Genomic DNA, 140,417 nt, shown 5'->3' with positions numbered 1-140,417 from the left:
ATGTTGTAATGATTTGTGGTGTCATAGTGTACTCCTAGAAGCTCTGACCCCCCCTTTCTCATGTTGTAATGACCTGTGGTGTCATAGTGTACTCCTAGAAGCTCTGACCCCCCCCCCCCCCCATGTTGTAATGATATGTGGTGTCATAGTGCGCTCCTAGAAGCTCTGACCCCCCCCCCCCCCCCTTTCCCATGTTGTAATGATTTGTGGTGTCATAGTGTACTCCTAGAAGCTCTGACCCCCCTGTCTCGTGTTGTAATGACCTGTGGTGTCTCAATATTTCATGTGCAGCAGCTCTGTACCCAGCTGTACTTACACAGGTCCCCCCTCCCCCCATGCACAGATTAAAGCAGATATATAGGAAATATGTAGGAAACAAGGCTAGCCTGCATGTTTCCCCTCCTAATTCCTGTCCTGCATTTAGAATTCCGGGTACAGTAAGTGAACACACACATTGCATTATACTGACCGCACTCATAAACACAATATGGATGGAAGTTCCCTCTCACCTTTCCATCAAGGCTCCGGTCAGGAAACACAAACTCTGCACTGTACAGGATGCCTGGTGCTGCTCATACAATGCGTGTGACTAAAGGCATCTTAGCCCCGCCCATGGCCTAACTTCCCCCTCACAATTCACTCAGCCCTCTTGTTTACACTGCTGGAAGTTACTACATGAGGGAGACAAAGACGTGTGCAATGGGCGTCTGTGCTTTATTGTGATAAGTGTTAAAAGGCAGTGCTTCATTCACTACCAGATAAATGCATTTTTGTTTTTTGGAAACCTTGCATGTGATAATAAAAGAGTCAGTTCGTCAAAGTAAAATATTTCATTTTGAGGTAAATACTGCAAAAAAAAAAAACACATTCCTTATTTATCATTCTAGGAATGTACAAAATAACAATGAAGGGAACTCTGCAGCAGCCAGTCAATTAACCACTTCAATACCTTACACTTTCACCCCCTTCCTGCCCCGGCCAATATTCAGCTTTCAGGGCTGTCAGACTCAGAATAGGCCTCATGCACACTGAACATTTTTACAACGGCTGTTTTTGGCTTCAGATGTTTGTTTTCTGCAGCCAGTAAACTCCCCAGGATGTTATCATATGTGTCCCTGTGCACATAGGCTGTAATCAGCAGTGTTTGGGAGGGGCGTTTTCTGGCTAGAAAAAAATCCAGAACTAGTGGTTTTGAGAGGAGTTTTTTAGCTGTAAAAACGTTCTTAAGCCTCGTACACACGATCAGATTATTGAACGATCTGTCATCCGTTTTTTGCTGCATGCTAGTGTCGAAAGTGAAGAGGTTACTTTCATACAAAAATTTCCGCATGACAGAATTCAACTTCAGAAGCGATGTCATGTGTTGAATTGTTTTGTATGTGTTCTTTCGTTTCTAAGCATGCCTAGTCTTGCTCTTACGATTTTTTTTAGACGAAAACTGTACTAATTAAACGACGTTGTGTTGACATACAATAAAAATTGTATAGCCTGCACATCCAGTTTTTGTCGTCCGAAAATTCGTAATCGGCTGTAGAAAGTACTATACTAACGATCGGAAAATCAGCAGATCGTTCGCCGGACAAAGCTTTCCTTCCGATTTTCGTATCGTGTGTACGGGCCTTAAAGCCCCGTACACACGAGTCGAAATTCGGCCGGGAATTTTTGTCCGACGACCGATCTGCCAATTTTCGGCTTGTTAGTATGATGCTTCCGACAACCTAAATAAAATTGACGTCCTTTCTTTCCAACAAATAGAGCTTTCTTTTGGCGGTATTTGATCACCTGTGCAATTTATATTTTTTGCGCTATAAACAAATAAAGAGGGACAATGCTGAAGAAAAAAAAAAACAATATTTCTCACTTTCTGCTATATAACATTCCCAAAAAAAAAATAAAAAATCTATTTTTTTCATCCTTTTAGGCCAATTTGCGTTCTGCTACATATTTTTGGTAAAAAAAAATCCCAATAAGAGTATTTTGATTGGTTTGCGCAAAAGTTATCACATCTACAAACTAGGGGAAAGATTTATGTCATTTTTATTTTTTATTAATTTTACTAGTAATGGCGGCGATCTGCGATTTTTTTTAGCAGGACTGCGACATTGTGGCAGACGGATCGGACCCCTAACTGACATTTTTAAAAACTTTTGGGGGGACCAGTGACATTACTATAGTAATCAGTGCTAAAAATATGCACTGTTATTGTAATTTTGACACTGGCAGGGAAGGGGTTAACCCAGTGGTGATCAAAGGGTTTAGTGTGATCCTAGGGGAGCGTTTTCTGACTGTGGGGGGGGAGGGAATTGTGAAATGATCATAGAGACCTGTGATCCTATATAGGAGGATCACAGGCTCTCTGTGATCATTTCAGAGAGCACAACGGTCTGCTGTGTTTACAACAGCAGTCCGTCCTCTCTCAGCGGGGAGCGATCACAGGTGCCCGGTGGCAATCATGGCCGATGGCCCCGTAGATCAGCATCCCCGCAGCCTAGTGGGGGCGGGGGCGCGCTCGCCCCCCAGGAGCGTGCGTTTGCCCCCAGGAGCGCTACCGCGAACCACTGTACAGGTAGGAAGGTTCACACACCCTAGCCAGCCTGCCACAGTATATCTGCGGTGGAAGGTCGGCAAGTGGTTAAGGAACATTAAAGCTGTAGTAAACCCCGCTTGTTGACTTCCTGTTCCTCTATGCCCGTTTGTTGGAATATCTTCCTGGGTGTGCTGCTTGCTCTTTGATAGACTTTCGTGTATGAACCTTTGCCTGTATTCTTGACCCCTTTTCAGCCTGCCAAATCTGTACTTCACCGCCAGCTTGTGTATGACTTCTGCCTGCCTGACCATTCTTTGGATTACGCTTGGATACCGCTTTGCCCGATCTGTTGCCGGCCTGATCTCTGACTACCTTTTCGCCTGAATCCTCAGCACTCAAACTCCACTTCGGACTTTACCTAACAGGTACCTAACATAACAAACAGGCCATAATGTCAGTGGACCCTGCTGAGATTGTTAAGGCGCTTACGCATCAGGGACAATTGATTGGAGCTCATGAACAGCATATTTCTTCTCTGGACGCTAAGCTAGATGAACTTTGTGCTATGCTAAAATCCTGTTTGCCTGGCTCCTCTGTATCTGTCCAGACTCCTGCTCCAATCCAACCCACCTCTTCTGTGCCCCTCAAACTTCCCTTAGGCCCCTTTCACACTATTGCAACGCAATTTTGCCGCGATTTCGCGGCGCGATTTTTGCCGCAATTTTGAAAGCATGGGCAAGGCTATATGCCTCAAAATGCATTAAAATCGTGGCAAAGTAGTGCAGGAACTACTTTGAAGTCGGTGCGACTTCAAAACGCACTGATATGAATGGGGCTCATTGAAAATAATGGAAAACGACTTGTCATGCGATTTTGCGGTCCAAAATCGCGGGACAAGTCGCACTAGTGTGAATGGGGCCTTACCTGAAAAGTTTGGTGGTGACATTGAGGACTACAGAGGTTTTTTAAACGTTTGTCATTTGCACTTGCGCAACAACCCTGGGGCTTTCAGTACTTCTTCTGCCAAAGAGACATTTGTAATTTCATTGTTAAAAGGGAAAGCCCTGGCATGGGTCTCTCCTTACCTGGAACGCAATGATCATGTGCTGCAAGATGCTGATAGATTTCTGGCTTCTCTTTAGACTGTACTTGACAAGTTGGATAGAGCTTCTGCAGCCGAGTGCACACTTTTGGACATACAACAAGGTAACAGGACTGTGGCACAGTATGCTATTGAGTTCCGTACCCTGGCGGCTGAGACCAAATGGGACTCAGGGGCATTACGTGCAGTTTTACGTAAAGGTCTTACAGATCGCATTAAGGATGAATTGGTCTATAAGGACTCCCCAGAAGATCTTGAAAAATTCAGAGTTGTGTGTTCGTCTGGATCTCCGGTATCATGAAAGGTGCCAGGAGAGAATCAGAACTCGTAAGCTTCCAAGGCCGGTATATCGCTTGGCTCCTAACTTCCAAGCACCACCTCAGCCTGAACCTGAAATTTCTGTTGAATCCAAGTCTCCTGTGGAACCCATGGAAGTCAGCCATCTCCACCTCTCAGAATCGGAGAGACAGAGGAGGCGTGCATTGGGCTTATGCTTATACTGTGGACTTAAAGGACATTTGCTATCGGGTTGTCCAGCCCGTCCAGTAAAAGGCAGGGTCTAACCAGTGTCGGAGGAGCTGGGTTAGACCTTACAAGTACTTCCTCCAAAACCAAGACTACTGTACCCGCAACTTTCCACTTACCCTCTAAACTTGTCTTCTGTGAGGCTTTTGTAGATTCGGGAGCCGCTGGTATATTCTTGGATTACAATTTTGCTAAAGAAAATAACATCCCATTTGTTCCAAAGTCTAGACCCCTGAGTATTACCACCCTGAATGGACAGCCGTTGGGAGATGGCCTTGTCAAGTTTGAGACCACCACTATCACCCTTCAGGTAGGCGCACTCCATAAAGAGGAAATCATTCTGTCTCTTATTGATTCCCCACTTCTGCCTGTTATCCTTGGTTACAACAACACAACCCTTCCTTTGATTGGGTAATCACCGCTCACATTCAAGGCAAGTATTACAGCGGCTGAGAGAAAACCACCTTTATGCTAATATTGAGAAATGCAGTTTCCATCAAAACCAGATATCTTTTCTTGGATACATCATAAATAGTGTCGGTTTCCAAATGGACCCACAGAAACTCTCTGCTGTCTTGCAATGGCCCCAACCGACCACTTTGAAGGGACTCCAAAGCTTTCTGGGGTTTGCTAATTTCTACAGGCATTTCATCAAGGGTTTTGCTTTCATAGCTGCCCCCCTTACTGCTATGACTAGGAAAGGCACCAATTGCAAACTGTGGCCCTCTGAAGCAGAATCAGCTTTCCAGCTTTTAAAGGGTATGTTCAGCAAGGCTCCAATTCTTCAGCATCCAAACCCTGATCTCCAATACATTGTTGAGGTGGATGCCTCTGAGGTAGGAACAGGTGCCGTGCTGTTCCAGAGACAGCCTAAGACCAGTAAGATTCATCCAGTGGCATTTTTTTCTAAAAAGTTTTCTCCAGCGGAGATGAATTATGATGTTGGGAATCGAGAACTACTTGCTATAAAACTTGCATTAACCGAATGGCGACCTTCTGGAAGGGGCTCTAAAACCTTTTTCTATCCTGACCGACCATAAAAACTATAAAAACCTGCTGTATCTTCAGACTGCTAAACGTTTGAATTCACGTCAAGCTCGATGGGCTCTGTTCTTTTCCCGTTATAATTTTTGTCCTTTCCTATGTCCCTGGTCATAAGAACAGGAAGGCCGATGCTCTTTCCAGACAGTTTGTTACTTCTGAAGAAGATCAACCTATCGAACAATATATTATTCCACCTCACAAGATTGTCGCACAGATCTCTGCAGCTCTTTCCCAACAGTTACAGGAAACACAGAATCGTGTTCCTCAAGGGCTGAAGGTACCACCAGGTTGCCTGTTTGTGGCCCCCAGCCTCAGGAAACCTGCACTCCTCTGGGCACATTATGGAGTGTTATCTGGTCATCCTGGTGTCACAATCACTCTTAAGACCTTGCAGCATCATGTTTGGTGGCCTCATATGAAAAGAGATGTTATATGTGGCTGCCTGTCCAACCTGTGCTGCTAATAAAGTACATCTCACATTGCCTGCTGGGCTATTACAACCGCTTCCTGCACCTCGCCTGCCTTGGACCCATTTAACTATGGACTTCATTACAGAATTACCCAAATCTGATGGCATGACTGCTATATTGGTTATAGTGGATCGCTTTCCAAAGATGTCTCATTGTGTACCACTCTCTGGATTAACTACAGCGGAAGCTCTGTCTACCCTCTTCCTTTCTCATGTTGTGAAACATCATGGTATACCTACCAATATCGTCTCAGACCGCGGATCTCCGTTCATAGTAACGCTCTCGCTCTCTACCTCACATCACCCGCAAACAGATGGTCAAACCGAACGCATGAACCAGATCCTTGAAACCTATCTTCGGCATTACATCAACTCGCTACACTCCAATTGGTCTAAGTATTTGCCCTAGGCTGAATTCGCCATTAACTCTCGTTGGCACAGTGCCCTGCATACCACGCCATTCTACGCAGCATTGGGCTATCACCCTCAGACCTTTCCACTACTTCAGCCTTCATCTGGTGAACCAGCAGCAGATCAACGGGTGAAGAATATCTTGCTACACTGGAAAAGGATTCGCTTATTGCTACGGAAGTCAGCAGGCAGATATGAACGTTTCTCCAACAGACAACGACGCCATATACCTCCATATGAGGTGGGGGACAGAGTTAAGCTGTCTACCAAATACATAAGACTGAAGCAACCCTCTACCAAATTGGGCCCTCGATTCATTGGTCCTTTTAGGGTAATTGCTAGAGTCTCCTATCGGTTGAAATTGCCCTCCTCACTCCGGATACACCCTGTGTTCCATGTTTCTCTCCTTAAAAGGGCAATCTTCAATCATTACTCCAGAACTCAAAAACTACCTCCTCCTGTTCTTGTTGATGGACAACTTGAGTTTGAAGTCTCTAAGATTCTGGATTCTAGAAGGCGGGGTCGTGGCCTACAATATCTGGTTCATTGGAAAGGATACCCCATCACAGACCGTTCCTAGGTTCCAGCTAAAGATTTGCATGCCCCTGCTCTCATCCAAGACTTTCATACCACCTTTCCTGCTAAGCCTCGCTAGGCCCCCGGAGGGGTTCATTGGAGAGGGGGTCTTGTCATGTACCTGGATGTCCTTGAACCGGAAGGTTCTTTGTTTCGTAGCCTGCAGCCTTACCTGTTGTGCCACAGAGAAGCTCTGGAGTTTGGCAGTGATTTTTCCAGCCTGATGCTTGCCTTGGACTCACTAGCTCCACCTGCTGCCACCTGCGAACAATTTACAAATTATCCAGCATTTAAATAGCAGCACTTCCTGTTCCTCTATGCCCGTTTGTTGGAATATCTTCCTGGGTGTGCTGCTTGCTCTTTGATAGACTTTCGTGTATGAACTTTTGCCTGTATTCTTGACCCCTCTTCAGCCTGCCGAATCTGTACTTCACCGCCAGCTTGTGTATGACTTCTGCCTGCCTGACCATTCTTTGGATTACGTTTGGATACCGCTTTGCCCGATCTGTTGCCGGCCTGATCTCTGACTACATTTTCGCCTGAATCCTCAGCACTCAAACTCCACTTCGGACTTTACCTAACACCAGTCTTAAAGGAACAATACTTCAGCCTAATGCTGAAAGAAAGTTGGAGGGGCTATAAGCATATTTCATAGAGTACCAACATCCCTGAAAAATGCAAAAAGTTTAGAAAATTCTGGGGCATGGGACTTTTAAGGTACTCACTAATATAATATGAATGACAAGCCATATCCTTAGAAAGAAAGGAAAGAACGCTTATATAAATGTAAAATTATTAATTTTTATTAGTACATACAAACATGTGACTGAATAAAGTTAAAAACATAACATCCATGAAGTCCTACATGAATGAAATATTTCCAAATCCGACCGGTTTTGCCGGGTTGGCTTCTTCAGGGATTTGGATATGAAATATACATATATGAGAAACAAAACCTAACAATTTAAATGAATAACATCCATTGATTCCTTTGATATTAAGATAAATGAGTCAGTGCACAGGCTCTAAAGATGGTGTCATACCTGCAGATGAGATCCTGAAGGTTATGGTAAGTGTGTAATGATCCAAAGGACCACACCCGCTGATAGTCATAGGCCGCAGGCCTGAAGGCGAGGGTCCCCACACAAAATGGATCTCCCACAGAGGGAATATAGGAGCTCTTAGTATAACTAATCAAAAAGAGGGAACACATTATATATTGATACTTGAATATAGAGTGTGAATAACACTCATAATTTTATATGTACATCAAAAAACTTGTTGTTTGTTATACTTACAAAAGGTAGAAAAAGGCACAAAAAATTAAATGGTCAAGCCGAGCGCGCCAGAAGTAAAGAGGTATCTTAATATCAGTCTTTAGGAAAAGGACTTGGGTATATAGTGAGGCAAAACTGTACTGCAACTGACTACATATGTTGAAAAATCAAAAGGAGATTTTATCTTTCCTATAGACTTATCCACTGACAACGTTCAGGCAGAAAAGCACATAAGGTCCAATTCCTTCTACATAGCAAAGATACCTAAGAAGAAAGAAAGCAATGGCTAAGTAAAAATGATCAGAAAAAAGGTTCTGGCAAATTCCACCAACTTTCAATTGAAAAAAATCAGCTTTTACCTTTACTAGAGATGTATAATGGTCTGGCGCGCTGGGAGTGCAGGATGACACTGAGGATTGCATAGTCTGAGCTGCTATTTATACTCCCTCCACCCTGCCCACAGGGCGTGTGGGGCGGGATGCGGACGTAAGTCCAGCCAGAGGGAATGGGCACATCCGCCCTGTCTGTCAGAGAGCACACCTGCACTTCCACCCATGCCAGAAAAGCAATTCCGGCAGGGGGAAGTGACTATGTGTGCAATGTGACACAATGGAGTGGTGATCTGACAGACAGTAGGAATAAGGCCTCATGACTCGGTCAGAATGGGCGCGCCCCAGCATCTCCCCCTGGTGGAGGGGAGGAACACGCTGAGAACGCCTCGGGCGTCCGTATGGGGGATCTCTTGGTAGGGCAAGTGACCATCACATCCCGCCATATAGGAACCGGCCACCAGAGGGCGCATCAATGTAAGTTATAGAAAGAGATGGAAAAGGAATGACACCATTGTGCAAAGAGTCAAAATATCACACATATACACTTCTTCTTGTTCAAATAGGTATAATAAGTGCAACAGAGACAGAAAATTCCATATTGTATGAATAAACAAAACAATAACAAATATAACAAGAAATAAGTAAGTATACACCTAAGTTATACAAAAGACATTTGTTCAAAGACCTACCGTATTTATTCGAGTATAACGCGCAAAATTTTCTACCAAAAAAAGAAATCAAAGTTTGGGTGCGCGTTATAAACGAGTGGGGTGGGGTGGCAGTGGCGGCCGGTCCATTGAGGTCCTTTTCCGGGCTGCAGCCGCTCACTGTACGCGAGGGCGAAGAAAAAAAAAAACGTTCCCTCGTCGCGTACAGTGGGCGGCCCGAACTGGGGGTGAGAATTCTTATTATCCGCTGTATGGTCGCCGCTTCATTTCCTCGCCTCGCCCACACGTTACGGTAAGCATTGCTTTTGTACAATTCAGTGTTTTGCGTACCGTAATTCAGTGTTCTTCATATTTTAATTCATATACTGGTACCCGTTAGATGGCAACTCAGGGTATCAAGAGAAAACGTTCTGCATATGACGCTTCATTCAAGCTCAAAGTAGTTGATCATGCTGAAATTCACGGAAATTGAGCAGCTAGCCGAGAATTCACTGTACCAGAGACGAATGTTAGAGAATAGAGAAAAAAAAAAAACGTTTTTTTGTCAATTACAATGCTTGGTGTGAAACAAAATTTTATACCGATTTTTAATCGAAAATTAGGGGTGCGCGTTATACACGTGTGCGCGTTATACTCGAATAAATACGGTATTGATAAATATGATTTTTTTCTGAGTAAAACCAGCATTTGTATGTATGTCCAATACATAAGAGAGCAAAGGAGGGGGAGATGCAAAAACATTCTGAGGGGACAGGGGATATCAAGGGAAAGGGCAAAAGAAGCATAAAGGGCCCATCTTTAAAGAAAAGGTTTGTAACTAATGCCTTCGTTTAAGCCTGGATAGCGAGTAGCTTGTAGGGAATATATCCATTTAGTCTCAATTTGGAGAAGTTTCTTGTCCCTCCCCTTTCATGGGCTGAAACATGATCAAGCGCAAAAAACTTCATACATTGAAGATCAAATTGATGATAAAGGCCCATATGTCTGCTAATGGGTGTTTCCATTTTTTTTCGCTTTAACTAAAGCAACATGGTCTCTGATTCTGTGGAAAAAAGGCCTCTTAGTCTTGCCTACATAAAAGGCATTGCATTTACATTTCATTAGGTAAACAACGCCTATAGTTTGACATGTCATTCTAAATTTAGGACTCCATATACAATTGTTTGGTAGGAGGATATTTGGTCCTTCTGCGATGTGTGAGCAAAAGTTACATTTGCCACAGGAATAAGTACCTGTGGTTTTTAGGTTCTTAGAGCTTCTAATAGAGTAATGACTTCTCACAAGACTGTTCCTGAAAGATTTAGCTCGCTTAAAAGTAATTTCAGGGTGGGGCTGAATATGTTTTTAGGATCTTTGTATCTGCTGTTAGTAAATACCAGAATCTTTTATATATCACCCTAATTTTATGGTGTTGTCTATTGTACTTAGTTATAATTCTGGTAGTTGTGGATTTATTTACCTTAGGTTGTTTGAATATAAGAGAATTTCTAGATTGATCCTTCACTCTGTTAAATGCCTTTCTCAAGTTTTATTGTAGCCACGATTAAGGAATCTATTCTGAAGAGCTATCGATTCACGGTAAAAATCAGAGTCCAAAGTACAATTGCGTTTCAGCCTGAGGAATTGACTGTATGGAATACTTTTAATTAATGTAGTAGGGTGGGAGCTAGTAGCATGCAAAATTGTATTGCCTGCGGAGGGCTTTCTGTATAGTGTGGAACATGGGGAACCCTCATCATCAATGAAGATTTCGACATTTAAAAATGTAACTTTTTTTGATCAAAACTGTAAGTGAAGCTTAGATTGTAATTGTTGAATTGTAAATTTTCCAAAAAATTGATAAGGTAAATTTTTGATCCTGCCCATATCATAAAGATGTCATCGATGTAATGATGCCAAGATATGATTGGTTCCAAACGCTCATTCCCCTCTTCAGAGGCGAATAGGTTGCGCTCCCACCCCCCCAGGTACAGATTCGCATAGGAGGGAGCACAACATGCTCCCATTGCGACACCCTGTACCTGGAGGTAGTGGGAGCGCTTATACAAAAACACATTGTGTGTCAGTACAAATTCAAGCATACTTAGAACAAAATCATTATACCGCCAAAATTCATGACCTCTTTCTTTTAGTTGTTCTCCAATCACTTCCAAACCCAGGGTATGGGGAATAGAATTGTATAGAGCTTCTATGTCTATGGCCACAAGCCATGCGTCTTTAGGTACTTTTATACCGTCTATAGTTTTCAATAAGTCAATAGTGTCCTTAACATGAGAAAATAAAGACAACATGAGGATAGAGGTACTCCTCTATTAAATAGCTGGCATTCTCAGTTGAAGAGTCACAGCCCGAAATGATCGGGCGTCCAGGGGGATTATGCATGTTCTTACGGATTTTGGGTAATGCGTACATTGTGGGTATGCGTGGATTTGGTTTGGTCTGGCTGGACCTTACGTCCGCATCCCGCCCCACACGCCCTGTGGGCAGGGTGGAGGGAGTATAAATAGCAGCTCAGACTATGCAATCCTCAGTGTCATCCTGCACTCCCAGCGCGCCAGACCATTATACATCTCTAGTAAAGGTAAAAGCTGATTTTTTTCAATTGAAAGTTGGTGGAATTTGCCAGAACCTTTTATCTGATCATTTTTACTTAGCCATTGCTTTCTTTCTTCTTAGGTATCTTTGCTATGTAGAAGGAATTGGACCTTATGTGCTTTTCTGCCTGAATGTTGTCAGTGGATAAGTCTATAGGAAAGATAAAATCTCCTTTTTGGTTTTTCAACATATATAGTCAGTTTCAGTACAGTTTTGCTTCACTATATACCAATGTCCTTTTCCTAAAGACTGATATTAAGATACCTCTTTACTTCTGGCACGATCGGCTTGACCATTTAATTTTTTGTGCGTTTTTTATTCAATTTTTTGTGCCTTTTTTTTTGTGTGCGTTTTTCTACCTTTTGTAAGTATAACAAACAACAAGTTTTTTGATGTACATATAAAATTATGAGTGTTATTCACACCCTATATTCAAGTATCGATGTATAATGTGTTCCCTCTTTTTGATTAGTTATACTAAGAGCTCCTATATTCCATTTTGATCCATTTTGGGTGGGGACCCTCGCCTTCAGGCCTGCGGCCTCTGACTATCAGCGGGTGTGGTCCTTTGGATCATTACACACTTACCATAACCTTCAGGATCTTATCTGCAGGTATGACACCATCTTTAGAGCCTGTGCACTGACTCGTTTATCTCAATATCAAAGGAATCAATGGATGTTATTCATTTAAATTGTTATATTTTGTCTCTCATATATGTATATTTCATTTATAGTTCATATCCAAATCCCTGAAGAAGCCAACCCGGCGAAACCGGTCGGATTTGGAAATATTTCATTCATGTATGACTTCATGGATGTTATGTTTTTAACTTTATTCAGTGACATGTTTGTATGTACTAATAAAAATTAATAATTTTACATTTATATAAGCGTTCTTTGCTTTCTTTCTAAGGATATGGCTTGTCATTCATATTATATTAGTGAGTACCTTAAAAGTCCCATACCCTAGAATTTTCTAAACTTTTTGCAATACTTTAGCCTAAATTATACCCTATACCATTTCTTCACCTGGCTACACATGCCACTAAGTTCTGTAGGGAGAGGGGAATTTTGTAGAGACCTGGGTGGGCGATTGTGCAGCCTGAAACAAAACAACCTACATACTTCTCATCAAAGTGTTCATTGTCTTAGCATTTGCTGGTTGCTAATCAGTCCCTGGCCATTTTAATGAATGTGTTTGAACCAGTTCAGCTCCACAAGGTTCACCCCCTTTCTGACAAGGCCATTTTTTTGCAATATGGCACTGCGTTGCTTTAACTGACAATTGCGCGGTTGTGCGACGCTGTACCCAAATAAAACTGATGTCCTTTTATACCACTAATGGAACTTTCTTTTGGTGGTATTTGATCACCTCTGCAGATTTTTTTTTTTTTGCACTATGCACTATATTTTATCAACATATACTATGTTGAAAAAAAAAACAATAATTTTTACTTTTCTCCTAAAAAAAACATCCAATAAAAAAATTTAATTTCTTCATCAATCTAGGCCAATATGTATTCTGCAAAGTTTTTGGTAAAACAAATTCGCATATATTAAATAGTTTGCGCAAAAGTTATAGCATCTATAAACTATGGGGTAGATTTATGGACTTTTTATTTTTTTTATTTTTTATTTTATACTAGTAATGGCTGCGATTAGCAATTTTTAGCGGGACTGCGATATTGCAGTGGACAAATCTGACACTTTTTGCGGACAAGTGACACCAATTCAGTAATCACTGTACTAATGACACAGGCAGGAAAGGGGTTAACAACAGAGGTGGTCAAAGGGTTAAATGTGTTCCCTGGGAGTACTTGCTAACTGTGGGGAGGTTACTTTCACTGGGGGAAGACTCCTGCTTAGCAGAAACACAAAATCTCCATCTTCCCCCTCTGGCTGACCGCCATTCGGGAACGATCGCAGGGGGTCGGCGGACATTGGTAATTGGCTCCTGCTGTGTCCAATCCCAGTGAGAGCAGGGAGCAGGTTGCCCACAGCGCAAACGCGCGCCCCAGGTCCGAAAAAAAAAAATTCTTGTACAGGTACGTGATTTTGCGCTTAAGGCCTGCCTTACCGCAGTATGTACATAGGGCAGTCCTTAAAGCAGAGTTCCGGCCTCAAATACCTTTTTTAAAGCGGTTATAAACCCAAAAAAAACCCTGCAAGACAAAGGCATAATGAGCTAGTATGCATCGCATACTAGCTCATTATGAATTACTTACCTTAGAAGGAAGCCCTGACACGGACCCCCGGACACCGATACGGGCGTTGACATGATCCCACGGCGTCTCTTCCGGGTTCGGCAGATCCGACGCTGTGATTGGCCGGAGCCGCGATTACGTCACTCCCGCGCATGCGCGCAGGAGTCATTTTCCGGCAAGCTCCCAGGAAGGGGAAGCTGAAGGTCCGCCAGACCTTCAGAGCGCATGCGCCGCTCGCGTGAGCGGCTGCATGCACCGCAAATATCTCCTAAACCGTGCCGGTTTAGGAGATATTATTTGTACCTACAGGTAAGCCTTATTATAGGCTTACCTGTAGTTAAAAGTGAAAAAAAGCGCAATACTACCGCTTTAATGAAAAATACCCCTATAGTACTAATCCATCGCCCTTTACAGAACCGCTATTCTCCTACTTACAAGTTGTACAGTATGGGATTTTAGTCAAAATCTTACTTTTAAAAACGCTGTCTGGGCTCGGCCATCTTGTATGTGGGCATCTCAAGCCGCAGTGTAATCTGCTGTGTCCTTCTTCCTGATTCCAGGGAGTGTTCTGGGAGTTCTTCCTGATTCCAGCCTCCTGGGAGTGATAACAAACAGCTCCCAGGATGCAATGCAAAGGCGGAAGTGATGTCGGTTGCCGTGGCCACATAGGGGGGAGAAGGAGGAAGTACAATCAAAAATGCCCTGAAAATAAGGTAAGGGGCCCTTGAAAAAAATTGAAAATGCCCAATTATTGATCAGCATAGCAAGCACTCCCAGAATCACTAAAGTTGCAAAAGAGGCCGGAACTCCGCTTTAAGTGGTTAAGGTAGGCTCAGGTAAAATGTCTGTGAGACTCTTACTTTGTGGCACAGCAATCTAAGCATATTTATGGGTACAAGAATGCTTTCATTTTATTTAACCATGCCACTTTAAACTCCTCTCACTGGTAACACAATTTGACCACACCCACTGCTCGCTGTGGCACGCTATGCACACCTCATTACTACTTTTCCTTGGGATATCCAAAGGTGTTCCAGGTCCTTTACAATCCTCTGTATACTACAAACAAATTTCCACTAAAGTGTTTGGCTTGAAGAAAAGGTGGCAACCCTGATTCCGCATCCTCCTGTCAGTGTCCCCGGCTAGCATGGCCGAAAAAGAATGTATTTCAATGCGATCTGCATTGCATTACAATCAGTGGAGCACAGGGGACACATCCAGGAAAAGAGAATCTGTCAAATAATAATCATCACATAGAGAACATTTTGTTCCCTGTGATGAAAAAATGTTTTTTCTTTGAGGCCCTCACCCCCACATTTATGCAGGTACGAATGTAAACTTATGCTGCGGTGGCGCCTGAGCACGAAAACGCTGATTGTGATAGACATGTTGCATATCATCGCATATGCCAGAGTAAGAGCAATATTTCTAGCACCAGACCTCCTCGGTAATGCTAAACTGATCACCTATAGGAAGCGTTCAAGGTGTGGCCTGTGGAAAATATAGGGTACTGAAGTTTGTTACCATTTCACAGGAGCACGCAAATTTGAGGTTCGACATGTTGGGTAATTATTTACTTGGTGCAACCTCACATTTTAAATTTAACCTAAAAATTGGGTAATTTATTGCGTTTGCGTGCCTTAAAATTAGCTTTACTGTATTTTTGACTGAAGTTTTGCATTTCCTAGAGCTTGGCAGTAATATCGTGTGCCATAAAAAATTGGAATTACCACAAAAAATTTTCATGCATATAATGTTATTGGGATTTTATGTAATCTTTCATGCCTAAAATGGTTTTATAACCACTTGCCGACCAGCCACCGCACGTATACTGCGGCAGGTCGGCTCTATCTGCTATTCAGGAACACATGTCTCTGTGTTCATCCAGTGAGTCTATCCCCCACAAAGTTTGTAAGCACCCACTAGGGACACACTTAACCCTTTGATCGCCCCTGGTGTTAACCCCTTCCTTTCAGTGTCATACAGTAACAGTGCATATTTTTTTAGCACTGATTACTGTAGTAATGTCACTGGTCCCCTCAAAAGTGTCAGTTAGGTGTCAGATCTGTCCCGCTTTAAAAAAAAAATCGCTGGCCGCCGCCATTATTGGTAAAAAAATAAATAAATAAATAAAAATGTCATAAATCTATCCTCTAGTTTGTAGACGCGATAACTTTTGCCCAAACCAATCAATATACACTTATTGGAATTGTTTATTTACCATAAATATGTAGCAAAATACATATTGGCCTAAAATGATGAAAAAATTAGATTTATATTTTTTTTATTGGCTGTGTTTTATAGCAGAAAGTAAAACAGATTTTTTATTTTTTTTCTGTAGAATTGTCTCTTATTTTGTTTTATAGCGTTAAAAAAAAAAAAACATAGAGGTGATCAAATACCACCAAAGAAAAGTTATATCGAGGAAAAAAAGGACATCAAGTTTATTTGGGTACCACGGCGCACGACCATGCAACTGTTAAATTAACGCAGTGCCGTATTGCAAAAAATGGCCTGGTCATTAAGGGGTAAAACCTTCCGGTCCAGAAGTGGTTAAGCATGTATGCAAAAATTGCTCTGGCAGCAAAAGGGTTAGGGCTAGGTTTACACTTATGCGGATGCAGTTATGTGCGTAAGTTGCACACTTTTATTGCACCAACAGGCTTAGTGCATTGCTCTTCAGCAGACACGCAGGGATGCCATTAATCCTTCTTTTTTTTTTATTCTTTATTTATAGTGAGAAAACAAGTGCCAACCAGGTTGATGAAGAATTCATTATTCTCATCAGGTACATGGACATGGAAGAAACATGAACAAATATCTAATGGAGCTTACAGAGTAAAATGGCCCACAGAATAGAACACATCTAAACCACTGTGAAAGCACCTGGGAAGCGGACCCCTGCTAAAAATGTATAAAATAAAAGATGGTTGGCACTGCCACGTATCTGAAAATGCAGCCCTTTCAAGTGCATGAAACCGCATGGCACAAAAGCACCATGCAGTTTCAGTGGGGCTGCGATTTTGAAAGGGTGCAACAACCTTTTTTCTGCAAGTACAGCAACAATTACCGCTAACCCACAAACACGGCATGCAGGAAACGGTTGCATGTGAAGTTAACCTAAGGAGGTTTTCATATATTTAGAATATTTCTGTGTACATTCATCTACAAAACTATCTTCCTCTGGTGTAGTGTTAGCCTGTTAACAAAAAAAAAATGTGCAAAAAAAAAAAAAAAAACCCAATGTCAATAATAACACTAAATTTGAGTGCTAAATCAATGTCTGAAAACATAAATATTTCATGCATTTTTTTAAATAACGTGCTTTCTTTAGTGAATTGACTAATTTTTCCATAAATACCACATGAGTTATTTTAACCCAAAATGCATGCAGTATTTATCTCAAAAGCTGCCCAACCAGTCCGTTTTTTTCATTCAACCTATTAAAGGAATCCTTCCCGCTGTGTCATTGTATTCTGACAGCGAGGAGATTTGGCTACTGTCATAATACACTGAGGCTAGATTCATATCTATGCAGTTTGCAGCCCATGCATTGAGTTTTGCTTTTTTCCCCTGGCTAATAGGAAAGTATGACAGTTCTGTTCTTGTAGTGCGACTTTGATGCAACTTTACACTCTCTGGCACTCAAGTAGCATCAAATTTGCATCAAAGTAGTGCAGGGACCTTTATCCAAAGTTGCATGTTAGTGTTACAGTTAAGGGCTAGGGTTAAGGGCTAGGGTTAAGGGCTAGGGTTAAGGGCTAAGGTTAGGGGGTATGGGGTAATAGTTAGGGCTAGGGTTAAATGTTAGGTTTAAGGGCTAAGGTTAGGGTTAAGGGCTAGGGTTAAATGTTAGGGTTAAGGGCTAAGGTGAGGGTTAAATGTTACACTTAGGGTTAGTGATAATCGCTAGGGTTAGCGGTAATTGTTAGGGTTAGCCTTCTAGCCCTAACAATTACTGCTAACCCGAATAATTACTGCTAACCCTACCCTTAACTCTAACACCAGGGCCGGACTGGCCTACCAGGATAACGGGAAATTCCCCGGTAGACTGGCAAGTTCACCCTGCCCTGGGGCTGCTAAGGACCTGTAAAAAAAAAAAAAAAATGACTGCGGCCGGCCCAACATGCGTACTGCGCTGCCGCTCGGGAAAAGCCCGTACACGTTCGTCTATTCCCGGGCAAATGGTGCATGCGCGGTGACGTGTTGGCGATGGGCGGCGCCATTTTTAAAAAGTAAGTGAGACTCCTCAGGAGATGCAGTGCTTCGGGCATGGTACAGGAGATTGTCCTGTACCATGTCCGCAGCCCCTGCATCTCCTGCACCATGTCCGCAGCCCCTGCATCTCCTGCACCATGTTTGCAGCCCCTGCATCTCCTGCACCATGTTTGCAGCCCTGCATCTCCTGTACCATGCCCGCAGCCTCTGACATGTCCTCCTGTACCATGTCCGCAGCTTCTGACATCTCCTGCACCATGCCCGCAGCCCCTGCATCTCCTGCAACATGCCCAGAGCCCCTGCATCTCCTCTACCATGTCCGCAGCCCCTGCATCTCCTGTACAATGTCCACAGCCCCTGCATCTCCTGTACCATGTCCGCAGCCTCTGACATCTCCTGTACCATGCCCACACAGCCTATGACCACCTCCTAGACCATGTCCGCACTTTTAACCTGAATTTGCTATATATATATATATATATATATATATATCTATATATCTATATATATATATATATATATATATAAAGCCCTATGCGCTTTCATATCTGTCTTATCTATATATATTACACTCTTCAAATGTGCTTTAAAATGTATTTTTTTCCCTTTTATGAACAAGAAAATAATGGTGTTATGCTGTTGGGCCGGTAAAATAATGCTATGGGGCTGGTATGAAATTATTTCCAGGGCTTAATTTTATTCCCAGTCTGGCCCTGTCTAACACTACCATTTAAACCTTACCCTAGCCTTAACCCTAAGCCTAATCCTAACATTTAACCCTAACCCTACCCGAAATCGGAGATACGGTGTGTCCGCCGTCATTTGACGTTCAGTCAGGATAATGTAACCACCTTCCCGCCGTCTTTTGCCTATAGGGTGGGCGGGAAGTGGTTAGGGTCAACACAGTGAACAAGGGGGCAATTTTTACGTCTAGAGGAAAACAGATTTTGTTTCCAAATATGGAAAGGTTTCTTCACCGTAAGAGCTGTGAAAATGTGGCATAAACTCCCTCCAGAGGTGGTTCTGGCTAGCTCACTAGACTGCTTTAAAAAAGGCCTGGATTCTTTCCTGGGTGTACATAATATAAATGGGTATTAATATTTATAGGTAAATTTGATCCAGGGAATATCCGATTGCCTCTTGGGGGATCAGGAAGGAATTTTTTCCCCTGCTGTAGCAAATTGGATCATGCTTTGATGGGGTTTTTTGTGCCTTCCCCTGGATCAACTACGGGTATAGGATTGTGTATATGAGATTGTATGGTTGGGTTATCTTTACTGTTTTTTGTTTTTTATTGGCTTAACCAGATGGACTTGTGTCTTTTGTCAACCTGACTAACTATGTAACTATAATACACAGAGCACTGGGCACAGGACTATACAAGCACGGGATGTTATTCTGGCCCTGAATCTGGGGACAAAACCGGGGAAAGACTTGATGCAGGGATAGTGTCCTCAGTCCGGGGACTGTCCCTGGAAACTGGGGACGTCTGGTCACCCTACCTTAAGTGGTTAAACATAAAGAGACATAAAGACAAAGGTTTGCTTTTAGAAGCCATCCTATAAATATTATACGAACATTATAATAATATACCTAGCCACCTCATCATCTAGAATTGCCTCTGATCTGCATAAAACCTGGCATGTCCATAAGTGTTGCCATTTTAAGGGCATATGGAAATACGGCACCTTAAAAGTGACAATCACTGCCGTGATGTAGCAGAATCAGGAACCTTTGTTGTGAATTGCTTAAACACATATTGCGTAATTCGCGCAACTTTTTCTGACACTCCTACAGCATCCGCAGGGATTAGGAAATCCTTATCTGAGTTTATCACAGTAAGTAAAGGAGGTACAGGTAGGCCCCTTCTTGATTTATCTATAAAAAGGGGCCCAACAAAAAACAGAGGTGTTTCGAATGGAGTATTCACTTCCCAATAAGAGCGATCCTTATCCCAGACCGCAATGTAGCTCTCATTGTTTGAGGAGAATATCCAGCATTGGAATCCAAATTCTCCATGTTGGAAACCCCAATCCGTAGGAGGAGAATCAGAAGTGTATGCCTGGGTTATGCGTTCCCATATCAACATTATGGGCCAACAAGCCTCCTCCTCTGCTTGTAGAATGTCAGTTTCCATCTTACACTTGATTTCTTTGCCCAGAGATCGTCATCCAGCACAGCAAACTATTCTGCAAAAAAGGAAAAAAAAGAGGATTTCTTAGTATAACTTAACACATGAGCACATTGGATAAACCATTTAATATGTTTTTAGATGCAGATAAAGAGGGGATGGGTAGGAAAAAGCAGTTCGGTTAACTTCCTGCATTTACTAAAACCTAAAATATGAATTTGAGTGGGACATGACAAAAAATAAAATCTTATATGTGGCAAAAGAGAAAATTATCAAATCCCAATTTTAGGCACAATTAAAAGAAAAAAAAAAAAAAGAAAAATCGCAGCAGACCCCCCTCCACACTGCAAAGATTAATGTTCACCTTTTGGGGAAAAAAAATAAATGCACCCTTATTTTATACAGGACACAGGCTAGGCTTTCATGGACCCTAGGACGTCCCTAAGCAATAACTGACACAACTTAGAGTGCTGCTGCAAGAAAGTCCACCTTGTAGAACTTAGAGAAAGTATGAACCGAAGATTAGGTGGTGGCCTTACAAATATGAACAACTGAGGCTTGGGGTTGGAATGTCTAAGAAACACCCAAGAATATGGAGGAGTGAGCATGTAATTGTGTTTGTGTAAGTTCTTGAGATCGTCCTATCTACCTAGCAATAGTGGATTTTGAAAGATGACGCCTTTGTAAGGCCCTGACAGTAGGAGAAAAGGAGAGTCTGTCTTTCTGATAGAAGCTGTGGCTTTTAGAAAAGCTGTGATAGCTCTGACAACATCCAGACAATGAAGATCAATCTCATTGGGGTGCTTAGGATCAAGGCACAAAAAAGGAAAGAACACGTCTCTATTGAGATGGAAGGCTGATACCACCTTAGGTAGAAAGAAAGCCATTGGGTGCAAGACTACTTACAGTATCTTTGTGAAGAATCCAGAAAGGCGATTTACAAGAGAAGGCAGCTACCTCAGGGAGATATCTGAGAGACTACCTTCTACCTTTGAAGGAGAGATCACCCAAGGGGGGTTCCCTCCTAGGTTCAAAGGGTTGTTTCTGCAGGGCAGAGAGAACCAAATTAAGATCCCAAGGAAGCACAGGGTGCTGAAAGGATAGTCTGATCCAAGAAATACTTTACAAAAGAAAACAAAGACAGAGGTTCTTGGAATAAAATGCAAAAGGCCAAAACCTGTTCCTTAAGACTGACTATTCCTAACCTGTGTAAAAAGGATCTGTAAATTTACCTTCTTTAGTCTGTTCCAGTAACGTGATCCTGCAGCTTCAGCTCCCCTGTACAGCTGCAGTGGAGAGGAGGAAGTGCTGAAAGCAGCTGGGCCATAGGAGTCTATGAGTGACGTCCTGGTCCCTGGAATTCCCAGCCACTGTCAAGCTCTCCTTGACATGGGAACTGGAGCTGCTGGATCATGGGACCAGTCTAAAAAGGACTAAAAAATAGTAAGTATAGAAATAATTTAGGCAGAATAGTAACAGGAGTCGTCCCGGAAGATTGGAAATTGGCAAATGTCGTGCCCATTCACAAGAAAGGTAGTAGGGAGGAATCGAGCAACTATAGACCAGTGAGTCTGACATCAATAGTAGGCAAATTAATGGAAACCCTATTAAAGGATAGGATTGTGGAACATCTTAAATCCCATGGATTGCAAGATGAAAAACAACATGGGTTTACTTCAGGGAGATCATGTCAAACAAATCTTATAGATTTTTTTGACTGGGTGACTAAAATAATAGACGGTGGAGGTGCAGTAGACATTGCATATCTAGATTTTAGTAAGGCTTTTGACACTGTCCCACATAGAAGACTTATCAATAAACTGCAGTCATTGAGCATGGACTCCCATATTGTTGAGTGGATTAGGCAGTGGCTGAGTGACAGACAACAAAGGGTTGTAGTCAATGGAGAACATTCAGAACAAGGTCATGTTACCAGTGGGGTACCTCAGGGATCTGTACTGGGACCAATTTTGTTTAATATCTTCATAAGTGATATTGCAAAAGGCCTCGATGGTAAGGTTTGTCTTTTTGCTGATGACACAAAGATATGTAACAGGGTTGATGTTCCTTGAGGGAAACGCCAAATGGAAAAGGATTTAGGAAAACTAGAAGAATGGTCAGAACTCTGGCAACTGAAATTTAATGTGGATAAGTGCAAGATAATGCACCTGGGGCGTAAAAACCCAAGGGCAGAATATAGAATATTTGACACAGTCCTGACCTCAGTATCTGAGGAAAGGGATTTAGGAATAATTATTTCAGAAGACTTAAAGGTGGGAAGACAATGTAATAGAGCAGCACGAAATGCCAGAAGAATGCTTGGATGTATAGGGAGAGGTATAAGCAGTAGAAAGAGAGAAGTGCTTATGCCGCTGTACAGAACACTGGTGAGACCTCACTTGGAGTATTGTGCGCAGTACTGGAGGCCATATCTCCAGAAGGATATAGATACTCTAGAGAGAGTCCAGAGAAGAGCTACTAAGCTAGTACATGGATTGCAGGAAAAAACTTACCAGGAAAGGTTAAAGGACCTTAACATGTATAGCTTGGAAGAAAGAAGAGACAGAGGGGATATGATAGAAACTTTTAAATACATAAAGGGAATCAACTCGGTAAAGGAGGAGAGCATATTTAAAAGAAGAAAAACTACCACAAGAGGACACAGTTTTAAATTTGAGGGGCAAAGGTTTAAAAGTAATATGAGGAAGTATTACTTTACTGAGAGAGTAGTGGATGCATGGAATAACCTTCCTGCAGAAGTGGTAGCTGCAAATACAGTGAAGGAGTTTAAGCATGCATGGGATAGGCATAAGGCTATCCTTCATACAAGATAGGGCCAGGGGCTATTCATAGGATTCAGATATATTGGGCAGACTAGATGGGCCAAATGGTTCTTATCTGCCGACACATTCTATGTTTCTATGTTAATAGGTAGGAGAAGGGGGAAGCAAATTTTTTTAAGAATAGTTAGTGTTAGGCTTGAATTCCATGTCAAGGCCAAATTCTGGTCAAGTCCCGATTGTATGAAGGCCAGAATGCAAGGCACAAAGTAATATCTAGAAATGAAGTGCCTGTGTTCAGCAAAGAAGGATTTCCAGGAAAGTTGATACCCCTGTCCCTCAAGACCAGAGCATCCATTGCCAGTGCTACAGGATCCTTGGCCCAAACTACAAATGGTGGTAACTTATTGCTGAGCCTGGAGGTAAGAATGTCCACATCTGGAGGTACCCATTTCAGACATAGGGATTTAAAGTTGTTGAGATAAAGGGCCAGCTGTGTGACATTAGTTAACAACAGGCTTTAGCCCCCTGTCAGAATACAAAGGTACAACAAGGGGGAAATCGTTGCACTAACATCGCTTGTGTTAGTATGGCGATTTTCTGTTTTTTTTTTTTGTTCAGCCCACTGGGCTAAACAAATAACAACTTTACGTGTGTATCCAGCCTTAGTCACTAATGTAAAGTCCATCTAAACATGCTAGTCCATCTAACATTACCCTTGCCACTAACTGACAATTCTGCTGTCAAAGGGTGACTACATTGCTCCTCCATAGATGACTGCCAGTGTAGGAGTTAATGTAGCTACCCTAAAAAAGGAGGTGACTGGCCAATCACCAGATGAAAATAAAGAAATAAAAGCCTAAAAAAAGAAAACGAATACATACCTGAGCCCCATCTCTTTCCGGCGATGTCCATGAGTCCCTCGGCCATCCGGGACTTTCCCTTCCAAGTGGCTGAGGCACAGCCACGATGCAATTGGCTTCCGTGGCTGTCAATCAAAGTCAGTTAGCCAATCAGGAGAGAGAGGGGGTGGGGTCAAACAGCTGCTTGCTGTGGGGGGATTCAACAGGAGGGAGGGGCCAGGAGCAGCAGCAAAGGACCCGAGCAGAAGAGGATATGGTTGCTCTGTGCAAATCCACTACACAGAGAAGGTAATTATAATGTTAGTTATTTAAAAAAAAAAAAACACACAAGACTTTACAATCACATCACAAGGTGGAAATTAAACTCACTTAGTGCCTTATCTGTAATAAATTAGCCTCAGAACCTTTGTAATTAAAATGTGTTCGGGATTAAAGGGATGAGATGGCAACCCTAATTCTGCACACATTTGTGACACGGCGGTGTTGGCTTTTCAGGTTTGTAAGTGTGTCAGGATGATCTCATCTGCTACTAAATGAATGAGCTAGACAGGTAAGTTTGTGGACTTGCGGCAATCACCCAAAAAGTGTGGAATATTACATAAGACCAATAAAAAAAAATAAGATTTTTGTGAGATCTTACCGTAAAATCTTTTACTCTGAAGTCCATCGACAGACACAGCCTCATCTTCATCAGCTGAATGGGTTATGCTGCCCACTGCAGGAGTAGTCTAGGCAGTAAAAGATTTTACATGTACACGCCCATGGGGCTGTCCCCACAGGCATAACCCACCCACACTCAGCTCAGCAAACCAGTTTAGTTTCAAGCAGTGAAGAAAAAAAACATCCCGAAATTAGAGAGGTGGGTGCTGCATCTGTCGATGGACTTCAGAGAAAAAGATTTTACGGTAGGATCTTACAAAAATCTTATTTTCTGTATCGTCCATTGACAGACGCAGCTTCAACTTCATCAGCTGAATGGGACGTCCCAAAGCAATGTAGGCGGGAAGAACGCAACCAGACTGTAACGCAAATTCCAAAGGCTAAACTTAGCCAACTGGGTAACATGAAGCTTAACCAAACAGGAGCTCACCCAAGTAAAAGACACCTAAGAGAACAGAACTTACTCTACGAAACAGCAGTCTGCAAAACCTTGCGGCCAAAAGAGGCATCTGAAGATGCCAACAAATCTACCTTGTAGAACTTTGTGAAAGTATGCACAGACGACCAAGTCACTGCCTTGCAAACATAGACCGTAGAACAGAGGCCTGATGGCGAAAAGCCCAAGAGGCAATCAGCTCTCTAGTAGAATGCGCCTTCACAGGGAAAGGAGGAACCTGACCCTTGATGGAATAAGCCTGAACAACCGTCTGCCTTATCCATCTGGAAATGGTCGCAACGGACGCAGACAAACTTGCAAGGACCATCTGTAAGGACAAAGAGAGAGTCAGATTTTCTAAAGGACTCAGTAGCCGTCAGATAAACTCTTATCGCCCGAACCACATCCAAGGAGTGCAAGTCAATTTCCTTGGGATACCTAGGCTTAGGACATAAGGAAGGCAACGCAATGTCTTCATTAATGTGAAAATCCGACACCACCTTAGGGAGAAAAGACGGATTAGGTCAGAGGACCACTTTATCCCTGTGGACCACCAAATAAGGCAAACAACAGGACAGGACTCAGATACTCTGCGAGCAAAAGTAATGGCCACTAAGAAGGCGACCTTCTGCGACAAGGAAAGCAGAGAAATCTCCTCGATATTCTCAAAAGGAGGCTTTTCCCACAGAGGTAATGGGGATCTCCTCGAAGGAACCAGATGACGCACCCCTTGAATAAAAGTGAAAATCAAGCTATTAGTAGCCAACGGACGTTGGAAGTAAATAGCCAAGGCAGGCACCTGACCCTTGATAGTGCCCCCGCCAAGTGCTGCTCAACCCCTTTTTGTAAAAAGGTCTAAACCCTAGCTACAGAAAACAAGCAAGGGTGCAGTTGCAGCGATTCACACCAAGAAATGTACGATTTCCACGTTCGATGAGAGATCTTCCTATAAGTCGAAATCCTGGCCTTTAAAGTCCGATAGACCTCTATCCCTCAAAACCTTGCCTTCAACAGCCAAGCCGTTAAAGCCAGCGACCGTAAAGCAGGATGAAAGTACGGGGAAGCGCTGTGATCAGGCGGGATCAGGTCCGGCCCGTTTGGGCAAGTCTGATTAATGTTGGATTTTAGGCACTGAAGTGCACCATCTCTAATGGATGTCTTGTGACCCATACAAGAGGATGCCACTATACCAATTTACAGGAGGGGGAGCATAAGGAGACCTTAGAGCAGCCACACTAACCAGGCATATTTATATACAGCAAGATACCCCTGTTGAAAGGGGTAGGATATCCGGTGAGTGCGATACCGGGCGGGGGACACAAGTGAAGACACTCGGGTTCACTGCATTCTGTGATTTTAACCTGAGTGTTACAACATTACTCAAGGTATCCCACTGATAGCTAGAAGGCGCAGCAAGATCATGAGTGAATTTTTTAAAAAGGACACTGTGCACATCCTTTATTCACAGGATTTCACACTTTTCATATTTTGTGAACTTATTTTATAAACTATATCTATCTAATTTTATGAACAATATATATATTTTTTTTCACCAGTCATTTTTTCATTATTAATGTATGAATTTCATATAGGTTATTCGCTAAGTGAGTTTGAAATTTTGCACTGGCACTTTTCTGGCATATTTTGCTCTATCAATGGTTTGCACAGGTTTATACTGATTTGCGATTTTGCATATATGACATATTGATTTCTGATTTATTTATGTTTAAAATGTACTTACCCATTAATACTATATTTGTTTATGAATTACTGGGGATAGCATTGAGCAGCAACAACACAAATTGCTAATCCACCCATAACATGGCAGCAACTCAATACATTTAGGCATCTAGACGTGGTGAACACAACTTGCTGAAGTTTAAACTGAGCATCAGAATGGAGACGAAAGGGGATTTTTAAGTGACTTTGAATGTCGCATAGTTGTTGGTGCCAGATGGGCTGGTCTGAGTATTTCAAAACTGTGGATCTACTGGGATTTTCACGCACAACCATTTCTAGGGCTACAGAGAATGGGCTGAAAAAAAGAAAATATTCAGTAAACGGCAGTTGTGTAAATGAAAATGCCTTGTTGAATGGTTGGAGATGATAGAAAGGCAACAGTAAGGGCTCTTTCACACGGGCGTTCCTTTTTTTTTGCCCGATCAGGTCCTTTTTTTTTTTTTTTGTAACGGACACGGATGACACTTGTGTCATCCGGTCCGTATGTCCGTTTTTCATCCCATCCGTTTGCGGATGAAAAACTGACATAATGCATGTCTATGTAAATACGGATGTCTGCGGATGACACCACTGACATCCGTTTTTGCTTCAGTTCCGTTTTTTGAAAGGAAGAAAAAATAGGGTTCTCCTCCGTTCAAAAAAACTGAACTGAACTGACAAAAAACGGATGTCAGAGGATGATCATCCGATGACATCCGTATTTACATAGAGATAAACGGATGGGATGAAAAACTGACATACGGAACGCCCGTGTGAAAGAGCCCTTACTCAAATAACCACTCGTTACAACCAAGGTATGCAGAATACTATCTGTGAACACGCAACACATTGAACCTTGAAGCAGATGGGCTACAGCAGAAGACCACACCGGGGGGGCACTCCTGTCAAGTAAGAACAGGAAACTAAGCTATAATTCACACAGGCTCACTGATTTCCATCCTTTTATGACTACAGTGTATCCATCTTCTGATGGTTACTTCCAGCAGGATAATGCACCATATCACAAACTAGGGATGCACCGAAATTTCGGCCACCGAAATTATCGGCCGAAAATGAGCCTCTCTCATTTCGGCCGATAATGGGTTAACAGTGCCGAAAATAAAATATGGCCGCCGTGGGGAAGGAGGAGGGCGCAGCGCAGGGCAGGTTTTAAAAGTCCCGCCTCTGGCCGGCCGTCCGCCTCTCAGTGACGTCCCTACTACAATCTGTGCATTATGAATGGACATACCTGGTCGGGGGGGGGGGGGCGAGCGGCCGCTATAGAGAGAACTAATGTGATCCTTCCTGTCAGCTCAGCACGTCTATGTGTGAATGAGAACAGAACTGAGCTGACACCGGGGGCGGGGGGGGGGGGGGTTGGAGCGGCCGCTATTAGCTGTACCTATGTGAGAGCTTCTCTTCACTGACAGGCATGTATCTCCGCTGACAAGGAAGTGAAGCTCTCACATAGGTACAGCTAATAGCGGCCGCTCCGCCCATCCCCCCCCCCCCCGCCCCCGGTGTCAGCTCAGTTCTGTTCTCATTCACACATAGACGTGCTGAGTTGACAGGAAGGATCACATTAGTTCTCTCTATAGCGGCCGCTCGCCCCGCCCCCCGACCTGGTATGTCCATTCATAATGCACAGATCGTAGTAGGGACGTCATTGAGAGGCGGTGCCGCCGGCCAGAGGCGGGACTTTTAAATGCAGGACACCCGAGGAGGAGGACGCTGAGGCAGTGGGAGTGGGGGGAGATGGGGGGGAGCTGAGGCAGCTTACCAATGATATTAGTATTATGCAGCATGAGGGGGTTAATGTATTGTCACTGCAGGTCACTCATCTATTAGTGACCGACCAGTGGCAGGTAATTAACCCCTTTGTGCTGCATTAGTGCAACCAGTATCAGTGTTAATTAACACTGGTTGCACTAATGCAGCACAAAGGGGTTAATTACCTGCCACTGGTCGGTCACTAATAGATGAGTGACCTGCAGTGACAATACATTAACCCCTCATGCTGCATAATACTAATACCATTGGTAATTAAATTAACCACTTGTCAACCCATCACAGTACATATACTGTGACAGGGTGGCAGCGACAGGTGTACGTCACTACCTGTTTTTGGTGTATGCCCCTGTTCTATCCATTTTAAAAAAAATTTTGGGGGAGAAAGTCATTTTCGGTTTCGGTTTCAGTTTTCGGCCAAGGGCATCCTGCATTTTCGGTTTCGGTTTCGGTCCAAAATTTTCATTTCGGTGCATCCCTATCACAAACCCAAATCATCTCAAACTGATTTCTTGAACATGACAATGAGTTCACTGTACTCCATTGGCCTCCACAGTCACCAGATCTCAATCCAATATAGCACCTTAGGGATGTGGTGGGATGGGAGATTTGCATCATGGATGTGCAACCAAAAATCTTCAGAAAACTGCGTGATCCTATCATGTAAATATGGACCAAAACCTTTGAGGAATGTTTTCAGCACCTTGTTCAATCTATTCCATGAAGAATGAAAGATTTCTGAAGGCAAAGGGGGGTCCAACCTGGTACTAGCAAGGTGTACCTAATAAAGTGGCCGGTGAGTGTATATGTAAAGCGCTGTGTAAAGTGACAGCACTATATAAGTACCTGTAATAAATAAATAACAGCTTCCACAAGTGTGAACGAGTCCTAAGAGGTCAGAAGGAAGCAAATAAGTTTATGCCGATTTTTGGGGTTCATAGACAGAGTGACTTTAGGCAGTTCATGAGATGCACATGGCTCCATGTACTTCTAGAAGCTCTGATCCCCCCTGTCCCATGTTCTAATGACCCGTGGTGTCACAATGTACTCCTAGAAGCTCTATCCCCCCTGTCCCATGTTCTAATGACCTGTGGTGTCACAATGTACTCCTAGAAGCTCTACCCCCCGTCACACGTTCTAATGACCTGTGGTGTCATAATGTACTCCTAGAAGCTCTGATCCCCCTGTCCCATGTTCTAATGACCTGTGGTGTCATAATGTACTCCTAGAAGCTCTGACCCCCCTGTCCCATGTTCTAATGACCTGTGGTGTCATAATGTACTCCTAGAAGCTCTGATCCCCCCCTGTCCAATGTTCTAATGACCTGTGGTGTCACAATGTACTCCTAGAAGCTCTGACCCCCCTGTCCCATGTTCTAATGACCTGTGGTGTCACAATGTACTCCTAGAAGCTCTGATCCCCCTGTCCCATGTTCTAATGACCTGTGGTGTCACAATGTTCTCCTAGAAGCTCTGATCCCCCTGTCCCATGTTCTAATGACCTGTGGTGTCACAATGTTCTCCTAGAAGCTCTGATCCCCCTGTCCCATGTTCTAATGACCTGTGGTGTCACAATGTACTCCTAGAAGCTCTGACCCCCCCCTGTTCCATGTTCTAATGACCTGTGGTGTCATAATGTACTCCTAGAAGCTCTGACCCCCGTGACCCATGTTCTAATGACCTGTGGTGTCACAATGTACTCCTAGAAGCTCTATCCCCCCTGTCCAATGTTCTAATGAACTGTGGTGTCATAATGTACTCCTAGAAGCTCTGATCCCCCTGTCCCATGTTCTAATGACCTGTGGTGTCACAATGTACTCCTAGAAGCTCTGACCCCCCCCTGTTCCATGTTCTAATGACCTGTGGTGTCATAATGTACTCCTAGAAGCTCTGACCCCCGTGACCCATGTTCTAATGACCTGTGGTGTCACAATGTACTCCTAGAAGCTCTATCCCCCCTGTCCAATGTTCTAATGAACTGTGGTGTCATAATGTACTCCTAGAAGCTCTGACCCTCCTGTCCCATGTTCTAATGAACTGTGGTGTCATAATGTAATTCTAGAAGCTCTATCCCCCCCCGTCCCATGTTCTAATGACCTGTGGTGTCATAATGTACTCCTAGAAGCTCTGATCCCCCTGTCCCATGTTCTAATGACCTGTGGTGTCACAATGTACTCCTAGAAGCTCTATCCCCCCGTCCCATGTTCTAATGACCTGTGGTGTCACAATGTACTCCTAGAAGCTCTATCCCCCCTGTCCCATGTTCTAATGACCTGTGGTGTCACAATGTACTCCTAGAAGCTCTACCCCCCGTCACACGTTCTAATGAACTGTGGTGTCATAATGTACTCCTAGAAGCTCTGATCCCCCTGTCCCATGTTCTAATGACCTGTGGTGTCACAATGTACTCCTAGAAGCTCTGATCCCCCTGTCCCATGTTCTAATGACCTGTGGTGTCACAATGTACTCCTAGAAGCTCTGATCCCCCTGTCCCATGTTCTAATGACCTGTGGTGTCACAATGTACTCCTAGAAGCTCTGACCCCCCCTGTTCCATGTTCTAATGACCTGTGGTGTCATAATGTACTCCTAGAAGCTCTATCCCCCTTGTCCCATGTTCTAATGACCTGTGGTGTCATAATGTACTCCTAGAAGCTCTGACCCCCGTGACCCATGTTCTAATGACCTGTGGTGTCACAATGTACTCCTAGAAGCTCTATCCCCCCTGTCCAATGTTCTAATGAACTGTGGTGTCATAATGTACTCCTAGAAGCTCTGACCCTCCTGTCCCATGTTCTAATGAACTGTGGTGTCATAATGTAATTCTAGAAGCTCTATCCCCCCCCGTCCCATGTTCTAATGACCTGTGGTGTCATAATGTACTCCTAGAAGCTCTGATCCCCCTGTCCCATGTTCTAATGACCTGTGGTGTCATAATGTACTCCTAGAAGCTCTGACCCCCCCGTCCCATGTTCTAATGACCTGTGGTGTCACAATGTACTCCTAGAAGCTCTATCCCCCCCCCCCTGTCCCATGTTCTAATGACCTGTGGTGTCATAATGTACTCCTAGAAGCTCTGACCTCCGTGTCCCATATTCTAATGACCTGTGGTGTCACAATGTACTCCTAGAAGCTTTATCCCCCCTGTCCCATGTTCTAATGACCTGTGGTGTCACAATGTACTCCTAGAAGCTATATCCCTCCTGTCCCATGTTCTAATGACCTGTGGTGTCACAATGTACTCCTAGAAGCTCTATCCCCCCCTGTCCCATGTTCTAATGACCTGTGGTGTCACAATGTACTCCTAGAAGCTCTACCCCCCCTGTCACATGTTCTAATGAACTGTGGTGTCATAATGTACTCCTAGAAGCTCTGATCCCCCTGTCCCATGTTCTAATGACCTGTGGTGTCACAATGTACTCCTAGAAGCTCTGATCCCCCTGTCCCATGTTCTAATGACCTGTGGTGTCACAATGTACTCCTAGAAGCTCTGACCCCCCTGTTCCATGTTCTAATGACCTGTGGTGTCATAATGTACTCCTAGAATCTCTATCCCCCTTGTCCCATGTTCTAATGACCTGTGGTGTCATAATGTACTCCTAGAAGCTCTGACCCCCGTGACCCATGTTCTAATGACCTGTGGTGTCACAATGTACTCCTAGAAGCTCTATCCCCCCTGTCCAATGTTCTAATGAACTGTGGTGTCATAATGTACTCCTAGAAGCTCTGACCCTCCTGTCCCATGTTCTAATGAACTGTGGTGTCATAATGTAATTCTAGAAGCTCTATCCCCCCCCCGTCCCATGTTCTAATGACCTGTGGTGTCATAATGTACTCCTAGAAGCTCTGATCCCCCTGTCCCATGTTCTAATGACCTGTGGTGTCATAATGTACTCCTAGAAGCTCTGACCCCCCCGTCCCATGTTCTAATGACCTGTGGTGTCACAATGTACTCCTAGAAGCTCTATCCCCCCCCCTGTCCCATGTTCTAATGACCTGTGGTGTCATAATGTACTCCTAGAAGCTCTGACCTCCGTGTCCCATATTCTAATGACCTGTGGTGTCACAATGTACTCCTAGAAGCTTTATCCCCCCTGTCCCATGTTCTAATGACCTGTGGTGTCACAATGTACTCCTAGAAGCTATATCCCTCCTGTCCCATGTTCTAATGACCTGTGGTGTCACAATGTACTCCTAGAAGCTCTATCCCCCCCTGTCCCATGTTCTAATGACCTGTGGTGTCACAATGTACTCCTAGAAGCTCTGAACCCCCTGTCCCATGTTCTAATGACCTGTGGTGTCACAATGTACTCCTAGAAGCTCTATCCCCCCCTGTTCCATGTTCTAATGACCTGTGGTGTCAGAATGTACTCCTAGAAGCTCTAAACACCCTGTCCCATGTTCTAATGACCTGTGGTGTCACAATGTACTCCTAGAAGCTCTATCCCCCCCTGTTCCATGTTCTAATGACCTGTGGTGTCAGAATGTACTCCTAGAAGCTCTGAACCCCCTGTCCCATGTTCTAGCGACCTGCAGGGCCGGACTGGCCATACCGGGATACCGGGAAATTTCCCGGTAGGCCGACTGCCCTGGGGCCGCTTTGAGGGCAGCGGCACTCAGAGCTGGCGCTACAGCAAGGTAGGCGCCAGCCTAGTGCACCCAGCCTGCCACTGTGAGAGGGCCCGTCTGTTCCGCCGCTGAGAGGGGGCCCGAGGAGAGGGGGAGGGAGGGTGGTCGCCGTTGTCCTCCGTTGTCTGCTCGCTGCAGAGAGAGAAGCTGGATGCTTTAGGGAGGCGGAAACGAAAGCAGAAAGTCAGCTGACCAGCTGACGACCAATACAGTGAAGGCCAAAGAATAATTCCCCTAGAAAGTGGGACTTTAAATGGCAATAACCAGGACTTGAGTATCATGTGTGTTTAAATATTTATTATACAAAAATACATATTTGTGACAGAAACACAAAATAAGCTGAACAAAACACTTAAAAAACAAGTGGCCAGGAGTTACGTCTCAGAAGCTAGGAATGACTGAGATATCCGAGGAGGGACCAGACGCGTTTCAGTCAGTCGCCTTTCTCAGTGGTCCAACGGAAACAAATCTCAGACTACGAATGTAAAAACATTACAATCAATAATAAGCACTGCGACTGAACGAAACGTGTCTGTGTTTCTGTCACAAATATGTATTTTTGTATAATAAATATTTAAACACACATGATACTCAAGTCTTGGTTATTGCCATTTAAAGTCCCACTTTCTAGGGGAATTATTCTTTGGTCTATACAATAGAGATGTTGGCAATTCCCAGGAGAACCACTGATTCCGAACTATCTTTTTCTATAATACAGTGAAGGGGAGGAGCTCTGCGCTCTGCTAGGAGACCATGTCGGAAGAAGCATCCCTAGATTAGTGTGAAGAGCAGGGCAGCCATCAGGAGGGGACAGCCCATACACATGTAGGGGGCCCTGGCATTCTGAGGGGCCCCACCTGGCAGGCCCCAATCCACAAGATTGAGTTGTTACTGCTGTAGTAACTAGCAATTGTTAAAGCAGGGTGGCTACAGAGTAAGCCGATGCAGCTGAAGAGACGTCTCTTTGCTGGATTGCGATGTCTTGTTGCTGAAAATATGAGGCTGTCTCTTTACTGGATTGGGATGTCTCTTTACTAGATTGGGATGTCTCTTTGCTAACTATATGCGGATGTCTGATTCATTCTCATATATTAAGTTGTAAGAGTGTTAAAATAAAAGTGGGTGCACTGAAGGACTCGGTGGGATGGCCAGTGGGCGGATTCGGCGGGACAGCCAGAGGGCGGGCCCTGCAGAATGTTGGTGGTCAGGCCCGGAGGGGCCCAGGCCTAAAGCTGTGTAAGGGGCCCCAAAATTTCTGATGGCTGCCCTGGTGAAGAGGCACTGAGGCTGAGAGGGAATCGACTGACAAAGTGAGTAAGTGACTGACACCCCCCCATTACCACTGCCACTGATCTCCCCTCAACACCACTGCTGCCACTGATCCCACCCCCTCACCACCACCACCACCACTGATTCCAGCCCCCCCACCACCCCCACCGCCACTGATCCCACCCCTTTACCATCACCGCTGCCACTGATCCCACCCACCCCCCTCACCACCACCGCCACCACTGATCCCACCCCCCCCTCACCACCACCACCGCCACTGATCCCCCCTCACCATTACCACCGCCACTGATCCCACCCCCCCCCTCACCACCACCGCTGCCACTGACCCCACCCCCTTCTCATGACCGCGGCCACTGATTCCACCCCCCCCTCCCCACCACCGCCGCCACTGATCCCACCCCCCTACCACCGCCGCCACCACCACTGATCCCACCCCCCCTCACCACCACCACCGCTGTCACTAATCCCACCCTCTCACTACCACTGCTCCGCACAGCCTATGACATCTCCTGTACCATGTCTGCACAGCCTCTGACATCTCCTGTACCATGTCCACACAGCCTATGACATCTCCTGTACCATGTCTGCACAGCCTCTGACATCTCCTGTACCATGTCCGCACAGCCCCTGACATCTTCTGTACCATGTCCACACATCCTATGACATCTCCTGTACAATGTCCGCACAGACCCTGACATCTCCTGCACCATGTCCGCACATCCTATTACATCTCCTGTACCATGTCTGCACAGCCCCTGACATCTCCTGTACCATGTCCGCACATCCTATGACATCTCCTGTACCATGTCCGCACAGCCCCTGACATCTCCTGCACCATGTCCGCACATCCTATGACATCTCCTGTACCATGTCCCCACAGCCCCTGAAATCTCCTGTACCATGTCCGCACATCCTATGACATCTCTTGTATCATGTCCGCACAGCCCCTGACATCTCCTGTACCATGTCCGCACAGCCTCTAACATCTCTTGTATCATGTCCGCACAGCCATGGCTGTGCTTTAAAATGCATGGTTTTCCCTTTTATAAACAAGAAAATAATGACGTTCTGCTGTTGGGCCGGTATAATAATACTATGGGGCTGGTATGAAATTATTTCCAGGGCTGGTTTTTATTCCCAGTCTGGCCCTGGCGACCTGTGGGGTCATAATGTACTCCTAGAAGCTCTATCCCCCTGTCCCATGTTCTAATGATCTGTGGTGTCATAGTGTGCTCCTATAAGCTCTGACCCCCCTGTCTCATGTTGTAATTACCTGTGGTGAGTCAATATTCCATGTGCAGCAGCTCCGTACCCAGCTGTACTTACACAGGTCCCCCCTCCCCCATGCACAGATTAAAGCAGATATATAGGAAATATTTAGGAAGCAAGGCTAGCCTGCATGTTTCCCCTCCTAATTCCTGTCCTGCACTTAGAATTCCGGGTACAGTAAGTGAACACACACATTGCATTATACTGACCGCACTCATAAACACAACATGAAAGTTCCCTCTCACCTTTCCATCACGGCTCCGGTCAAGTGTGGAGTCCGGGGGCTCAGGAAACACAAACTCTGCACTGTACAGGATGCCTGGTGCTGCTCATACAATGCGTGTGACTAAAGGCATCTTAGCCCTGCCCATGGCCTAACTTTCCCCTCACAATTCACTCAGTCCTCTTGTTTACACTGCTGGAAGTTACTACATGAGGGAGACATAGACGTGTGCAATGGGTGATTGTGCTTTATTGTGAAACTATGGCCCTCCAGTTGTTCAGGAACTACAATTCCCATCATGCCTAGTCATGTCTGGGAAGGTCAGAATTTTATAATGCCTCATGGGAAGTGTAGTTCTGCAACAGCTGAGTGTTCAATAAAAGGCAGGCCTTCATTCACTAACATTCATGTCATTCAGAGATGTATAGTAACTAAGTAGAACTACTTCACTACTGTACTTAAGTACCGAAAGGCGGTATCTGTACTTTCCTAGAGTAGAATTTTTTTCTCCTACTTCCACTTTTACTTCACTACATTTTTTCAATGATTTCAATACTTCTACTCCGATATTTTTTTTTTTGTGCTGCATAGTCACTCGTTACAATTATATAAATTACCACTGCCAGAACAGTAGATGGCAGGTTTCATGAAGCTCAAAAAAATGTGTATTATCAGCGCATACGAAAATAAAAGCGACTGTAGGTATAAATAAAAGCTGCATTTGAAATAATAAAAAACAATATGATGTTCAAACTTTTGACTTCTTTCTTTAATAACTGCATAACACAGTACTTGTACTTTTACTTTCAGTACTTGAGTAGCAATTTTTTTTCAAAACTACTGGTACTTTTACTTTCAGTACTTGAGTAGCAACATTTTTTAAAAAACTACTTGCAATACTTATATACAAAAAATGTTGAATACTTTAGTACTTCTACTCAAGTCACTTTTTGATCGAGCACTTCCACTTCTACTCAAGTCACTTTTTGATTGAGCTCTTGTACTTTTACTCAAGTATGGGTTTCGAGTACTTTATACAACTCTGATGTCATTCATACCATATTTGTGTTATTTATTTTTTGTAAACATTGCATGTGATGAAAGAGTCAATTAGTCAAAGTAAAATATGTGAGGTAAATACTGCAAAAAATAAAAAATAAAAGAGATAAATCCAGTCAATTGACTAAAAAAAAAAAAAAAAAAAAAAAAAAACAGACATTCCTTATTTATCATTCTAGGACAGTTGAAATTTTAGGAATGTACAAAATAACAATGAAAGGAAACTCTGCAGCGGACAGTGATTTAACCACTTCAATACCAGATACTTTCACCCCTTCCTGCTCAGGCCCATTTTCAGTGTTGTCAGAATTAAGGATGATCGAACTTTTGAAAAGTTCGGTTCGACCAGAACACCCGAATTTTCCAAAAGTTCGGTTCGGATTTCAGAACCCCATTGAAATCAATGGGACCCGAACTTCGGTAATCAAAAAACACCATTTTGAAGCCCTAAAACCCAATAAATGCCCCTAAAAAGTGCCTAGGGTTCTGGGTTATGCCCCATTACCTATTAATCACACAAAAAAAAGTTCTTAAAAATTGTAATTTTTGATAAAAAAAGCCAATTATTAAAAAAAAAAAAGAGAGAGAGATTTTTTGATTTTTACTTTGGATTTAGTATCTGGGGGTCTAAAAGGTGTGCATGTAAAGTTTCAGCTCTGTAGCATGTCCAGAACCATGAAAAAAAAAAGATAATTTTTCAGTAGAACAGGGATGTGGTTCGGGACCCTCCTTTAACTTTAACACCTATATGATCTTTTTTTCTGGTTCTGGACATGCTACAGAGCTGAAACTTCACAGGTACACCTTTTAGACCCACCAGACACAAAATCACACAAAAAAAAGTTCTTAAAAATTGTCATTTTTGATAAAAAAAAAGCCAATTATTGAAAAAATTAAAAAAAAAAAAGAGATTTTTTGATTTTTACTTTGGATTTCAGATCTGGGGGGTCTAAAAAGTGTACATGTGAAGTTTCAGCTCTGTAGCATGTTCAGAACCATAACAAAAAGATTGTTTGTATTAGAAAACTTTCTGACAGGAGGTTGGCTCCGCTGCTGTAACACCTTGCCGGTTTAATAGAAGGCATTTTTTTTAGTTCTTTGCAGTCAGGAAAAACATCTGAACTTGTGTATAGTGGTACTGTGCACAAGTTCTGATGTTTTGCCTGCCTCCAAAAACCCCCAAAAAATGCCAGCAAAAACACACCTGGGCATTTTTTTTTTTTGACGCTAGCGTTTTTTTTTGGCATTTTTTGGGGTTCTTTTGAGGCAGGCAAAACATCTGAACTTGTGTATAGTGGTATATATACACACATACATATATTTATATACACACCTAGACATATATAGGTGTGATAGTAGCAGAAATATATTACTGTAAATGATTTCATTAGCGCAAGCATATATTTCCTACACTACACTACGGTCCCCTGACACTTAACACTTTCCCTACAGAAACTACATTTTTTGAAGCTAACTAAAGTGTAAAGGAGCACTCTAACTACACTAGATATCCCTTTCCTCACACTAATAAATAGCTAAATGACACTTTTTAAGTAAAATTAACAGAACTGCTTCCACTCTCTTCCATGTCCAGTATAACAATGCTAGGAATATGGCGGGGGCGATCTTATATACTGGGGGGCGTATTCACTAATGATTGGTCTAGGGACCCCCTAGTCACTCCAATCACATTCCTAGCATTCTCCTGCCCCCTCAATTGGCTTTTGCTAATGGTTCTGGTCAAATCATGGGCTTTTAAAGCCCATTTCCTGAAGCATTGCATTTTGGGCGGTTCTGGTTGCCGAATTCCGAACTTTTTGGGCAAAAAGTTGTAAATTCGGCCGAACCTCGAACACCCAATGTTCGGGCCGAACCGATGGTGGACCCGAACCGTTCGATCATACCTAGTCAGAATTTAGATTACTTTATTTACCAGGCTATTTTTTTGCGATATGGCACTGCGTTGCTCTATGCCTAGGTTCACACATATGCAAAGCGGGAACCAGCGCAATTCTAGTGTGCGTTCCACCACAGGCAGTTCACACTGCCCTCTGCGAACCACTGCGGGTGTCAATACAAAGTAAATGACACCCCCAGATCAGTTCGCAGATCGCAGTGTGAACTGGGAATTCAGACAGGAATCAAGTCGCATGGGTTAGAACACCTGCACCTTTTTTGTGCGAATCCCATGGGAGTTCAGCCATACAACTGTATGGCTGAATTTGCATTTGCACAGACATCGCATGGGATCTGCACAGCAATGTGGTGCAAATCACATGCGATACCTGACATCGCATATGTGTGAACCCAGCCTAACTGACAATTGCATAGTTGCCAACATTTGAAAAAAATTTCCAGGAACACTTTGCAACACAGCTATCAATTACTTACCACACCTACTTCCCTGAATCTCCGCCCACTCTGCATAATTAATCTCTGCCTACTTAATTGAAATTGAAAAGGGAATTTCAAACTTAAGGCCGAAGTAGCAGAGTTGGAATAATTCTCCCATTTAGCTGCACTACTTCTGCCTAAAGTTTAAAATTCTCATCACAATTCCCTGCAATTCTAAAGTGTCAAATGTGCTCAGGTGTGACCATACAAAAAATGTAATATGTAAATATAAATAAAGTGCAAGGTGTTAATAAGTACGATAAAAACCTAATTTTACTATCTGGTATAATTAGGTTTTATCGTACTTATTTACACCTTGCACTTTATTTATATTTACATATTACATTTTTTGTATGGTCACACCTGAGCACGTTTGACACTTTATTCACATGTCATGTTACGAGTGCCTTTGATTTAAAAATGGCGCCAGGTGGCGCCATTGCGTAACTGCGCATGCACCCACCCAAGCTTGTATGAGCCAGCAGGCATCAGAACGGCGCATGCACAGTTAGGATGTCGGCCCGCAACCATTTTTTTTACAGGCACTGGCTGCCCATAAGGAGCATTTACGGGCAGCTCGATTAACAACCGCGGCAACGTAAATTACCCGGGGCAGGCTCCTATGTGCCGGGACTGTCCAAGCAAAAACAAGACAGTTGGCAAGTATGCAATTGTGCAGTCATGCAAACCTGTACCCAAAAAAATTTATGTCCTTTTTTCCCCACAAATAGAGCTTTTTTTGGCAGTATTTAAACACCTCGGTGTATTTTTTATTTTTTTTTTAATTCTGAAAGAAAAACAATATTTCTTACCTCCTGCTATAAAACATATCCAATAAAAAAAAAAATTAGAAAAAAATCTAATTTCTTCATCATTTTAGCCCCGTTCACACTGGGGCGACCTGTGAGGCGACCTGGTCGCCTCACAGGTCGCCGCAGGTCGCCTCCCATAGGGAAGCTGCGGACCCGTTCTGATAGGAGCGACACAAGTCGCTCCGACTCAGAAAAAGGGTCCGGAGCTTCTTTGGGGCGACCAGGAGGCGACCGCCATAGACTTCAATGTTATGAAGTCCGTGGCGGCCGCTCCGAGGTCGCGGCGCGCTGCTCGCACCGCGACCTCGGAGGTCGCGGTGCGAAGTAGCGTCCCCCCGTGTGAACGGGGGCTTAGTCCAATATGAATTCTGCTACATGTTTTTGGTAAAAAAAAAAAAAAAAAAGTCCCAATAAGCGTATATTGATTAGTTTGCTCAAAAGCTATAGCGTCTCCAAACTATGGGATAGATCTATGGATTTTTTTTTTTTTATGGTGGCAATCACCAACTTATAGCAGAACTGCGATATTGTGGCAATATTTTGGGGACCAGTGACACTAATACAGTGATCAGTGCTAAAAATATGCACTGTCACTGAACTAATGACATTGGCTGGGAGTGGGTTAACATCATGGTCGATCAAAGGGTTAAATGTGTTTCTAGGGAGTGTTTACTAACTGTGCATGGGGTGCTTGTACTGTGGAAAGGCAGAGATCCAAGTTCCTGCTTAGCAGAAACACAGGAACACTACATCCCCTTCTCACAGAATAGCGATCTGCCTTGTTTACATTCTGTCTCTCTCAGGAACGATCGGCAGGTCCCAGCAGAGATCGCATCTACCGGACTTGCTGATTGGCTCCCACTGTGTTCAATCACAGCAGGAGCGAGTCGCTGTTGGCGCATGTGCGCCCCAAACCCAAAAGTGCAGAATCGCTTACAGATACTTGATTCTGCACAGGGGAGCTGCTTTGCCGCTATTTATGTTCAGTATATGGTCGGCAAACTGTTAATCCCAAAGGGAGATTAGGGAAGTTAACAAGTGACTGAGGAGCTGGTGTAGTAAGGAGGGTTTCGGGTTCCTGGAGAACTGGGCCGACTTCTCAGTCGGCTACCGGCTCTTTAGTAGGGACGGTTTGCACCTAAGTGGGGAGGGTGCAACCGTACTGGGAGAGAAGATGGCCAACAAGTTAGCGGGGCTTTTAAACTAGGTGATGGGGGGGGGAGGGTACAGATGTAGAATTAGCCAGTGGGGAGCAAGGTTCAGCGGGCACAAATTGGGACATTTGCGGTAGGGTGTTCAGAGTTCCTAAATCCAAGGTGGGTATAGGGAAAGATCACAAGAGCAGCCTAAAAACAACATCAAATGAGGATATAGTTTGCATCCGGTCAAAATTACGAGGTTTGTATAAAAATGCTAGAAGCCTGGCCAACATGATGGGAAATTTGGAGATGCTGATGTATGAGGAGGACTTAGATTTGTAGGGTTTACAGAGACTTGGTTCGACAGCTCTCATGATTGGCTGGCGACCATTCAGGGCTATTACCTTTATCGCAGAGATAGAGAAGGTAAAAAAGGGGGAGGGGTATGTCTGTATATTAACCACTTTACCACCGAAGGATTTTGCTGTTTTACGTCCAGGCCACTTTTTGTGATTCGGCACTGTGCGACTTTAACTGACAATTGCGCGGTCGTGCAACGCCGTACCCAAACAAAATTTACGTCCTTTTTTTCCACAAACAGAGCTTTCTTTTGGTGGTATTTGATCACCTGTGCAATTTTTACTTTTTGCGCTATAAACAAAAAAAGAGCATACATTTTGAAAAAATAACAATATTTTTCACATTTTTTTATAGGAAATTCCCCCCCCCCCAAAAAATGTAAAAATCAAATTCTTTTTAAATTTTTGGCCAATTTGTTTTCTGCTACCTATGTTTGGTAAAAAAAATCACAATAAGCGTATTTTGATTGGTTTGCGCAAAAGTTATTGTGTTTACTAACTAAGGGAAAGATTTCTGTCATTTTTGGTGTTTTTTTTTTTTTAATGAGTAATGGCGGCGATCTGCAATTTTTTTTGCGGGACTGCAACATTGCGGCGGACAGATCGGACCCTTGACTGAAATTTTTGACACTTTTGGGGGTACCAGTGACATTACTACAGTAATCAGTGCTATACATATGCACTGTTACTGTAAAAATGACACTGGCAGGGAAGGGGTTAATTTTATTGGAGAGGGAGGGGTTAATGTATGCCTGGTGCTTACTGACATGTGTGGGGGGAGGTGACTGATTGACACAAGGACAGATCACAGGTTCAGCTATGCTGAACCCCACAATCTGACCCTGTCTGTCACTTAGGAGATCCGCCCGCTTTGTTTACACAAGCGGGCGGATCTCCAGACTCGATTCCCCGACGATCGGGGAAGAGCGGCGGTGATCACCGCCGCTCCTCCTCTGGCCCGACTCCCACTGTAACTGAATACAGCGGGAGCGAGCCTCCGGCAGCACGCGCACGCGCACGCCGCACACAAGGGGAGGAGTCCAGCGACGTAGGTCTACGTCGCTGGACAGGAACGAGCCACTTTGCCTCAGTACAGTCAAAGTGACTGGTCGGCAAGTGGTTAAGAACAGTGTACAGGTAAATATGAGGGATGATATTAATAATGGAGCTATGAATGAGGTAGAATCCTGGGAACAAAGAACACAGAGGAAAAATGGGAGTGCTTCACGAGCATATTAAACAAAGGGATTGGCCAGTGCATTCCAAAGGGAAATAAATTTAAAAGAGCAAAACTAAACCCTGGGTGGCTAAACTCCAACATAAAAATGCATATTAATACTAAAGAAAAGGCCTTCAAAAAACACAAGGTTGAGGGGTCATTGGCAGCATTCAAGCATTACAAAGAGTGTAATAAGAAATGTAAAGGCGAAATCAAGGCGGCAAAAATAGAACACGAGAGACATATAACGGAAGAGAGTAAAAAAACCCCAAGAAATTCTTTAAGTATGTAAATAGTAAGAAAGCGAGGCCAGAACATATTGGCCCCATAAAAGACGACTAAGGGAATCGGGCCACAGAGGATAGAGAGAAAGCGAAAGTGTTATATAATTTCTTCTCTTCAGTCTTCACACTTAACATAAATAAATCACCGGGACTGGATGGCTTGCACCCGAGGGTTCTTAAAGAGCTCAGCCAGGTGATAGCCAGACCATTATTCTTGCTCTTTAAGGATAGTCTACAGACGGCTATGGTGCCAGCTGATTGGAAAAAAGCAAACGTGGTACCAATATTTAAAAAGGGGCCGAGATATATCCCGGGTAACTATAGGCCGGTCAGCCTAACATCAGTAGTCTGAAGGATTTTGGAGGGGATGTTAAGAGACTACATACAAGACTTTAGTAATGAGAATGGTATTATTAGTAGTAATCAGCATGGATTCATGAAAAATGGTTCTTGCCAGACCAATCTATTAACCTTCTACGATGAGGTGAGTTGCCATCTAGACAAAGGAAAGTTTGTAGATGTGGTGTATCTGGACTTTGCAAAGGTATTTGACACAGTTCCCCACAAACGCTTACTGTACAAACTAAGGTACATAGGTATGGACCATATGGTGAGTACCTGGATAGAGAAGAGTCCAGAGGGTTGTGATAAATGGGGAGTAGTCATATTGGGCGGGTGTGGAAAGTGGGGTCCCCCAAGGTTCTGTCCTGGGACCAATCCTGTTTAATTTATTCATAAATGACCTAGAGGAGGGGATAGCTAGCACAATCTCGGTATTTGCAGATGATACTAAACTATGCATGCCAAAATATTTGATGCAGGATGTGGAAACCTTACAAGCAGACTTGAACAAAATAATGGGGTGGGCAACTACATGGCAGATGAGGTTTAATGTTGAAAAATGTAAAGTAATGCACTTGGGCAACAGAAACACAAATGCAAGCTATTCACTAGGGGGGGGGGGGGGGAACCTCTAGATCGGCCGTCACTAAATGGCGGCCCGCGGTCCATTGGCGGCCCGCACGATGCTTCCGCCCGGACCGCGAGGCTGCCTCCTGTTATCAGTCACTGGTTTGCTGGGACCGCGGGTACCCCAGCAACCAGTGACGTGCTGTGTGTGCTCCACGCCCCCCCTTCTTACACCGGCTCACTCCCAGCCGGTGTCCTGCCGGGCCGCGAGTAGGGGCGTGACGTCACGTGCGCGCCCCGCCCCCTGCTCCTTACTGCGGCTTCCATTCAGCCGGGCAGCGAGTTGGGGCGTAACATTATGTGCGCGCCCCGCCCCCTGCTGCTCGTGGCTCCTGGCTCGACTACTGGCTTCAGGTATGTGGAGCACAAGGGGAAAAAGCAATGTGGTCCCCAATTTTAAAGCTGCACTTAAAGCTGATGAGAGGTTTTTAAAGTGATGGGCATATTTTGTAGTGTTCATTGGAGTGCCCCATAAAAAAAAAATGTGCCCATCAGAGTGCCCCCTAACATAAAATGTGCCCATCAGTGTGCCCCTTATTTTACGCTGATGGGCATTTTTTATGTTAAGGGGCACTCTAATGGGCATATTTTATGTTAAGGGTCACACTGATGGGCATATTTTATGTTAAGGGGCACTCTAATGGGCATATTTTATGTCAAGGGTCACGCTGATGGGCATATTTTATGTTAAGGGGCACTTTAATGGGCATATTTTATGTTAAGAGCAACGCTGATTTACATGTTTTGTTTTGACCATCAGAGTGCCCCCTAACATAAAATGTGCCCATCAGAGTGCCCCTTAACATAAAATGCCCATCAGAGTGCCCCCTAACATAAAATGTGCCCATCAGCGTGCCCCTTATTTTATGTTAAGCGTCACGCTGATGGGCAAATTTTATGCTAAGGGGCACGCTGATGGGCACATTTTATGTTAGGGGGCACATTTTACACATTTTATGTTAGGGTGCACTCTAATGGGCATATTTTATATTAAGAGCAACGCTGATGGACACGTTTTGTTTTGCCCATCAGAGTGCCCCCTAACATAAAATATGCCCATCAGAGTGCCCCCTAACAAAAAATGTGTAAAATGTGCCCATCAGAGTGCCCCTTAACATAAAATGTGCCCATCAGAGTGCCCCCTAACAAAATGTGCCCATCAGAGTGCCCCTTATTTTATGTTAAGGGGCACGCTGATGGACACATTTTATGTTAAGGGGCACGCTGATGGACACATTTTATGTTAAGGAGCACTCTAATGGGCATATTTTATGTTAAGAGCAACGCTGATGGACAAGTTTTGTTTTGCCCATCTTTCTGAGTCAAAGCACAGACTTCAGATTCGGACCTCGGCCCAAAGAAAATTTTGGCGACCGGACCTCCTTGAATTTTAATTCATTACCCCTGCTCTAGATGAATCTAAGATGGAAAAGGACCTGGGGGTCCTAGTGGACAACAGGCTTGGCAGTGGCATGTAATGCCAAGCAGCTGCAAGCAAAGCCAACAAAATACTGGCATGTATAAAAAAGGGGATTCACTCCAGAAATAAAGAGATTATTCTCCCACTCTAGAAGACTCTGGTCCGGCCACATCTGGAGTATTCCGTCCAGTTCTGGGCACCGGTCCTCAGGAAGGATGTGCTGGAGCTGTAGAGAGTCCAGAGAAGGGCAACAAAATAATTAGAGGAATGGAGGACATCAGCTATGAGGAAAGACTACAAACATTGAACTTATTCTCTCTGGAGAAGAGACGCTTGAGGGGGGATATGATTTCAATGTACAAATCTGTACTGGTGATGACCCTAGCATAAGGAGCAAACTTTTCAGAGAAAGGGAATACACTCACGAAAACTAGAGGAAAAATGGTTTAACCTTAAAATACGTAAGTGGTTCTTGACTGTCAGAGTGGTAAGGATGTGGAATTCTCGTCCACAAGCCGTAGTATCAGCAGGGAGCATCGATAGCTCTGAAAAACTATTAGATGGGCTCCTTAAATACCACAACATAAGGGGGTATACAATGTACGGTTAACAGCAAACACACACATCATAGGTTGAACTGGATGGACTGATGTCTTTTTTCAACCTCACAAACTATGAAATTATTGTAACTTTAGATGACAATTGCGCAGTCATGCAACACTGAACCTACAGAAATTTTTTAGCATTTTTTTGAGACAGATAGAATTTTTTTTGTGGTATTTAATTGCCTCTGGGTATTTTTATTTTTTGCTAAACAAACTAAAGGAGACTGAAATTTTGGAAGAAAAAAAAGTGTTTCTGTCATAAAAGTTTGCCTAAGTGGTTAACCGCCTAACGGTAAAACAAATCTAAATGCCTAAGCACAATTTGATGCTTTGGTATGTGTTAGTAAAACCGTACATATCATCACAACTACTTTGTGCATTCAAGCGAATTACACCTTGTTTTTTCTCAGGACAAATTGGGCTTTCTTTTGGTGGTAAATGGTAATGGATATCTCCTATATTTTTTATATTCTAAAGAAAACCGGCCCAAAATTTTTGTTAATGTAGCTGCATATTTCTTGCTACTACCATAACCTTCCACCAAAGAGCAACCCAAATTAAATTCTCCTGCTCCTGATGATCGCAGCAGTGCCACATATGTATATGTTGTTGTTTGCACCCGTAGCACAGCCCAAAAACAATAGTACCCACTTTGCTTTTTTTTGTCCTACCTACAGTATCTCACAAAGGTGAGTACAGCCCTCACATTTTTGTAAATATTTTTTCATGTGTTTGTGTTGGTTTTTTTCTTAGATATGTTAATTACATTTCTGTACACAATTTCATCTGCATGTGGTAATGTAATCAGGCACCTGACCTGGTGGGGTATATATTCGGTGTGAGTTTGTTCAATAAATGTTCCAGGTCAAGATATTCTCGGCTATTTTTGTATGGGGGCAGCTGTAATATCTGATACCTATGTTCAAGACTGAAGGAAGCATTATACTGATGGAAACACACAAGCACATTGTGGGTCACGGTTATTACAGGTCGGTACTCTAATTTCCGTTGATTGAGAAGGTGAAAGATATTATCTATGATGAATGGAAGAAGGACAGAAAACGAACCTTATCCAATAGGTTTGAGAAGATGTATCCATTCAAGGAAGAAGAGGTCCATGTACTGGAGGTGCCCCCACTAGTGGATGCAGCTGTCATTAGATTGGCCAGACATGTCCCATTACCTATTGATGATGCAGTTTCCTTCAAAGATGTTTCAGAAAGGAAGATATATATAGAGCTAAAGAAAATATATGCATCGGCAGGAAGTACCTGCAAGCCATCATTGGCACTTACATCAGTAGCCAAGGCAATAACATCATGGGCAGAGAGTGCAGAAGCGAAGTTATCGACAGAGACCGGAAGTATTAAAAATACTGAACAAAGTCAAACTGGCGGGCAATTCTGTAGGTGAGGCAGCTATCGACACACTGCGGTGTTCAGCCAGAGTAATGCTATCATCTGTGATGGCGAGAAGCGCATTATGGCTCAACCCATGGACGGCAGACGATTGGCAAAATCCAACTGGTGCCGTATCCCCTTTGACGGAGCAGCCTTATTTGGCAGCAAATTGGAATCTGCTATTTTGAAGGTGACAGGGGGCAAGACAGGGTTGATTCCCTAAGATTTGAGACCCAGACGCCAGGGCAGCCAGAAACAAGACAATTTATGAGTAAGATAAGAGACACAAGATCCTTTAATCTCTGAATTTATTTGTCTGTTACTTTGACCAATAAATCGTTTACAATTTCAAGTTGGAGTGCAGTCTCATCATCTATGCACACAGCATCTATCAGAACACTGGCATTGTGGCTGGTCAAGACCATCAAGAGGGCTTATGAGGCAAGAATTTAAGAACCTCCAACCGATGTGAGGGCTCACTCGACGAGAAGCCTAGCAGCATCCTGGGCAGGATTCAAGGGTGTATTCCCAGCCGCAACATGGTCTACATATAGCACATTTTTGACTCACTATAAAGTAGATTCGGCAGCCTTAAAGTGGAGTTCCACCCTAATTTTATACTTACCTCCATCTTCTCGCTCCGGGTCACCTGAAAAAGAAATGGATAATCGCATTTTTTTTTTTTTACTTACCTCGTAGCGAAGAAAATATACTTACCTTACTTCCTTCTTCCTCCTTCCTCGGCCGCGGCCCGTCGTCACTTCCTGGCTCTGCAATGATTCCTGGGAGCTGAACGTCATCGCTCCCAGGAATCATTGCGCCTGCACCGGCCCCGACGTCAGTTCCGGGGCGCGCGCGTCATCCCCTTCTAAACAGCTTCTGGGCATGCCCAGAAGCTGTGGAGGGATGACGCGCGCGACCCGGAAGTGACGTCGGGGCCGGCGCAGGGCATCGTGGGACCGAAGAAGGCGGAAGAGGACGCTGAAGAGGATCTCCCTGGCTTCAAGCTGCCCACATCTGAGATGGCAGCGCTGGAGAAGACGTTTTCAAGGTAAGTATTTGTCCTAACAGGTAAGTGCAACCCGGGACAGATCAGAGGCTAGCCATTGTGGAATGCACTAGCCCTGATTGTCCCGGGGGTATTTTAAAAAAAAAAAAAATTCCAGGGTGGAACTCCGCTTTAACTTCTGTGGAATTTGGTCGTTCTGTACTGACCGGAGTTATTAATGAATAAAATACATCAGCATCTCCTCCCTTGTGGTATTTTTAGGCGTGCTACATCCCATACGTGTATGCTGTCATGCTTGTATCAGGAAAAAAGAAAATTTTATACTTACCTTACAGTAATTTTTCTTTCCTGATGCATAAGCATGACAGCATACAGGTCCCTTCCCTTGGGGGCTTTCCATTTGAGTCTAGTTACGAGAATGCTACTTTAGGGGAGATGACTAATTTATATAGTATAACCAGTCCTGTTTGGGTGAGGGGCAAAGCCTATACCCATCCATGTATTCTGCCATGCTTATGCATCAGGAAAGGAAAATTACGGTCAGGTAAGTATAACATTTTCCGTTTTCTCATCAGCAGTTAGAGAAGTTCGGTGACTTCTATCAGTGTTCAGCCCAGAACTGGTAAAAGTTTGTAGGAGGAGTTTTCTGACTGTCCTATAAGACTGCAAGACCCCTGACCCTCTGTCTGGACAGTGCTGATTCGTCCTGTGCTGATCACATGCACCCTGCCAAGAAAACAAAAATAGCAATACACACCAAACTGAGCATGTGCAGAGTAACTCCATAGAATCCTTGTTATCAGGAAATTCTAGGGGACAGTAGAAGGATCAGAGGAGACAGGATCAAACAGCCTTTTTACACAATGCAGAGGATTAACCCCTTAAGTTCCACAATGAGTATAACAAGCATGCTTTACTGTATATGCAGACTGATTTTACTGTTGTAGGTTTAGTAATATTTAAAAATAAAATCTATTAGAGCTCTTTCACACTGGCAGTAATGTTTACTGCCTTGAGAAAAACTATGCGCAGTGGATCATTTTTTCAAAAGGTGGTATAGGAGCAGCTGCCAAGTGTTCAGGAGGAGCTACTGCCGCCTTTTTTTAAATTGCTGAATGGCAATTTTACATTGCAGGACCAAGTGTTTGGCTTGTGTTTGTAGTGTGGCCCCACTGATCTCAGTAGGTGGGTTTTACAGGTGGTGCCACCTTTTAAATTCTGTAGCCTGTGTCAGAATTGCTGTGGATGCGAAGCAAAGCATCGCAGTCGTGGCATGTGTACCACCCTGTCAGTCTGTAATGTAATAATTCTGGTGGGAGGCTGGAGAGGAAGGGGCAGTAAAACCTTGGCTCAGCTCAGGAGTGGAAGTGACTTCTACAGTATTGAAAGCCCATCGCCTGTTCTACAAATTTAAACACAACCAGCTATGTTTAAAATTTGGCTTTACCAGCTACTATTTATAAACAGTGCTGGTAGACAAGTCCACATCTGCTCTCCTCCCCTTCTTGCTGTGACCTTGAAAGTGGCGTCTATGCTCTCTGTGTCCCCGGTAGCATAGCCAAGAAGCAATGTTTTGCTATGCAATCTGCATTGCAATACATTTAATTTAGTGGAGCACAAGGGAGACAGGTCTAAAAGACTCTGCATTTTGCAAAAAAAATTAAGTTGCACCCCAGCATATAAAATCCCCCACCAAAAAAAATGTTAAGGCCGCCTCCCCCCCCAACTCCACATATTCGCACGGACTAACGTAAAAATATGCACCGGGGGCGCCTACGTGTAAAAACATTGATTGCAATATACATGTTATATATCACCGCGTACCCTGGAGTGAGAGACATAATTCTAGCACCAGACCTCCTAGGTAAAACTAAACTGATACCTATAGGGGGCTTTTAAATCATCACCTATAGAAAATATAGGGTACTGAAGTTTGTCGCCATTTCACGGGCGCACACAGATTTAAGGTTTGGCATGCTGGGTATCTATTTACTCTGCACAACCTCGTCTTTTATATTTTACCAAACATTTGGGTAATTTATTGCGTTTGTTTGCCCTAAAATTCACTTAAAGTGTTTGTTACCCAAACATTTAATATTACTGATATGAGCCTGCTGTACCATGTACTTGTATGAAAAAGTATCCTGCTCTCCTTTTATTGCTTCCTTTGTTTGAAATCCCTGGTGTTCCTGCTAGTCCCTCTGCTTTACTATAAAAAAATTGACCACACTAAGCAGGAGTACACACCGTGGTCAGTTCTCTAGCTATGCTGGGAACTCAGCCCGCTCTCCTCAAATGAGCAGACTTGTCCTGACATTCCCCCACTGCACAGCCTTACACTGGAAAGATCATAGTGCTGTTGCTTCTCCTCCCCCCAGCTCTTATGCAGCTGAGAACAGAGGGAATGTGACCACCTACAAAAAAAGGTATTGATAATGTTTTTAATATCTATACACAAATGTTTTGCCTTTCATTTCTATTTTAAACTGAATGGATTGCTTTACAAAGATATCATTTACAATCACTTTAAGTGTGTTTTTTACAGAAATTTTGGGTTTCCTAGACCTTCACGGTAATATCACGAGACATAAAAAATTAAGGAAATTCAGTGGAACTACCACAAATTTTCTCTAGGGTGTCTGCTTTCAGAAAATAAAGAATGTTTGGAGTTTTACATCATCTTCAGGGCAAAAATTATTTTTTAAACATGTGTACAAAAAACGCAAAAAATGGCTCTGGCAGTGAAAAAGTTAATTACTTTTTATTGCGAAGTACAGAAATTATACAAAATACACACTAACAACGCTCTCATACAGAATAAGTGAGCACAGAAAAACAGTGGGTATTATGTTACACATGGCAGAATACACAGGCACCATGAAAGCAAGTTGGATGAAATACCCTATGGCAGTGATGGTGAACCTTGGCACCCCAGATGTTTTGAAACTACATTTCCCATGATGCTCAACTACACTGCAGAGTGCATGAGCATCATGTGCAATGTAGTTCCAAAACATCTGGAGTGCTAAGGTTCACGATCACTGCCCTATGGGCATCAAGGAGTAGTTACCCATAATACACAAATCGCCGAGTGCACATTTTGTTTTCTTAAGAGAAATGGAGGAAAAAAACCAAAAGGAAAAAAACAAGAAAAGAAAGGGAGAAAAGAAAGGAGATAATGTCAGGAGTCTGTGGTAGTGAGCCCTTTTAGATTGCCAACTCAGGATTCCCAGGGTGCGGAGTCTAAGTCCCAGCCTGCTTCCTCACCAGGGCCCCTGCTGGTGGGGATGGACTTGCAGCAAGCTGGAACCAGGTCATGACCCCCAGATACAACTAACTGAGGAATTGGAGACCACTCGCATGTGCAGAGTACAAGCAGCAGACAAAAGGAAATCCAGGAGACAAGCAAAAGTCAGAGCAAGTAGCAAACAAGCACAGCCAGTAAAGAAAGGCAGGGTGATTACATGGGTATTCAGACACAGTATAGGCAAGTGGTATGCAAATAGGAGCTCAGAGAACAGTGAAATTGCTCAGGCAATGTGGGTTACACTGAGCATGTCTTATATAGACAAGCCAACAGGGAGGCGGGCCAGGAAGTAATGGAAGAAAAGGAAATAAAACCCCACAGAATAGCACACAACGCCCATAGATAAGCACAGCCAAACCACACATGTGAAAGGAAAAAGGATTAGAAAACACTGCAGCAAGGAGGTAAAAGTACACAAGCAGGAACTGCAGGCTAACTTGTGACAGTGCCCCCCCTTACGAGGTCTCCCTATTCCTATAGGCCCAGGCTTGATAGGAAACTTCTAATGAAAATGTTTCACCACACAAGGGGCAGAACATCAGTAGAAGGAATCCAACACTTCTCCTCAGGACCATATCCCTTCCAGTCAATCAGATACAAGTGCCTCCCCCCGGAGAATTTGAAATCCAAGATTTGCTAGATTTCATACTGATCTGAGGCATTGACTGTTAGAGAAGGAGGATGAATAGGATTGGAAAACCTATTGATGATGAATGGTCTATAGAGAGAAACATGGAAAACATTAGGGATTCTTAGATGTGAACGGAGCTTAAAAGCATCAGGGTTAACCTGGAAAAGGGACCAATGAAACGGGGAGCAAATTTCATGGAAGGTACTCAGGGACGGATATTCTTGGTAGAGAGACAAATCTTGTCACCAGGAAGAAATTTGGGACTCACACGGCGATGATGATCTGCCACAACTTTGTACCTGGAAGCTGCCAGATGCAACTTCTTGAAAACAGAAGCCCGCATAGAATTGAAAGATTATTGCATCTCTGCAGCCGCCGGCACCTCAGCAGAGATCAGAACAGGAAATGGTACCAAAGGATGGTGACCATTTACCGAGAAAAAGGGCTGGCATTAGCATGGTTATTGAGGGCAAATTCTGCCCAGGGTAAAAGGTCTACCCCAATCATCCTGATGGGCAGAAATGAAGGCACGAACATACCATTACACATTCTGGTTGACCCTTTCAGTTTGTCCATTTGACTGCGAATGAAAGGCTGAGGAGAAGTCCAACTTGATTCCAAGGGATGTGGCTAGAGCTCTCCAGAAGCGGGCTGTAAACTGAATTCCTCTATCAGAGACAATGTGCGAGGGTATATCATTGAGACAAAAGATTTCCCTAATGAATATGGAAGCCAAAGTGACAGCAGAGGGTAGTTCTGGAAGTGGAGTTAAGTGACAAATTTTAGAAAACCTGTCTACAACCACCCAGATAACAGTGGAGCCCGCTGAGGGGGGTAGTTCAAAGATAAAGTCAATGGAGATGCAAACGCCAAAGTACATCTGGAACAGGTAGATTATTAGTATTATTATTAATTGTTTAATATGCTAATAGTATGTAAAATAAATTGTAATATCGTCATCTAGTGGCTCTTTTGTATACTTATAGTTCTATAGATTAATTACTGTAGGTAGATAGATTATTGCTTGAAAGCCACTGTAGCTTCCCATCATTCTAGTGGACTAGTCCATAAGGGCAGAGAGACAGCCCCCAGTAGCAATCTTGTTTTTCTCTATTTCCATCTCCATTAATGCATCTTCTCCAGAGGACCCCACATCAATTCAGCTGTAATTCTATTGTCAGCCTAACATAAACATCGCTGGTACGTTTATAACCCCTATCCCTAGTTAGACTAGGGTATCAGGACTGTATATGTTATATATTGTATAAACTGATTGAATGTTATTTTTTATTTGTAGTTTTACTCTAGCTTCCCTGCAATAAAAGTTGAAAAAAGGACCTAGCACCTGCCTCAATGAGTTTTTAAGGGAGGAGAGTTAGCTGTCTGTCTAATTATACCACAGCCAAGTGTAGTGAGGGCAGAATGCAGGTCTTTCCGGGCGGGATATGTGGTGACTGAAGATGGGTGGAGGACAGTATTCAGCAATGTCAAATGATCTGGACAAGGCATCAGCAGGAGCATTCTTGGAACCGGCCTGGAAGGTGATGTCACAATTAAACCTGGCAAAGAAGAGAGCCCATCATGCTTGCCTGGGATTCAAACGTTGGGCTGATTGCAGATACTGGTTCCTATGATCGATATAAATCAGGATACGATGAGTAGATCCCACTGGTAGATGTCACAATTCTTGCAGTGCCAGCTTAATAGCTGGAAGCTCCCGATTCCCAATGGTGTAATTTCTTTACACATCTGAAAACCTTATAGAGAAGAAGGCACAGGGACAGAGCTTACTGTTGTGCATTTGGAGAAGAATGGCCCCCACCCCCAAGGATGAAGCATCTACCTCTAAGAAGAAAGGCTAGAGAATGTCAGCACGCTTGAGAATAAATGCAGACAGGAAGGCCGTTTTGAGCTTATGGAAAGATCCAACTGCTTCAGGAGGCCAGGTTCTGGCATTAGCACCCTTCCAGGTCAAAGAAGTGATTGGGGCCACCAGAGAGGAGTAATCAGGAATGAACTGGTGATAGAAATTGGTGAACCCCAAGATCTGCTGCATAGCTTTTAGACCAGAAGGCTGAGGCCAGTTGGAGACGGCCTGAAGTTTGGCAGGATCAATAAGCAGCCCTTTATCTTTGACTATGTAGCCTAGGAAAGGAACCTGGGTTTGCTTTAAGAGGCTCTTCTGCAACTTTGCATACAGGCGGTGTTCCCAAAGACGTAGAAGAACCGTACAAACATGCTGACGATGAGTGTTTAAATCTGGGGAAAAGATGAGTATGTCGACACAAGTATAGGAGATCAGAAAAAATGTCATTATCAAAGTAATGGAAGATGGCTGGGGCGTTACAAGATATTCATAGTGCCTGTCTCTGGTGTTAAAAGCTTTTTTCCTTTCATCTCCCATTCGAATCCAAATCAGATTGTAGGCTCCACGGAGTTCTAATTCGAGCATCTCGTAGTCTGTCAAAAGTTCAGAAATCAAGGTTAGCGGGTACCGATTCTTAATGATGATGGCATTGAGACCTCTATAATCACTGCAGGGCCAGAGTGTACCATCCTTTTTCTCCAAAAAGAAGAAGCCAGCCCCAGCAGGAGAATTGCATTTATGGATAAATCCTTTCTGCCTATTTTCCTGAAAATACTCAGACATGGCTTGAGTCTCAGGGATGGGGCAAGGGCAGACTCAACCTCAGGGTGGTGTAGTCCCAGGTTGGAGGTCAATTGCACAATCATAGGGATGATGAGGAGGCAAACTGTCAGCAGCTTTTTTACATTAAAAATATTGGAAGGCCTGATAATGCCGATTGAGCATTGGAGAGATAGTGACCCCAGCCACAGGTACATGGAGCGCTGGGTATACCTTAGGGAGACAAGTCCGATGGCATTGCAACCCCCATGATAACACTTGGCCAGAGTTCGAATCCAGATAGGGTGAGTGTTTCTGCAACCATGGAAGTCCAAGAATGATGGGACTAGGAAGGACTAGGAAGGATGATGACTTAGGAAGGATCAGGAAGGAGGCTTCCTCACGATGAAGGACACCGACATGCATAGTTATGGAGGTCGTTCTAAACCGTAGGGGTCTGGAGGTCATGGTAGAGCTATCGTCTGCAAATACTGATAGAGCCATTGCCAGAGGAAGGAGATAAATGCCCAATTCAGTGTCCAAGGACTGCTCAATGAAATTCCCGGCTGCCCCAGAGTCCACATATGCAGAAACTTGATACGGGTTCAGGTCCCAATGAATAGAGACAGGTATGATAAATCGAAGGTAACTGGTGGACTTTAGATTCTGGTCTAGATCACCTCCCTCTGACCTAGATCCGAGAGTTTCCCAGATGAACAGGACAGGACAGGACTTTATTATATGACCAACAGCTCCGCAGTAAAAACCTAGGCCGAGTCTCAGGCGACGTGACCGCTCTTGTGGAGTGAGGCGTGTCTGGAATAATTGCATAGGTTCTTCAGAAGACGAAACAGCTGGAGAGATGTATTGTTTTGGAGCGTTCTGGAAAACAGGAGTGAATCGACCCACTCTGGGGCAAAGTGGACCAGTCTTTTTTGCGGAAATCAATTTGGATGCTAAGGCAAATCAAACATTCCAGGGTGGTGGGTATAGTGCTGCCGAATATTGTATCCTTAATAAAAAGAAAAATAAAATACTGCCAAAAAGTTGCAGTAGGAGCCTCATTATTCCATGCCAGTTCAGAATCCAAGGTGTGAAACTGAACTGCATATTGACCCAACAGTCATATTTTCTTGACAAAGTCGAAGAAGAGCTCCAAAGGTGTTCTGAAAAGCTTGTAGGAAGACAGAGAGGCTAGAAACAGTAGGATTTTGACACTCCCACAGCGGCGAGCAATGATTGATGAAGCCCCGACAATTTTTAGAATCACCAGAGAAGCGAGGCAGCGGAGGCAGCTGGAGTTTTGAAGGACTGCCCTCTGCTGGAGGGACTGCGGAAGCTGGAGCAGCATGGGCTGACACAAAAGCTGGAACGAAGGGTGAGGAAGTGTGCACAACCTGCAGCTGATTCAAATGGGAGAAAGGTCCTGTAGATACTGCATAATCCATTCTTAACCACTTTAGCTCCGGAAAGGTTTTACCCCATTAATGACCAAGCCATTTTTACCGATTCAGCACTGTGTTACTCTAACGAAAAATTGCGCGGTCGTGAAATGCTGTACCCAAATACAATTGATGTTTTGGTGGTATTTGATCACTTCTGCGGTTTTTAGATTTTGCGCTTAGGCTTGTGTATACGGTATTATCACGGTATTCAATTATTAAATTTAAATTATTAAATTTCTACCTCACTTGAATTTCATTGCTGAATTTAGGGACTTTGGTTCACTTATGCACATTATTATATAGTCAGTCAGCACAGACTCTGTGAACCAGGCATAAAATAGGTCATCAAGCAGTGTCTGGCCTACCTTGTGAAGACTGGTCCTGGTGCTCGGCTCCGATCCAATGGCCTGGTCATTAAGGGGGCAAATCCTTGTGGTCAAGAAGTGGTTAAACCTGAAGGAGGACCGGTGTTGTTATTTATAAATTAGTTTACTATTGCTTTAGGCCTGGTTCAAATTTATGCGGGTTGTCGGTTCACATGTATGCGGGTTGGCGGCCCACATTTGCACAGGCATAGCAGCCCACTGATTTGAACGGGCTGCTATGCCCTCATTTTCCGCAGAAAAAAGGTGCATGCAGTGGCCTTGAAATCCATTCTGTTTTTGCACCATGCGACTAACCTGCAGTTCCTGCTCTGGCAAGCTTTCTGCGTTTTTTATATACGTGGGCCCAGCATTTAAAAACACAGTTTGTGCGTGCAGCAACTGCAGGTAAGTCGCATGGTGCAAAAGAAGGATGGATTTCATGGCCACTGTATTTTTTTTAAATTCTGCATGCACCTTTTTTCAGCCGCAAACGCAGGCATAGCAGCTCAAGCCCATTCAAATCAATGGGCTGCTATGCCTGTGCAAATGTGCGCCCCCCAACCCGCATACATGTGAACCAGGCCTAAAGCAATAGTAAAGTAATTTATAGATAAAAACACCGGTCCTCCTGTAGGTTTAACCACTTCTGGACCGCAAGGATTTGCCCCCTTAATGACCAGACCATCGGATCAGAGCGCCAGGAACAGTCATCACCAGGTAGGCCAGACACTGCTTGATGGCTATATAATAATGTAATATGGTCTGGTGTGTGTGTGTGTGTATATATATATATAATATGCTGCTATGCCCATGTATGTATGTATGCATGCATGCATGCGTGTGTGTGTGTGTGTCTGTCTATCTATATATATAAAAAAAAATATATATATATATATCTAATTCTGTCTATCTATCTTATTCTATCTGCAGAAACTTGTGTTTCTGTCTGTGTCTGAGCCCTGGAAGAAGCATGTTGGTGTGTGCTGGGAGTCGTCTTATTGGTTACAGGGAGGAGCTAAGTCTCTCACTCTAGGATCATATTACCAGAGCTGTTTCTATTGAGTGAGTGAACTGTTGAGTGAGTGAATGAGTCATCCAGCTCACTGAAATGTATCAATTGAAAAGTCAGACTTGAGGAGCAGAGAAACACGGTATTTTAAAAATGCCACAATAACCGTGGGTATGCAATACCGCGATATATCGAATTACCGAAAACCGGCACATCTCTTTGCGCTATAAACAAAAAAAGATCAACAATTTTGAAAAAAAACACAATATTTTTTACTTTCTGCTATAAAACATTCCCAATAAAAAAATGTAAAAAAAAAAAAGTTTTTATCAGTTTAGGCCAATTTGTATTCTACTTCATATTTTTGGTAAAAAAAAAAAAATCCCAAAAAGCATATTTTAATTGGTATGCGCAAAAGTTATACGTTTACAAATTACGGGATAGATTTTTGACTTTTTATTAATTCATTTTTTGTTTTTATTAGTAATTGCGGCGATCAGCGATTTTTAGTGGGACTGCGACATTGCGGCGGACAGGTCGGACCCCTAACTGACATTTTTTGGGGACCAGTGACATTAATACAGTAATCAGTGCTAAATATTATGCTCTGTTACTGTTTAAATGACACTGGCAGGGAAGGGGTTAATACTGGGGGTGATGAAAGGGGTTAATGTATGCCTAACTATGCTTACTGACTGTGAGGGGAAGGGGTCTGTGACAGGCACAGAGAGATCGGGGTTTCAGCTTAGCGCCGAGACCGCGTGCACCTAATCACGTAGTACTACGTGATTATGCGCAGCCGAGCCGCCCTGCCACAGTAAATCTGCATGGGGCGGTCAGCAACTGGTTAATAAGCCTGCTGGATGTCAACTCTCTCTGCCAAACAGTGAAGTTGATCCAGAAGAGGCTGGGGAGTCTCAGAGGAGCTCATGGTCTGAGCAAACTGTCAGGAGTCTGTGGTAGAAAACCCATGTAGATTGCCAACTCAGGGTTCCCCAGAGTGTGGAATCTAAGCCCCAGCCTGCTTCTTCACCAGAGCCCCTGATGAGGGGGATGGACTTGCAGCAAGCTGGAACCAGGTCACGTGCAGAGTACAAGCAGCAGACGAAAGGAAATCCAGGAGACAAGCCAAGGTCAGGGTGGGTAGTGAACAAGCACAGATGGTAAATAAATCCGGGGTGGGTACACGGGTAGTCAGACACAGTATAGACAAGTGGTATGCAATTAAGAGCTCAGAGAACTATGAAGTTGCTCAGGCAATGTGGGTTACACTGAGCATGTCTTATATAGACAAGCCAACTAGGAAGAGGGCCAGGAAGTGATGGAAGGGAAGGAAATAAAAGCCCACGGACTAGCAGACGATGCCCATAGGTTAGCACCGCCAAACCACACATGTGAAAGGAAACAGGATTGGAAAACACTGCAGCAAGGAGGTAAAAGTACACAAGCATGAACTGCAGGCTAACTTGTGACAGATAAGATGGGAGATCGGATGCAAATCGGCCAGCACTTTTCAAATGAACAACCGTTTACCCCAAAGTAACAGCTGAACAATAATGTGCAACAATTTAGGTTAACAATTTAGTTAGGAACCTGAAATAGTTTTGACATAAACATTTGAGAACTTAACCTCTTCCCGCCACCCTGCGGGTGGGCTTTAATGCTGAGAGGTCACATGTAAGCGACCATATGTAAACACATACTGTGCCGAGAGTGTGCGCGGTTACCAACGAGGACTGGAATGCTCCCGATGCATACATGCAATTGGGAGCTATCTGATCATGTGACCGATGAGGCAGCCGATCACAGCAGTCTCATGACCCAAATGCCAACTTCCACCTCCCGGCATCTAGAAGTTCCTAAAGGGCCAGGAGGTGATGGCTGGAAAGGGTTAAACTCAAATCAACAGGCCCATATCTTTAGAGTGCTTAGTGCTGAAGCCCCTGACTACATTCAGTATTTAGCTTTTCCATAAGGCATAGGTAATCCACCCTGGGTAACCATAGAGGGAGCGAGGGAACTTTTTTTTACCCCCAAATATAAGTATCACTTATATGGATACTTGGGATGGCACTGGGGCAGACTTTTACCATTTTAGAGTAAGTGGAATTTTAGTGTTGTCTATAATGAACTCCACCCAGGCTTTTTTTCACTATTCTTTGTGTAAAATAAAATGTTATTTTTGCACAAAGATGCATACCTGGGTGTACTGATATACGAACCCTGTAGTTACTGTTGTAGATTTCTTTGGAGTACATGTACAGCTACCTGTCTACAGATAGTCAGTGAGGACTAATACAAAGACATATTGCAGTGTAGGCGATCAGTAACAGACTTCAGATGTATGCTGTAAGCTGTCTCAATTTACTAGATGATTGACATGAGTATTTACAATAACAAAGGTGTAAACTATGCAGTCTTTGGTCACTGGTCAGATGTTGATGATGTCTTCTGATAAATCTTGAGGACTTCTTTAGTTTTTTAGCTGATTCTGAATATCTTAATTTAAACTTTTACGATTCAATGTCCCAAGACTTAACAGGATCCTTGTTGCCATATTCTTCTACACTCAGATGTCCAAATTGCACATGTGTGCATTAAACATAAAGAGACATAAAGACAAAGGTTAGCTTTTAAAAGCCATCTCATAATTATTATAAAAATGATCAGATATCATTTTAATAATATACATTTCTGCCACATCATCTAGAAGTGCCTCTGATCTGCATAAAACCTGGCATGTCCATAAGTGTTGCTATTTTAAGGGCATATGGAAATACGGCACCTTAAAAGTGACAATCACTGCTGTGATGTAGCAGAGTCAGGAACCTTTGTTGTGAATGGCTTAAACAGATATTGTTCAATTTGTGCAAGTTTTTCTGACACTTTAACATTACCAGGGATTAGGAACTCCTTATCTGAGTTTTTCACAGTAAATAAAGGAGGTACAGGTAGGCCCCTCCTTGATTTATCTATAAAAAGGGGCCCAACAAAAAACAGAGGTGTTTCGAAGGGAGTATTCACTTTCCAATAAGAGCGATCCTTGTCCCAGCCCACGGTGTATCTCTCGTTGTTTGAGGAGAATATCCAGGTTTGGAATCCAAATTCTCCTCTCTGGAGACCCCAGTCCGTAGGAGGAGAATCAGAAGTGTATGCCTGGGTTATGCGTTCCCATATCAACATTATGGGCCAACAAGCCTCCTTATTTGCTTGTAGAAGGTCAGTTTCCATCTTACAATTGATAAAGGAAACTCTTTGCCCAGAGATCATGCAAAAAAAAAAAAAAAAAGGACTTGTTAGTATAACTTAACATATGAGCACATTGGATACATGATTTAAAGTGTTTTTAGATGCAGATAAAGAGGGGATGGGTAGGAAAAAGCAGTTCAATTAACTTCCGGCATTTACTAGAACCTAAAATATGAATTTGAGTGGGATGTAACAAAAAAAAATCTGATATGTGGCAAAAAATACAATTAATAAATCCCAAATTCAGGCACAATAAAAAAAAAAAAAAAAAGAAAAAACGACCCTACAGCAGGCCCTCCTCCACACTGCAAGGAATAGAGTTCACCTTTGGGGAAAAAAATAAATGAAAATATTTTTGCCCTACATCCTTAGTTATCTATACCAGACCCTTATCTTATGCAGGACACAGGCTAGGCTTTCATAGACCCTTGGATGTCCCTAAGCAATAAATGACACAACTCAGAGTGCTGCTGCAAGAAATTATGTCCACCTAGTAGAACTTAGAGAAAGTATGAACTGAAGACCGGGTGGCAGCCTTATAAATCAGAACAACTGAGGATTGGGGTTGGAATGCCTAAGAAACACCCAATCATATGGAGGAGTGAGCATGTACTTGTGTTAGTGTAAGTTCTTGAGATGGTCTTAACCACATAGCAATAGTGGATTTTAAAAGATGATGTCTTTTAGATAAACTCTGAAAGCTCTGACAACATCCAGACAATGAAGATAAATCTCTTTGGGGTGCTTAGGGGCGAGGCACAAAAGGGAAAAGAGCATGTCTTTAATGAGATGGAAGGCTGATACCACTTTAGTTAGAAAGGAAGGCCTTGGGTGTAAGACTACTTATTCTTGTGAAAAATCCAGAAAGGCCGCTACCTCAGAGACATGTCTGAGAGGCTTTATACCCATTAAGAATGCTACCTTTGAAGGAGAGATCATCCAAAGGGGATTTCCTATTACGTTCAAAGGGTTGTTTCTGCAGGGCAAAGAGAATCAAATTAAGATCCCAAGGAAGCACAGTGCTGAAAGGATAGTCTGATCCAATAAACACTTTAAATAAAGGTTTTACAAAAGAAAACAAAGCCAAAGGTTTTCAAGAATAAAATGCAAAAGGCCAAAGTTCCTTAAGACTGACTATTCCTACCCTGTGTAAAAAAGATCTGTATAATTACCTTATTTAGCTCTGGTAACGTGATCCTGTAGCTTCAGCTCCTCTGTGCGGCTGAAGGAAGGAAATGCTGAAAACAGCTGGGCTTTAGGAGTCTTTGAGTGGCGTCATGGTTCCCGGAATTACCAGCCACTGTCAAGCTCTCCATGACATGAGAACCGGAGCTGCCGGATCATGTGTCCAGTCCTGAGAGGACAAAAAATGGTAAGTATAAAGATCATTTTTACACAAGACAGGCAGGATAGGAGAAGGAGGAAGGGGAATCTTTTAAGAATGGACAGTGTTAGGCTTGAATTCCACATTAAGGCGAAACTCTAGTCAAGCCCCCATTGTATGAAGGCTAGAATGCAAGGCACAAACTAATATCTGGGAATGAAGTGCCTGTGTTCAGCAAAGAAGAATTTCCAGGAAAGTTTATACCCCTGTCCCTCAAGACCTGGGTTTCAACAGCCATGTCATTAAAGCCAGTAACTGAGAGGCAGGATGGAACAGGTGGCCCTGAGACAGATAGCTTGGTCTGTTTGGAAGTGACCAGGGATAACCTTCTAAAAGTTTGAGTATGTCTGTGTACCAGGCTTTTCTGGGCCACTTTTGTGCAATGAGAATTGCTGCTCATGCACTTGAGGAAAGGCATATATCAAGTTGAACTGTGTCCAGGTAATTACCAGAGCATCCATTGCCAGTGCTTCAGGATTCTTGGCCCAAGCTACAAACTGGTCGCTTGTTGCGGAACTTGGAGGCGAGGATGTGCATATCTGGAGGCCCCCATTTCAGACATAGGGGATTAAAGATGTTGGGATAAAGGGCCCACTCCCCATGGTCCATATAGTGATGACTGAAGTAATCTGCCTTCCAACTGAAGGTTGATTACCCAATTTTAAGTCCCAAAATATGTGAAGAGTTCTTTAGACATTTTCAGATAGCTGCAAAGGAAAAAGGTCATCTAGATACCCTTAAGAGGGCAGGTAGGGGTGCAAGTACCTTTATGAAATACTCGGGGTAAAGAGGATAGGCAAATGGCAGTGCAACAAACTGGAAGTGTTTGTATCCTACTGCAAAGCAAATGAAGCACTTGTGAGTTGGGTAAATGGGAAGATGTAGATAAGAAGCTTGGATGTCTACAGATGCTAAACATTCCCCTTGTCTCAGAGAGGCAATAACTAAACTTGCAGATGCCATGTGAAACTTTGGAAAATAGAGGCATTTATTGAGGGACCAGGGTGACCACTCCCTGGGACATAAGATGATTCAGGGCGGTCTGCAAATCTGACCGTCCCTGAGCAGACTTTGGTTGGTTTGAGAGAAGGAAAACTATGAGGGGGTAGAGTCTGAAAATCTATTTTGCAGCACTTGGAGAAAGGCAAACTGTAACAGACATCCCCCTACTCTTAGGAGTGAGAGCGCCCCTTCTTTTTGAAGAAGGCTTTGAGTTAGACTTGGTGGACTGGAGTCTTGCACCAAAAGGAAGGGCTAAGTTTTGGCTTTTGAAGATGAAGCCTGAGAAGAGCAATAGGACACTCTTGTTTTGAGGCGGTAGAAGCCCCCCCCCCCCTCCCGGGGAAATGTAGGAGCAGGGTTGCAGTCTATAATAAGTAGTAAAACTATGTTAAACTATGTAAAAATGCCATCTCTTGAATACTTCTTTAAAAGTGAATAGGATGCAAGCAGTCTTTGAAAGAGAATACATAGGGCTGAGATGTGGCCCCTGATGGTAGTCCAGGACAGATGTTGGTTCAGATTAGACAAGAGAACTTTCTCATGTCAACTTCCACCAAATGTCAACTTCCACCATCAGGTCCAAAACCCTTATGCAAAAGTGAAGATCTAGGATCCACCTGAACCTGTGTAGGGTCTGACAGTCTGAAGGACATTGGCTGATACAGCCTAAGACAACTGTTCTCAGATTTCCCAAGCCAGGATGTTTTAACAAATAACCGTGTAATGAATCAATGGATAGCCGTGCCTACAATACAAAAAAAATTATTAAAAATAATTAAGCTGATCAACGAATTATTCCTGAGATTCTTTGCCCAATACATATATTCTTTAAGCACCAAAAAATTGTGTGAAAGTACAGACTGCAAAACTAGAAAAAATAAATTAGGATTTTTTTTCCAGATGTCACTTTTTAAACACCATAAATAATAGTGGAATTGAGACTGGGACACAGACACAATGAATTTCTTTGGATTTCTTAATTTTTTTTGCCACCAGCAATATATCTATATAAAAAACAATTAGTCCCCCCCCCCTTTCCCCCATAGATACCCTAATTGTACTAAATCTATCAGACAACAATTATCACTATTATATAGGATTTATATAGTGCCGACAGTTTACGCAGCGCTTTACAACTTGATAATGTGCATTTGACTGACTAGTTAACCCGCTGCAGTTGAATTCACGGGTGGAGTCCATCTGTAAATTATGCCAAATTAGCTTAAAAATGACCTAATCAAGATGTGTTAGGATATCGTAAGGGGGATTTCAAATGACCCAGCAAAACTATTGTAGTTAAAAAAACAAACAAAATAATTAAGAAAATAAAGAACTATAGTTACCCTCAAGTGGATGAAAGATATTGCTTGGTTGACAGGACAGGTGGACAGGACATTAAGATGGCTGTCGACCAAATCCTCAAGATGGCTACTGATGAGCTTAAAGTGATTATAAACCTTCTGCTTTACAACTCCTTTAGTGTGGAATCTGCCTTTCAAAATGGTGTCTTCAATATGGAAGCTATGTGATAATGAGTGTCTCTGATCGATGGTGTGTTGTAATGTTCCGGTACCTTTGGTACCCTAAATTACACTTTCCACAAGTGTATGCGCCCCACCATTTACTTTTGGAAAGGTGCGCATACACCTTTAAGACTGGAGCTGTCATCACCCAGCGCCGGACTAGATGGCTATTTAAAGCGCCGGTTCTCACTCACATGTGTTCGTTCAAACACCCTTACCTGGATGCTAACCTTGCTTGAAGCTTCCATGCTTGCAAGCTTACCTCGCTGACGGAACCTCGCCGCGCTGATCCCTGTATCCCGCTACTGGATCATCCGCCTCTCCTGAACCCCCCTTCGGCTGTATCGCTAATAGTGCTAAGTACCCCGCAGGGGAATTCTCTATAAACTTATACTAAGCTTACACTATCTAGCTCTGCATAGTAAAGACTGTTTATTACATCTGCATAACTAGATTGCTAGCTCTTGAGACTACTGCTACTTTTCTGCACTGGGTTGATCTCTTTTGTATGTCCACCTGCTATTCTGTCATCTGCTACCATACAACATTGCTAAACCTTCCTGCATCCATCTGCTACTGTCTCACCTTCAAGTGTCTATCACCTACCACCTCCACTCAACCTATCCCTCAACCTTCATCATTGTGTTACCACATACATAAAGTCATTCTAGGAACCAGCTTGCTAATTGTGTGTATTTACTGGCTGAAATAAGACCTTCCACACATGATGAGTCATTGAGGTTGGGAATGGTATCTCAGCATATCTCTTACATGACTACTGACGTGGAACTATTTCTGCAGCTGAAAATCCACACCATATAAGAAACGCAGGAGCGTTACATGTGTCTGTGGTAATGACTGTCCAGTAAGGTGTCCTTAAGATGGTGAGCACCCCCTAAGATGGTGAGTTTCCCATAAGATGGCGAGTGTCTCCCTGAGCTTGCTATATATCTCCCACCAAACAATCCAAATTCTTACCCCTCCCAGAGGCTGTGGTTGATGCCATTTTCTTACTTCTCATTGGTGAATCATGTAATTGATTATTTGTTTGCATGAGCAGTAGCTTAAGTTTAAGACTAGAAATCCCTATATTCAGGTTTTCAGGGAGAGAATTAATTTTATAGGATCCAATCTTTATAAGATAAACTCATTTTTATTCAAAATATTTAACTATGTTATTTTATTAAGATGGTATGAAAATGTCTTTGAGGGTCTGGCAGCATTAATGGTGATTTTTGTTCTTTTGGTACAGCAGCATGTAAATGGGAAATCTTAGCTACAACGAGGTATAATTTTAATCAGCAATCGTTATTAAAATATTAATTATACACCAAACAATAATTTGTATCTTTTACTATTTTCATTTCACTGCTTGAGTCTATCTACATATTCAAACACACATATTTCTAATGATAATGATTACAACAAAAAAATATGATAATATTATGGCTCAGTGGTTTTTAGATAATTTATATATCTACACAAGATATTATCTTAACAAGTGTTCTTGATACTCCTTTTTCCAATCTTTTTCTAAAATGTCCCAGAAGTATCAAGTTTGTGTTAGAAATAGGGATGGGCTCTATGTTCGACTTGAACATCAGCTGTTTGTGTGTTCGCTGAACACATGAACAAATGGGGAGCTTAGTGGGACGTTCACCTGCCGATGAGCGCCCCATAATGCACTGCGCTGTTGCAGTGCATTGATTGCTGATGATTGGCCAATGCATGCACCTGACCTGTATGCTTTGGCCAATCACAGCACAAGGTCCTGTCAGAGGCATGATTGACCAAAGACAAGATGCCTTTAGCCGAATCATGGCTCAGGGGCTAAGTCCACGCCCCACACTATATAAGGCTGCTGTTTATATGGTATTGTGTGTGACAATAAAGATTAGGCAGGTAGTTAGTGGATAATGTGCTGAGTCAGTTTAGTGCAGTCAGTGTAGTGTACAGGCATACCCCACTTTTAAAATGTATGAATATGTTGTAGTCCTGGGTCCCCTCCTGGTGCTCCCCAAGTTTTGTGTCCCTGTCACTCATAGTTTGTGAGCAGAGCCATGCCAAGCTGTCCTATATTTCCCATGTCCTATATTTTCCATAGACGCCAATGTTAACCTCCCTAGCGGTATTCCCGAGTGTGGCTCGGGGTTAATATAGTGTACCAAAAGCGGTAACCCTGAGCCACACTCAGGATTACCCCAGAAGCACACTCACCTTCCCTGCGATCCCCCGCCGCCCTGCAGGCATCCTCACACTCTCTCCCCGCTCTGTGCTTGGCAGATGCTGGCACCTGCCTTCCAGTTCCCTTCCCTGCGAGCGTTGTGACGCAGGAGGGTGGAACCAGCGGCAAATTCAAGAATGTAAATAAAAGAAATGACTTGATACAAAGTTGTTATCCTAATGGATTACATCGTATCAAGTCATTTACCTCAGAAATTCACCTACTGACTTTTCCAGTGCCCTGCCTGTGCTTTTCCAGTTCTTTGTCTCTGGAAAATTGAGAATGACCATGGCATCCAAAAAGCGCTTTTAGATAAACTGGAAAACAGCAACAGGGAAACTGAGTTATTTGAAGAACTGAGCGATAGCAAATCATGGGAAAATTCGTCATCAGGTACGGAAAGTGATGACGACAGCGACGATTCTGCGACTGAGCTCAGCGATGTGCGGACTTGGTGCTCTATTGACTGCAGTATGGATCAGGCAGCGCCTCCAAGATTCCCATTTACAGGAACACATGGTATGGTATAAAAGTTGATATTGACCATGACAACTTCTTGGCATACCTCCAATTATTTTTGACCGATGAGGTTATTGAAAAAATTGTTACTGAGGCCAACCGGTACAAAGACCAACAATGCGCTACGCATCGGAGGTTTGCAAGAGGCAGAAAGTGGGAACCAGTGACCAAAGCTGATCTTTGGAAGTTTCTGGGCCTAATAATTCTTCAGGGAGCGGAGGGGAAACCCCTGCAGAAGTGGTATTGGACAACCAATTCATTATTCGCCACTCCATTCATGTCAGAATACCGATTTTCCCTCATAATGAAATATCTGCACTTTGAAAATGATGAAAGTCTAATGGCCTACAAGGGAAGGCTCAGCTGGGTGCAATACATTGCATCAAAGAGGGCACGATTTGGTGTAAAATCCTACATGCTGTGCGAATCATCAACTGGCAACATTTGGAATTCAGTGATATACACTGGAAAAGGAACAAAATTTGATAAAAAATACAGTAATTATGGAATGGCAACATCTTCTGTTCTTTCACTGAATGAGCCATTGCTAAATCAGGGCTATTGTGTAACAACAGACAACTCTTATACATCTCCTGAACTTTATGAGGTTCTGCTGCACAACAAAACTGATGCCTATGGAGCCGTAAGGGCTAACCGGCGCGACATGCCGCCAATGTTTGGCAAAAAGAAGCTGAAGACAGGAGAAATGGTTGCCTGGCAGAAAGCAAAATGATGGCACTGCAATGGAAGGACAAGAAAGAGGTGTGCCTAATGAGTACAGTGCATAACACCTCCACTGTTATGGTACACATGAAAGGTGGGAAAAAAGTCATGAAGCCAAAAGTAGTGATAGACTACAACAACACCATGGGAGGTGTCGACAGAGCTGACCAAGCAATGACATTCTACCCAGCCATGAGGAAGAAGCAAAAAAAATACTTTAAAAAGATATTCAGACATCTTCTTGAACAATGCTTGTGGAATGCATACATTCTGCTAAAAAAAAAGAGTGACAAGCCTTTGATTCATGCGGACTTCATTTGGAAAGTCACCAAACAAATCTTTCAGAGTCACCAAACACCATCAATAGCTGTGAACATATCTAGACATCGTGCTGTTGGCGTTGTCAACCCGGAACGCCTGACTGGTCATCATTTCATGGACTACATCCCACCAACTAAGAAAAAGTCGGCACCTACAAGGATGTGTGTGGTTTGTTGCTTGAAAAGAGATGACAGTGGAAGGAAAATAAGGAAAGAAACCAGATACTATTGTCCCGATTGTGACGTCGGACTTTGTGCAGTCCCATGCTTCAAAATATTTCATACCCGAGATGTTTACTGAACCTTTATTACAGTGACTAGTAATATCGCACCCCTTGTTTCTACATATTTCTGTGTTTTTAGTTTGATTATATTATTGAATAAAATGTATTATTATTATATTATAATTAATTAATTTGTTTTTTACAACTTTATCATACATGGGAATTCAGTGGCGGCCAATGTACAGAGGGCGCAGAAGCGCCGCCCCCCCATCCATACGTCCGGCCCCCTAATCTGCATGCAGGGGTGCCGGACGCATGGAGTTCAATGGGATTTTTTTTTTTGGGCATCACCTGATTAGAGCCAGAGGCTCTAATAGGGCGATGCAAAGGGTGAACCCGGGGCGCAGAGCAGTGCGTCCCGAGCCCACCCATTGTTTGACAATAGCGAATGAAAATTCGCTATTGTCACACCGATCCTCCTCCTGGCCAATCAGGAGGCGCGTCCGTCTTGCCATTGGCCGAGGAGGAGGCGGGAGCGGAAGGACTTGTGGAGACACGCCGCCGGTCACCGGGACTGAGAAGAAGCCGCACGCCGCCGCAGCTGCTCCAGGTAGGTAAGGGGGCACGCACGCTGATCTCTGCATTGGGGGCATGTATGCTGGTCACTACATTGGGGGCACGCACGCTGATCTCTGCATTGGGGGCATGTCCTCTGCATTGGGGGCATGTATGCTGGTCACTACATTGGGGGCATGTATGCTGGTCACTACATTGGGGACACGCATGCCGATCTCTGCATTGGGACATGTACTCTGCATTGGGGGCATGTACTCTGCATTGGGGGCATGTATGCTGGTCACTACATTGGGGGCATGTATGCTGATCACTGCATTGGGGGCACGCACGTTGATCTCTGCTTTGGGGGCATGTATGCTGGTCACTGCATTGGGGGCACGCACGCTGATCTCTGCATTGGGGGCTTGTACGCTGGTCACTACATTGGGGGCACGCACGCTGATCTCTGCATTGGGGGCATGCACGCTGATCTCTGCATTGGGGGCATGTACGCTGGTCACTGCATTGGGGGCATGTATGCTGGTCACTGCATGGGGGCACGCACGCTGATCTCTGCATCGGGGGCATGTGCGCTGGTCACTGCATTGGGGGCATGTACCCTGGTCACTGCATTTGGGGCATGTACGCTGGTCACTGCATTGGGGGCATGTACGCTGGTCACTGCATTGGGGGCATGTATGCTGGTCACTGCATTGGGGGGCATGTACGCTGGTCAGTGCATTGGGGGCATGTACGCTGGTCACTGCATTGGGGGCATGTACGCTGGTCACTGCATTGGGGGCATGTACGCTGGTCACTGCATTTGGGGCATGTATGCTGGTCACTGCATTGGGGGCATGTACGCTGGTCACTGCATTGAAGGGGGCATGTACACTGGTCACTGCATTGAAAGGGGGCACGCTGGTCACTGTGCATTGAAAGGGGGCACGCTGGTCACTCTGCATTGAAAGGGGGCACGTTGGTCTCTCTGCATTGAAAGGGGGCACACTATACCTTAATTACTGAAGGCCCCTTTCACACTTTTGCGACCTCAAAGTCACGCAATTTTTTACAGCGTTTTTTTCCGCAAAGCAATGCCTATTACATTTTTCTGTTTGCGCATCTCCCCCCCCCCCCCCCCCCCAAATTTTGAGCACCAGCCACCACTGTGTGGGATGTCTACTAGACTCTTGTTTGGACAGATTTAAGTGGGTTATTCCTAAGAATTACAGGCCTAAAATATAGAACAACCTATTTTCATGCAAAACAATGTACCACTTTTAGCACAGAAATCCTAACATAATCAGACCGCCAGGGAGGTTAAAGACGGGGAGCAGTGCCATGCCAAGCTGTCCATTATTTCCCATAGATGCCAATGAGCACTGAAAGCTGAAAATTGGTCTAGACAAGAAGGGGATGAAAGTTCCCTGTATTTAAGTGGTGAGGGGGAACCCTATGACAGAATTAAAAAAAAAACAGCGTGGGGTCCCCCCCAAAATTCATACCAGGCCCTTTGGGTCTGGTATGGATTTAATGGGAAACTCCATGCCAAAATGTAAAAAAAAATGGCGTGGGGTCCACCCCTAATCCATACCAGACCCTTATCCGAGCATGCAGCATGGCAGGCCAGGATAGAGGGGACCCCTCCTGAACCATACCAGGCCGTGTTTTTGGGTGCCCCCCAAAGAACCTTGTCCCCATGTTGATGGGGACACGGGCCTCTTCCCGACAACCCTGGGCTGTGGTTGTGGGGGTCTGTGGGTGGGGGCTTATCAGAATCTGGAAGCCACCTTTACCAAGGGTGCCCCCAGATCCCGGACCCCCCCATGTGAATGGGTATCGGGTACATCGCACCTCTACCAATTCACCAAAAAAGTGTAAAAAAGGAAAAATCACAGAACACAGTTTTTGACAAGTCCTTTATTAAAAAGAAAGAAAAAAAAAATAGTGTCGATGCAAATCCATCGTCAATCACGACGCCCACCGACCCCAAAAATAGAAAAAATGCTTTACCTCTTTTGAGGCTACCTGCTGTATGCCGTTCTTCAGCTTTGACAGCTATTTTATAGGCAAGGGGTGGGGCCACCCAGTTACGTCACCGGTGGCACTGTCCCCTTCTGATGTCACATGACACCGGGTGACATAACTGGGGGTCCCACTCCTTGCCTATAAAACGGCTGTCACAGCTGAAGAGCGGCATACAGCAAGTCGCGTCAGAAGAGGCAAAGCGTTTTTAAACTTTTTTCTATTTTTCGGATCGGCGGGCGTTGTGATTGATAATACATTTACTAGTCACAGCAGGAGACACCTGAGAAGTTTTAGGAACTTTTATGAACCTAGCCAAGGATCCCCCTGGAGATTCATATTTCCACATTTCTCCTGTTACTGGTTCCATTAGATTTCCCAAACTGTTCCTACGCCTAGACTGTCCTGTAGAAGTCCTACCTTTTTCAGCCTTTGTTGATCTTGGAGACCGAATCCCTGTTTCCCTTAGTTTTAGGGCATCTATTCTGGACATAAGGGGAGTGCTACGAGTCCATGCAGACCTATCGTCTCTTCCTCCTACTGATTCTCTTATTGGGCTGGTAACCTCCCCCACTGGTTCAGGTGCAGAGGGTTCTAACCCCTGTCTTAGTGGTCTGTCCTAACATCGGCATAAGGGAGATGAAATCATTAGGTAATTTGTCCTCTTCTTCATTTATTATGAGAGGAATCTTTTCTGGACATATTTTATATGGGGGTGGCAGAGCTAGTTTATCAGCCATATTTTTCCATACAGACAAGCATTCTATCCCTGCGGCATCAGTTAACCTAAATTATATGTTAAATAATGCTTCTAGCTTATCTGCTTTAAGGCTCGGTTCACACATATGCGAAGACGTCAGTTACTTGATGACAAAACACGTCAAGCTGGGACGCACGTAGCCTCGTTCTGATACGTGCACTGGACCACAAGCCAACACACACTACCCAGGAAGCTCAGCGTAGCGGCGAGCTGGGCATCAGCAACTAGCAGCCAGCTTCCTATCTGTGTGCTATAGTGGGTCCATACTGCATTTTATTTCTGCTGTACCACCGATTTTTTATCTTTTTGATTATTTTAAATAAACTTTACCATATTTTAATACTACACCATGAGGAGTGCAATTTTTGTACCCCCACCTGCTTACTGCTAGGAACATCTAGGACCATCCGGGTGTGGACGGAGGGAACCCCTTCTGGATATTTACCCTAAGCCTGATTGACCCTTTTGCCGTATGGTACTGGGGGTCAACACCTTCCGGTGAGTTCGCATTTTTACGATACTTCACGTGCACGGAGGGTGGCACCACCACTGCATATATATGCACAAGTAGAGATTGGAAGATCCACCTCACCATTCCATGATATAGAGGATTTTTTTTTTGGCATTTTAACCAGACATATCCACAGTACATTCACTTTGGACTTCTCTGGACATTTTTTCATATAAGGACATAAAGCATCATACCTCCTTTTTTTGTTCCATATATATTTCTTTTTTACATTTTTTTGGCTTATGATCATTGACGCATGGTTTTATGAGCACTATATGTGTTGTTTTTGATGCATTGCACATGTATGAACTAATCCATCACCATATGCACTGTTTATATGCACTTTAATCTTCTTGGGGATGCACCTTTATATGATATATGTGAACAGCAATTGGTATTTGATACAGCATACCTCAAATGCACATCTTAGTTCTCACGATAACATACCACATATACCTTTCTATAGTTTTGGTTAATAGGGACATCGTCCTCACCCCCCCCCCCCTTTTTGTTTTTTTCTTGAGACATGCGCTGTTGGTAATATTATTACGGTATATTACATTTTTCTCATTCTTACCACTGTGGGTTGTCTACAGCAGTAGTCTATTTCCAATCACCCATTTCTTTTGACACAAGTGATTCCATCAAATTATACACCCCCTCAAAGCCACACACCAGCAAAGGAGAAAGATATGAGAAAAAATGTTTCTCACCTGAGGCGCCTAGAAACTCCCGTCCTGTTGTGGGCAGAGTGGCGGGAAGAAGCCGACGACAAGGACACACGTCTTCGGGGTCACCAAATGTTAAGTAGGTTTTTCAAGGAAGGACATCACTGCCAATCTGCTTTCGTCATCTGTATATGGTTTATTCAGAATATACAATGATCATTGGACCACCAGCTAGCCAGGAGCCAAGTGGTGGCGAACAGTTTCACAACTCGTACTTTTATACACATTTTGTTGGCATGTTAAGCCATGATCTCATAACATAGATAAATGAGACTTTTCTATTTAAGCTTTCACAATTGTCTTGACTATATCAAATATCAACATGCTCTCATCGTTAAGTGCACTTTATTTAAACACTAGGATTATATCATTTCATCAATAATAAAATGTGGGACTTTCCAAAGTATGACAAAACTTTAATGAATAATGACATTTGGAATTCCCTAATTACATATTCCTTAGCCAACTAACAACAGGTTTTAGAGCATCTCTGTTTATGGTCAGACTATGGCTCGTCTTAGAACATAAGTTTTTAAGGGTCTGTACTTGCTAGTGCAACCTTGTACAGGACATTACTTTTTAAGGTCTGAATACACCATATACTAGGAAAACAAATTACTGTTAGTTCATTTTAGAAGCTCCACTAGATAATTGCATATATACCTTTCTTGGTAAAGGCTACAATATCACATATAATGCAATTATGTTAAATAAAAACTACTATATTATATAATGCAATAACATTGCATATCCTCATATACATACAGAAGAAATTATGAACAAATATTCTTATACAATCTATCGTTTAAAACATTATGATCTTTAATTATTATGTCTTCATATTTAAGCCATTATATTTAAGTCAACTTGTCAAGGGACCCTATTTTTTTTTTCTTTTTAACATAGGACTTGTCAAAAACAGTTTTTTGTGTTTTTTTAAATTTTTTACACTTTTTTGGTGAATGGGTAGGGGTACGATGTACCCGGTACCCATTCACATAGTAGGGGGTGGGATCTGGGGGCCCCCTTGTTAAATTTCACATTCTTGGTTGACACACATACAAAAGGTTAAATTTTAGTTTGTGAGGGGCTATGAGCTTATTTTTAAATCATGGCTTTGTTAACGTGTATTTTTCTGATTGGTTCTTAGTACTATGGCTAAGAAGGTCCCTAAAAAGCACAGTGACTGGAGCCAACAGTCTAGACTGACACTGTCATGATCCTCAGGTGAAAGGCTGCAGACACCCCCTAGGTTATTTGCCAAATATGAGCCAGCAGGACCCACAGAGTAGCCCCCCCCCCCCTTGTGGTGGGGTCCTTAACCACAGAGCTGCCCCCCTTGTGGTGGGGTCCATTCGTAGTTCTGGGCGGACGTCATAATATGACGTCCTCCCGAAACACGCGGTGCAATCTGTCACGGGCTGTGTCCCTTCTGAGATAGCCAATGACTGATCACTGTACCAGCCCGCTGCCGGTACCATGTGATTACTGTGACCAATCACAGCAGATCACATGACAATTGTAAACAATGAATGGCTTCTTTTGATGCCAATCCATTTTGTACAATTGCGTTGCTATCCATTGAGGAGGCAGTCAAATTTCCAACTAAATCCTCCTCCAATGTGTACAAAGCTGGTTGGGAGAGATTTCTTTTTAAGATTCTTCCAGTATCCTTAAATGAAGACTGCAAACAACGGGGAAACTAAAGATGTCTTTGCAGTCCCATGAGCCTTAAAGAAGCCTAGACTGGAAACAGCACTGGTAAAGGTGAAGAACTACTCCTTAAGGAGGTCTGAAATAGTCTCTTTCAATTTGGGAGGGATGGCAAAACATTGCAACTCCTAAGGTGCAGATTTGGCTGTCAAGGGCTTGAAAGACTCAGCATCAGACAATCATTAGTGCTATTTTGTCCATAAAATCCTGCATGACTGCAGTAATATCCTCCCTGGATAGAACAGAGGAAGACTCCATGTCTTATAGAGCTAAGGAAGACTCACAGGGTGGCACAAACTCTAGCTGAGGAAAAAAATTCAGACACCTTCAAACTTAAGGCAGCGCTGAAACTGGCTGCAGGGATAACAGAAGAGGGTCAGAAGGCCAACGGTGACCAAGTTGCTGTAGGCGGGAAGCAGGGACGATACATTTACATGTGTGTCTTGCAGTCAGGAGCAGCAGAGGGAAGGTGCATTCTCAATTCTGAATGGAAGGAAGTGCAGAGTGTATGTATGCGATGTGACACCCAGTGAATTGTGCCCCCGATATAGATTAATCGTCAATGATGCCGCCCAGCGAACCCAAAAAAAAATAAAAGCTCCACACTAGTCGTAGGCTAACCGCCAACTGCCCGATCCTCCATCTGACAGTTCTTAAATAGGTAAGGGGAGACACCCGCCGATGTCACCTGGTTGTACCTCCCCCCCCCCCCCCGGTAAAGTAATCGACTGGAGCATGCTGGGCAGCCAATGTCACAGTGGGGCGGTGCCATCTGGTGACATTGTGAGGTGGCCCTGCCCCTTATTTAATTTTACACGGCGGAGAAGGCAGACCGCAGGAGAATTCGTCGCGAGCAGAGGTTTTTTTTTTTTGCTTTTTTTGGGTTTGGTGGTGTGGTGAACGGCATAATTAAAGATGGACCTACATCGGGGACATCATTTTTTTATTCCTCTCTCTCCCCTTTACTCATCTCTCTCCTACTTTTTCATCTCTCTCTTTCCCTCCTATTCCTACTTCTGCTCCTTCTTCTCTCTCTCCCTCCTCCCACTTCTGCTTCTCTCCCTCCATGGCCTCTTCCTCTCTTAGTTTATATCAGGTGTTTCTGTCATATTTCAGGTTCTGTTTAGTACATTTTCCATATTTTGTACAAAGTAGTAATAAAATAATAAAAATTAAAAACTACTGACACTGTTCACTGCCCTACTGACACCAACCTCTGCCCTATTGACACCATCCTTTTCAGGGGGGCACCAAACTGAGTCTTTGGCCGGGTGAAAGAATGACTAGCTTTGCCACTGTAAAAACCAGCTCAAGCTGATCTTCAATTAAGGAATCTTGATTGGAAAAAAAAGGAGTTAGTAAAAAGGGTCAGCAAAGCAGAAAAAATGTGTCCAACCTCCTCAGACATCAGTAAAAACGGAGGCCTCCTGAAAGTAGGGGAAGTTATCCTGTTCTGATCAACAATTTTATTTATTCTTAGTGTTTCTTTGCTAGTTGGTCACTAGCTCACTAAGTAATGAAACACAGAATAAACACCCATAAATCAAATCCGGACACCTGATACTTACACAGTAGCTCCAAGCAATTGACTTCAATAGTCCAGAACAAGAATAAGTCTTGCATCTTCAATACACAAACCAGTAATGGTGGCTCCAGTGTTTTACTGTGATTGGTTCTTTTCAAAGTGTTTTTCCAGCCAACTAGTCTTGTATAGACTGGTGAAGGTCTAGAATTGTCAGATTTTTGCTTATATACGGAACTCTGTTAGAGAGATTTACATCACTTCCCATCCTGCTAATAGTGATATCACCAAACAATTGAGAAAAAACCTACAACAGGGAAAAAAATAAAAATTGTAAATATTATATAGCAAATTAGCCTCAGAAGGCTCGACAAAAAATCATTAAAAAAATAATAAAAAATTATACATGCTACAAAAATTCAAAGTATTGCATTCAAAAAAGCTTAATTTGGCTGAGGACCCAAAGTTAAGTCACTCATTTGGGACACATCTAATCTCATATTTGAATTGTAATCTCTTCTGGAACCGGAGCAGCATTATTTCACTTTAAGGTGCTATGATTGTCTTTTTTTTTAGATACTTAACTTTATGATTTTATCAGTGGTAAGGCCATCTGATATATAGCACCTTTGAAAGATTTGCCTTTTCACTAGGGTGAATACACAGTTGCTTTTCATGTGCCTTTGAGATCTACTTCTTAAGCTTTAAAGCAGCAGAGGTGGCAAATCTGATGGCTACAATATCTATACAAGCAATGCATTTGCCTTACATGAAGATATACTGTATGTTGGATATTGGAGATGGATATTTGCAAAAGGCATATGAAATATAACAAGGGTTTAACAAAATTTGTAATGCATATCTATGGTTTTCATCAATGACCCCCTTTTCTGATGTTTTGGAGACTTGAGTCAAGTGACTTTTGTTCTACATTCCATCGATCTATTACAGCCACCCTTCTTTATTGCTCTTCTACACAACCATCCTCTTCAATTGTATAGTAATACCTTCAGAGACTCTGCTGCTGCAAGATACACTATATTACCAACTGTATTGGGGCGCCTGCCTTTACGCGCACATGAACTTTAATGGCATCCAAGTCTTAGTCCGTAGGGTTCAATATTGAGTTGGTCCACCCTTTGCAGCTATAACAGCTTCAACTTGTCTGGGAAGGCTGTCCACAAGATTTAGGAGTGTGTCTATAGGAATGTTGGACCATTCTTTCAGAAGCGCATTTGTAAGGTCAGGCACTGATGTTGGACAAGAATGCCTGACTCGCAGTCTCCGCTCTAATTAATCATAAAGGTGTTCTATCGGGTTAAGGTCAGGACTCAGCGCGGGGCAGTCAAGTTCCTCCACCCCAAACTAACTCATCAATCATTTATGGACTTTGCTTGTGCACTGATGCACAGTCATGTTTGAACAGGAAGGGACCATCCCCAAACTGCTCCCACAAAGTTGGGAGCATGAAATTGTCCAAAATGTTTTGGAATGCTGACGCCTTAAAGCGGTTGTAAACCCTATTAAAAAAAAAAAAAAAAAAAACCTGCAAGACAAAGGCATAATGAGCTAGTATGCATCGCATACTAGCCCATTATGTTTAACTTACCTTAAAACGAAGCCCCGACACGGACCCCCGGACATCGATGCGGGCGCTGCCATGATCCCTCGTCGTCTCTTCCGGGTTCGGCGGCTCCGGCGCGCTGATTGGCCGAAAGAGACGGCTCCAGCGCGCTGATTGGCCGGAGCCGCGATGACGTCACTCCCGCGCATGCGCGCGGGAGTGATTTTTCCGGCAAGCTCCCGGCAAGTTAATTGAAGGTCCCCCCGGACCTTCAGAGCGCATGCGCCGCTCGCGCGAGCGGCTGCATGCACTGTAAATATCTCCTAAACCGTGCCGGTTTAGGAGATATTATTTGTACCTACAGGTAAGCCTTATTATAGGCTTACCTGTAGGTAAAAGTGTCAAAAAGCGGGATACAACCGCTTTAAGAGTTCCGTTCACTGGAACTAAGGGGCAAGCCCAACCCCTGAAAAGCAACCCCACACGATAATCCCCCCTCCACCAAATGTTTTGGACCAGTGCACAAAGCAAGGTCCATAAAGACATGGATGAGCGAGTTTTGGGGTGCAGGAACTTAACTGGTCTGCACAAAGTCCTGAAACAACCCAATAGAACACCTTTGGGATGAATTAGAGCGGAGTCTGTGAGCCAGGCCTTCTTGTCCAACATTAGTGCCTGACCTCACAAATGCGCTTCTGAAAGAATGGTCAAACATTCACATATACATACTCCTAAACCTTCTGGACAGCCTTCCCAAAAGAGTTGAAGCTGTTATAGCTGCAAAGGTAGGGCCAACTCAATAATGAACCCTATGTACTAAGACTAGGATGCCATTAAAGTTCATGTGTGTGTAATGGCAGGCTCAATACTTTTGGTAATATAGTGTATATATACCCTGTGCATATTATCCTGATTTTTAGCTGGAATAGCTTTTTTGAATACACTGTGATTATATGGACAACATATTGTGGCTATGTTACACTATACAGTGCATCCGGAAAGTATTTACAGCACTTCACTTTTTCCATATTTTGCTATGTTACAGCCTTATTCCAAAATTAATTAAATTCATTATTTTCCTCAAAATTCTCCAAACAATACCCCATAATGTCAATATACTGCATCAAATGATAAGTGAAGGACACCAAAAAATGCTAATAAATTGCATAAAAACTACTAATGGGTGACCACTATAAATCACAAAAACATAGGAAATATCAATAAAAAATAGTCCATAAATGAATATAGCAAATAATATAGGTCCCAAAGATAAAAATCCAAAAATAATAGGAGTGAGTGAAGTGGATAAAGGATAAGAAGTCAGTATCTTTTGTCACCACGGTGCTCCAACAAATGTGACATGCATATCTGCTTACCAGATTTTTGTATAAAATCAGCCTGTATAAATAGTCTCCTCACAGCACCACTCTAAATAGGAGATTCCTTGCTTCAGCGAGCCCCCATGAATATGGGCAGAGAAGGAGGGATGAAACTGATCCTGATATTAATCCCAGGTGGGAACTCCAGTGGCACCATACAAGGAAAGACAATGGGCTCGATAGTGTGATATCGTCAAACCAATTTATTATAAAGGATAAAAAAGTAACACTCACACGTAAATAGAATAATATCGCTAAGAGTTCAAAGGAAGTCGGCCGCCTCTCGTGTAGCCCGTCCTCAGGGGGAAGTCAGCACGCCGTACCCTACGCGCTCGTCTGCAAAGGTTGAAGCACCATTGGCACAGCCTCAAGTCTTTTTGAGTATGAAGCTCCAAGCTTGGCACATCTATTTTTGGGGAATTTCTCCCATTCTTCTTTTCAGGATCTCTCAAGCTCCATCAGGTTGGATGGGGAGCGTCGGTGCACAGCTATTTTCAGATCTCTCCAGAGATGTTCAATCAAGTTCAAGTCTGGGCTCTGGCTGGGCCACTCAAGGACATTCACAGAGTTCTCCTGTATTCACTCCTTTGTTATCTTGGTTGTGTGCTTAGGGTCATTGTCCTGTGGGAAGGTGAACCTTCGCCCTAGTCTGTGGTCCAGAGCGCTCTGGAGCAGGTTTTCATCAAGGAAGTCTCTGTACATTGCTGCAAAAATCTTTCCCCCAATCCTGACTAGTCTCCCAGTTTCTGCCACTGAAAAACATCCCCACAGCTTGATGCTGCCACCACCATGCTTCACTATAGGGTTGGTAATGGCCAGGTGATGAGCAGTGCCTGGTTTCCTCCAGACATGACGCTTGCCATTCAGGCAGAAGAGTTCAATCTTTGTCTCATTGGACCAGAGAATTTTGTTTCTCATGGTCTGAAAGTTCTTCAGGTACCTTTGGGCAAACTCCAGGTGGGCTGTCATGTGCCTTTTACTGAGGAGTGGCTTTCGTCTGGCCACTCTAGCATATAGACCTGATTGGTGGAGTGCTGAAGAAATGGTTGTTCTTCTGGAAGGTATTCCTCTCTCCACAGAGAAATGCTGGAGCTCTGTCAGAGAAACCATCAAGTTCTTGGTCACCTCCCTGGCTAAGGTCCTTCCCCCCTGATCGCTCAGTTTGGCCGGGAGGCCCTCTCTAGGAAGAGTCCTTTTGGTTACAAACTTCTTCCATATACGGATGATGGACGCCACTGTGCTCATTGGGACCTTTAATGCTGCAGACATTTTTCTGTACCCTTCCCCAGATCTGTGCCTCGATACAATCCTGTCTCGGAGGTCTACAGACAGTTCCTTGGACTTCATGGCTTGGTTTGTGATCTGACATGCACTGTTAACTCTAGGGCCTTATAAAGACAGGTGTGTGCCTTTCCGAATCATGTCCAGTCAACTGAATTTACCAGAGGTGGACTCCAGTCAAGTTGAAGAAACATCTCAAGGATGTTCAGTGGAAACAGGGGGCACCTGAGCTCAATTTTGAGTGTCATGGCAAAGGCTGTGAATACTTCTGTACATGTGATTTTTTTGTTTTTATTTTTAATACATTTTCAAAGTTTTCAAACAAACTTCTTTCGTGTTGTCAGTATGGGGTATTGTTTGTAGAATTCTTAGGAAAATATTGAATTGAATCCATTTTGGAATAAGGCTGTAACATAACAAAATGTGGAAAAAGTGAAGCACGGTGAATACTTTCCAGATGTACTGTAAATTTGTATTTTTATAATAGTTTGTGTGTAAGTGCCTAAAAAGTCCCTAATCTCAGCTAATTGTATATAAAACTCAGAGCAGTGTTCATGGCACAAGCTTAAAGTGATTGTAAAGTCTTGTGGTTTTTTTTTTTTAAATACCAAACATGTTATACTTACCTTTTCTGTGTAGTGGTTTTGTACAGGACAGCCCAGATCCTCCTCTTCTCGGGTCCCCCTTTGCTGCTCCTTGCCCCTCCCTCCTGTCAAGTGCCCCACAGCAAGCAGCTTGCTATGGGGGCACCCGAGCCCAGCTGCAGCTCTGTGCTTCCATCCAGACACAGAGCTGCTGTTCGGCCCACACCCTCTATCTCCTGACTGGTTAACCAACTTTGATTGACAGCAGTGGAAGCCAATACCGCCACTACTGTATCTCAGCCAATCAGGAGGAAGAGTCCCCAATGGCTGAAGGACCCGTGGACATAGCTGGAAAGAGATGGGGCTCAGGTAAATTTTAGGGCGGCTGCTACACACAGAAGGCTTTTATTCTAATGCATAGAATGCATTAAGATAAAAAAAATCTTCCTGCCTTTACAACTCCTTTAAACTGGAATATAGGCATGGATTAAAGGATAAAGAGGCTGAATACTCAGTAAGTGATTAAATCAGCTGCAGAAGTGCTTAAAAAACTGAGGATTTATTATCACTTTAAAGTATATATAAAAACCCAAGAACAAACGTAATTAGTATTTCATGCAAATGTTCTTTTCAGCAAGTACAGGAAATAGGTGCATCTCAAAAAATTAGAATATCGCCAAAAAGTTAAAGGAAAACTCCAGTCAAAAATGAACATTTTCCTATAGATAGTATGTTAAATATCCTTATCTTTGATATTATTCATTTTTTGGCTAGCTGCTTGTGTAGCTTAGAAAGTCTTATCTAAGCTGGAAAACAGCTTCTTCCTGTTCTTCACCGACAACACTATCTCCCTTTATCTGAATTTGCTAAGCTGTATTTCACTTCCTGAAAAGGTTGTCGGTCTTTCTTAGATAGGCATGCCTAGTCCTGCCCATCGAGAGAGAGGGAGAGGGAAAGAGAGTAAAGTTGGATCAAAGCTGCACTCAAAGGCGCACTCTAAATCACAGAACTTAAGAGTCACACTAGAGGAAAGGTAGCCACTAGAGTGTGACTTTGGAGTGCAACTTTGATGTGACTTTGAGTGCAGCTTAGATCCAACTTTACACTCTCTGGATCAAAGTCGCATCAACAGTTGCATCAAAGTAGTGCAGGTACCTTTTCAAAGTCGCTGATTTTCAAATTCGCATAGATGGGAATGGGTGGCATTGAAATTAATGGGCTGTGTGTCCAAAGTCGCATGACAAGTCGCACTAGTGGAAAAGGAGCTTTAGTCTATGTTTTCACTGTTGCGATTTATAGTGCGACTGTACTGCAACGTTGATCCAACTTTATCCTCTTTGGATCGAAGTCGCAACAAAGTAGTGCAGGTACCTTTTCAAAGTCGCAAAGATGGGAACAGGTGCCATTGAAATCAATGGGCTGTGTGTCCAAAGTCGCATGACAAGTCGCACTAGTGGAAACGGAGCTTTAGTCTATGTTTTCACTGTTGCGATTTATAGTGCGACTGTAATGCAACTTTGATCCAACTTTATCCTCTCTGGATCAAAGTCGCATCAAAGTAGTGCAGGTACCTTTTCAAAGTCGCATAGATGGGAACAGGTGCCATTGAAATCAATGGGTTGTGACTTGTCATGCAACTTGTTATGTAACACTAGTGGAAACTGAGCTTTAGTCTCCGTTTCCCTATTTCGACCCCTAAGTCGCACGATTTAGAGTGCGACTTTGATCCAACTTTAAACTCTCTGGATCAAAGTCACATCAAAAGTTGCGTCAAAGTAGTGCAGGTACCTTTTCAAAGTCGCTGAGTTTCAAAGTTGCATAGATGGGAACGGGGTGCCTTTGAAATCAATAGGCTGTGACTTGTCATGTGACTTTTTGTGTCCAAAGTTGCATGACAAGTCGCACTAGTAGAAACAGAGCTTTAGTCTACTTTTCCACTATTGCGATTTAGAGTGCGACTTTGATGTGTCTTTGATCAAACTTCGCACTTTCTGAATCAAAGTCGCATCAAAAGTTGCATCAATGTAGTGCAGCTACCTTTTCAAAGTCACTGATTTTCAAAGTCGCATAGATGGGAATGGGTGCCATTGAAATAAATGGACTGTGACTTGTCATGCAACTTTGTGTGTCCAAAGTCGCATGCCAAGTCGCAATAGTGGAAACGTAGACTTAGTGTGGTCGCCTGTACTATGATCATTGTAGACTGTGAGCTGAGACCCCAGAGCACTTCCAGCTGCACTGACAGTCCCCCCCCCCCCCTGTGTCCAGCTTCCTTCTCCTTTGGTAGACTTTAGCACAGCTATACTGTATATGTGACCCTCCCTGTGTCCTCTGTGGATGGCTCTTTTTTTATTTCTTCATTTTCTCATGTTAAATTTGTTTTATTGAGTTTAAGAGCCGGTTCACAATAGTGTGAATGGTGTGATGCGGGAACACTGCGAATCCACTGTGGGTTCCCGCATCGCACCCGACTCGCAGGCAGTTCACACTGCCATATGCAAATTGCTGGGAGTGTCAATACAAAGTTAATGACACCCCCAGATTAGTTTGCATATCGCAGTGTGAACTGTCAATTCAGACAGGAATCGGATCGCATTGGTGTGAACACCTATGCGATCCGATTTTGTGCGGCCCAAAAAAGGGTCCTGTGCGACTTTGGTCCGAATGCAATGCAAATTCAGCCATACAATCTGTTACAGATTTAAAGTAATATAATGAATACCACATACCGTATATACTCTAAGCCGAGTTTTTCAGCACATTTTTTGTGTGCTGAAAACGTCCCCCTTGGCTTATACTCGAGTCAACAAAGAAAAAAAAAGTTCCCGGCCGCTCCGACGTGTTTAAGATTTAAAAATGGCGCCGCCCGGCGTATACATGTCACCGCGCATGCGCCGCCACCACTCGGGACAGGCCGAGAATAGCCGAACGTATACCAGCTTTCCTGAGCGGCGGCGGCGCGTGCGCAATGACGTGTCGGCGCCGGGCGGCTCCATTTTTAAAAGGGAGGCGCCTCTGGAACAGGTAAGTTAAACACAGCCGCACTAGTATGCCCGCAACCCCGCATCCTCTTGTACCATGCTTGCCACCCTGAATTCTTCTGTACATGCCAGCCACACTGCATTCTCCTGTACCATGCTTGCCACCCTGAATTCTCCTGTACCATGCCAGCCACACTGCATTCTCCTGTACCATGCCAGCCACACTGCATTCTCCTGTACCATGCTTGCCACCCTGAATTCTCCTGTACCATGCCAGCCACACTGAATTCTCCTGTACCATGCCAGCCACACTGTATTCTCCTGTACCATGCCAGCCACACTGCATTCTCCTGTACCATGCTTGCCACCCTGAATTCTCCTGTACCATGCCAGCCACACTAAATTCTCCTGTACCATGCCAGCCACACTGAATTCTCCTGTACCATGCCAGCCACACTGCATTCTCCTGTACCATGCCAGCCACACTGCATTCTCCTGTACCATGCCAGCCACCCTGCATTCTCCTGTACCATGCCTGCCATCCTGCATTCTCCTGTACCATGCCTGCCACCCTGCATTCTCCTGTACCATGCCTGCCACCCTGCATTCTCCTGTACCATGCCCGCAACCCTGCATTCTCACCCTAGGCTTATACTCGAGTCAATCATTTTTCCCATCTTTTTGTGGTAAAAGTAGGGGCCTTGGCTTATAATCGGGTCGGCTTATACTCGAGTATATACGGTAATTGAAAAATAGGTATAGCAAATAAGAAAAATCGTCATTGAAAATATCTAGAAAGGATCAAAAATCTAGTATATCATAACCGACTAAGTCTGTAAGGCTTATTAAAGCACATCAATATCATGTTACAAGTATAGAGAACATAGGCATAAATGTTGCTACTCGAACCACATGGGAAGAATGAAAGAATAAGAATAGGGATAAGGTTAAAGATAATCTCCAGGGTAATGTGCAATTTCAAGAGTTTAATATACAGTACATACAAGAAGCTCAAATGCAGAGATGTATAGTAACTAAGTAGAACTACTTCACTACTGTACTTAAGTACCGAAAGGCGGTATCTGTACTTTCCTAGAGTAGAATTTTTTTCTCCTACTTCTACTTTTACTTCACTACATTTTTTCAATGATTTCATTACTTCTACTCCAATATTTTTTTTTGTGCTGCATAGTTACTCGTTACAATTATAAAAATGACCACTGCCAGAACAGTAGATGGCAGGTTTCATGAAGCTCAAACATGTGTATTATCAGCGCATACGAAAATAAATGCTACTGTATGTATAAATAAAAGCTGCATTTGAAATAATAAAAAACAATATGATGTTCAAACTTTTGACTTCTTTCTTTAATAACTACATAACACAGTACTTGTACTTTTACTTTCAGTACTTGAGTAGCAATTTTTGTTTCAAAACTACTGGTACTTTTACTTTCAGTACTTGAGAAGCAAAATTTTTTAAAAAACTACTTGCAATACTTAAGTACAAAAAATGTTGAATACTTTAGTACTTCTACTCAAGTCCCTTTTTGATCGAGCACTTCCACTTCTACTCAAGTCACTTTTTGATCGAGCACTTGTACTTTTACTCAAGTATGGGTTTCGAGTACTTTATACAACTCTGCTCAAATGTAAAAACATGTCACCAAGGCATCAACAAGGATTCATCAAAGTTGAAGGGTAAATAATGTGTGACCCAAGGGTGCCAAATTTTTTCAAAGTTGCAAATTTTGTCACAAGTGATGGCTTCTATTTTGGCATGGATCATAGCTTGGTTAGCTCTATGTTTGGTTTCAACCATTCTCAGCATCGGGGATTTCGAGGCTTTGGCAATGGTCTGTTTCGCAGCCATAGGGACTTTTCAGAAGGAGTTTAAAGTGGGATCGGGTGAGATTAGCCGGTCTAAAATTTAGAATTGCTATGAAGGGGTCAGGAGGGATGGGCTCCTCAAATAATGTAGAAAGCATATGGAATATTTCCTTCCAGGATTTTTTAACTACCGGGGAATCCTACTAAATATGTGAATGTGACCCAAGGGCAGTACAACCGCAGAAGCAAGATGCAGGGCATCTGGGGGAATATTTTGCAATCTTGGCAGGGACCAAAAACCATTGTGTGAGCATTTTGTTTCTAATGCAACTGTATTCTGTGAGGATGATTTTGTTGCATCCCATATCTCATTCCAATCAGTTGTTTCAAACTTAAGCCCGAAGTCAGACTCCCATTTAGCTACATAGGTAGGTGGTTCAGCATCAGGTTTGGCAATAAGTTGGGCATAGAGAGTCAAAACCAGTCATTTTGTGTGGGAATCACGTTTAAAATATGTCTTTAAAACAGGATAGATTATCGAGTCTAACTCTGTCTTAAATATATGGTATAAAATAAAATTTTTATTTGAAGGTATCGAAATGGTTTTGATTTCGGAAGTCCATGATTTTCGCATAAAATGGGGAATGATATGATTGAGGTGGGAGACGTCAATTCGCAGAATCTAGATATATCAGAAGCAGACCATGCTCGAAAGGATGTAGGGGAGATACAGGCAGATTAAAAAAAAAGGGTTTTTAAGAAATGATTGAAGTGGGATATGTGGGGAATGTAAGCCTTGCGGTAATTTGAATTTGTCCCAAAGAAGACGATTGGTGATCGGGTTAATACCTTTTTTGCGGTCTGATGGGTGCAACCATAAAAGGTTGGCCAGAGACAATGGATCACAATCCACGGATTCCAACATTACCCAAAGTGGGATTCAGAGGTTGCATGATATTTGGGTAGTTGCGCTAATTGGGCCGCATGGTAGTAGGTAGCAAAATTGCTAAATCCAGGGCCACCTCTAATCTTAGGAAGGTGTGTTTCGGCAGTCAGGGTTTTGAAGAGCTCCAGACAAAAGTGGTTTCTTTGAGCTGTATTATCCTTCAAATGTAGGCTGGGACTGGAAAAGGTAGGTCTCGGAAGTGACAAAGTATTTTAGGTAAAATCGCCATCTTAATAACATTAATTTTACCCATCCAAGATAAGGGAAGAGAAGACCATTGGGATAATAGGTTATTAATTTGGCATAATACTGGTGGAAAATTAGCAGCATAAAGTCCAGAGAGGTTAGTTGTAAGTGTAACGCCTAGGTAAGGCAGGTGAGAGGGGGACAATGAAAAAAGGAGGGACGCTTGTGCTTTTTGTAAATCAGAAGATGATGGAAATATTTTTAATGCTGTAGATTTATGAAGGTTGATGGTAAGACCTGAAATTTGGGCAAAACCTTCAAGTTTTCAAATAAGGTTAGGAGCTGAAATATGCGGAGAAGACATAAAAATTAGGATATCATCAGCGAATAAACAATATTTATGCTAAAAACCAGCAAGTTCAAGACCCTTAATCGAAGGATCAGAACTAGGGGATAGGGGTTCTATAAGTAAAGCGAACAAAAGGTGGGATAGAGGGCATCCCTGACGTGTGCCTCTGCATATTTCAAAGGGGTTATATTTATATCCTGCATATTTGACATAGGCTCTTGGCTTATTGTATAATGATGAGAGCTAAGGAAGTGGGTACCAAATCCCCAATGCTGCAGAACATAACTTAGATAAGGCCATGATACCGTATCAAATGCTTTTTTGATATCTAGGGACAATAGGCAGATGGAAATTTTAGCAGCATGTAGCAATAAAGTGGCCCTATGTATGTTATCTCCCGCTTGACGTAATGGTATAAAACTGACTTGATCTTTATGGATTAAGGAGCCTATTACTGTATTTAGTCGGGTTGCTGAAACTTTCACTAAGAGCTTGATGTCAAGATTGAGCAATGAAATAGGTCTATAGTTGGACCGAGATGAGTCATCAGAATGACGTTTAGGAATATTTGAAACAGGGCTGGATTAACATAGGGGCTATTGGAGCCGAAGCACCAGGCCCCCTCCCTTAAGATAGGCCCGCTCAGCAAGCAGTACGAGTCGGATTTCTCCTGTCCATAAATGTCTACAGGACAGGAGAAGGTGTTTGTAAATGTAGGGGTGGCTGACTGCACCTGTGTTGGCTCAGTCTGATTATTACAGTGTCACAGAGCACAGTTCCCCCTGCACAAATGGAAGAGGAGAGAGGCTGGATTCGCTCTGCCTTCTCCCGCCCCTCTCCTTCTGTGCCCGCCCACACTGTGAAGTCCGTACAGTGAAGTGAAGGAGCCGTGCGGGAATTTATACACAGAACAGCCGGTGTTCTAAAATGTCATCGGACCCATGAAAATACCGGACCTCGTCACTTCCGGTTACACTACGTCAGGAAACAGCTGATGTGACTCACCGGTGCGCATGCGCGAGTCACCGCTGCGCATGCGCACAAGACGTTTTCGAGGTCCGGTGAAATTATAAGACATAGCCAACAGCTGACTGCGAGGAGGCAGGGCTGAGGTGGGACGGAGTTGCCGACGCATCATCGAGTTCTTACAGGGGGTGGGGCGGGCGGGGAGGATTAGGAGAGCTGAGAGGAGGTGGTACAGACACATGTAGAGCTGACTTAGAGGGGGCGGAACAGAGGTGCGGCAGTGTAATGAATGCATTACAAGCGGCTCCTTCTGTTCCAAGTATACTAAATAATAATAATAAAAAATAAATAATAAGAAATTAAAAATACTAAATATAACGAAATACTAAAGATAAATATTAAAAACCAAATATGAAATATTAGTATTAAAAAACAATTATATATATATATATACTGTATGAGAGACCCCTGTGCTGTCTTGAATCTCACTAATACAGTGGCAAGGCAAATCATCAGTTCAGGAGGCAGGCAAAAAGCATGGTCATTTAACAGGCTGAGGTCAATTCACGTGTAAAGCAGAAACATAGTTAGCAGAGGCATAGTCGATAAACAGTCCGGGTCATAAACAGAAATAGCGGAAAATGGAAAAATATCTTCACATCATAGTCGATACACAGTCCGGGTCATACACAGAAATAGCAGATAGTGTAAACTGGAAAAATACCTTTACTTCACATGTACTTTGCTATTACTTCACATGTACTTTACTAATAGTGTAGTAAAGTGTGATAAATCTGATAGCACTCTCTAATACAGAAATACAGAGGCCTGGCTGGGAGGGACATTGGGGCCAGTAGTATTGGATGTCACGCGAATTCCTCTACTTGAACATACACAAATTTTTTTTTTTTGGGGGGGGGGGTTTGTGGCCTGTTTTGGTAGGAGGGAGGACATCGGGGAAGTTTGGCAAATGTATCAGAGTGAAGTTGTTCAGGGGCATGGCTATGGGGATAGAGAAGGGCTGTGATAACGTCCTCTTAAATTTTTAGATAGGTTAGGGATCTTTGGGTGCACTTGGAAAAAATAACACATGAAATGAACAGGGCTAGTTGAAGTAAATAAATGGAGACTTTATTAAACCAAAACAGTGATCTACTCGTGGTCAAGTAGGGCTGCATCAGCTGGTTGTTCATATCCCCCCCCCCCCCCCATGAATAGGTTATATTCATGCAGCACCCTCCTAGGTAGGTGCTAGGAAAAGCATATATTGGCCCTGTCTGCTTATCAAGGGGGCCTGATCATTCAGTTAGGCTGTCATATGTTTTTAGGTGTGGTCTGTTGAGTCTGGGGAGTCTCCCCACTGTATCCAATGAGGGGTCTTATTGGATAGTGGAGGAAACCTTTTTTTAGGTATGCGATTCCTTAAGGAGTTTATAGTTCAGTTTTAGCCATAATCCCTAAATATCTTTGAAAAGAGAGGTTTGGTGCCTCAAGTCAAGGTTTGTGGGACTTTAAAGGGGCTAATATACACAAAAGTATTCTAAGTATAAATATAATATTTATTTCAAAATAACATAAAAGAAATTATCATACATTTCTGGTTAGCAGAACATATGTTACATGTGATGTATGGGCTAAGAACCCATAGGTGAGAGTGAAGGAGAATAGTATGAAAAAAGTGACATGGTGGAAATGTGACATTAGTCTCTCTCTTGTGGTCCGAACGTCTATGGTTGGCGTTGGATCTTTGTTTGAGAGAGTATTTAGATTCCTACGCGTTTCGGCGGGGGGCCTTTGTCAAGGAAAAATGTCAACCATCTCTGCAAGATATATGAAATGGTAGTAAGGGTATTTAGTTTTTTGACCATCCTGAGACATTTGTTTCATGGTAGGTCATATAATACATACTTAGATAAAAAATGCCTGGGCCTGCTTGTGGTCCTCCGGTCCTCATATGAATCAACAGGATATAGCTACTGGGATATATAAGGTGGCGGTATTAGTATACGTTTGTGTGTTTATAGTACATGTGCCAGTTGTATTGGTTATGTACTTACTGGTTAAGTATATTCTCTAGACCAGTTGAGGGAAGAAGGTATTGGATCAACCCGTATTAGGTCAGGTCTGTATATGGAAGGGAGTATTTTATTAAATATTTAAGAACAATATTTACTTTTATATGTTCCATATTGTTTTGGTACTTACTTTGCGACATAGAATTATATAAGCAATATTGGTTCCAGCATTTGTCCACTAGGTGGCGTGTTGTCCCAACTGGTCTTGTAATGCTATACAGTTCCAGTGGTCTCCACTGTGGGGTGCTGGTCCAACTGTTCCTGTTCTAAATATAGTGAACAGGAAAAGTCTTGTCAAAAATGTATCCCAATATAAAGATACCATCAGTGCATCTTTTGCACTATGGTATACTTACAGTTTTGTCCTTTGGTTAAGGGGGAAGAGGGGTAGAAGGTCCGAGTAGCGTGGTCCGAGCGTCCTCACCGTCCCTCAGCTCGAGGGAAGTGACGCCCTGTTTGAGATTCCCGGCCTTTTATATCGTTCGCGCATGCGCAGTAGGTGCATGCTTATGTAACAGAAGATCCTTGCCGGATGACGCGTCGCGGGTGCGCGCGCATCCTGTCTTCGATGTGAACGGTACATTCGATGCGGCCGCCGACACAAGAGGCGGAGTTTGGGTCCCAATTCAGGGTCCTATTGGCAGAAGATGATAGAAGGTCTGCTTAACTCCTTGTTCCCCGGTCTTGATCACCGGGGTTACCTGTGCCGGATGAGGTTTATTTGGGGGAAAAGAACAAGCAGGCTTTTAAACTTTCAGGCGATATATAGCAATTAGTGAATTGATTTATTCTAAATAACGTGCCATTTGGAAGCCAGGTTTAGGCTTTTTTGAAAACATCCAAATGGGGGAACGCCATTTAGGTTATATATAATATAATAAAAATAAATAAAAATAAAAAATAGGTTATTTATTTTATTTATTTTGAGCAGCAATTAGTATAGAGCAGTTCATGTGTGATATGGATGAAACATGAAGTTCTTGATTTTGGTCAGGGAATGTTCGATCCCAGCAGGGTGTTTTAGATTTAATATCGGAAAATTCCGAAAGGGGATAGTGTTTTTCAAGGTAGGTTGTCCTCCATGTGTGGAGGGGGTTTTTTTGAAAATAAATGTCTGACGTTAGGTCTTTTGTTACTGTGCCTCAATCTGTTTTCCCAGATACAAAGCCCTCCAAAAAGGGGCGGTAGCTGACATTTTCATTCAGGCCCGGTGGGTGGGCTGCATTTAGTTTCTTTATCCAGCGAAGTTCCATCTGGAGGAGCACTTTATTCCAATCCCCCCCTCTGGGGGGGATATGTATCCTGTCCAGTATGGAGAATTGGACTTGGGGCATATGGTTTTTGTGGTGATTGGCCACATGGCGGCCTAATGGTAAATAAAAGTTGCTTATGGACATACTTTGTAAGTGCTGGTTAACTCTTATGCCGAACTCCTGTCGCGTTTTCCCTACGTAGAAGCTGCCACATTCGCACTCCATAAGGTAGACCACCCCTTTGGTCTTGCAGTTTGCAAAATGTTTTGGGGTGAACTGGTCTCCGTTTGGTAGTGTCTTATATGTGGATTTTTTGATAACTGAACATTGTGCGCATGATCCGCATGGGAAAGTGCCTTTAGTCTGGCAAGGATCTTTTTTGGTTTTAAACTCGCTGTGGACCAGTGTTTCTTGTAGTGAGGTTGTTTTCCGGTAGGTAACAAGTGGTTTTTCTGTTACCAATTCTTTTATATTGGGGTTTTCGGTCAATATAGACCAATTGTTTTGTAGTATTTTTTTTAATTGTTTATGTTCATTGGAAAATCGCAAAATCAACCTTGTTGGTTGTTCCGTTTTGGCCTTAGGGGCATGTTTCTTGAAGAGGATGTCCTGTCTGTTTTTTTCCTGGACTTTGTTAAATGCCTTTCTGAGGCACGTTTTGGTATATCCTCGTTCCTGTAGTCTCAAATTTAAGTCATATGCTTCCTTTTTGTAGTCCATTTCTTTTGTGCAGTTCCTTTTTAGTCTCAGGAACTGACTATAGGGGATTGATTTTTTTAGAGATTCCGGATGAAAACTGGTGGCATGTAATATTGTGTTTCCTGCCGTTTCTTTTCTATAAAGCGTTGACATCACGTTCCCTTGGTTGTCCTTATAGATGTATGTGTCTAAGAATGGAATTTTGGTTTTATGAAAAGACATGGTAAAAAACATGTTATGGTTGTTTTTGTTCATTTTTTCAAGGCATTTTTTCATGAGATCTTCAGGTCCATTCCAGATTACTAGGATGTCATCCAGGTATCTTTGCCACAAGAGGATGTTTTCTGTGTATTCTGAGTTTTCTTCTGCTGTCAAAAATTCGTTTTCCCAGTCACCGAGGTATATGTTGGCATAGGCAGGTGCACAACTTGTGCCCATGGCAACTCCGCAGACCTGAAGGTAATAGTTTCCACCGAAGGAGAATGTGTTGTGGTTCAATATAAACTTTAGCATGTTCAGGATAAATTGGTTAAACTTCCTGTCGCGGTTGCTCTGTTGGTTAAGAGTTTTTTCTACGGTTTTTAAGCCGTGTGAGTGAGGAATATTATTATATAGAGCCTCTACATCTATGGTAACCAGTAATGCGTCTTTTGGAACTGTGAGGCCTTCCAGGATCTGTAGCAGGTGTACCGTATCCTTTGTGTATGATGTCAGTTGGGTCACATGCGGTCTTAAGTAGTTGTCTATGACTTGACTTGCCTTCTCCGTAATATTCCCGTTCCCCGAGATTATGGGTCTGCCGGGTGGGTCTGTTGGATTCTTATGGATTTTTGGCAGTGAGTAAAAAGTTGGGGTTCTCGGATGTTTAGTTCTAATGAATTCCCAGAGGGGTTGAGATATAGCCTTGTCATTATACGCGCTGTCTACTAGTTGGTAAAATTCCTCCTTGTAGTTCCCTATCATGAGGGGTGAGATGGCTTTATAGCATTTTTTGTTTTCCAATATTTGCATACACATATATTCATAGTGGTCGTTGTCCATCACGACGACGTTTCCTCCCTTGTCTGAGGGTTTGATAGTGATATTTTCAATCTCTTTTAGTTCTTGTAATGCTCTCTTTTGTGCGGGATTTAAGTTGGTTGTTCGGGTGTTTTTTTGTATTTTTTCGACGTCTTTTGACATTTGCCTGACAAATAGCGCGATGGTAGGGTTTGTACTTAGTGGTGGGAATTTGTGTGACTTTTTCCGGAAAATGTCAGTTGTTGCGGCTTCCTCTATTTCATCCTCACTATCCGTGGGTTCATCATTTTCTTCAGAGTCACTCAGGCCTCCTTCTTCCAGTAATAAGTTTAGGTCTCGGATGGCTCGAAATTCTGCGGCCGTCAGTGGTGTGGGTTGTTCCTGAGTTGTTGGTTTTTTCTGGTGCAAAAATTTCAATAATAGATTCCGTGCGAATAAGTTAATATCCTTTATAGCCTCAAAAGTATCCATAGTTTTATTGGGGCAAAAAGACAGTCCTAGTGATAGTACCTCTTTCTGTTCCGGTGTTAGGTTTTAGGAGGAGAGGTTGATCACATTCAGTCCCTCGGTTCCTCTGGTTGTTGCTCCTGTTGTACCTGTGTTAATGGTGGTTTGGTTTTGGTTTTGGTTTTTTCTCGGGCTAAAAAAGGCCCCTTTTGGGGTTGTTTTGGGTTTTCATCCCTGTTTTTCTGGGATCTTGTGAAGATCTGGTAGTTGGTAGGTCTGCTGGTTGTGGGTACTTCAATAATTTCTTGTTCTTGGGTGTCAAATTCCCCTGGTTCATTATGTGTTCCCCATTCTCTTCTATCATAATTCCTTTGCGGGTTTTGTTGATAATTTTTTGTTGTTTGGTTCCTACCTCTGCCTCTGTTGGTATCGGTCCCAGAGTTGTAGGATGATGAATCCGTAGAGTAGTTGGGGTTTTTTGTTGGTTTGTTCCTGTTTCTGTTTGCTCTTGATGTATTTGACCATCTATATGCTCTTCCTTGGGTAAATGCGTTTTTGTCTCGCCAGTATTTTCTTTCCTTTTTTTGTAGTATTTCTTTTCCATATTCCTCTAGGTGTGTCTTAAGTTTGGTTTCCTGTTCGCTATATAGTGGTGCGTTTTTAAGGGGGGTAAGTAGTTCATATACTGATTTTATTTCCTCATCTAGGTTTTTAATTTGTCTCCGGTATTCCTCCTGTAGTAATATCATGAGGTTTTTGGAGCATTCATTTAAAGTATTTTCCCATTCTTTCTTCATTTGTTCAGTTATGTGGTCCATAGTTGGGAAAATTTGAATGCGTAGTCCAGCTGGGTTTATTTTTTCCTTTATGTATCTGTTAAAGCTTTGGATATGCCAATATAGTGCAGATTTTCTTACCAGGTGTTTCCTGAGGTTTGAAAATAATGCTAGTACGTCTGAGTCCATTTGTTCTTTCTCTTGAAATTTATCCTGAATCCCCTGCATTAGGGAGTCCCATTCCGTGCCCATCAGTTCCTCCATGTTTGTCTCCATCACACATGCACAGGTACTTACCAGGTCAATATTTTTTTGCCTGTATAGTAGTTTTATTTGGGGTTCAAATCCCTTCGTCACTCCTGTTACAGTTATATGCCGAACTGGAGGAAGGGTTTTTGTTTGTACCCTTTAATATATTAGTTTTTCCTATGCCTTGCTGGTCAGCATAGGAGTGGGAAAAGTCGTTTTTTTCTCCTTTGGGGAATCTGTGAGGCAGTGGGTGTGTTTTCCACCCGGAACAGAATTTTTGGGTATGCGATTCCTTAAGGAGTTTATAGTTCAGTTTTAGCCATAATCCCTAAATATCTTTGAAAAGAGAGGTTTGGTGCCTCAAGTCAAGGTTTGTGGGACTTTAAAGGGGCTAATATACACAAAAGTATTCTAAGTATAAATATAATATTTATTTCAAAATAACATAAAAGAAATTATCATACATTTCTGGTTAGCAGAACATATGTTACATGTGATGTATGGGCTAAGAACCCATAGGTGAGAGTGAAGGAGAATAGTATGAAAAAAGTGACATGGTGGAAATGTGACATTAGTCTCTCTCTTGTGGTCCGAACGTCTATGGTTGGCGTTGGATCTTTGTTTGAGAGAGTATTTAGATTCCTACGCGTTTCGGCGGGGGGCCTTTGTCAAGGAAAAATGTCAACCATCTCTGCAAGATATATGAAATGGTAGTAAGGGTATTTAGTTTTTTGACCATCCTGAGACATTTGTTTCATGGTAGGTCATATAATACATACTTAGATAAAAAATGCCTGGGCCTGCTTGTGGTCCTCCGGTCCTCATATGAATCAACAGGATATAGCTACTGGGATATATAAGGTGGCGGTATTAGTATACGTTTGTGTGTTTATAGTACATGTGCCAGTTGTATTGGTTATGTACTTACTGGTTAAGTATATTCTCTAGACCAGTTGAGGGAAGAAGGTATTGGATCAACCCGTATTAGGTCAGGTCTGTATATGGAAGGGAGTATTTTATTAAATATTTAAGAACAATATTTACTTTTATATGTTCCATATTGTTTTGGTACTTACTTTGCGACATAGAATTATATAAGCAATATTGGTTCCAGCATTTGTCCACTAGGTGGCGTGTTGTCCCAACTGGTCTTGTAATGCTATACAGTTCCAGTGGTCTCCACTGTGGGGTGCTGGTCCAACTGTTCCTGTTCTAAATATAGTGAACAGGAAAAGTCTTGTCAAAAATGTATCCCAATATAAAGATACCATCAGTGCATCTTTTGCACTATGGTATACTTACAGTTTTGTCCTTTGGTTAAGGGGGAAGAGGGGTAGAAGGTCCGAGTAGCGTGGTCCGAGCGTCCTCACCGTCCCTCAGCTCGAGGGAAGTGACGCCCTGTTTGAGATTCCCGGCCTTTTATATCGTTCGCGCATGCGCAGTAGGTGCATGCTTATGTAACAGAAGATCCTTGCCGGATGACGCGTCGCGGGTGCGCGCGCATCCTGTCTTCGATGTGAACGGTACATTCGATGCGGCCGCCGACACAAGAGGCGGAGTTTGGGTCCCAATTCAGGGTCCTATTGGCAGAAGATGATAGAAGGTCTGCTTAACTCCTTGTTCCCCGGTCTTGATCACCGGGGTTACCTGTGCCGGATGAGGTTTATTTGGGGGAAAAGAACAAGCAGGCTTTTAAACTTTCAGGCGATATATAGCAATTAGTGAATTGATTTATTCTAAATAACGTGCCATTTGGAAGCCAGGTTTCTTCCCTCAACTGGTCTAGAGAATATACTTAACCAGTAAGTACATAACCAATACAACTGGCACATGTACTATAAACACACAAACGTATACTAATACCGCCACCTTATATATCCCAGTAGCTATATCCTGTTGATTCATATGAGGACCGGAGGACCACAAGCAGGCCCAGGCATTTTTTATCTAAGTATGTATTATATGACCTACCATGAAACAAATGTCTCAGGATGGTCAAAAAACTAAATACCCTTACTACCATTTCATATATCTTGCAGAGATGGTTGACATTTTTCCTTGACAAAGGCCCCCCGCCGAAACGCGTAGGAATCTAAATACTCTCTCAAACAAAGATCCAACGCCAACCATAGATGTTCGGACCACAAGAGAGAGACTAATGTCACATTTCCACCATGTCACTTTTTTCATACTATTCTCCTTCACTCTCACCTATGGGTTCTTAGCCCATACATCACATGTAACATATGTTCTGCTAACCAGAAATGTATGATAATTTCTTTTATGTTATTTTGAAATAAATATTATATTTATACTTAGAATACTTTTGTGTATATTAGCCCCTTTAAAGTCCCACAAACCTTGACTTGAGGCACCAAACCTCTCTTTTCAAAGATATTTAGGGATTATGGCTAAAACTGAACTATAAACTCCTTAAGGAATCGCATACCCAAAAATTCTGTTCCGGGTGGAAAACACACCCACTGCCTCACAGATTCCCCAAAGGAGAAAAAAACGACTTTTCCCACTCCTATGCTGACCAGCAAGGCATAGGAAAAACTAATATATTAAAGGGTACAAACAAAAACCCTTCCTCCAGTTCGGCATATAACTGTAACAGGAGTGACGAAGGGATTTGAACCCCAAATAAAACTACTATACAGGCAAAAAAATATTGACCTGGTAAGTACCTGTGCATGTGTGATGGAGACAAACATGGAGGAACTGATGGGCACGGAATGGGACTCCCTAATGCAGGGGATTCAGGATAAATTTCAAGAGAAAGAACAAATGGACTCAGACGTACTAGCATTATTTTCAAACCTCAGGAAACACCTGGTAAGAAAATCTGCACTATATTGGCATATCCAAAGCTTTAACAGATACATAAAGGAAAAAATAAACCCAGCTGGACTACACATTCAAATTTTCCCAACTATGGACCACATAACTGAACAAATGAAGAAAGAATGGGAAAATACTTTAAATGAATGCTCCAAAAACCTCATGATATTACTACAGGAGGAATACCGGAGACAAATTAAAAACCTAGATGAGGAAATAAAATCAGTATATGAACTACTTACCCCCCTTAAAAACGCACCACTATATAGCGAACAGGAAACCAAACTTAAGACACACCTAGAGGAATATGGAAAAGAAATACTACAAAAAAAGGAAAGAAAATACTGGCGAGACAAAAACGCATTTACCCAAGGAAGAGCATATAGATGGTCAAATACATCAAGAGCAAACAGAAACAGGAACAAACCAACAAAAAACCCCAACTACTCTACGGATTCATCATCCTACAACTCTGGGACCGATACCAACAGAGGCAGAGGTAGGAACCAAACAACAAAAAATTATCAACAAAACCCGCAAAGGAATTATGATAGAAGAGAATGGGGAACACATAATGAACCAGGGGAATTTGACACCCAAGAACAAGAAATTATTGAAGTACCCACAACCAGCAGACCTACCAACTACCAGATCTTCACAAGATCCCAGAAAAACAGGGATGAAAACCCAAAACAACCCCAAAAGGGGCCTTTTTTAGCCCGAGAAAAAACCAAAACCAAAACCAAACCACCATTAACACAGGTACAACAGGAGCAACAACCAGAGGAACCGAGGGACTGAATGTGATCAACCTCTCCTCCTAAAACCTAACACCGGAACAGAAAGAGGTACTATCACTAGGACTGTCTTTTTGCCCCAATAAAACTATGGATACTTTTGAGGCTATAAAGGATATTAACTTATTCGCACGGAATCTATTATTGAAATTTTTGCACCAGAAAAAACCAACAACTCAGGAACAACCCACACCACTGACGGCCGCAGAATTTCGAGCCATCCGAGACCTAAACTTATTACTGGAAGAAGGAGGCCTGAGTGACTCTGAAGAAAATGATGAACCCACGGATAGTGAGGATGAAATAGAGGAAGCCGCAACAACTGACATTTTCCGGAAAAAGTCACACAAATTCCCACCACTAAGTACAAACCCTACCATCGCGCTATTTGTCAGGCAAATGTCAAAAGACGTCGAAAAAATACAAAAAAACACCCGAACAACCAACTTAAATCCCGCACAAAAGAGAGCATTACAAGAACTAAAAGAGATTGAAAATATCACTATCAAACCCTCAGACAAGGGAGGAAACGTCATCGTGATGGACAACGACCACTATGAATATATGTGTATGCAAATATTGGAAAACAAAAAATGCTATAAAGCCATCTCACCCCTCATGATAGGGAACTACAAGGAGGAATTTTACCAACTAGTAGACAGCGCGTATAATGACAAGGCTATATCTCAACCCCTCTGGGAATTCATTAGAACTAAACATCCGAGAACCCCAACTTTTTACTCACTGCCAAAAATCCATAAGAATCCAACAGACCCACCCGGCAGACCCATAATCTCGGGGAACGGGAATATTACGGAGAAGGCAAGTCAAGTCATAGACAACTACTTAAGACCGCATGTGACCCAACTGACATCATACACAAAGGATACGGTACACCTGCTACAGATCCTGGAAGGCCTCACAGTTCCAAAAGACGCATTACTGGTTACCATAGATGTAGAGGCTCTATATAATAATATTCCTCACTCACACGGCTTAAAAACCGTAGAAAAAACTCTTAACCAACAGAGCAACCGCGACAGGAAGTTTAACCAATTTATCCTGAACATGCTAAAGTTTATATTGAACCACAACACATTCTCCTTCGGTGGAAACTATTACCTTCAGGTCTGCGGAGTTGCCATGGGCACAAGTTGTGCACCTGCCTATGCCAACATATACCTCGGTGACTGGGAAAACGAATTTTTGACAGCAGAAGAAAACTCAGAATACACAGAAAACATCCTCTTGTGGCAAAGATACCTGGATGACATCCTAGTAATCTGGAATGGACCTGAAGATCTCATGAAAAAATGCCTTGAAAAAATGAACAAAAACAACCATAACATGTTTTTTACCATGTCTTTTCATAAAACCAAAATTCCATTCTTAGACACATACATCTATAAGGACAACCAAGGGAACGTGATGTCAACGCTTTATAGAAAAGAAACGGCAGGAAACACAATATTACATGCCACCAGTTTTCATCCGGAATCTCTAAAAAAATCAATCCCCTATAGTCAGTTCCTGAGACTAAAAAGGAACTGCACAAAAGAAATGGACTACAAAAAGGAAGCATATGACTTAAATTTGAGACTACAGGAACGAGGATATACCAAAACGTGCCTCAGAAAGGCATTTAACAAAGTCCAGGAAAAAAACAGACAGGACATCCTCTTCAAGAAACATGCCCCTAAGGCCAAAACGGAACAACCAACAAGGTTGATTTTGCGATTTTCCAATGAACATAAACAATTAAAAAAAATACTACAAAAAAATTGGTCTATATTGACCGAAGACCCCAATATAAAAGAATTGGTAACAGAAAAACCACTTGTTACCTACCGGAAAACAACCTCACTACAAGAAACACTGGTCCACAGCGAGTTTAAAACCAAAAAAGATCCTTGCCAGACTAAAGGCACTTTCCCATGCGGATCATGCGCACAATGTTCAGTTATCAAAAAATCCACATATAAGACACTACCAAACGGAGACCAGTTCACCCCAAAACATTTTGCAAACTGCAAGACCAAAGGGGTGGTCTACCTTATGGAGTGCGAATGTGGCAGCTTCTACGTAGGGAAAACGCGACAGGAGTTCGGCATAAGAGTTAACCAGCACTTACAAAGTATGTCCATAAGCAACTTTTATTTACCATTAGGCCGCCATGTGGCCAATCACCACAAAAACCATATGCCCCAAGTCCAATTCTCCATACTGGACAGGATACATATCCCCCCCAGAGGGGGGGATTGGAATAAAGTGCTCCTCCAGATGGAACTTCGCTGGATAAAGAAACTAAATGCAGCCCACCCACCGGGCCTGAATGAAAATGTCAGCTACCGCCCCTTTTTGGAGGGCTTTGTATCTGGGAAAACAGATTGAGGCACAGTAACAAAAGACCTAACGTCAGACATTTATTTTCAAAAAAACCCCCTCCACACATGGAGGACAACCTACCTTGAAAAACACTATCCCCTTTCGGAATTTTCCGATATTACATCTAAAACACCCTGCTGGGATCGAACATTCCCTGACCAAAATCAAGAACTTCATGTTTCATCCATATCACACATGAACTGCTCTATACTAATTGCTGCTCAAAATAAATAAAATAAATAACCTATTTTTTATTTTTATTTATTTTTATTATATTATATATAACCTAAATGGCGTTCCCCCGTTTGGATGTTTTCAAAAAAGCCTAAACCTGGCTTCCAAATGGCACGTTATTTAGAATAAATCAATTCACTAATTGCTATATATCGCCTGAAAGTTTAAAAGCCTGCTTGTTCTTTTCCCCCAAATAAACCTCATCCGGCACAGGTAACCCCGGTGATCAAGACCGGGGAACAAGGAGTTAAGCAGACCTTCTATCATCTTCTGCCAATAGGACCCTGAATTGGGACCCAAACTCCGCCTCTTGTGTCGGCGGCCGCATCGAATGTACCGTTCACATCGAAGACAGGATGCGCGCGCACCCGCGACGCGTCATCCGGCAAGGATCTTCTGTTACATAAGCATGCACCTACTGCGCATGCGCGAACGATATAAAAGGCCGGGAATCTCAAACAGGGCGTCACTTCCCTCGAGCTGAGGGACGGTGAGGACGCTCGGACCACGCTACTCGGACCTTCTACCCCTCTTCCCCCTTAACCAAAGGACAAAACTGTAAGTATACCATAGTGCAAAAGATGCACTGATGGTATCTTTATATTGGGATACATTTTTGACAAGACTTTTCCTGTTCACTATATTTAGAACAGGAACAGTTGGACCAGCACCCCACAGTGGAGACCACTGGAACTGTATAGCATTACAAGACCAGTTGGGACAACACGCCACCTAGTGGACAAATGCTGGAACCAATATTGCTTATATAATTCTATGTCGCAAAGTAAGTACCAAAACAATATGGAACATATAAAAGTAAATATTGTTCTTAAATATTTAATAAAATACTCCCTTCCATATACAGACCTGACCTAATACGGGTTGATCCAATACCTTCTTCCCTCAACTGGTCTAGAGAATATACTTAACCAGTAAGTACATAACCAATACAACTGGCACATGTACTATAAACACACAAACGTATACTAATACCGCCACCTTATATATCCCAGTAGCTATATCCTGTTGATTCATATGAGGACCGGAGGACCACAAGCAGGCCCAGGCATTTTTTATCTAAGTATGTATTATATGACCTACCATGAAACAAATGTCTCAGGATGGTCAAAAAACTAAATACCCTTACTACCATTTCATATATCTTGCAGAGATGGTTGACATTTTTCCTTGACAAAGGCCCCCCGCCGAAACGCGTAGGAATCTAAATACTCTCTCAAACAAAGATCCAACGCCAACCATAGACGTTCGGACCACAAGAGAGAGACTAATGTCACATTTCCACCATGTCACTTTTTTCATACTATTCTCCTTCACTCTCACCTATGGGTTCTTAGCCCATACATCACATGTAACATATGTTCTGCTAACCAGAAATGTATGATAATTTCTTTTATGTTATTTTGAAATAAATATTATATTTATACTTGGAATACTTTTGTGTATATTAGCCCCTTTAAAGTCCCACAAACCTTGACTTGAGGCACCAAACCTCTCTTTTCAGTGGAGGAAACCTGGCCAAACAGCGCACCAGGGCTTATAGCTGTCTCAGTGGGCAGAGTTGGCCACAATGCACCCTGGATTCGGATATAAGCCTGAGTGACAGGGGGTCTTTGGCGGGAAGCAGAGTCCCAGGAGGAGGCTGACAGCTGTCTCTCTTCCTGTCAGAGCAAGTGAGGGTGTCCTGGGCAGTCAGCCTAGAGGACCGGAGGTTGAGCTGAGCTGCAGGAAGAGGATCCAGAGTGTTGCTGACCGAGTGGAGCTGCTGGGCAGAAGTTTCCAGGATAAACAGTTTTGTGAGTACTCAAAACTGCCCAGAGGTCTGCCTAGGAGAGGGGGCCACTCCAAAAGTTCAAAGGGATCCGGGAGCCAGCTAACCAGTAGAGGAAGCTTAGGAAAGGAGGTGCCAGTGTCTAAGCCCCGAAGATAATTGAGAGAAAGGGGGCGCCGGTGTGGACCCTGAAGTGTTCAGCAGTGCAGCAGTATACAAGTAGCTACCTCAGCAAGTGTGCTTAAGGGAGCTTAAAGAGGACTTCTTTAGTTAGAAAGCAGTCACAAGTCAGTTCAGTGTTAACAGGCAATTTGCGGCTGGACCGTGCTGTCCCACAGGCCATAGTCTTTTTTAGGTAGAGATGGCGAAAAAGTGGGAGACTCATGTAGGAATTGCTACATATAGGTGGTAACCCTTCCCAAACAGTTGTTCTATCAGCTGCCAGACAATTTTGCCACTTGTCCCCATATAGGTAGGGCATCCAGGGGGGTTTAGCTGGCCGTCCTTTCCCTCATAAATGTTAAAATCATAAGTGTAACGTGTGGCCCTGTCGCATGCCTTGTAAAATTTTACCCCGTATTTGGCCCGTTTACTGGGGAGGTATTGCTTGATGCCAAATCTTCCGGTGAAGTAGACTAGGGATTGATCTACACAAACTTTTTATATTGGGGGGTAAATATTTGCTTAAAGCTGAAGCAAAAAAAATGGATTGGGGGCTGAATTTTGAAAAATTTATCATAATCAGGATAATTTTGAGGGAGGCACTGGGCATTGTTGTTGAAATGTAAATATTGCATTATAATTTCGTAACGGGTCCTGGGCATAAAAGAAGAGTAGACTGGCAAATAATGGATAGGTTGGGTAGACCAGTAGGAAAATTTTAAATTCTTCCATGTGAGGGGTTTCCAAACAAAAGGGCGGGCATAGGAAGATTCAGGATTGCTGGCAATATGTTGGTTGGCGTACAGATTACACTGCTCCACAATGTAGTTCAGCGGATCATCCGTGAAAAATAAATGAAAATAATAAAGCGGGGTTACATTTTCTGATTGTATTTGATGGCCTGGCTGCGTTGTAAAAGGGGGTATTACAGGTTCTGCCAAAGTATCGGGCAGCTATGAAGGGTATAATAATACATCTGGGAGGCTAGTATGGGCCCTGCCTCGTGGTGGATGGGACACCCCATTACTAGCATCTGGCCTATCATCTAGGGAGTTTGCCCTGCTTGTGCTTGCCACTGCAAAGAACTTGCAGAACTGCTGGTGGATGCCTGCATATTATCTTAGAGTGCTGCACTGCTGGTGGATGCCACAGAATTTGTTGAGCTGCTGGTGGATGCCTGTGCCTGCTCAAATCTCCTGAGTCTCTTTGTTAGGATTCTGTCCTTCTCAGTTTCCATATCAGAGCCACTGCTTTCTACTGGCCATACTCGCTATCCGAGTCTGGTGGGGAGAGTTCCCCGCTACTCTTGTCTGATATACTCTGGAGTATATGGAAAGCCTCCCCACTGCTAAATATTTTTTTAGCCTTTTGGACAGATGAGCACAGATGATTCCTGGGACAGATGTGTCAGATGTGTGACAGATCACTGGGATGTGGCAAATGTTCACTGGGACAGATGTGGCAGATCACGGACAGATGTGGCAGATCACAGAAAGATGTGGCAGATGATCACTGGGATGTGGCAGATGCTCACTGGGACAGATGTAGCAGATCAGGGACAGATGTGGCAGATGTTCACTGGGACAGATTGACAGATCACAGACAGATGTGGTAGATGATCCTGGACAGATGTGGTAGATGATCCTGGACAGATGTGGCAGATGACCGCAGACAGATGTGTGCCAGATGATCATGGACAGATGTGGCAGATCACAGACAAATGTGGCAGATGATCACGGACAGATGTGCCAGATGTTTACTGGGACAGATCATTTTACTGGGACGGATGTGTGACAGGTGTTTTTCACTGTGACAGGACACTGTGTTGGGGACACTGTGACAGAACACTGTGTTGGGGACACTAGCTGGGTGATCAATGTGTAAAAAGCAGTAAAACAGCTCAAAATTCACTGATCCCTGGCTGGCAGCACAGATCCGCTCTCCTTACAGACAGGCTCTGTGTGAGAAGAAGCAGAGCCGATCGCCGTTTGTAATGTGTTGACATTACATGACGGCTGTTATTGGACACAGTCCTCATGTGATCATGAGGGCCAATCACAGAGCACTCCTGCCGAGTGGTGTTGCGCTGTGTCTGGGAAACACAGGCACACCCGGTTCGCGCAGCTGTGTGGGCATGTCCATCCAGAAGGAGGAGACGGCCACCAGGCCATATATATGCAGTGGCCCAGTGGTAGGAGGTTAAAGGTTAAATTTCCCAAAAAAGAGTAACTGCATGCTTTTTTCTATTAAAAGGAATGTTTCCAAAATAAAGGGACAGTGTAAAAATAAAAAGTTAAATAAATAAGAAAAAGGGAGAGCAATAATTCTAGCACAAGACCTCCTCTGTAACTCTAAACAGGTAACCTGTAACAAATTTGAAAGCGTTGCCTATGGAGATAGATTTTTAGGTACCGTAGCTTGTCGCCATTCCACGAGCGTTTTAAATTTTAAAGCATGACATGTTAGGTATCTATTTACTCGGCCTAACAGAATCTTTCACATTATACAAAAAAGTTGGGCTAACATTACTGTTTTTTTTTCCAATTCATTAAAGTGTTTGAAAGACCGCTGCGCAAATACAGTACGACATAAATTATTTCAATGACCGACACTTTACTCTCTAGGGTCTCTGCTAAAAAAAAAAAAAATAATAATAATGTTTGGGGGTTTTCTAGAAAAAATACTGATTGTCAGAAAAAGCCAGGGTAAGCAGATGGTTATGGTATACACGTTAATATTTTTTTCATTTAACCCAGCGGGCTGAACGGAAAAAAAAAACTGAGGAGGGCACCGTACTATGCAATGTCAGTAAAGCGATCTCCCCTTCTGTGTTATTGTGTCTTCCCCCCCCCCCCTGCCCCTACTAAAACACAAAGACCAGCACTCGCAGCCATTGACTGCAAGTATTGATCGGATGCCCGATTGGCTGCTGGTTTTCCAGCAAGCTCGTTTGACAAAAGCCAGCCGTGAGATCAGCTTCAGTCAGACAAGGATCTGTACAAATGGGCCGAAAGTCTGTCGGTTTCTACTGTACAGGTGTTTGGTTCATCTCCATGCGGGCAGTTCTATTTATGTCTATTGGGGCAGAGCGGCTCCCAATATGACATCCATGTGGGTACAGATGTCTGCATGTCCACAAACTGACCCTGGGTGCATTCAGGGTCTTGCACCCGCATGGATGTCACATTGGGAGTAGTGGCTGTGTCCATAGCTATGGGACTGCCAATACAGGGATGCAAGCAACAGTAAACAGTATCAGAGCCTCCTCCTTTATAACGTTCACAAGATGCCATATTTCTTACATTCTATATAAAATGGAAATTTGTTTCCTTTTAAGGTAGATAAGTATAACTGAACTTCCTCTCTAGCTGTCTATTTAATGATTTGTGAGCTTCTGCAGGAAGCCCAGTTCACACTAGAGGAATGAACTCATGTTTTTGATGTGTTCCAGTCTATTTTCTTCCCTCTTGTTTTTTTTCTCAGTGCTAGCACTACAGGTTACTATTTATACAACAGAATAAGACATTCTAAAACAGCCCCCATTAGAGAGATTCATCCTCTCTATTTGTCCTGTCTACCGTTATCACCATAAAAAAACGTGAAAAGGAAAGTCCACATTTTGGCTTGTCATCAAAACAGGAATAGAGGGGAAATCTAATGGTGACTAGGGATGATCGAACGGTTCGGGTCCACCATCGGTTCGGCCCGAACATTGGGTGTTCGAGGTTCGGCCGAATTTAGAACTTTTTGCCCAAAAAGTTCGGAATTCGGCAACCAGAACCGCCCAAAATGCAATGCTTCAGGAAATGGGCTTTAAAAGCCCGTGATTGGACCAGAACCATTAGCAAAAGCCAATTGAGGGGGCAGGAGAATGCTAGGAATGTGATTGGAGTGACTAGGGGGTCCCTAGACCAATCATTAGTGAATACGCCCCCCAGTATATAAGATCGCCCCCGCCATATTCCCAGCATTGTTATACTGGACATGGAAGAGAGTGGAAGCAGTTCTGTTAATTTTACTTTAAAAGTGTCATTTAGCTATTTTTAGTGTGAGGAAAGGGATATCTAGTGTAGTTAGAGTGCTCCTTTACACTTAAGTTAGCTTCAAAAATTTAGTTTCTGTAGGGAAAGTGTTAAGTGTCAGGGGACCGTAGTGTAGTGTAGGGTTAACTGACAGTGACTGCTATGGCAGGGTGACAAAACCCTTCCATAGCAGGGTGACCGCTATAGAGAAATGATCATTTCTCTGTGTTGCTTCGGCACAGGCATGTGGCTTCTCACCAGCAAGCATTTTTTAATGCTGCAGGGGCTGCCACTGCCAGTGCTTTTTTGAGGACATGTTTGATGTCAGACATGACATCTGAACATGTGTATAGGGGGAATATATAGACATATATGTCTGAATATATACCCCTAGACATATATAGGTGTGATAGTAGCAGAAATAAATGCTTGCGCTAATGAAATCATTTACAGTAATATATTTCTGCTACTATCACACCTATATATGTCTAGGGGTATATATTCAGACATATATGCCTATATATACCCCCTATACACATGTTCAGATGTTTTGCCTGCCTCAAAAGAACCCCAAAAAATGCCAAAAAAACGCTAGCGTCAAAAAAAAAAGATGCCCAGGTGTGTTTTTGCTGGCATTTTTTGGGGGGTTTTGGAGGCAGGCAAAACATCAGAACTTGTGCACAGTACCACTATACACAAGTTCAGATGTTTTGCCTGCCTCAAAAGAACCCCAAAAAATGCCAAAAAAAAAGCTAGCGTCAAAAAAAAATGCCCAGGTGTGTTTTTGCTGGCATTTTTTGGGGGGTTTTGGAGGCAGGCAAAACATCAGAACTTGTGCACAGTACCACTATACACAAGTTCAGATGTTTTTCCTGACTGCAAAGAACCCAAAAAAATGCCTTCTATTAAACCGGCAAGGTGTTACAGCAGAGAAGCCATATTCCTGTGCTTAAAGTTTTCTAATACAAACGATCTTTTTTTTTATGGTTCTGGACATGCTACAGAGCTGAAACTTCACAGGTACACCTTTTAGACCCCCCAGACACAAAATCACACAAAAAAAAGTTCTTAAAAATTGTCATTTTTGATAAAAAAGCCAATTATTGAAAAATTAAAAAAAAAAAAAAAAAAAAAAAGAGATTTTTTGATTTTTACTTTGGATTTAGTATCTGGGGGGTCTAAAAAGTGTACATGTGAAGTTTCAGCTCTGTAGCATGTCCAGAACCCCCCAAAAATTAGCATTTTCTTATAATTTTTATTAGAACAGGTCTACGGCTTCTCTACGGCGCTTTTTCTTGCATTTATCGGGCATTTTTGGAGGCAGGCATGACTTTTTTTGGATTTAGTGTCTGGGGGGTCTAAAAAGTGTACCTGTGAAGTTTCAGCTCTGTAGCATGTCCAGAACCAGAAAAAAGATAATTTTTCAGTAGAGCAGGGATGGTGGGACCCCTCTTTTACACTTATATGAGGTTTTTTTGGGGTTCTGGACATGCTACAGAGCTGAAACTTCACAGGTACACCTTTTAGACCTCCCAGACACAAAATCACACAAAAAAAGTTCTTAAAAATTGTCATTTTTGATAAAAAAGCCAATTATTGAAAAATTTAAAAAAAAAAAAAAAAAAAAAGAGATTTTTTGATTTTTACTTTGGAGTTAGTATCTGGGGGGTCTAAAAAGTGTACATGTGAAGTTTCAGCTCTGTAGCATGTCCAGAACCATAAAAAAAAAGATCGTTTGTATTAGAAAACTTTAAGCACAGGAATATGGCTTCTCTGCTGTAACACCTTGCCGGTTTAATAGCAGGCATTTTTTTGGGTTCTTTGCAGTCAGGAAAAACATCTGAACTTGTGTATAGTAGTACTGTGCACAAGTTCTGATGTTTTGCCTGCCTCCAAAATTCCCCAAAAAATGCCAGCAAAAACACACCTGGGCATTTTTTTTTTGACGCTAGCGTTTTTTTTGGCATTTTTTGGGGTTCATTTGAGGCAGGCAAAACATCTGAACTTGTGTATAGTGGTACTGTGCACAAGTTCTGATGTTTTGCCTGCCTCCAAAACCCCCCAAAAAATGCCAGCAAAAACACACCTGGGCATTTTTTTTTTTTTGACGCTAGCGTTTTTTTGGCATTTTTTGGGGTTCTTTTGAGGCAGGCAAAACATCTGAACATGTGTATAGGGTGTATATATAGGCATATATGTCTGAATATATACCCCTAGACATATATAGGTGTGATAGTAGCAGAAATATATTACTGTAAATGATTTCATTAGCGCAAGCATTTATTTCTGCTACTATCACACCTATATATGTCTAGGGGTATATATTCAGACATATATGTCTATATATCCCCCCCTATACACATGTTCAGATGTTTTGCCTGCCTCAAAAGAACCCCAAAAAATGCCAAAAAAACGCTAGCGTCAAAAAAAAAAAAAATGCCCAGGTGTGTTTTTGCTGGCATTTTTTGGAGGGTTTTGGAGGCAGGCAAAACATCAGAACTTGTGCACAGTACCACTATACACAAGTTCAGATGTTTTTCCTGACTGCAAAGAACCCAAAAAAATGCCTGCTATTAAACCGGCAAGGTGTTACAGCAGAGAAGCCATATTCCTGTGCTTAAAGTTTTCTAATACAAACGATCTTTTTTTTTCTGGTTCTGGACATGCTACAGACCTGAAACTTCACATGTACACTTTTTAGACCCCCCAGATACTAAATCCAAAGTAAAAATCAAAAAATCTCTTTTTTTTTTTTTTTTTTTTTTTTTTTAATTTTTCAATAATTGGCTTTTTTTTATCAAAAATGACAATTTTTAAGAACTTTTTTTGTGTGATTTTGTGTCTGGGGGGTCTAAAAGGTGTACCTGTGAAGTTTCAGCTCTGTAGCATGTCCGGAACCATAAAAAAAGATCATATAGGTGTTAAAGTTAAAGGAGGCTCCCGAACCACATCCCTGTTCTACTGAAAAATTATCTTTTTTTTTTTCATGGTTCTGGACATTCTACAGAGCTGAAACTTCACATGCACACCTTTTAGACCCCCCAGATACTAAATCCAAAGTAAAAATCAAAAAAATCTCTTTTTTTTTTTTTTTTTTAATTTTTCAATAATTGGCTTTTTTATCAAAAATGACAATTTTTAAGAACTTTTTTTTGTGTGATTAATAGTTAATGGGGCATGACCCAGAACCCTAGGCACTTTTTAGGGGCATTTATTGGGTTTTAGGGCTTAAAAATGGTGTTTTTTGATTACAGAAGTTCGGGTCCCATTGATTTCAATGGGGTTCTGAAATCCGGGCCGAACTTTCGTGAAGTTCGGGTGTTCTGGTCGAACCGAACTTTTCAAAAGTTCGATCATCCCTAATGGTGACATTAGTTTTGGTGCCCCGGGTGACATCATGGGACTTCTTCACTTTGGAAGATTTCTTCTCCCTCTCTGTTTTGGCACATGAAGGCATGTAGCCTACTTTGTATTTAGTTAGCACCCGGCTGCCCAGGTCATGCTTTCTACTGGCCATACTCGCTATCCGAGTCTGATGGGGTCGATATTTTTTTCCTCCTTTTCTGGGCTTTCTCTGGGGTCCAGCCTTGTGTTCTATAAAAGGGAAGAGATCCAGATCCTGGAGGGACCTGGAGACACATGGGGGACACACACAACTAGGATTCGTGCAGAGACTTGCTGGGACCTGTGGTTTGCCCTAGAATGGCAATTTGCCGGAATACCCCAGTTGAAGCCTGTAAGAGGGGAAAACGCATTGGACAGGAGTAGCCAGTGTTGGTCACCTTGCACGGTCCACATTGCAGGCGACCATGTCATTTTTACCCATTTCACTTGAATTTTTTGAATTGATGTAAGTGCACTTCTTTTAATAAACCTTTTGTTTTTTTTTTTCAAATATTTTATTTTATTCAATCAGGCAGAGAATTATAACAACTGAATATATACAGAATTTCCACTGTACATAGTCCACCATCAAATGTAAAGCAAAATGTAATAAAGACAAAACCAGCACAGAAACATAGGTACAATATAATCTACTAGGCATGAGTTGAGGATATCAGATACGAACCCCACCGTGGAGGGGGATTACCGTGGGAGCAGGGGTAGTGGGACGCAGCGCCGGGCCAACACACCTTACCTAGCCATCCACACCAATAGGGCTCACAAGTATATCAGGGCTTTCCCCTTGTCAGAGATAAGGAACATATTCCAGTATCCCCATATTTTCTCGTATTCGTCTCATCTATGTAGCGCCATGAGGGTCAGGTCCTCCATCTTATTGATTTCTTCCAACCTGCGCATGCAGTCCCTGATGGTAGGTATCTGGGAGGTCTTCCAATAGAGTGGAATACAAGACTTCGCTGCGGATAACACATGAGGTACTATCAATTTTTTTGTATTTGCGCAGCGGTATGCTCGATAGTTGCAAGAGAAAGAATGCCGGGGTATCTGGGATATTGTGTTCCGTGAGGTCCCAGAGAAGGGAGCCAACCACGGACCAGAAACCCCTCAGTCTAGGGCAGGACCAAAAGATATGGAGGAGAGTACCTCGCTCCTCCTGACACCTCCAGCAAACGTCAGATGTCCACGGGAACATCTTGCTCAGGAGGGATGGTACTCTGTACCACCTAGTCAGTACCTTGTAGTTAGATTCCTGAAGTTTTGTACACGTCGGTTAACATTTTGTTTTAATGGTAATGCACTCTTGTGCCTCTTCCTCTCCCTGCATGTTTTTTTCTGCTCACTGAGCTCATAAGCTGGTGCAGTGATCATCTCAGATGTGAGTATCATGTGAAGGAGGATTGAGTATACAGAGGAGCAGACCAGCAATTTTGCAGCACAGAAGGTTTTTCACCTTAAAGTCCTTAAGGCTTTAGAACCACTTTAACCACTTGCCGACTGCTCATAGTATATTTACTGCGGCAGTCAGCCCCTCACAGGCAGAGCGACGTAGGTTTACGTCGCTAGCCTGTGAGGCTCTGGGGAGCGAGCGCGCGCTGCTGGAGGCGCGCTCCCGCTCGGTTACGGATCCCCCCCCCCCGCGCGTGTGACCGGCGGACCAGATGTCCGCCGGTCACTCGGCGATCGTCGGGGGAGAGGGAGAAAGTCAGGCGGCTAGTGTAAACAAGCCGCCTGTCATTCTCCCCAGTGTAGAAACGATGATCACACGGTTCTACTATGTAGGACCGTGGATCATTGTTCCTACACCTCAAGCCACAGCCAATCACAGTTAGAATCACGCCCCTAGGGACACACACAGCCCCTCCCTCTCAAATAAAGTTAACCCCTTCACTACCAGTGTATTTTTACAGTAACAGTGCATATGTACAGCACTGATTACTGTAGAAATTTCACTGGTAACCCCAAAAGTGTCAAAAATGTCAGTCAAGGGTCCGATCTGTCCGCCGCAATGTCGCAGTACCGCAAAAAAAATTGCAGATCGCCGCCATTACGCGTTAAAAAAAAAAAAGAACAAAAATGACAGAAATCTTTTCCTTTGTTAGTAAACGCGATAACTTTTGCGCAAACCAATCAAAATACGCTTTTTGCAATTTTTTTTACCAAACATAGGTAGCATAAAACAAATTGGCCGAAAATGTTAAAAAAATTTTGATTTTTACATTTTTTTGGGGGGGGGAATTTCATATAAAAAAAATGTGAAAAATATTGTTATTTATGCAAAATTGTTGCTCTTTTTTTGTTTATAGCGCATGATCAAAAAATCGCACAGGTGATCAAATACCACCAAAAGAAAGCTCTGTTTGTGGGGAAAAAAGGACGTCAAATTCGTTTAGGTACAGCACCGCATGACCGCGCAATTGTCCGTTAAAGTCACACAGTGCCGAATCGCAAAATACCCCCTGGTCAGGAAGGGGGTAAAATCTTCCGGGGCTTAAGTGGTTAATATAAACTAAATGCACTTACTAATTGTCCCATATTTTCATCTTGTTGGAGATAACAAGTAGCAGCCTTTTGCCACCTCCACACTGCGAAGCAAGTGCCACGTTTAAGCTTACTTCTTGCTCTTCTTTCTAGAAGCCTCATAACACAGGCTGGCAGTTTCCATGGCCCCTGTAATATCACCATGGTTGGTTGTGGTGCAGCCCTATTCAGTTAGGACAGGGGTTTATTTTTGCCATGACGTGTATACCCTGTTGCAGCTTAAGGGGGGGCAGTAAAATTGAGACTCACCACTTCTTGAGCAGATTGAAAGGGTGAAAGCCCTGCACTTACAATAGCAGATGTCTGCACTCTGGACAGGTTCTAAGAGATAGGATTCCATCCTGGTTTTGCCCTCCACAGTGGGCATACAACTGATTGGGTCTTCAGGGACAGGTCTCTGGCCCTGAGGCTGTAATGCACCCTTGTGTTGAGGCTAGCTCAACACACTGCACCATTTTTCAAGGTAAGCACCCACACAGAGTCCAAGGCTGTAAGCAACATTACGGCCCAGCTTTACATTTTCATCCAAGCAGCGTTTGTGTACGGTCCCCCAAGGCTCAGCCGAGTGGTCAACCAATCCAGAAGCTGCAGAGGCAGTTGCAGCAGGTATGGTGTAGCCAGGCATCTTGACATAGGAAGAAGGTAAGCTTCTCTAGAGAGACAACTATAACCTGAAGACAGTAGCAAAAAACTGAGGCTAGCTGGGAGTGGGAGGGTATAAAGGGGGATCGTCCCTGCAGCTTTCTTTTTATTTATTTTTTGCCAGTGTCCAATAACTTGAAGGTAGCAGTATATAACCTATAGTTAAAAATGTTGCGTCCTGTACTGTACAATTAAAATCTATGAACGTGTGGATAGCCTAGGAGGCAGTTTCCCTACACTTCAGGAGATTTCCTCTAACATTTTGTTGCATCTCTGGGACAAGTAAAGGAAATGTACATTCAACTATGTACAGTAGTGCGAGGGCCTGCCTGACTGGATACAAGCTGAAAGTGTTGTTTAGGTATGACCTCATATTATGCGGTTTTTGGTAAATTTTACAAGAAAATTGTATAAAGTATGGCTTAAGCCTGATAAACACGATGAGATTATAGGACGAATGATCATCAGTTTTTTTTATTTTTGCATGCTAGTCTCATTTAGAAAATAAAGAGGTCACTAGAGTTTCAAAAATTCTCATACGACAGAGTAAAAATTCAGAAGTGATGTAATGTATTGCTTTGTATTTGTATTGTATTTTGGACAAAAACTCTACTGCTTAACCACTTCAGCTCCGGAAGGTTTACCCCCCTTCATGACCAGGCCATTTTTTGTGATACGGCACTGCGTTAATTTAATTAGCAACTGTCCGGTCATGCGATGCTGTACCCAAATAAACTTGATGTCCTATTTTTCCCACAAATAGCGTTATTTTGGTGGCATTTGATCACCTCTGCGGTTTTTTTTGTTTTTTTTTTGCGCTATGAACAAAAAAATCCCGACAATTTTGAAAAAAAAAACAAAACATTTTTTTATTTTCTGCTATAAAACATATCTAATAAAAAAATTTAAATAATCAAATTTCTTCATCAGTTTAGGCCAGTATTTATTCTGCTACATGTTTTTGATGAGAAAAGTCCCAATAAGTATATTTTTACTGGTATGCGGAAAAGTTATAGCGTCTACAAACAATGGGATAGATTTATGGAATTTGTATTTTTTTAACTAGTAATGGGGACGATCAGCGTTTTTTTTTTTTTTTTTTTTGCAGGATTGTGACATTCCGGGGGGACCAATCTGACACTAAGTGACACTTTTTGGGGACCAGTGACACCAATACCGTGATCAGTGCTAAAAAAATGCATTGTCACTGTACTAATGAAGGGAGACTTCCTCTTACACCTTTGAGACTTCCGCAACTGGATACACTTTTGGACTATTTGCTTGATTTTCCTGATTTTTTTGGAGCACTCAGGACACTTTATTTATTTATTGAATGAATTTATGCACTTGTTTACGCACTGAGCACTTTTACCTGTCACTGAATGAATTTATGGCATTTTAAGTGGTGTTGTATATTCTACGATCATTGTTTTTACTATAGATCACATTTTATTCAATCTATGTTTGATGATTGTATACATCTATAGTACCTTGATTTATTTATCTATTTATTTAATTAATTACACGAACACACGTGATTGAATCAAGATCATTTTAATATTTCACCACTTGGAGCACATTTTAATATATTTATACTATTTAATCCACATTTTTATACACTTAAATTTGATTATATTTTTAGAAGACTAGTTATTCACGTCCCAGAAGCGCAGTATCCCCCACCCTTTATCTTGAGCTTCTCGCTGCATGGTTTCCAGTACCGATACATGCAGCATCTGGGATAGGTCTATTTAACTACATATTTCCCCAGACAGCGCAGGACTCATCACATATATCTTTATACCAAATCTGACACTAAGTGACACTTTTTGGGGACCAGTGACACCAATACCGTGATCAGTGCTAAAAAAATGCACTGTCACTGTACTAATGAAAGGAAGGGGTTACCATCAAGGGGCGATCAAAGGGTTAAATGTGTTTCAAGTGAGTGCTTTCTTACTATGTGGGGGGTGCTTTGGCTGTAAGAAGGCAGAGATTCGTGTTCCTGCTTAGCAGAAACACAGGATCTCTGACTTCCCAACTAGCAAAATGGCGATCTGCCTTGTTTACATAGGAAGAACACCGCTCTGCCTCTCTCATGAATGATCGGCGGGTCCCGGTGGACATCTAGCTGGACGCCAGCAGCACGCATGCGTGCTGCTGACCCGGAAGAGCGAAATCAAGTACCTGTACTTGATTTTGCACAGAAGAGGTGCCTCCCTGCAGTATATATACGTGAAGCTGTCGGCAAGTGGTTAAACGAAAATTGTACGATCTGGTATCGTACAACAAAAATTTGTCCCTTCCCATAATTTTGGACGAACTGTTATGATCGGTTCTCTAAAGCTGTGTACTAACGATCAGATTATCGGATGATTGCTTCAAAAGCGGTATTTTTCATCTGATTTTTTGATCGTGTGCACTAGGTTTAAGTCTATTACCTGATGATCTGGCCAGTAAAGCTGTTCGTCGATGGGACTTTTTTTCTGCTCAACTAGTGGGCTGGATGGTAAAAAAAAACATTCCTTTGTAGCACCCTCCTAGGTAGGTGTTAGGAAAAGCATATATGTGGCCCTGTCTGCTTATCAGGGGGGCCTGATCAGTCAGTTAGGCTGTCATGTGTTCCCAGGTGTGGTCTATTGAGTCTGGGGAGTCTCCCAACTGTATCCAATGAGGGCTCTTGTTGGACGGTGGAGGAAACCTGGCCAATAGCACACCAGGGCTTATATCTGTCTCAGTGGGCGGAGTTTGCCGCAATTCACCCTGGAATTGGGTATAAGCCTGAGGGGAGCATGTGACAGCGTGTCTGTGAAGGGAAGCAGAGTCCCAGGAGGAGGCTGACGGCTGTCTCTCCTCATGTCAGAGCAAGTGAGGGTGTCCTGGGAGGTCGGCCTAGAGGATCGGAGGCTGAGCTGGGCTACAGGAAGGATCCAGAGTGCTGTGGACCGAGTGGAGCTGCTGGGCAGAAGTTTCCTGGAAAAACAGTGTTGTGAGTACTCGAAACTGCCCAGGGGTCTGCCTGAGAGAGGGGACCACTCCAGAAGGTCAAAGGGATCCGGGAGCCAGCTAGCCAGTAGTGGTGGCTTAGAAAGGGGATGCCAGTATCCAAGCCCTGAAGATTAGAGAGAGAAAGGGGGCGCCGGTGTGGGCCCTGAAGTGTTCAGCAGTGCAGCAATGTATTCAAGTAGCTACCTCAGCAGGAATGCTTAGGGGAGCTTGAAGAGAACTCTTTTAGTCAGAAAGTAGTCCTAAGTCAATTCAGTGTTAACAGGCATCCAGCCATTGTTAACCAGCGTCAAGTCAGCGTTGATAGGCATTCGGCCAGCGTCAAGCAATATTCAAGTCTCTCCACAAAACAAGCCTAGTTTAGTTCCAGGAGTATCCCACTCATCCCTTCTCCCATCCAAGTTACCAAATAAATATAAAAAACCCAAAGATACTGGACTGGTCATTGTCACAGTGCTTACACTTGAAGAACATGCTGGCAGAGCAAGGGGGAGATGGAGGAGGGAGAGAGAGAGGTGGGGGAGAGAGGGAGAAGGGGGGCAGAGAGAGGCGGGGAGGAAAGAGGGAGGAGGGAAAGAGGGTGGCAGAGATAATATACCACCCGTTTTCAGGATTAAAACAGGCAATAAATATCACCTATATGCCACCTGTCTACCACCCCCTTAAAACAGTCCACCAACAATTGTTTTTCAGAAGGGCAGCAAGCACAGTGGTTAAGTGATTAGCACTTAACAGCAGCGCTAGGGTTGTTGGTTTGAACTCCAACCATGACACACTACCTACCTGGAGTTTGCATGTTCTCCCTGTTCCTCCATTGGTTTCCTCCCACACTCAAAAGACATGCTAGTAGGTTCTTTGGATCCTGTCCAGATTGACCCTAGTATGTGTATGAATATGAGGTAGGGACTTTAGACTGTGAGGGCAGGAACTAATGTGAATGTGCAATAAACACTTGCTGGCCACTTTATTAGGTACACCTGTTCAAATGCTTGGTAACACAACTTGCCAATCACATGGCAGCAACTCATGCATTTATGCCCCATACACACGTACAGATTATCTGCAGACTTTTGTCTGCAGACTTACCTTTTCTATGTAGTGCAAGGGCCTGCCGGATTACATACAAATTGAAAGTGTTTAGGTTTGACCTCATATTATATGGTTTTGGTAAGTCTGCAGACAAAAGTCTGCAGATAATCTGCACGTGTGTATGGGGCATTAGGCTTCTAGATGTGGTGAAAACAACTTGCTGAAGTTCAAACAGAGCATCAGAAAGTGGATTTAGGTGACTTTGAACATGGCATGGTTGTTGGTGTCAGATGGGCTGGTCTGGGTATTTCAAAAACTGCTGATCAACTGGGATTTTCACACACAACCCTCTCTAGGGTTTACAGAGAACGGTACGAAAAAGAGGAAATATCCAGTGAGTGGCAGTCGTGTGGACAATAATGCCTTATTGATGTCAGAGGAGAATGGGCAGACTAGTTCAAGATGATAGAAAGGCAACAGTAACTCAAATGACTTGTATCACTCGTTACAGCCAAGGTATGCAGAATACCATTTCTGAACGTACAACACATAGAATCTTGAAGCAGATGGAGTACAGTGGCAGAAGACCACATTGGGTGCCACTCCTGTCAGCTAAAAACAGGAAACTTAGGCTACAATTTGCATAGGCTCACTAAAACGGAACAATAGAAGGTTGAAAAAACATTGCCTGGTGTGATGAGTCTCAATTTCAGCTGCAACATTCAGATGGTAAGGTCAGAATTTGGCGTAAACAACATGAAAGCATGGATCCATCCTGACTTGTATCAAAGATTCAGGCTGGTTGTGGTGGTGTAATGGTGTGAGGGATATTTTCTTGGCATACTTTGGGTCCCTTAGTACCAACTGAGCATCGTTTACACCACAGCCAACCTGAGTATTGTTGCTGACCATGTCCATCCCTTTATGACTACAGTGTACACATCTTCTCATGGATACTTCCAGCAGGATAATGCACCATGTCACAAAGGTCAGATCACCTCACCACTGGTTTCTTTAACAAGACAATGAGATCACTGTACTTCAATGGCCTCCACAGTCCCCAGATCTCAAGAATGTTTCCAGCACCTTGTTGAATCTATTCCTTAAAGGATGAAAGCAGTTCTGAAGCCAAAAGGGGGTCCAACCCGGTACTAGCAAGGTGTACCTAATAAAGTGGCCAGTGAGTGTAGATGTAAAGGGCTGTATAAGATGACAGCGCTATATAAGTACCTGGTGTGATGGAAGGGGAGATTCGCACAGGCACTGTTACAGCCCTGGTGATTGGCGGAGGAAAGTGCCTATGTTCATGATGGATGACTGTATAAATGCCGAGGGCACGTGTGCTCGGGGTCATCGGCTGGAGAGTGGGGTCCTGGAGGGAGGGGGCGACTGACACTCCTCTGTAGAAGCTGCCATGGGTGGTCGACCTGAGGTCCTGCAGAGCTGACTGGAAGGGAGACACTGGAAAAGGATCTGATTTTGCCTACAGTGAGTACAGATCTGTTTCATGGGGCCTGTCCTGTGAGGGCCATCTGTGAGGGGATGCTAGAGAGTATCCTGAAGATAAAATAGTGTGCATCAAGCCTGCTGCTAGAGACTGAGCAAGAATTCTTCCATACAAGTGGCAGTATGGTCAAATTCCACAAGTAATACGGTGAGGCCAAGTGAGAGTTGCTCTTATCTACTGTGAATAGTTCAGTTGGAGTATCCCACTATTCCTTTCTCCCATCCAAGTTCCACAATAAATACAAAAGAGAACAAAAAACCTGGACTGTTTATTGAGTAACGAGCCAAACGGGAGTAAGGAGGGATATGTGAAAACCCCCAGCAACTATCTGCAGGTTATCAGAGGGAGGCCTAAGAAGTCAACACACAGCAAGCCCTACGGGGACAGTGCTACATCAGTATGGACCATAATCTCCAAGGAATGTTTCCACCACCTTGATGAATCTATGCCACAAAGAATTAAGGCAGTTCTGAAGGCACCAGGTACTAGCAAGGTGTAACGAATAAAGTGGCCAGTGAGTACATATGTAAAGTGCTGTGTAAAGTGACAGCGCTATATAAGTACCTGTAATAAATAGATAACTGCTGCCACAAGTGTGAACGAGTCCTAAGGGGTCCGAAGGAAGCAAATAACTGATGTTGATTGTTAGGGTTTTGAGACATGTTGACTTCAGGAATTCATGAGATGCACATAGCTCCATGTACTTCTAGAAGCTCTATCCCCTCTGTCCCACGCTGTTATGACCTGTGAGGTCACAATGTACTCCTAGAAGCTCTATCCCCCCTGTCCCATGCTGTAATGACCCGTCGGGTCACAATGTACTCAGGGGCGTACCGTGGGGTTGGCCAGAACGGCGCCCGCCAGGGGTGCAGGCTGAGAGGGGGCCCAAAAACACTGGCAGTGTAGTGTAGCAGAAGCAGTGACTTACAGCTCCTCCGTTCAGCCTGCACTCCCGGTGGCCGGCGCCCCCGGTGGCCGGCGCCCCCCCCCCCCGCTCCAATCTCAGAAGCCGCCCGGAGCTCGCTGTGTGTCCAGGGCCAGGCAGTCCAGGGCAAGGCAGGACAGGAGATGACAGTCTGTGTCGGAGCTCGGTGCGATGGGCGGCTCCCCTCGTCACAGGGCTCCGCCCACATGACCTCATCAGCAGGCTCCTAGGCAGCTACAGGCTTAGGCTGGTGGTGGATGAATGCACTCTCTCTGCTGGCTCTCAGGTACCATGATAAGAAGAAGAAATATTTTAAAATTAAATATAGACCATACCACATATATATATATATATATATATATATATATATATATATATATACACAGGATGTGGCCTGGCCTCCTCTATACTGCACTATATACAGTATAAATATATATATATATATATATATATATATATATATATATATATATACACAGTCCCTTGCAAAAGTATTCGGCCCCCTTGAACTTTGCAACCTTTTGCCACATTTCAGGCCTCAAACATAAACATATAAAACTGTAATTTTTTGTGAAGAATCAACAAGTGGGACACAATCATGAAGTGGAACGAAATTTATTGGATATTTCAAACTTTTTTAACAAATAAAAAACTGAAAAATTGGGCGTGCAAAATTATTCAGCCCCCTTAAGTTAATACTTTGTAGCGCCACCTTTTGCTGCGATTACAGCTGTATGTTGCTTGGGGTATGTCTCTATCAGTTTTGCACATCGAGAGACTGTAATTTGGCCCATTTCTCCTTGCATAACAGCTTGAGCTCAGTGAGGTTGGATGGAGAGCGTTTGTGAACAGCAGTTTTCAGTTATTTCCACAGATTCTCGATTGGATTCAGGTCTGGACTTTGACTTGGCCATTCTAACACCTGGATATGTTTATTTGTGAACCATTCCATTGTAGATTTTGCTTTATGTTTTGGATCATTGTCTTGTTGGAAGACAAATCTCCATCCCAGTCTCAGGTCTTTTGCAGACTCCATCAGGTTTTCTTCCACAATGGTCCTGTATTTGGCTCCATCCATCTTCCCATCAATTTTAACCATCTTCCCTGTCCCTGCTGAAGAAAAGCAGGCCCAAACCATGATGCTGCCACCACCATGTTTGACAGTGGGGATGGTGTGTTCAGGGTGATATGCTGTGTTGCTTTTACGCCAAACATAACCTTTTGCATTGTTGCCAAAAAGTTCGATTATGGTTTCATCTGACCAGAGCACCTTCTTCGACATGTTTGGTGTGTCTCCCAGGTGGCTTGTGGCAAACTTTGAACAACACTTTTTATGGATATCTTTAAGAAATGGCTTTCTTCTTGCCACTCTTCCATAAAGGCCAGATTTGTGCAGTATACGACTGATTGCTGTCCTATGGACAGAGTCTCCCACCTCAGCTGTAGATCTCTGAAGTTCATCCATAGTGATCATGGGCCTCTTGGCTGCATCTCTGATCAGTCTTCTCCTTGTATGAGCTGAAAATTTAGAGGGACGGCCAGGTCTTCGTAGATTTGCAGTGGTCTGTTACTCCTTCCATTTCAATATTATCGCTTGCACAGTGCTCCTTGGGATGTTTAAAGCTTGGAAAATCTTTTTGTATCCAAATCCGGCTTTAAACATCTCCACAACAGTATCTCGGACCTGCCTGGTGTGTTCCTTGTTCTTCATGATGCTCTCTGCGCTTTAAACGGACCTCTGAGACTATCACAGTGCAGGTGCTTTTACATGGAGTCTTGATTACACACAGGTGGATTCTATTTATCATCATTAGTCATTTAGGTCAACATTGGATCATTCATAGACAATGTGGGCTATGTGGGACTTTAAGTGAGACACCAGCAGGTATGCCCAGCGTCTCCATCCCTGTATCGGAAAAAACAAATTGAAAAGGATTAAGAGAGGTGCATGGAAGCCAGCCAGCCCCCAGTCTGATGCACTCACCCTCCAGTCTGCCACCAACCAAGTAGACCTGTCTCATGATATAAATAAAGAACAGGGGTTTAGTTGACACACATTTGCAAACGCATGTGTAAGCTGCAGAGCCACAACACGGCACCCTGTTTTATCTGCAGTCCTAACACTTTTAAATTTGAGTGTCTCCACTTTGGGAGCACATGACTGCTAATGGATGGATAGGAGGCAGGTGGGAGGGAGCAGCCCAAACTTCCCCCAACCCACCCCAATCCATGACTGGTCTTGGGAAATCTTTTTGTATCCAAATCCGGCTTTAAACTTCTCCACAACAGTATCTCGGACCTGCCTGGTGTGTTCCTTGTTCTTCACGATGCTCTCTGTGCTTTAAACGGACCTCTGAGACTATCACAGTGCAGGTGCAGTCTTGATTACACACAGGTGGATTCTATTTATTATCATTAGTCATTTAGGTCAACATTGGATCATTCAGAGATCCTCATCCTCACTGAACTTCTGGAGAGTATTTGCTGCACTGAAAGTAAAGGGGCTGAATAATTTTGAACACCCAATTTTTCAGTTTTTTATTTTGTTTGAAATATCCAATACATTTCGTTCCACTTCATGATTGTGTCCCACTTGTTGATTCTTCACAAAAAATTACAGTTTTATATACAGCCTGAAATGTGGCAAAAGGTCGCAAAGTTCAAGGGGGCCGAATACTTTCGCAAGGCACTGTGTGTGTATATATATATATATATATATATTCAGGATGTGGCCTCCTCTATCTATCTATCTATCTATCTATCTATCTATATATATATATATATACACACATATATAGTGCAGTATAGAGGATACCATATTGTGTATTTGTGTGTATATATAGTGCAGTATAGAGGATGCCATATCCTGTGTTTATGTGTATGTGTGTGTGTGTGTGTGTGTATATATATATATATATATATATATATATATGTGCATTATAGAGGAGGCCACATCCTGCGTGTGTGTATATATATATATATATATATATATATATATATATCTCACACACACACACACACACACACACACACACACACACGATGTGGCCTCCTCTATACTGCACTCATATTTTTATTTATTTATATTTATATATATAGTGCAGTATAGAGGATGCCATATCCAGTGTGTATGTATGTATATATACATATACATACATATATATATGCATTATAGAGGAGGCCACATCCTGCGTATATATATATATATATATATATATACACACACACACACACAGGATGTTGTCTCCTCTATACAGCACTCATATTATGTATATATATTTATATATACACACATACAGGATGTGGCCTCCTCTATACTGCACTCATATATATATGTGCAGTATAGAGGAGGCCACATCCTGTATGTGTGTATATATAAATATATATACATAATATGAGTGCTGTATAGAGGAGACCACATCCTATGTGTGTGTGTATATATATATATATACGCAGGATGTGGCCTCCTCTATAATGCATATATATATATATATATATATATATATATATATATATATACATACACACACATACATACATACAGTGGGTACGGAAAGTATTCAGACCCCTTAAATTTTTCACTCTTTGTTATATTGCAGCCATTTGCTAAAATCATTTAGGTTCATTCTTCTTCCTCACGAATGTACACATAGCACCCCATACTGACAGAAAAACACAGAATTGTTGACATTGTTGCAGATTTATTAAAAAAGAAAAACTGAAATTTCACATGGTCCTAAGTATTCAGACCCTTTGCTCAGTATTTAGTAGAAGCCCCCTTTTGATCTAATACAGCCAGGAGTCTTTTTGGGAAAGATGCAACAAGTCTTTCACACCTGGATTTGGGGATCCTCTGCCGTTCCTCCTTGCAGATCCTCTCCAGTTCTGTCAGGTTGGATGGTAAACATTGGTGGACAGCCATTTTTAGGTCTCTCCAGAGATGCTCAATTGGGTTTAAGTCAGGGCTCTGGCTGGGCCATTCAAGAACAGTCACGGAGTTGTTGTGAAGCCACTCCTTCATTATTTTAGCTGTGTGCTTAGGGTCATTGTCTTGTTGGAAGGTAAACCTTCGGCCCAGTCTGAGGTCCAGAGCACTCTGGAGAAGGTTTTTGTCCAGGATATCCCTGTACTTGGCCACATTCATCTTTCCCTCGATTGCAACCAGTCGTCCTGTCCCTGCAGCTGAAAAACACCCCCACAGCATGATGCTGCCACCACCATGCTTCACTGTTGGGACTGTATTGGACAGGTGATGAGCAGTGCCTGGTTTTCTCCACACATACCGCTTAGAATTAAGGCCAAAAAGTTCTATTTTGGTCTCATCAGACCAGAGAATCTTATTTCTCACCATCTTGGAGTCCTTCAGGTGTTTTTTCAGCAAACTCCATGCGGGCTTTCATGTGTCTTACACTGAGGAGAGGCTTCCATCGGGCCACTCTGCCACAAAGCCCCGACTGGTGGAGGGCTGCAGTGATGGTTGACTTTCTACAACTTTCTCCCATCTCCTGACTGCATCTCTGGAGCTCAGCCACAGTGATCTTTGGGTTCTTCTTTACCTCTCTCACCAAGGCTCTTCTCCCCCGATAGCTTGGTTTGGCCGGACGGCCAGCTCTAGGAAGGGTTCTGGTCATCCCAAACGTCTTCCATTTGAGGATTATGGAGGCCACTGTGCTCTTAGGAACCTTAAGTGCAGCAGAAATCTTTTTGTAACCTTGGCCAGATCTGTGCCTTGCCACAATTCTTTCTCTGAGCTCTTCAGGCAGTTCCTTTGACCTCATGATTCTCATTTGCTCTGACATGCATTGTGATCTGGAAGGTCTTATATAGACAGGTGTGTGGCTTTCCTAGTCAAGTCCAATCAGTATAATCAAACACAGCTGGACTCAAATGAAGGTGTAGAACCATCTCAAGGATGATCAGAAGAAATGGAAAGCACCTGAGTTAAATATATGAGTGTCACAGCAAAGGGTCTGAATACTTAGGACCATGTGATATTTCAGTATTTCTTTTTTAATAAATCTGCAACAATGTCAACAATTCTGTATTTTTCTGTCAGTATGGGGTGCTATGTGTACATTCATGAGGAAGAAGAATGAACTTAAATGATTTTAGCAAATGGCTGCAATATAACAAAGAGTGAAACATTTAAGGGGGTCTGAATACTTTCCGTACCCACTGTACACACTGGATATGGCATCCTCTATACTGCACTATGAGTGCAGTATAGAGGAGGCAACATCCTGTGTGTGTGTGTGTATATATGTGTATATATATATATATATATATATATATATATATATATACACACACACGCAGGATGTGGCCTCCTCTATAATGCACATATATATATATATATATACACACACACATAAACACAGGATATGGCATCCTCTATACTGCACTATATATATATATATATATATATATATATATATATATATATATATATATATATATATATATATATATACACACACACACACACACACACACACACACACAGGTATTACATAACATTGTTTGGGGCACCTCAGGCCGTCTCACATCAGGGTTAATTTTTGCATTCTGTGTTTATTGTTGGTTTTGATCCTGTATTAGTCCCCGTTCACACTGGGGCGACCTGTGAGGCGACCTGGTCGCCTCACAGGTCGCCTTTCATAGGGAAGCTGCGGACCCGTTCTAATAGGAGCGACACAAGTCTTAGAAGGACTTAGAAAAAGGGTCCGGAGCTTCTTTGGGGCAACCCGGAGCGACCATCATAGACTTCAATGTTATGAAGTCCGTGCCGCCCGCTCCAAGGTCGTGGCGCGCTGCTCGCACCGCGACCTCGGAGGTCGCCCCGGGAAGTCGGATCGCCCCAGTGTGAACGGGGCCTTAGGATTATGGCTTATTTGTTGTAACTGTTCTTGGCATAACTATAAATAAAGAATTTATAAAAAAAAATAATAATATTATTTTCATATAATTTAAATACAGATTCTGATCTTTTATTATAGCATAGCACCTTTAAAAATGTAAAATTAGTTATATCAGAAAAAAATATAAAACCTATTAGGGTTTTATATTTCTTCTGAATGGGATACCACATGTTTAGCCTAAATCTCATCTGACTATGCTTAGATGCAATATCTGTTTCTGAGTCAAAACAATTGAAAAAGGACTGAATAACCTAAACATTATCTTTAATGGACATGCAGACGATTAAAAATTAATAGAAATTGATGTAAAAAAACCAAACAGAATATCTCTTTAATGATGGGGGGGGTTGTTGATACAGCTTCTCGCCAAGGGCGCTGGAGACCCTAGGTACGCCTCTAAATGTACTCCTAGAAGATGTCCATGATGTAATGACCTGTGGAGTCGCAATGTTCTCCTAGAAGCTCTATTTCCCCACGCTGTAATGACCTGGGGTGTCACAGTCCACCGCCCCCCTTGTCCCATGTTGTAATGACCTGTGGTGTCTCAATATTTCATGTGCAGCAGCTCTGTACCCAGCTGTACTTACACAGGTCCCCCCTCCCCCATGCACAGCTTAAAGCAGATATATAGGAAATATTTAGGAAACAAGGCTAGCCTGCATGTTTCCCCTCCAAATTCCTGTCCTGGATTTAGAATTCCGGGTACAGTAAGTGAACACACACATTGCATTATACTGACCGCACTCATAAACACAACATGAAAGTTCCCTCTCACCTTTCCATCACGGCTCCGGTCAGGTGTGGAGTCCGGGGGCTCAGGAGACACAAACTCTGCACTGTACAGGATGCCTGCTGCTGCTCATACAATGCGTGTGACTAAAGGCATTTTAGCCCCGCCCATGTCCTATCTTCCCCCTCACAATTCACTCAGCCCTCTTGTTTACACTGCTCATTTTTTTTAAACATTGTTTTTTAAAGATTGTATGTGATAATAAAAAGAGTCAATTTGTCAAGGCAAAATATTGAATGTAAAGTAAATACCGCAAAAAAAAAAAAAAAAAAATAAAAATAAATCCAGTCAATTCACACAAAAAAAAGCAACAAAAAAAAAAAAAACAGACATTCCTTATTTTTCATTCTAGGACAGTTGATATTTTAGGAATGTACAAAATAACAATGAGGAAAACTATGCAGCGTCATTTAACCATTTCAATACCATACACTTCCACTCCCTTCCTGCCCAGACCATATTTCAGCTTTCAGCGCTGCCGCACTTTGAATAACAATTGCACGGTCATGCAACGCTGTACCCTTATGAAGTTTCATTCATTTTTAACCACTTCAATACTGGGCACTCCCCCCCCCCCTTCCTGTACAGACCAATTTTCAGCTTTCAGCGCTGCCACATTTTGAATGATAATTACTCAGTCATGCATGGTACCCAATAGGGCTGAACGATATACGATGTGCACATCGACATCGTGCAGTGAGCCTGGACGATAGTCACATCGCCAGACATGCGAAGGCAGAGAAGTGTGTACTATCACACACGTCGCTGCCTACGGGAAGGAGGAGGGGGCACACAGGACATCTGCAGCCCGTCTCACTCGCAGCGATCATCCTGTAACAGCAGACATCTCTCTCTACACATCTCACTGAGCATCCCCTCCCCCTGCACATGTTCGGATGTAAACAGACAGGAGAAGGAACCCAGGAGGAGGGAGATTTCACTGCCAGAGCCACGCTGATGATCTGAGGTCTGTGCATTGTTATAGATACAGTGGAGGGGGCGCACAGTAGCCTGGAAGCAAGAGGATATGTATTGGGAGGAGAGAGCACTTCTGCTAGTGGGGTGGGGGGGTCCTCTTAACCTGCTGTGATACTTCCAACCCAGTTCCCTACAGTAACATTAACCCTGTATGGTACAATCAGAAGGCTGCAGTACTGCCCTACATTACCTTAACCCTGTATGGTCAGAAGGCTGAACGTTCTGCGTGCCTGCACAGTGCACAGTCACGCGTGATTGGTTTGCTGTGCCACTGCTCATGGCACTCACCACTCAGTCACAGCCAACATTCACAACATTCATCACTACTAAAAATGCGCGACGAAGAGGATCTGCCGCAAAAAAATATCGCAATATATATCGTGGGAAAAAAAATATCGCAATGTGATTTTTTTTTCAATATCATGCAGCCCTAGTACCCAATCAAATTTCTAATCATTGTTTTCACACAAATAGAGCTTTCTTTTGGTAGCATTTAATCACCACTGGGTTATTTTTATTTATTTTTTTTGCAATACAAGTGAAAAAAGAACGAAAAATTTGTTTGAGTTTCTATTATAAAATTTTTGCAAATAAGTAATTTTTTTTCATAAATTTGGGCCAAAATTGATACTGCTACATATCTTTGGTAAAAATAACCCAAAGTAGTGGATAATTTTTAGTCTGTTTGAAAGTTAGAGAGTCTACAAGCTATGGTGCCAATCATTTAAAATTGATCCCACCTAATCACACCTGATGTACCTCATATCTTGAGGCCCTGAAATGCCCCCCAAATTACCTATTTTTGGAAAGTAGACATTCCAGGTTGCTTAGTAAGAGGCATGGTAAGTTTTTTGAAGTTGTAATTTTTTCCCACAATTCTTGGCAAAATTAAGAAATTATTATTTATTTATTTATTTTTTACACAAAATTGTCTTAATAACAAGATATTTCTCCCACAGCATATGCATACTTGCAATTACACCCCAAAATACATTCTGCTACTCCTCCAGAGTATGGCGATACCACATGTGTGAGACTTTTACATAGCCTGGCCACATACAGATGCCCAAAATTCAAGTAGCACATTCAGGTATTCTAGGAGCATAAAATATTCATCTACAGTAATTTCATTACAACCGATCACACTTCTGAGGGCCCTGGAGCTCCAGGACATGGAAATGCCCACAAAATGACCCCATTTTGGAAAGCAAACATCCCGACACATAATCTATGAGGCATGGGCTGCAGATAGGTACTCAGGTACTCTGATGAGCTGCAGATAGCTACTCAGGTACTCTGCAGCTGCAGACAGGTAGTTAGGTACACTGGTCGGCTTCAGAAAGGTACTCGGGTACTCTGATGGGCTGCAGAGACGTACTTGGGTACTCTGATATAGGTACTCGTATACTCTGATGGGCTGCAGATAGGTACTCAGGCACTCTGGGCTGGAGACAGGTACTCGGGTACTCTGGGCTGGAGACATGTACTCGGGTACTGTGGGCTGGAGATAGGTACTCAGGTACTCTGATGGGCTGCAGATAGGTACTCAGAAGGGCTGGAGACAGGTACTCCGGTACCCTGATGACAGGTACTCGGGTACTCTGATGGGCTGGTGACAGGTACTCGGATGACAGGTACTTGGGTAGTCGGTTACTCTGATGACAGGTGCTCGGTTACTCCAATGACAGGTACGCGGGTACTCTGGTGACAGGTCCTCTTTATTGGTGGACAATCAGTGTGTTTTGGTGTGCACTGTAAGCGATAACTAGCCTTTTACCGCAATCTCCTTCTTACACAGGATCGGTGTGTGAGGAGGAGAGCTAGTTACCAGGTTTGTTGATATTTGTGACCGGCTGCGGACACAGCCGGTCACTTGGTAAAGAGCCAATTGCATTGGCTCTTCACACTTATCGGGGATGGGCTGTGTCAGAGTGGCACTCTCCATCCCCGACCCTGGGGGCGCGCACAAGGACAGTGCATGTGGCTGGCTGCTATTGGACACAGCCGGTCACATGGTAAAGAGCCATTTTTATTGGCTCTTTACACTGATCAGCGATGGGCTGTGTCCGGAGGGACACGCCTCATCCCTGATCACTGTGCTGCACGCCCCTGGGGGCACGGAAGAATGATGGGAAACGGGCGGACGTCATTCCTGCCAGCGTCATTTCCCTAAACGCCGGTAGGGAAGTAGTTAGAGACACATAGAGCATATAGCTTTCTTTTGGTGGTATTTCATTACCTATGGGTTTATTTTTTGCTAAATAAACAAAAAAAGACTGAAAATTTAGAAAAAAAAAAAGTTTTGTTTCTGTTATAAAATTTTGCAAATAAATATTTTTTCTCCTTCGCTGATGTGCTTTGATGAGGCAGCACTGATTGATGGTACATTACAAGGAGCGGGAGTGGACCTCCCCCTTTCCCGTCGTCTTTCGCTGCTGAACTGGGTCTCCGGTCCCACCAGGAAACCTGAGCAACCCGTCGGCACGTCCTCCGGCTGCCCGACCCAAACAAAGCCGGATTTGGTTTTGATCGGGTCTCCGATGTAAAAACCTGGAAGCGATGTCATGACATCACTTCCGGGTACTGGAGCCTTAAAGCCGCCAGATTAAAAAAAAATGACAGCATTCAAGTGCAGAGGAAGGATTTTAGACTCCAGATCCCTCCATAAAGAGCACCTGTCACTGCCTAACAAGCCTTACTGTCTTACTGCCCAGATCCCTCCATAAAGAGCACCTGTCACTGCCTAACAAGCCTTACTGTCACAAGGGATGTTCACATTCCTTGTGACCGCAATTAAAATTATAAAACATTTTTTTTTAAAAGGAACAGTGTAAAAATAAAAATAAAATAATTATGAAAAAATGTATTTAAAGAGCCCCCGTCCCTCCGTGCTCGTGCGCAGAAGTGAACACATAAGTCACACCCACATATGTTCAAACCACACATGTGCAGTATCACGGTGATCGTTAAGAGCAAGAGCAATAATTCTAGCACAAGAACCCCTCTGTAACTCTAATGAAGTAACCGTTAAAATGTTTTAAAGCATCGCCCTTTTAAGATTTTCCAGTACCATAGTTTGCCACCATTCCACAAGTGTGCGCAATTTTAAAGTATGACATGTTAGGTATCTATTAACTTGGCATAACATTATCTTTCACAAGATACAAAAGAATTGGGCTAACTTTACTTTTTGTTTTTTTGTTATTCATGAAAATGTATTTCCTTACCAAAAAAGTGCATTTGAAAGACCACTGTGCAAATACCGTGTGACATAAAATATTGCAATAATCGCCATTTTATTCTCTAGGGTCCCTGCTTAAAAAATATATATATATACACACATATAATGTGTGGGGGTTCCAAGTATTTTCTAGCATAAAAATACTGATTTTAACTTGTAAGCAACATATGTCAGAATAAGGCTTAGGCTCCAAGGGGTTAAATAATCTTTACTCTTAATAGAGAGCTATACTGATTAGTAAGTACATGTCTCTCTATGGCTGCTGTGCTGGTTTTTTCAGTTTTGTGTTTCAGGTGGCAAGCTGCTTACTGTTGCTAGGAGGATATACCTCAGCTGCTGAGCACTGGATTGGTGACAAATCTTTTGGCTGGAACATCTAGCCAATAAGTGTAACCTTTCACTTGTATATCCTTCCCCTGTCACTGGGCGGAGTCAGCCGCACTCACGTCTGGATTCTTCCCTGCCCACCCTCCCCTTTGTTATTTTTCCTCGTCGGCGTCGCAGTCCATCTTTTATTTAATTTTTTTTTTATAAATTATTTTTATTGTTATTTTATAAACAGTACAAATACAAAAATCAGACAGACATTCAAAATAGCCTGAACATCAGGCGACTAAGAGGATAAAACTATAGCATGTGTTTTTGTATAAAAAAAAAAAATTGGATTTTTGTAAGAACTTACTGTAAAATCTTTTTCTCTGATGTTCACTGACGGACACTGCTCCAGAATCTTTTTGACCATTGGGTTAGGCTGCCCCCTAGAGGAGTAGGACACTAGGCAGGAAAAAGCTGTACCACGCCTATGGGGCAGTCCCAGGCGATATACTCCCACTTCCTGCTATAGGCACTCAGTTTTGTTGCAAGCAGTGTCAGAAGAAATATAACCCAACTCAATAGAGGGGTGGGTGCTGTGTCCATCAATGAACATCAGAGAAAAGGATTTTACGGTAAGACAAAAAAAACGGAATTTTTGTAAAATCTAACCTGTAAAATTCCTTTCTCTGAGTCCTCCGACAGTCGCCGCCTCCTCTAAGTCATCACTGTTGGGTATTGACTTCCCATCCGCAGGAGTAGCTAGGCATATAGACTTAGTCCAAAGACAAAAGGCATTAGCATATACACACCCATGGGGGCTGTCCCATCTGGTCAATAACCCCCCCCCCCGCATCACCACTCCCAACTCAGTTTGGTAGCATAGCAGTAGGTAACAAGAACCCCAAAAGGAGGGCGGGGGCGGCGACTGTCGGAGGACTCAGAGAGAGGAATTTTACAGGTAAGATTTTACAAAAATTCAGTTTTCTCTTACGTCCTCCGACAGTCGCTGCCTCCTCTAAGTCATCACTGTTGGGATGTCCCAAAGCAGTATAGACATGAGGGGTGGGAAACGCAACCGTAGAAAAGGCAACGCAGTACCCACATCAGAGAAGGGAATCTTACATGCACTGTAAGAGAACCAACTGGGCAACAGAAAAAAACAATGCTCAACAGGAGCAACAGCCCAGGAAAGCAAATGCCAACAGCCAGGGACCCAGAAAAAAAACACAAGGGTCCATCATGGCACTGCCGCACTGAGAACCTTGCGGCCAAAGGAAGCATCAGCTGATGCCAGAACGTCTACTTTGTAGAATTTTGAAAAAGTGTGCACCGACGACCAAGTCGCAGCCTTGCACACAAGGGCCACCGAGGCCCGATGCCAATAGGCCCAGGACGCACTCACAGATCTGGTAGAGTGCGCCTTAACAGGGAAGGGTGGAACCCGTTCCTTCAAAGCATAAGCCTGTTCAATGGTCTGTGTGATCCATTTGGCAATAGTCGCTGCAGATGCAGCCATGCCCTTCCGAGGTCCCTCAGGAAGGACAAAGAGGGAATCCGTCTTCCGAAATGATTCCGTAGACGACAGGTAAACCCTGATCGCCCTGACAACATCCAAGGAATGCAGAGCAACCTCCTTAGGATGCTTAGGCTTCGTACAAAGCGAAGGTAGGACAATGTCCTCATTAATGTGGAACCCAGAGACCACCTTAGGAAGAAAGGAGGGATGCGGACGCAAGACCACCTTATCCCGGTGAATCACCAAGTACGGAGAACAGCAATATAACGCTGCCAGTTCTGACACCCTGCGAGCCGAAGTGATCCCCACCAAAAAGGCAACCTTTTTAGACAGCAGAGGTAACGATATTTCCCGAATGTTTTCAAAGGGAGCACGCTGTAAGACGGACAGAACCAAGTTCAAGTCCCATGGAGGTAAGGGCTCCTTCCTGGGAGGAGCCAAATGTCGCATACCTTGAATGAAGGTGCGAACCAGGGAATGAGACGCCACAGGGTGTTGAAAAAGAATAGCCAGTGCGAGCACCTGGCCTTTGATCATGGCCAGCGCCAGGCGCCAGTCCACTCCAGACTGGAGGAAGGCCAACACTCTTGACACCGAGTACGAGCGAGGGGAGAACCCCCTGGACTCACACCAGGCGAAATAAGCCTTCCAGGTACAGTAATAGATTTTACTGGAGGAGGTCTTTCTAGCCCTGACAAGGGTAGGGATGACCTCAGAAGAGAGACCCCTGTCCTTCAGGACCTGGGTCTCAACAGCCAGGTCGTTAAAGCCAGCAACCGTAAAGCAGGATGGAAGATCGGACCCTGAGACAGGAGATCTTCCCGCAGAGGCAGACACTGCCAGGTGAACAACGTCGGCGTACCAGGACCGGTATGGCCAGTCCGGAGCCACCAGAATCACCAGGTGCGGTTCCGAGACCAATCTGCGGAGGAACCGGGATAGTAACTGAATTGGAGGAAAGGCATACATCAGACGATACTGATGCCAAGGGGCTACCAACGCATCCGAGGCATCCACCAACGGATCGCGCGTTCTTGCCACGAACCTTTCCACCTTTTGATTTAGCCGGGATGCGAACAGATCCACGTCCGGGGATCCCCACCTCGCACACAGCATTTGAAAGACCTCCGGGTGTAGGGTCCCTACACCCGGAGGTCTTTCAAATGCTGTGTGCGAGGTGGGGATCCCCGGACGTGGATCTGTTCGCATCCCGGCTAAATCAAAAGGTGGAAAGGTTCGTGGCAAGAACGCGAGATCCGTTGGTGGATGCCTCGGATGCGTTGGTAGCCCCTTGGCATCAGTATCGTCTGATGTATGCCTTTCCTCCAATTCAGTTACTATCCCGGTTCCTCCGCAGATTGGTCTCGGAACCGCACCTGGTGATTCTGGTGGCTCCGCAAGAACGCGCGATCCAGGGTCTGGCGGCTTAGATAGTCGGCCTGCCAATTCTCCACACCCGGAATGTGAACTGCCGAGATTGCCGGGACATGAGCCTCGGCCCAAGACACAATGTCGGTCACCTCCTGGGCCGCCCGAGCACTCCTGGTGCCCCCTTGGTGGTTGATGTAAGCCACCGCGGTAGCATTGTCCGTCTGTACCCGGACAGGACGGCCCCAAAGACGGCCCGACCACTGGAAGAGACACAGTTTTATCGCTCGCAGTTCCAGCACATTTATCGGGAGGATTCTTCCTCCGACCAAGTGCCCTGGGCAGACAGGTTGCCCAGAACTCCACCCCAGCCCGACAGGCTGGCATCCGTGGTAATCACCGTCCACACCAATGGACGGAAGGACTTGCCTTCCGCCACCGACGGGGACTGGAGCCACCACAGGAGAGCCAATCTGGTCTGACGACTCAAGGAGACACACAGATCCAGGGACTGAGGCAGTCTGTCCCACCTGGCCAGGATCTCCGCTTGGAGAGCCCGCGTGTGAAACTGAGCAAAGGATATCGCCTCGAAGGCCGATACCATCAACCCCAGGCCCCGCATACAGGTCCTGAGTGACGAGGACGGGCTGTCCCCGAGGGACCTGATCTCGTCCCGCAAAGTCCGGAGCTTGTCCTCCGGCAAGAACACCTTTGCCTGAGCAGAGTCCAGAATCACTCCCAAGTAGGATAGACGAAGCGATGGCGACAACGTCGATTTTTGAACGTTGATGGTCCATCCGAACTCCTGGAGCGTCTGCACCGTGGTGGACAGATCGCGCGCAAGGCCCTGGCTGGCAAGTGATCTCAGAAGTAGATCGTCCAGGTAACCCAAGACCGCAATGCCCTGAGCCCTCAGTAGGCCCAGAACCAGCGCCAACACTTTGGTAAACACCCTTGGTGCCGAAGCGAGACCGAAAGGTAACGCCACAAACTGGTAGTGGTCCTCTGCGATAGCAAACCGAAGGTACCGCTGATGACCCTCGAAAATGGGGATGTGCAGGTACGCATCTTTCAGATCTATTGAGGCCAGGAATTCCCCTGGACTCAAGGAGGCCACCACCGAACGGAGAGACTCCATACGGAACTTCCGAACACGCACTAAGCGGTTCAGCGCTTTCAGGTCCAGAATAGGACGCACTTTGCCCTCCTTTCTGGGCACAGTGAACAGATTGGAATAAAACCCCCAAAACCTGTCACGATGAGGCATCGGGACAATCACCCCTGAGCAAGCAGGTCCTGCACCGCTTGCTGCAAGTCCTGCAGACGCCCGGAAGCAGATGAAGATTGGAGGGAAAGAATCTGTCCGCCGGCCGGGAAAGGAATTCCATCTTGTATCCCGATCGAACGATTTCCAGAACCCACTTGTCCGATATCCGGAGCAACCAAGGTTGGAGGAAACCGCGCAAACGTCCCCCCACCCCTGAAACGGATGAGGGCGCCCCTTCAGGCAGAGGCGGATTGACCCACCGCGCCAGCATTGCCGGACTTCTGCCTACCCGCCCAGGGCTTCTTCCGACTGCCCTGGGCCTTGAAGGGCTTGCCCTTGGATTGGTTCCGAAAGGCACGAAAGGACCCCTGATTGGATCTAGGCGCAGAACCCCGCTTGCCTCGAAAAGACTTGTTCTTCGGGTTCTGGGGCAGCATAGTGCTCTTGCCCCCCGTGACGCCTTTCACCAGGGTGTCCAACACCTCGCCAAAAAGGCGAGAGCCAGCATAGGGAAAATCAGCAACTGTTTTCCTTGAGGACTGGCCAGCCGACCAGCTCTTCAGCCATATCAGTCGCCGGTTAAGCACCGCGACACTAGAGGCGCGAGCCACTAAGGGGGCCTCATTCAAGGCTGCATCACACAAATACATGACTCCTTGGTGGATCTGATCCACCATTTCCAGCCGGGCAGGCGGAACACCATCAGACACGAGATTAATAATAAGCATCTTAGTCCAATCAGCCACCGCCTGAGCCACCAGAACGGACGCGAAAACGGGTTTGAGCAACGAACCCGCCACCGTATAGGAATGGTGAGCTAGAGACTCCAAACGCCGGTCCGTGGGATCCCGGAAAACCGGGGTATCCTCAGTAGGAACCAAGGTAGCCTTGTTTAGCACAGCCACAGTGATCTACCTGTGGAGGCACACACCATCGTGATTCCGTAGCCGGCGCAAAAGGATAAAGCAATTTGAACCGACTAGGTACCAGGAATGGACATTTCAAAGTGCGCCACATTTCATTAACAGTGTAATGAAACTCAGCTGGGCAGGGAAAAACCTGCACCGACTTGCGGGTCCTGTGCGTCCCCAAAGGAGGACACTATGCCCGGAGGACTGGGCTCATCCTCTAAATGTAAGGTTTCCTTAACAGAAACAATTAACTCATCCATGGTCGCCCGTTCTTCAGGTGACCCTGGGGAGGAGGTATCAACCCCCTCCATCTCAGCCTCCCCCCCTCAGACCCCGGGGGGTCCAGGGATGAGCGGGACCCTGAAAAGGGCACGCTCGCAGCAGCAGCCATATCCCCATCTGAATCAGAAGAGAGAGACAATCTGGGCCTCTTTTTTGCAGCACGTTCAGACATCAGCATTTCCATATTAGACACCAAAGTCGCCACCACAGCAGCCAAATCGGGTCGCAGCGGGGCCACAGGAGAACTGGGGACCCCCACCAAAGCTGGGGGGAACTTGCTTTCCTGAAAATCCATTGCTCAAGTTATCAGAAACAAACAACAGTGCAACAAAATGTGTACTGTCCCTTTTAAAATCGCTGCGGTATGCGCAGCCCACCGCTACAGCAACAGTGACAAAAGACCCCAACAGGAGAAGAGAAACTGAGCCAGAAGCAATACAGAGGAAAATTGAGAGCGATAACCTGCAGAGCCCGCAGAGTGTTGCTACCGATGTCCTGCTGCCGATGGAAAGGAAGTGCTGCTGAAGTAGGCTGGACTATAGACTGCCAGACTTGGGGAAAATGGCTGCCCCATAGGAATGCATTGGAGGCTACGTCAAAATGGCCGCCGAACATGCGGTCGGACCGATCGTTCCACCTCCCACAAAAATGGCGGCGGATGGCGCCAAAATAGCATGCAGCATCACCCCAGAGGAGCTACACATGCCTGCCCATAGCCAAGATGGCGGACCGCGCGAAAATACACCGCTGCGGTCGCCACACAAAAATACGTCTGCACCCCCAACAATGCACCAAAGTGACACAGGGAAAGGGACCCCCAGAAAACATACAGTATCTGCACAAGCGATCCCCACAGGGATCGCACAGGGAGTCACACAGGCACAGACATGGGGAACACACAGCAACACAGACTGCCACCCCAGACAGAGGCCCCACACAGAAGTACTTACCTGTACCAGATGGTGTGGGAAGCCTCTATGCACGGAAAACCGCTGTCCTCACCTGACAGGGAGTGCCTTGAGCCAGGGACATGACACTGCAGCACCGCAGATGTGTCCTGTGAGGTAGCCACCTCACGGCTGCATCCCTGCAGCGAACAGGGATGGGTCGTTCCTAATGCCAGGGCGAACCATAGCTGAACGCTCGATGGCGGGCTGGGGGTCCATCTGACCCTTATGCCCTGGGGAACCAGGGCGGTCAGTCCGAATCCCAGCACCGCATGATCCATCTTCATCCGAAGAGAAGACTAACACTAGAAGCTGACAAAATAAACAGCTAGTAAAGTAAGAAAAAAACTGACATTTTCAAAGAAAATCAAATAAAAGATTAGGAAGGCTGAGACTGAAGCCCCAGCACAAGGTAAGCCTGACTACTCCTGACGCTAGGCAGATTAAAACTGAGTTGGGAGTGGTGATGCAGGGGGGGTATTGACCAGATGGGACAGCCCCCATGGGTGTGTATATGCTAATGCCTTTTGTCTTTGGACTAAGTCTATATGCCTAGCTACTCCTGCGGATGGGAAGTCAATACCCAACAGTGATGACTTAGAGGAGGCGGCGACTGTCGGAGGACGTAAGAGAAATCCAATTTTCTCTTTCGTTCATTGACAGACAAAGCTCCAGAATCTTCTTGACCATTGCGACGTCCCAAAGCAGTGTCAAAACATGAGGGGGTGGGAAAAAAACAGCAGAAATAAATTACCAAGGCTTAACCTAGCCAACCAGGTAACACAGAGCTCAACCAGTAACAACTGGAGCTCACCTGAAACATTTACCCTCCAAGAGGACTAGTCCTCTCAAACAGCAGCCAGCAAAACCTCGCGGCCAAAGCAGCATCTGCAGATGCCAGTACATCCACTTTGTAAAAATTTTGTGAAAGTGTGCACAGACGACCAGTGGGCACCTTGCAAACCTGCATTACTGACGCCTGATGGCGAATGAGGCAGTAAGAGCCCGCGTCGAACGCACCTTAACAGGGAAAGGAGAAACTGACCCTTGATTAAATAGGTCTGTCTGATCCATCTGGAAATGGTCGCGGCAAACGCGGCCAAAGCCTTGCGAGGTCACCCATTAGGACAAATAGCGAGTCTGATCTCCTATCCTAAACGACTCGGTAGCCGACAGGTACACCCTTAACACCCGAACCACAGCCAGAGAATGCAAGGCAATCTCCATAGGATGCCTAGGCTTAGGACACAGGGAAGGCAACACCATGTCTTCATTCAGATGGAAACCAGAAACAACCTTAGGAAGGAACAACTGACAAGGACGAAGCACCACTTTATCTCTGTGAACCACCAAGTAAAGGCGAACGACAAGACAAAGCTGCCAGCTTCGACACCCTACGTGCAGAAGAAAAAGCCACCAAGAGGGCTACCTTCTGGAACAATGCAAGCAGGGGAATCTCACAAATATTTTTCAAAGGCAGTTACTGAAGAACCTACAGCACCAAATTGAGATGACACGAGGGTAATGGAGACCACACTGGAGGAGCCAAGTGGCGAACCCCCAAAACAAAGGTGCAAATCAAAGTATGCGTAGCCAAGTGTCCTACTCCTGTAGGGGGCAGCAAAACCCAATGGTCAAGAAGATTCTGGAGCTGTGTAAGTCAGTGAACGAAAAAGAAAATAAAATTGTGGAGTAGTTTTTCAAGATTTATTCATGAAAAGATTTTAAAATTTAATATGATCACATAAGATATAACAGACATAAGGGAAATAAAACAACATTCCTTAATAAATTTGCCTCTGACTGAAGGGTTACTGCATATATTAGGTTATATTTAGGGAGAATGAGTAAGACATAGAACTTTTATCATTTGGTTTATTATCTGTGTCTTCCAGTCCAAAAGCCAACTGCCCCCCCCCCCCCCACCACCACCAATCTGTTTGGGTGTCAAAGGGGAAGGAAATGAAGGAAAATCTCTCCAACAGGGTCACAGACAAAAATAACATCCTGACTTTTTTTTTAAAAAAAACACAGGCACCCTCAAGCACATAAAAAAAGAAAAAGAATAAGCAAATTTAAATCTAAACATTAAAATGTCTGCAATTTAAAGTCTTACATACACTATATTACCAAAAATATTGGGACACTTGCATTTACACACATGAACATTAACTACAGCGCGGACCTTAATTGCCGGGAGGGCGTCCATGTACGTCCGCCCGTGCATGAGCTGCCTGCGCACTC

At 43.5% G+C, this 140,417-nt stretch overlaps 1 pseudogene across 1 annotated transcript; it reads right to left on the bottom strand.

Annotated features, from left to right (window-relative positions):
• Positions 1–19,533: 19,533 nt before the first annotated feature.
• On the bottom strand, positions 19,534–95,370 carry LOC309557717 (annotated as a pseudogene). Its single transcript has 3 exons — positions 95,248–95,370; positions 94,055–94,282; positions 19,534–20,134 (listed from the first exon to the last, which is right to left on the bottom strand). The product of its transcript is annotated as an uncharacterized misc_RNA (transcript).
• Positions 95,371–140,417: the final 45,047 nt, after the last annotated feature.

The sequence above is a fragment of the Pelophylax lessonae genome, assembly GCF_965119305.1.
Source record: "Pelophylax lessonae genome assembly, chromosome: 6".
Lineage (NCBI taxonomy): Eukaryota > Metazoa > Chordata > Amphibia > Anura > Ranidae > Pelophylax > Pelophylax lessonae.
Note: the sequence above shows the minus strand (reverse complement) of the source record. Positions and strands in the feature narration are given on the sequence as shown.